The 142,776-nt window shown below is 30.4% G+C and overlaps 17 protein-coding genes and 1 non-coding gene across 24 annotated transcripts; 8 read left to right on the top strand and 10 right to left on the bottom strand.

Annotated features, from left to right (window-relative positions):
- Positions 1 to 551: 551 nt before the first annotated feature.
- Positions 552 to 1,285, bottom strand: LOC114186202 (uncharacterized). Its single transcript, XM_028074244.2, has one exon. The coding sequence runs from the start codon at positions 1,228 to 1,230 to the stop codon at positions 859 to 861; it is 372 nt and encodes a 123-aa protein (XP_027930045.2). The 5' UTR covers positions 1,231 to 1,285; the 3' UTR covers positions 552 to 858.
- Positions 1,286 to 4,504: 3,219 nt separating this feature from the next.
- On the bottom strand, positions 4,505 to 6,842 carry LOC114184015 (uncharacterized). The gene is made up of 4 exons (XM_028071240.2): positions 6,708 to 6,842; positions 6,560 to 6,628; positions 6,350 to 6,456; positions 4,505 to 4,786 (listed from the first exon to the last, which is right to left on the bottom strand). The coding sequence occupies exons 1-4, from the start codon at positions 6,730 to 6,732 to the stop codon at positions 4,739 to 4,741; spliced, it is 249 nt and encodes an 82-aa protein (XP_027927041.1). The 5' UTR covers positions 6,733 to 6,842; the 3' UTR covers positions 4,505 to 4,738.
- A 4,050-nt stretch (positions 6,843 to 10,892) lies between these two features.
- On the top strand, positions 10,893 to 16,615 carry LOC114182949 (ras-related protein RABE1c). Its single transcript, XM_028069762.2, has 9 exons — positions 10,893 to 11,059; positions 11,154 to 11,284; positions 12,131 to 12,203; positions 12,292 to 12,392; positions 15,186 to 15,251; positions 15,352 to 15,449; positions 15,937 to 15,999; positions 16,082 to 16,174; positions 16,274 to 16,615. The coding sequence occupies exons 2-9, from the start codon at positions 11,212 to 11,214 to the stop codon at positions 16,349 to 16,351; spliced, it is 645 nt and encodes a 214-aa protein (XP_027925563.1). The 5' UTR covers positions 10,893 to 11,059; positions 11,154 to 11,211; the 3' UTR covers positions 16,352 to 16,615.
- A 2,968-nt stretch (positions 16,616 to 19,583) lies between these two features.
- Positions 19,584 to 20,372, bottom strand: LOC114184143 (zinc finger protein ZAT8-like). The gene has a single exon (XM_028071400.2). It carries the CDS (start codon positions 20,241 to 20,243, stop codon positions 19,728 to 19,730), a length of 516 nt encoding a protein of 171 aa, XP_027927201.1. The 5' UTR covers positions 20,244 to 20,372; the 3' UTR covers positions 19,584 to 19,727.
- An 18,348-nt stretch (positions 20,373 to 38,720) lies between these two features.
- On the top strand, positions 38,721 to 41,612 carry MBD7 (methyl-CPG-binding domain 7). Of its 2 annotated transcripts, none has more exons than XM_028071270.2 (6): positions 38,721 to 38,966; positions 39,704 to 39,808; positions 40,584 to 40,676; positions 40,754 to 40,903; positions 40,999 to 41,230; positions 41,337 to 41,612. In XM_028071270.2, exons 1-5 carry the CDS (start codon positions 38,760 to 38,762, stop codon positions 41,227 to 41,229), a joined length of 786 nt encoding a protein of 261 aa, XP_027927071.1. In that variant the 5' UTR covers positions 38,721 to 38,759; the 3' UTR covers position 41,230; positions 41,337 to 41,612. The 2 variants fall into 2 exon arrangements, with proteins under 2 accessions (XP_027927071.1, XP_027927070.1); XM_028071269.2 differs by having other exon boundaries at positions 40,996 to 41,230.
- Positions 41,613 to 74,112: 32,500 nt separating this feature from the next.
- LOC114183296 (transcription factor MYB48-like) lies at positions 74,113 to 75,524 on the top strand. The gene is made up of 3 exons (XM_028070267.2): positions 74,113 to 74,325; positions 74,420 to 74,549; positions 74,742 to 75,524. The coding sequence occupies exons 1-3, from the start codon at positions 74,211 to 74,213 to the stop codon at positions 75,208 to 75,210; spliced, it is 714 nt and encodes a 237-aa protein (XP_027926068.1). The 5' UTR covers positions 74,113 to 74,210; the 3' UTR covers positions 75,211 to 75,524.
- Positions 75,525 to 76,459: 935 nt separating this feature from the next.
- On the bottom strand, positions 76,460 to 77,738 carry LOC114183701 (aquaporin TIP1-2-like). Its single transcript, XM_028070815.2, has 3 exons — positions 77,488 to 77,738; positions 77,124 to 77,374; positions 76,460 to 77,032 (listed from the first exon to the last, which is right to left on the bottom strand). Exons 1-3 carry the CDS (start codon positions 77,618 to 77,620, stop codon positions 76,658 to 76,660), a joined length of 759 nt encoding a protein of 252 aa, XP_027926616.1. The 5' UTR covers positions 77,621 to 77,738; the 3' UTR covers positions 76,460 to 76,657.
- Positions 77,739 to 81,069: 3,331 nt separating this feature from the next.
- LOC114183750 (ATP synthase small subunit 6-A, mitochondrial-like) lies at positions 81,070 to 81,440 on the bottom strand. Its single transcript, XM_028070879.1, has 2 exons — positions 81,228 to 81,440; positions 81,070 to 81,116 (listed from the first exon to the last, which is right to left on the bottom strand). The coding sequence occupies exons 1-2, from the start codon at positions 81,346 to 81,348 to the stop codon at positions 81,070 to 81,072; spliced, it is 168 nt and encodes a 55-aa protein (XP_027926680.1). The 5' UTR covers positions 81,349 to 81,440.
- An 8,524-nt stretch (positions 81,441 to 89,964) lies between these two features.
- LOC114184131 (uncharacterized) lies at positions 89,965 to 91,990 on the top strand. Of its 2 annotated transcripts, none has more exons than XM_028071382.2 (2): positions 89,965 to 90,091; positions 91,069 to 91,990. In XM_028071382.2, exons 1-2 carry the CDS (start codon positions 90,050 to 90,052, stop codon positions 91,816 to 91,818), a joined length of 792 nt encoding a protein of 263 aa, XP_027927183.1. In that variant the 5' UTR covers positions 89,965 to 90,049; the 3' UTR covers positions 91,819 to 91,990. The 2 variants fall into 2 exon arrangements, with proteins under 2 accessions (XP_027927183.1, XP_027927184.1); XM_028071383.2 differs by lacking the exon at positions 89,965 to 90,091 and adding an exon at positions 90,099 to 90,986.
- Positions 91,991 to 94,078: 2,088 nt separating this feature from the next.
- Positions 94,079 to 95,549, bottom strand: LOC114183519 (large ribosomal subunit protein uL23). Its single transcript, XM_028070562.2, has 4 exons — positions 95,455 to 95,549; positions 95,309 to 95,368; positions 94,634 to 94,997; positions 94,079 to 94,365 (listed from the first exon to the last, which is right to left on the bottom strand). Exons 2-4 carry the CDS (start codon positions 95,319 to 95,321, stop codon positions 94,281 to 94,283), a joined length of 462 nt encoding a protein of 153 aa, XP_027926363.1. The 5' UTR covers positions 95,322 to 95,368; positions 95,455 to 95,549; the 3' UTR covers positions 94,079 to 94,280.
- Positions 95,550 to 97,698: 2,149 nt separating this feature from the next.
- Positions 97,699 to 101,000, bottom strand: RIBA3 (monofunctional riboflavin biosynthesis protein RIBA 3). The gene is made up of 7 exons (XM_028070197.2): positions 100,681 to 101,000; positions 100,267 to 100,597; positions 99,868 to 100,089; positions 99,444 to 99,769; positions 99,176 to 99,305; positions 98,774 to 99,070; positions 97,699 to 98,024 (listed from the first exon to the last, which is right to left on the bottom strand). Exons 1-7 carry the CDS (start codon positions 100,734 to 100,736, stop codon positions 97,782 to 97,784), a joined length of 1,605 nt encoding a protein of 534 aa, XP_027925998.2. The 5' UTR covers positions 100,737 to 101,000; the 3' UTR covers positions 97,699 to 97,781.
- A 542-nt stretch (positions 101,001 to 101,542) lies between these two features.
- Positions 101,543 to 107,930, top strand: LOC114183258 (UDP-galactose/UDP-glucose transporter 5-like). 2 transcript variants are annotated; one of them, XM_028070199.2, is made up of 11 exons: positions 101,543 to 102,120; positions 102,753 to 102,866; positions 102,990 to 103,082; positions 103,195 to 103,260; positions 103,604 to 103,702; positions 104,021 to 104,100; positions 106,250 to 106,362; positions 106,839 to 106,927; positions 107,065 to 107,151; positions 107,230 to 107,298; positions 107,391 to 107,930. In XM_028070199.2, the coding sequence occupies exons 1-11, from the start codon at positions 102,118 to 102,120 to the stop codon at positions 107,511 to 107,513; spliced, it is 936 nt and encodes a 311-aa protein (XP_027926000.1). In that variant the 5' UTR covers positions 101,543 to 102,117; the 3' UTR covers positions 107,514 to 107,930. The 2 variants fall into 2 exon arrangements, with proteins under 2 accessions (XP_027926000.1, XP_027925999.1); XM_028070198.2 differs by having other exon boundaries at positions 101,544 to 102,131.
- A 314-nt stretch (positions 107,931 to 108,244) lies between these two features.
- On the top strand, positions 108,245 to 111,285 carry LOC114183840 (Pentatricopeptide repeat (PPR) superfamily protein). The gene has a single exon (XM_028070994.2). It carries the CDS (start codon positions 108,643 to 108,645, stop codon positions 110,686 to 110,688), a length of 2,046 nt encoding a protein of 681 aa, XP_027926795.1. The 5' UTR covers positions 108,245 to 108,642; the 3' UTR covers positions 110,689 to 111,285.
- Positions 111,286 to 112,050: 765 nt separating this feature from the next.
- Positions 112,051 to 121,669, bottom strand: LOC114184136 (sequence-specific DNA binding transcription factor ATNDX). 4 transcript variants are annotated; one of them, XM_028071392.2, is made up of 19 exons: positions 121,406 to 121,669; positions 120,496 to 120,558; positions 120,261 to 120,386; positions 120,026 to 120,184; positions 119,534 to 119,617; positions 119,330 to 119,458; positions 118,678 to 118,896; positions 117,287 to 117,412; positions 116,669 to 116,764; positions 116,255 to 116,410; positions 115,697 to 115,985; positions 115,456 to 115,581; positions 115,306 to 115,375; positions 114,139 to 114,202; positions 113,942 to 114,010; positions 113,177 to 113,713; positions 113,060 to 113,094; positions 112,800 to 112,933; positions 112,051 to 112,691 (listed from the first exon to the last, which is right to left on the bottom strand). In XM_028071392.2, exons 2-19 carry the CDS (start codon positions 120,535 to 120,537, stop codon positions 112,423 to 112,425), a joined length of 2,730 nt encoding a protein of 909 aa, XP_027927193.2. In that variant the 5' UTR covers positions 120,538 to 120,558; positions 121,406 to 121,669; the 3' UTR covers positions 112,051 to 112,422. The 4 variants fall into 4 exon arrangements, with proteins under 4 accessions (XP_027927193.2, XP_027927191.2, XP_027927192.2 ...); XM_028071390.2 differs by having other exon boundaries at positions 112,051 to 112,933; XM_028071391.2 differs by having other exon boundaries at positions 112,051 to 112,933; positions 121,524 to 121,668.
- Positions 121,670 to 127,914: 6,245 nt separating this feature from the next.
- Positions 127,915 to 130,433, top strand: LOC114183020 (11S globulin seed storage protein Ana o 2.0101-like). Its single transcript, XM_028069851.2, has 3 exons — positions 127,915 to 128,204; positions 128,992 to 129,712; positions 130,104 to 130,433. The coding sequence occupies exons 1-3, from the start codon at positions 128,009 to 128,011 to the stop codon at positions 130,255 to 130,257; spliced, it is 1,071 nt and encodes a 356-aa protein (XP_027925652.1). The 5' UTR covers positions 127,915 to 128,008; the 3' UTR covers positions 130,258 to 130,433.
- A 1,712-nt stretch (positions 130,434 to 132,145) lies between these two features.
- LOC114186112 (protein SODIUM POTASSIUM ROOT DEFECTIVE 2-like) lies at positions 132,146 to 133,592 on the bottom strand. The gene is made up of 2 exons (XM_028074137.2): positions 132,758 to 133,592; positions 132,146 to 132,466 (listed from the first exon to the last, which is right to left on the bottom strand). The coding sequence occupies exons 1-2, from the start codon at positions 133,164 to 133,166 to the stop codon at positions 132,321 to 132,323; spliced, it is 555 nt and encodes a 184-aa protein (XP_027929938.1). The 5' UTR covers positions 133,167 to 133,592; the 3' UTR covers positions 132,146 to 132,320.
- Positions 133,593 to 134,028: 436 nt separating this feature from the next.
- On the bottom strand, positions 134,029 to 134,102 carry TRNAV-CAC (transfer RNA valine (anticodon CAC)). Its single transcript has one exon. It is a non-coding gene; the product is annotated as a tRNA-Val (tRNA).
- A 231-nt stretch (positions 134,103 to 134,333) lies between these two features.
- On the top strand, positions 134,334 to 136,481 carry LOC114183905 (large ribosomal subunit protein uL29-like). The gene is made up of 4 exons (XM_028071084.2): positions 134,334 to 134,474; positions 134,584 to 134,719; positions 134,815 to 134,971; positions 136,291 to 136,481. Exons 1-4 carry the CDS (start codon positions 134,471 to 134,473, stop codon positions 136,363 to 136,365), a joined length of 372 nt encoding a protein of 123 aa, XP_027926885.1. The 5' UTR covers positions 134,334 to 134,470; the 3' UTR covers positions 136,366 to 136,481.
- The last annotated feature ends 6,295 nt before the right edge of the window (positions 136,482 to 142,776 follow it).

Raw genomic sequence — 142,776 nt, 5'->3', positions numbered from 1 at the left:
TTTCATCTCACCTCATCTCAATTTTCATTTTATAATTTTATCCTTTGAGTGATTTTTTTTTTTTTATGTTTAACTAATTTTTAAATTAAAATAACTATTCATAATAAAAAAAAAGTTACCGGAAAAAATATCTATAATAAAATTGTAAAAATTATTTATATTTTTTTACAATTATAATAATATGTTTATCATTTTTTATTACCAAAGATAAACAGTATCATAATTACAATTAATATTAATTAAAACAATAAATAAACTTATCTTATTCTTTTTATTTCTAATCTAAACATTCTTATTTTTCCGTCATTTTTACTCACTTTTTCTTTATGTTCTTTTCCTCCCTTCTTCACTCTCCATATTCAATCTAAACAAATATTAGTCAAAATCTACTTGGCATGAACATGTAATGGGTACCCCAAGTAGCAGCAGCCATAAATCCCCTCTTCATCCTAGAAACGGAATATGTGATGCATCTTCACCCCCTACCATTAACTTAACAACAGGAAAGGAAAATGGAAAAATATATAAACTTAGTCATGCAGACTCTGTAATTTGGTTGTTTCTGTCATACATTTCCCTACCCTACATTCATATTCAAGTACTAAATGAAAAGGAAACTCCAATAAAAACAAAAATGAAGAGAGAATTGTGAAGGAAACCACCATCTCACTCTGTATTGAAAGAACTTCTTTCACAATCTAGAAGTGCAGTTATTCTAGTCATTCTCTATATATGTAACATGAGAAAGAAAAACATATAGGCTAAAATTCTAGTAAATGCATATGAACAACCCCAATTGATCAACCACAACATGCAAACGAATTCAGGGATAAGAGTACATGAAAATAGCTATCTTGATCAGGCGCAGGCCACTGAACGAAGGAGGCAAGTTGAAGCACCGACAACCAAAGCAGCGAACAACGTTGGCAAGAAGAAATCTAGGTTGGACCTGCTCATAACCGCATGTTGGGGCAAACACACAATCTCTGTGGGAAAATCCAAAGGAATTCTCACAAACTCACCACCGACACCGTTACAAGGTTGTTTGGATGAGAACGACGAAGGTGGAGATATCGCCAACAGAAAAGCCACCCCAGGAGCCACCGATGCCACCGTCACGGTAACGATTAAGAGAAGTGTCCACGTAACGGCGTTGAGTAACCGCCGCGACGGTAGCGTGGACACCACTTGCCGGAAAAGGGAATGGAAGCAAAGAAGAGACATGATCATGGAGAAGTGACAGGAAAAGTCTGGAACAAGTCTTCGCTGAAAATAGGTTTGGATTTTAGAGAAGAAACACTCAAAGTTTTTTTGTTTTTGTCAGTTACTGAGTGGCACTAAACTAACGTTTGACTTTGACTACAATAGAAGGTGATGTGGACGCACGTTGCGTAAGTTCATGTCTAATGACGAAAATGCCTTTCTGAATACTGTTTTTTAAACTTAGCGTGTGAAATAGTTTGAAAGCGTCGTGAGAATAGAAAAAGAAAAAAAAAAAACTTTATCTGTTTTTGATTGATTATTTGTGGTTGGTTTAATGGTTTGATGATAAGTTGGCCTGAAACTAACTTGAATTGCAGGCCGTGAAGATCATCGTGGCACGGCACGACAAAGGAGTTTAATGAAAAGAAAAATGTTTTTTTACGCTAAAAATAATATTTGACAATTTATTTTTACGGATAATACAATCATTAAAAAAACAGTTTTTTGTATTTATAAAAATTGAGCATAAAATTTGTTAAATATTAAAGTATAGTATCTAATGAAAAATTTTAAACTAATTTTCAAACAGAAAATGTTGCGTTAAACAAGCCACACCGATGGATTTGGGGTAAATTTTAGTAACGTTTATTGTTTATTATATAAAAGAGTGAAATTGCCAAATTGGGGCTTAGGAATGAAAAACATATTTATGGGCTTTTTCAAATTTTCAAAAAACTTTCTTTACCAAGAAAGGCAATTTCGTCCTGAACTTCCGTATATTTTCCTTACACTCCTATTATACCGAAATTACATTTTTATCCTTTGAAGATTGTGCAATCAGACAATTGTTTTCGAAAGTAAAGTATAATATTTCTTATTGTACAGTTTAAGAGTTTTTTCTTTCTTTTAAAAAAATAATTTTTTTAATTATATAATTCAAAAATTAAATGACTTTTCAATTCAGAAACTAAATTTTTTAAACTTTTCGATTTTTTAAAAGTTATTTTTTGTTTTTAAATTATACAATTCTAAATTCATTTTTTACTTTTAAATCACATAATTTGAAGAAGGACAAAAAATGATTTTTCTTTTATGGAGTGGAGGAAGAATTTATTAAAATACAGGAAAAAAAAAACTATCATGAAAAAAGCTACTACTTTGTATTGGACCTTGGTTTGCTTTTAAAATGGTGAAGCTTTCTTTTGTAAATCGATCGCTCAAATGATTAATCATGATTACTTTGATTTTTTGTTTTTATTTCCTGTCGTTTCATTGGTTTATAAAATAGAAAATGATATTTTAACCCATTTTTTTTACCCACTACTTTTATTATTCTTAAATCATTTATTTTAATTTTTTTTAATGATATGATGTGATGATCTAAGAGTGATAAAAATAATAGATTAAAAATTAATAAAAATAATGAATTAAAATATCATTATTCTTATAAAATATAATTAAGTTGGATGCCTACATGCTTCTAAAAAGTTTCTTTATAGTTAAAAATGTAATGTTATCTTTATAATTATAATGTGGGCCTTTGATATTAATGCTTTTTAGAAAAGTTATATGATGGGACAATTTTAAATCACATAAAATCTTATGAATGGGAGGTAATATATATATATATATATATATATATATATATATATATATATATATATATATATTATTTCGACCTAAAGGTTCATAATTAGAATTACAAATTAAAATTCAATAATTGATCTTTTAATGTGAACATTTATTGTACAAATTATTGAAGTGAGATTTTAGGTTTCATTTGAAGAACACGATTTCATGTGATGAAATATAATAATTTGATAGTAATAATAGAGTGATAAACAATTGAGTTGTATTAAATGTTCAGTGTATACTACAATACAATAAACACAAAAATAATAATAATATTATGTTACAATCGAATAATTGCTCTAATAATAATAATAAAAAGGTAATAACTGTAGTAATAATAATAATCTGGTGATGTTTTAATTGAATATTAACATAAAAAGTATAGAAAGTTTATATATAAAAGAAAGTGGGTATATTACAACAACTTTTTTTTTCTTTTTAAATTATGTGATATGTCCCTCGTTTGACTAAAGTACAACATATGTTTTATATAGATTTGTCCAACCTAATTATATTTATGGAGTTGAGATGAGTTTCATTTGGAACATTCGATTAGACTTGAATTCCAAATTCTTGAGAATATTAATGATTTAAGGTAAGATACATTAAGAGAGAAAATTAAAAAGAAAAAAAAAATCAATACATAAAACCACAAAAAATAATGAAAATAAAAAATGATTAAAAAAAATAGAATTGAAGTTTGACTATATCAGGATGGGAAAAATCATGAGAAATTCACTATATTATGAATTTGAATAATATACTCATATAAGTTTTTGAATAAACTAAAATAAAAGTGTTTTTTTGGCTGTGAAGCACGATGAAGAGTTGAGGAATAGCCAACAATCTCGGACGGAGGTTTTGGGGGTTATAGAAATTTTATGGTAAGTTACCTTAGTTATGAATTTTATGTTACAAACGTTAAAATTTGTAGCCTAATTATGTATGTATACATTTCTCATTTTGAAGGAAGACGAAGACATTAAGTATATATTTTTTATTGACTTTTATAAACTGAAGATGAAAGAGACACGTTCATTAATAGACAAAAGGAATATGATTGTTAACTTCTAAAATTCATTAAAACATTATAGAAAATGTTTGAAGTTTTAGGTTGTTTTTTGTATCAGGGATAATCGCAGTTTTCATGTTAATGTTGTTCGATCTGTCTAAGGTGATGGTTCTATAATTCTGAAAGCATTTGAGGAGAAGTAGAAAATGTATGGGTATTAGTGAGTTGAATGAAAAGCTGTTAGTTTTGACGTGCACGTGTTTTGCCTATTTGTTAATGAAAAGCTTGGACTGTGAGTTGGCAATTGACATTTTGTAGTTTGAAGTGTTTGAAAAAAATGAGTTGCAAATTTAGTGAGAATGAAGGTTGATTTTTGCACCTATTATTGAGATGCACATAATGTTGTTTCCTTACACATAAAAGTTTTTTTTTTAGTGATCATTATTATGCTTGAGATGAAAAGGATCAAATTGACACATTAAAAAGATAATAAAAAACACAGTGAATTTTTTAATAGATCAGAATACACGGAATAAAACTTGTATTGTTTTCAAATTTAAAAATTGAATTTAATGTCTGAACTACAAGTGAGTTTATTTATATTTCTAATTAGACATTACCTTCAAATTTTAAATTTGAAAACAACACAAAATCCAGTTGTGCTAATCTTTTTTTATATCACAATGTCTCAAAACTTGTAACTGGTGTTTCTCACAATGTATGCTGTTCATTGTTTGAAGATCAAAGAATAAGAAACCGAGGAGCCCTGAACATAAAAAAAAAACGAGGACCCTTGGCTATTTATCAAGTTTTACTCTAGGTACGATGAAAACACAAAATATTAGTTCATGGACGAATGGATCACTGTGTACGAGGCAGGGTCTTCCCAGCTCATTTCTCGCCGGCAGGTTCAACCAAAAGCAGCCTTCCATCAACAATCTGCGCCACGCAGGAAACGAGAATAACATAGCGAAGTAAAGAAAAAAAAATCCATAATGCAGTATGAATTGATTGTCAGATCCATTTGAATGACAAATTCATTTATTAGTGGGTACAGTGATGAGATCAAGAAAGCGAGATAACTAAAAAGAAATCAAAGATATAACAAGACGGCTAAATGTGTTCATGCTTAAGAATTTCCATGTCCTATCCATGAAATTCTCACCCATCTGGATAACAAAAAATGATACAATCTTGATGTGCATGTGCAAACATGACAATTAATTATCAAATTACAGTAAGCCACGGATGTATGCTGGAGCAATTGGATTTATAATAAAAATTTGACATGCCCAGGACATTTCCAACAAGAAGACACAACATAGTTTTCCATGCACAGTAGTAGAGTGTGTAAACTATAAACACAATATACAAGTTAGAATTATAACCATGATACATAAAATTATCAGTATTTCAATCTCATTAATGCTGAAAGAGAGCAAAATTAGTACGTAACTGTTGAAAGATCAGTTAAAAAACTGAAATTAACATCACGAGAGGAGGAACTTTTTAGACGCATTCCAAAACTTGATGGATGTATCTTAATTATAGGAAAACTTAAGCATCATAAAATGAGTCAATCAAGAGATTGGACAGTTAAAACTCATTCAGCTTAATGTGATATTATTACGTGTGTCCACATTCCTTTGATCCTCATTGTGTGAGAAAGAGAATGCTCTCTAACAATAACTGGCAAAATTCATGTTACTGAATGAATAACAGACAAGGAGAATTATAACTATAGAACTTTCTTCCAATTTTTCTTTTTAAATAATAATGATCAGACTGTTGATCAGAAGAAGATAGATACACAATGAATATACTCTAGTGCATTTGTATTATAATTTTCTGCATGGACACACTTTCCTAACCCCAATGATTTAACATGACTTTTTTTTTTTATCGGCAAAAAATAAAAAATATAGATTTAACAGGAGTTGAAATACATTATATTTATTCTCAGAAAAGAAAACATAATTCCTTCCATTCCCCTTCGTGGTTTCACTCTACCACAGCTTGAGGAAGATTATTAAGTCGAAGACAATATTACTTTCCTCATGTATCAAAAAACACTCAAAGCAGGAATTAATAATTTTTCAAACAATCAAGGGGTGTTCAATGGAAGTCATAACAAGGATGGGAGTAGTTAGCGAAACAAATCAAGTAGCCGCCTCGAGTTTTTTCTTTTCTTTCAAGAAAAAAAAAATCATCAAGCCTACCTAAAACATAAATGTAGTCAAAAGGCATTCAATACAACTTTATGTGGAGTACAATAATGTTTACATTGACCAACAAAAGCCAACAAGGACACTGAGACAGCTAGACAACTAGTTCATGGAAACACTATCTTTAATATTTCCAATCAGCAATCAATCAGGCATTTTAATAAACACCTTCAGTGCGTAGTCACTTGCACCAGAAATGTAGTCAATCCAAGTATACAAATATGGTGACTGGTAAGCAAACATCGTATTAAAGTGGATACAGATGAGATAAAATTACCCTGCCATTCATGGCTTTCAGAGCCTTTTCCGCTTCAATTTGAGTGTTGTAGGAGACAAACCCATACCCTTTGGTCCTTTTAGTTTTAGGATCGACCACGAGATTAACTGAATAACACAATTGAACAAGGGGGGTGAGCAAAATGGTAAAGGGAGCAAAATTGGAAACAGAGAAAATGCAGAACACAAACACAAACAAAGCAAAACACACCACTGGCAACTTCTCCGAACGGAGCGAACAACTTCTTCAGCTGTTCCTGTGTAGCGTAAAAAGATAATCCTGAAAAAACGAAATGAAGCAATGGTGAGGATTTGGGCCTGGATTTGGTTAAAGAGAGGGAGGAAAGAAAAACCCTAACTCGATACAAAGAGTTTTCTCCCCATTCTCTACCACATCTATTCTTTCTTATGGATTTCAATGTTCATCGCATCCATGTTTGTATTCTACACATCTCCATGTTATGTTATATTTACTACTTCATTAATTCTGAAAGAATATATAATTGGGTTTCAAATCATGATTTCTGTCTTTCAATTAAATTCTTATGTTAATTAGTAATTAAAAAAATTATATTTTTAAATTAAATCATTATTGTTATTATTTTTTAATTATCTGACTATGAGTTAAGTGAATGTTATCATATTATTTATCATGTGAAGTGAAATTTTGTATTTCACATACAAATAATATTGTGATAGTTAACAAGACAATACTATTATGATTAATATAAAATATTGAGTATTTTTATTTAGTTTTATTGATTATAGAACGAAATCAATTTATATATTTTCTGATAACTTTGAGATTGTGCTTCTTGTGATCATAAATTATGCTGATCATCGCACTCTTAACATGTTTTCAATGAAAAAAAAAATGTAGCTCATATTTTTATAATAATTATAGAATTAATTTATAATATTCATATAATTAAAACAAACTTAATTAAAAATATTTAAAATTAAATTAAATTAATAATTTTTTATAAGAGAATTATTAAATATTTTCTCCTTGCATATACGAGTGATTTCTTCAATAATTAATTGATTGCTCTACATAAACTTGTGTTATGTTTTAAATTATTTTAAAAAAATTCTGGAGTAAATTCAGTTTCTATTACTCTCTTAATTATCCATCATCCTGATAATTATGATGGAAAATTAATCATCATTGTTAGTCTATAAAAAAATAAAAGAAATAAAGAATAATAAAGAGTGAATAATAAAAAATAACCATCATTGTTATGTATAGCTTTTAAATATCTTTGGAATTCAAATGATGCATTAATATTATGAATACAATACAATTAAAGCTAAACATATTAATTGGAATAATGTTAGTTTTTAAAAATTTAACAAATAACTATATTTTAAAAGATAAAATTAGAATTATAAAAGGTGAACAAAAAAGAATGAATACTTACACGAGCCAATAACTATTTTTTTACATTATCATTTAAAAAAATAAGTTATATTACAGCAGCTTTTAACAATAAAATATTTAATTAAAATGTAAAATATAAATTGTATTGTTTAATAAAAAGGTAATAAAATTAGTTATCAAATTTGGAGTAAATTTTTTGAAAGATGTCAATCAATTTAAAGATGAAATGTTCTCACATATTTAAATGCCTTTACTATGTACACTTTAAATCAATTTTAATATTGGATCGACTTCTTAAAACTAGTTAACTAAAAGTTTAATTTAAAATGAAATAAATAAATAAAATCTATATTTTATATTTGAAATAAGAGTCAACCAAGAAAAATAATGAAATGTGTCCTAATTCAACTCATTTATATTTCCATTTACTAAAATAATCAACTGCAAAATTAGAAAATAAAATTTAAACTTAGTTAGCAAAACTAATAGTATAATAAATATCTAAAATACCATCATGTGGGAGTTATTTTAATAATAACGAAAAAGAAAAAACAGATAACCCATGTTAGACCATGAAATAAAAAATTGCTCTTGAGATATTGAATACAATTATATCATTTAATCCTTACACAATAGTTAAATTTGACATATCTACACAGCATAATCAGGTGTAACTCATGAAATATCAATATTTACATGTACCACATTATTTATATATAAACGGAATCAATAAAAAGTCAAAACATATTAAGACTAACATGATCAATGATGACAAATACTTAAATAGTATAACATTTTTGATTATTATATTTATAACAGTTATTTTCATGCAAAATTGGAGTAATGTTAATATATATACGAATGAAATCTATCGATTTAATTCTTTTTTAAGTATAAAAATGGTTTTAATTTATTCCATCATTGCAAAATGTCAACTTAAATTTTGTTCTACAAATTATCTTAGTTTAAGTAATAAATAGTTTAATTGTTCTCAGTTTTTATTAAATTGATCTCTGTAATAAGTCATAATGTCTACATGAAATTTAATTTGATTAGAAGTGATGAAATACGTTTCATCCATGTTATTATTCCAAATATTTAATTCTAAGACTGAGTATCGTGACAATTCGTTCGCATCCATTTTTTTTTAATTAATTAATTTTCATTACTTTCATAAAATTTCAACACAGATTCATATAATTTAGAGTAGAAACTAAAAACAATTTAAATTCATTTCATTGTTAGCTCTCTTGTGTAACTTCTAGGAACAAAATCAAAATAATCAAAATATGACTTATGTTAACTACCCTTTCAAATTTATTTTATTTTAAACTATAATAACACTATTAATATTTTAGTGATAGCATAATTTGTCAGAGTTCCAGAAGATATTTTCAAATCTCATGTCTTGAAAAACTTGACCCAGTAAAACTCTGTTTTCTTAAAATGCAATTGACAAAAAATGGTATTAAACTTGACATGGTCATTGTTATTTTAAATGTCTGTCAGACATTATTGATACGGTCAGAGTGAACCAATCTTTATAACAGTATATATAACTTAAATTTAGCGTTAGATTTCACTTTCGTTGCTGGAAATATCATTTTGCATGGACATATTCAGATCCATTTCCAAGGTTTTTTATTTTCAGAAAAAAAAAACATTATTTAAGACAAAAAAAAATAATGAGTTTTTTTTTTTAAGTAAAAACTAAAATTATGCATGATTTAATTTTGTTTAAAGAACGTGCATGAATATTCTTTAATAAAATAACTTTAAGAAAAAACTCATTTAACTTCTCTTCCTCTCCTATAATTATTCATGTAAACATTTGTTCAAACCATATCTGCTAGTTATACTTCTTTTGTGTTCGATTATGCACAACAATTGTTGATAAGATTAAATATCTTTTTAATTTTTTGTTTTTTTAGTAAAATTTAAAATTAGTTTATTTTAAAAAAATTAAATTAAGTTAGTCTCTTATTCTTATAAATGTGTAAATTTAAACATTTAAACCAAATTTTGCTGAGTTTATTTGACGTTTTAAATATATTTCTCAACTAATATTGAAACGAAAATATGTCAAATAATATAAATAAAGTCAAATATCATAATGAAACACGTTAAAAATATCAAATAAATTTAATAAATTTTAATTAAAATAATTAAATTCACTCATACTTGTCTAACATTAAAAGATTGAGTTAGACTAATTTTTAATGAGATAAAAAAAATATTTAACTCTCAATGATATTTACAATTAAGGTGTTTAAAATATTGCATATTTTGATATTAATTTGAATCTTGCAATTTTTTTATTCATAAAAGTTTCGATGCTTTGAAAAATAAAAAAGACTCAAATTTAACGGCATTATTACGAGTATTTTTTCTTGTTATTACTTTATCTTTAAGAAAGATACTTATAAAACAAGCTTGACAACTAGATAATATATATGAGATTATTTTTATGCATCATAATACATTTTAATTGAGGATAAGAAATTAGAGAATGTCAATTTTCATATGACCTGTGCTTTCTTGGTCTTCATATCTGTAGCATAAAAATTAATTAAAAAAGTTCGTGCTTTGAGATTAAATAAAAAAACTATAAAACATATATTGTTTATTTATATTTGGCTTTGGTTTTTTAATAAGAAATTAATATAAAGCTGTTGACAGTTAATTAACGGTTAACATAGATATTCTAAGAGTAGCTGGCAATGCTAAGGCACAGAACAAAGCAAGTCATTTAACGCCACCTATACCCAACATCTTTAACATTTTTTAATTGGACAAATTTGGAATATAAATTAAATTTCATGCTATTTGAAAATTACAAAATACAAACCTTTGTAGTTGGCTTTTTTGTCTTCAGAATCTTGCAGCTGTTCTCACCGGGCCTTCTTTTTTAAGTGTATTTAGTTATTTATTTATTCAATGAGTAATGAAATGTACTCAATAAAATAATTCATGTTAAAAATGTTATTTTTTATAACTAAGCCATGGTGGGCCATTTGAAGTTAATTAAAATATTTGATTCAACTTATATATAATAGTTGTGAATTATGTATTTGTTATACATAATAAAAAAAAAATTACAATAAAAAATTGGGTGCCACTATAGTCGGGGAAGGCTCCGAAGTTGAAGGTTGTATCCTAATCCCTGTGTTCTGGTCAATAAAAAATTCCGAAACTTTTTGTTATAAAATAAAAACAACAAAATTAAACATCGCTCTTCTTCTTTCTTTCTCTCTCTAAAAATCTCCGCGGTCCTTCCGTTGAACTTTGGAGATCCCTCTCCCTCCCATTTTCCTTTCCATTTCGGATCTGGTACTCTTTCTCTCTCTCCATGCATTTCATTTTCATTTTTTATCTCTCATTATTTTTTCATTTTTCTTCAATTTTATTTTGGGATTGAATGCAGATACTTGGGAATACGAACTATAGTTTTGAAATCGTGAGAGATTCATCGATCGAAGTTGATGGCGGCTCCACCGGCAAGGGCTCGTGCGGACTACGATTATCTCATAAAGCTTCTCTTGATCGGCGATAGTGGTAGGTTGCTCACCCTCTCGCCTCTTGTTTTTCGTTTTTTCTCTTTATTATTTCTCGATATTTTTCGGTGTTTCTTTTGGTAATGAGAAAACATAAATAACGTTGCAATTCTCTGCGAACAAATGAGGTGATTCTCTGTGTAACCTTTTTTTTTTATCTGGATTTGTTCAATTTGATTTTCATGATAGTGTATTTAATTTTAGAGATTGAATCTTTTCGTGATCTAGCTTGTGCGAGTGTTTGAATCATTGTTTCTGTTACTGCTGTACGTTCACGATGTTGAATTGCAAATTTCGTCTGATCGTGGTATGCATTTGTTGAACAAATTCTCTTTATTATTGTATGTAGTCAGGCCTCTCTGTACCTTGTTAATTATTTGTTTCATTGCAACATGTACTAAATTTGGACGCGTGTTTGGGTTATTCTACAGCATAGTAGCCTTTTTTTTTTCGCAGCTTCTTGAGAGATTTTTTTCTTTTTTTGAGTGGTTATTTAGTGGAATAAAAAGAACAGACCGAAAGCGTGGTATCGGAAGTTGCTTTTGAGCTTTGTTTTTGTGCACACTTTTAATCTGCTTGCTCCTCATGAACGAAGCGATATGACTTCAGTCAGCGTTTCACACGAACTTTTTTCCTGTGCCTTGATTGCTTTCTGCGTTATATATGCAATAGATATAGATCCTTCCACCCTCCCTGTTTAGTTTGTCAGAGAATGAATGAATAGAATAAAAGTAATTGCAAAAATAAATGAAAAATACTGTGGCCATAGAAATTCCAAGAGAGGTGCACTGTGTACAAATTCCTTAATTTTTTTTTCTCACGAACCCTTTTCTGTTATTGGTTTCAGGTGTGGGAAAGAGTTGCCTTCTTCTACGATTCTCGGATGGTTCTTTCACAACTAGTTTCATCACAACCATAGGGTGAGTTTTCACAATTTCGGACTAAAATTGCAGAATCTTGTGTGCCAGAAGTTTCCTTAACATCACTAGGTCTACCCTCCCGATGCAGCATTGATTTTAAGATAAGAACCATTGAGCAGGATGGAAAACGGATCAAGCTCCAAATTTGGGATACTGCTGGTCAGGAGCGGTTCCGGACAATTACAACCGGTAAGATTTATGATCCTTATAGATTATAGGTACTAGTGTCATTGAAAAGTAAAGAACCCCAACCATTTTAAGGATAGTGCAGTTTAGGAGTTAGATTGTTTTTATACTGACGATTAAAAAAATCAATAGTTAAGATTTTAACAACTACTACTGTTGTTATTCTGTTATACATGGGCACGCATTTTATTATAATTTCAATTGTTGTTTTTCTCCCCTCCTCATTTGTTTAAAGCCAAATCCCAAAAAGGATGGGACTGGCTATAATGGGAAGTTCAAGTTCAAATTCTAAGATAATTCTTAAACCAACAATTTAGCCCAAAATATCACATGCCTAATAACACAAAAGTCTTATTCCACTAATTGAAGTTAGTTACATGGATCCACGCGACACCATTCAATATGCTTAAAGGCCAAATGTTCAGATATATTATTTACCATGAGATCTCCCTTAACAATTTTCTCCAGTGTCCTTCTTGGTCTCCCTCTCTTCCTTTCCACAAACTATAAACATGGAATCTACTCACTTTATTGGTGCTTCTACGAATGTTTAAATCACCTTAACCAATTTTGTGCCATCTTTTCCTTGACCGGTGCAATCATTTCATATTATCCTTTATTGACATACTACACATCCATCTTAACATTCTCATTTTGATACTCTCACATTTTTTTCTTGTTCTCCTTTTGAAGTTTAACATAAACTATCCATAAATTATACGGAATCTGTAAAACTTGTCTGAGGTCGGTAGATACTTTGCTATAAATAATAACCCTCAATCTTTTTCTCCAATTGATCATACCGCTTATATCTTGTGGGCGACATCTTCATTAATTTCGTAATCATGTTGATGTACTGATCCTAGATATTTAAACATAGATACCTCTGGTATTACATCTCTCTTTTACTTCGAAGTCATATTCTCCATATCTTACTAAAATCATTATGCATATATACTCTATCTTGTGCCTACTTAAATAAATGCAGCGTGTCAAAAGCTTGTAACAAAAGCTCACGTTTAAAGTACTGTTTTCCTTAATTTCTCAATCAAAACTTTGTCTTCTTGGTAAGAATATCAAAGAAACAATCATATAACTAAAGGATTTAAGGCTCAACCTGTGTGTAATCTTACCCTGTAGGGAAGTCCTTAGTGTCACCTCATTATAGATGTCTCGTATAGTTTGGATATAAGTCATGCAAACGTCTTCCTTTTCTAAACTCTATCACAACACTTCTCTTGATCAACGGTAAACTTTTTCCAAGTTTATAAAAGTCATACGTAAGTTTTTCCTTTGCTTCAATATCTTTCCATCAACTCTCATAAAAAGATATTTAGTCTTAAGTTGTAAATTTCCATAGTCTCTTTTATTAATTTGTCTATGCCTGATCACCTTCTTTCGTAATTTCATAGTATGAGTAAAAAGTTTTATATTTAAGTAAATTTTGGGTAATACAACTCTTAAAATATATATCCCGTTCTTAAGTATAGGAATCAAAGTGCTTCCTCCACTCATGTTTCATTTTCGTATACCTTACACTCTCATTCATTAAATAACCCAATGACTTAAATGTTGTTCTCGTACACACTTTCTAACATAATAGGGCCTATCCTCTAGTCAACAACTTTACCACTATTCATCTTCTTAAGAAACATTTTTGTCTTTCCAATCATAAGAATTTGATAATAAGCCAAATTATGTCTCTCCTTTTGGATTTTTAGTCCTTTATTATGAGGTGATTCTATCATTGAAAAGCTAATTCTCTCCCCTCTTTTTGATATTCTGATCTATGATTAAACTTTCTCCTTTTCATCCTTGATACATCTCACGATACAAATCTCTTGTTTTCCTTTATTTTTGACAAGCTTATAGGTCTTATGTTCTCCATATTTTGTCCTAAAATCTTCATGAATCACTTCAAAAGCTTTAGATCGTGCTTCATTCACAGCTTCTCTTTCCAGATTTGTATAGTTTTGATACCTTTTCCACTTTTCAAAGTTATTGCACTCGCGTAAGGCTTTAAAGCGTATACTTTTGTTTGTTTGGATCCCACCACCGATTTCTTATCTTTTAGACCTAAAACCTTTTGACAGTTTAAATCCTGTAGCATATAACTCACGCAGCTTCTTCTCCAACACATTTGATTGATTTCTCGTATGCATTTTGATGTTAGTCAAACTTCAAGTCATGGTGTCCACCATCTCTGTAGACTTATTTGTCGAAATAATAGTAACAATGCTGGTAGCAAACCATATCAAGCACTTTTGAACCAGTTTCTCTACCGCATCTGTCTAGAAAAATGTGAGAGTCTTTGTTCATTTCAATCTGGATGACTTCAGCCACGCAATGCATTAGATCTGGGAAATGACCTAGCATGAGCAAAACTCTGTTGTGAGTGATCTAACTCGACCGTCTTCCATGACCGAGCCTGGGATTGGCTACAAAACCATAAATAGGCAGATTTATCTCATGCCCAAGTCGTAAAATAAAACAGTCTTTTCTTGCTGTTTGGATTCCAGTTTCTCGATTGGCAACCATGTAAAACATACCAGTAAAATAGTTTTTAGGAAGGTGTCCCTGTGAGTATCAGTGATTAATGTGAATATGTGATTCTGGGGTACCCTTCCAGCTTTTCTGTCGGATGTGTTAAATTCCACATCCATTTCAATGGGTACTGTTTCATTGCTGTAACTCTAGATTTCGTTTATCCTTGATTTCCATTGTTTATGCCAGCTTGAGTATCTGTCAAGTAGTTTATAATGTGCCAACCCTTTGTTGAATTTCCTATTTTTTCAGCTTACTATCGTGGTGCTATGGGCATATTGCTAGTGTATGACGTTACAGATGAATCTTCGTTTAACAGTAAGTTTCCTCCTGTTTTTTGGTTTAAAATTTGGTGTCTTTTTCTCTTCAAAGGGTTTCTCATTCTCATGGAATATGACCCAGCTTATACCAATTTCAGATATCAGGAATTGGATTCGTAACATTGAGCAGCATGCCTCAGACAATGTTAACAAGATACTTGTGGGGAACAAAGCCGACATGGATGAAAGCAAAAGGGTACGCAAACATCTGGGACCTTTCTCTTTCAGTTATTTAGGAACTTCGATGCACATGCACCTATTTTGATCAGATCCAACTCAACGGAACTAAAGAAATGACCTATCCTTGTCTTAAAATATACATTTTTCTCACTACTATGCAAGAGTTGGTTCTATAATGCAGCATGTTTGTTTGAGATTTAACCCACACGCCAATCATCTTTGCATATTTAACCATTTGCTTTTGAAACCGCTTTTATTTTAAGCTGGTGTCTGCTCATCTGATCATCTGTTCGCGAATCCAAAAGTTTTAACAAACATGTTTCATGGTGTGAGAGGAACCGCGTCTAAGACCAATAGTGAATAAAACATTTTTGTTTGAGGTTGAGCGCATAAGAGATCGACTTCTTATTGACGCCATTAGTATGAGTAACATCTTCCTGTCCACTCTAATATTTGTCAAATATTAGATTTTTGGATTCATACATGTCTGCTTTTATTTCTAGGCTGTGCCTACCTCCAAGGGACAAGCACTGGCCGATGAGTATGGAATCAAATTCTTTGAAACAGTAAGTGTTGCATACATTAAAATGTGGAAACTTCCTTAGCTTTTGTTACTATCACCTACTGAAAAAAAAAATTCTATTCCAGAGTGCAAAGACAAATCTAAACGTGGAGGAAGTTTTCTTCTCGATTGCAAAGGATATAAAACAAAGGCTTGCTGACACTGACTCTAAGGCAGAGGTACTTGAATATGTTATTCCTTGAATTCAAGGAAAAATATATTTATATTGATATATTTTTCTCCATCATGTTGAATGTGTCGCTATATTTTCATTGCAGCCAGCAGGAATTAAAATCAACCAACAGGATCAGGCAACGGCTGGGGAAGTTGCACAAAAGTCAGCTTGCTGTGGTTGAGGAGACAGCGTTATTGTCCAAGAACAAGAAGGAAGGAGGAAAATACATGTATGATGATAAATTGATGATGATTCGTGCTTTGCATTTCACGCTGTCATTCTTTTATAGTTTCTTTCCTAGATGTTATTATATATTAATTCAAAGCTAGATATGATTGTCTTTGCGCCTTGTGTTTGGTTGGGCCACAAATCCACTGATCGTTGATATTTTGAATGGTTAATTGCATTTATATTCTTTAAAACGTAATAAATTATATTGACACAATTCCTAGTTTAAGTAATTATACCAGTTATTTCATGTTAAATATTACTAAGAAAATATTTTCTTGCTCATTTATATTTTAGGTACTTGTCAATATAACAAAATTCTGTATTCCATGAATACAAATTATGCCGAACTAATTTATGAAAACTAAAGGGAAGGTCATCGATAATTTGCTACATAAGAGTTTCCTCCATTTTTGACTTATTATTATTTTTTTTATCCATCACGTGATCACCGATATATTTGTCATCAAACAAGCAATTTATAGAAAAAGATACCAAGTATAAGAATATTTCTTTGTTTTGTATTGTAAAAAAAAAAATTATTCTATTAGCAACACAATAATTTATGTTTTATAGAAAGGGTATTTTTCTTAAAACCACGAGTACCCTGTCAGAACACTTTTTTTAGTTTGTCAGATCAACAGAGAAATTTTGCTTGTATATTGATATCTTCATGACAGAAACTAAGTAATTTTCAACAAGTTGGAAGAGCTTTCCATTTTTTTGGTTTAAGTATGAATAATAGAGACAGACATAGAGTGTATGGTACCCAGGCTAGATCTCTTAAGTAAACTATCTAAAATGGCAGGTGGAAGATAACAAGAAGGCTGTTTCTTCCTGCACTCCATTCATCAAAGCTTCAGAAAATTTTTATCTGGAGTAGAAGTGGGTTAATGTCTTCCAGAAAAGAATGTCTTCTGAAAAAATGTTTCTATAATTGATTTAGTGTGTTCTAGAAAATAAAATCCACAATGATGGGATGCAAAGAGAAATTTGACGGGGTGCAGAAAGAAAGAACTACAAACGTAGCCTTATTCTGATTCCCAAGAGTCCTTTCCGTAAAATGTGAATAAAAGTCCAATTAGTTGGATAAAGGTTGGTGGTTCAAACTTCAAGCGGAATAACATTATTGTGGTTCAAGAACAGTTAGTTGATGACCTAAATTTATTACAGGAGGGGAATCGATCCTCTTAGATTGAACTTTTACGCATTTTTCTTTCTCTTCCATTGTCGGTATTATATATATATATATATATATATATATATATATATATATATATATATATATATATATCAATCCGTCCTAATTTTTTTATTTGTTCAGAATTTAGTGACACATCTTATGTATAAGTGAGCATAGATGAAATTAATAAACTTTTATTTTACCCAAAAGTTTCGAGATTTTGAAATTAGAAAAACAATAAATAGTTTTTTAAAATTAATTTTATTAGTTAGTCTTTTCTATTAATCATTCATTAACCTTGTAGATATATAATGCAACATATTATTTGTTACTCTCACAACAGCATGTCAAAATTTGTTATTAGAAATTCAAGTTTAAATTAAAACTTTCATATTAGATAGAAAAGAATAATATACAAAGAAAATTAATCACAATTTAATTATATTAAATTTTGGATTGAATATAATATATTAATTCCTTATATAATCTCCCCTCGAATCAATGCATAAAGAATGCACAAGTTTCCAAGTAAGGGGTTGAGGTTGACTAATTAAATTCAATTTTTTCTTTTAATTTCAGTTATTACTATGATAATAACATTTCACAGTTTTATAAACCAAAATTACGAATGTTTACACACTTAGGATTGGATGCAGAATCATCAACTTTAAAATACCACAAGAATTATATACATGAACACAAAATGATATATTTTAATAATATATCTAAAACACTATTTTCTTTTTGTAACTTTTTTCATCTCATATTATCTCACTTTTTTTCTTCTCTTCCTGGACCGTTGAAAAAGAGGATAATTCTATTAGATATTGCTTATATATTTGGGGGTGAATAGTGTTCAGAAATGTTTTTCAAACCACATTGTGGAAAAATATATGATGATACCTAAAACATGATACAAACTATACTCAAATTAAAAACAAATTATTAAAATAAGGATGTATTAGACCGCTAATAGAAAAATCTCTTAATTGTTTTCTAAATACTTTTTAGTATCTATCACTAATAGAGGAATTATTTTTGTAACCATTTTTTAGCATAAATATTATTCTTACTATTTAAATCTTCATTTTTTCATGATTATTGTGTTAATTAATTTTTATTTGTATTAATTGTTATTTATAATTATAAAAAAAAATGCTGGACACACAGAAATTATGTACCTGTTATGTTATAATCACACTGATAGTATTTGTAGTAATCTATGGTCTCTTGTGGACAAAAAAAGACTGCTTTGGTGTAATAACAGTATAATAACAATACAATTTTACTCCTTATCAAGGAGTAATACTTTTGACTAGTGTATTCAGACTTTATTCCTTCATATTTTACATTTCATAAAATATTATTATATTTCTAAAATTCAATTAAATAAGTCCATCAATATTTTTCGATTTTTAAATTCATTTCCCAAACCCTCTATTTTTTAAAAGAAAAAAAAAAGTGAACTTTTAAGTCAGTTTAATCCGTGATGTGCGATTTACACCCACTTATATATTATGAAATCGTTTTATCTCTAGTTAATATAAAATTTTTAAGATCATTTAAGATATATACATCTCAAATGTGAGATTAATTATTGATGAGTGATCCAATACTAGCTCAATAGGATCAATAAACAACAAACAACAAAATTATGGTAGACTCTAACCCATAACTTTAATGCTATGTTAACTTTAATACTATGTTAAGATATGAATTTTAACTCTAATTTAATTCTAGAAAACAAAACCACTTAGAAGATGAAATTTGTACCCTTTTATATATCATGAAAGATATGAATAGTTATGTACTATCAAATAGTCTTATTTATTTGTATGTAGTATCTTTAACATGGCTTAATTACAAATAAGAATATTCTTTTAAAAATAAAAGAACTGTGAGTGATTGGATTACAAGACATTGTTCGGATAAAGCTTAACAATAACATCTCTCAGGCAAAAAAGATTACGTGTTTGGGACACACTCTCAGAGACAATCTGCATAATTGAGAACTAATAAATTTCATATAAACACGATACAATACTACAAGTAGGTTCATACGCTAGATAATAAAATTACGAAAAAAATACACAATAACTGTGTAAGGCAAAAAAAAAAAGAATCTGGTTAAGTACAAAATTTTCGATCAAATGAAACAATCGAGAACGGGTGTTCTGAGATTGAGCTTAAGATCATCATCCTCTAATGGCATCAAGTTCAAGTCCAAACACAGATTCAACCTTCCACCATCTTTAGATTTCTTGAGAATGGACAAAGAACCCGAATCTCTACGATTATTGAACAAACCATGATTAATGGCAGTTCTATGCTTTCTCATGTGCCCTCCCAAGGCTTGTCCAATGGCAAACTGAAGGCCACAAATGGGACATGGGTGCATCCTAGATTGTTGTTTCGTGGTTGGACTAGGTAACTGGTGATGGCAAGAAAGATCTGTGATCATGAGCTTTGGTTTATTGTGACTTGCTCTGTGACCACCAAGTGCTTGAAAAGAAGAAAACCTTCTATTGCAAGTTTTGCACTTGAAATCACCCATTTCACCAACTTGATGTTTTGTTTTCGCATCACTCTCACCAACTTTCGTCAATAGCATCAAACACTTAGCCATGTTGTCTAATTCACCCTCTTCTCTGCCTCTCTTCATCGTAGGTTGCTTTACTGTGAGAATTTGAAGACACTACACTACACTCTTAAATATATAGACATAACATATATGAGTGGGAATGTGTGAGGAAGGTGCATGTTATGTTGCTATTACGCGGAGAGTGGCATAACTACCCTTGTTTTTCCTTTGCAATTAAGAATTGAAAGACCAAAACCAAAACATTCTTATAATTTGTACAAGGTTGGTTACTTGGTAGTTGCTGGCTAAGATTGCGTGAACGCGTGTCGAAAGGGGCAACACCTATTTTCCTTAATCAAACAGATCATTAGTGAAGTGCACACTTATTTGTCTGTGCTGAAAAAACCAAGAGTGGACATGGAAACTACTATTCTCTTTCACAATGATATTTTGTTAATTTTTTTTTCAGCAAGTAATTTTAAAATATGAAAAAATAATTTAAAAAATATCACCTAAAATTATAAAAGAAAATTATTGAAATTTAATCATTAAAAAAAACTACCGCCAACTGCGTTACACTGGTCTTGTTTGGGTCCCACAGCTTGTTGTTTAGTATCGTTGTTGGCACTCTTCTTTTATATTCCAACTTGGTTTTCATGTTAAGAAACTAAACCAAATGCGGTCTGAAATGGCGAAAGAATATATACTCGTTGGAGTGAAATGATGTGTCAATTTCAATGAAAATAAGGTTTTTGAAATGGAACGAAGAATAATGTGAGAGATTGCGTGTGGGCCTAGTAAAATTTGATTAATTAGTATGAAAAGAAGAAAGAGGAAAGAATAATAGTGTGTACTGAGCAGCAACAGAAAATTATAGAAAAGTTTATAATTTCTTTTATTATTGGATCATATGTCGGAAATCCAACTCAATCAGTAAAAATGAGAAAATCTGAGAGATCGTTAAAGAATCTAAGTATGAGTCTAATTTTACATTAAGTAAAAATGAGAAAATTGAGCATCATATATGGATCAAGGCCTATAAATTCATTATCTTAACGTTTTGAGTTAAGAGTAATCTTAATACCTTATGTGGTTAAGCTTATGTCTAATTGGTATTTGTTCTCCCTAATGAAATCTTATACCTTTTATAACGAAAAATATTTTTCTACGTTCAATTTATAATATATATAAATAGATACAATTGTTTTACAAATAAATTTTATTATACCGAATTACATTTGAAGTTTATTATGTGTATTCTTTATATAAATTTGATTTAAGTATTATTGTTGTTAAATATCTTGGATGATTTTTTTAAATTATACAAAATCACCCTTATTTAATGAAAATACGAAGATATTAGTATTCAATAAAGAGAAAATAAAATAAAAATAATGAGAAAAAAAGTAGATGGTAACATTTCTTTTTTCTGTAAATAAACTCTTAACTATAATATAAAAAGACACACGCACACGAATGTTTCGCTATGGATTTTCCAAAGACTTTAAGTACAACAATAAGATTCATTTTAAACACCTATGAGCTTGTGCAAGAAAAATTCAAATCATATATATTTTAATGATAACCTTTTGGTAAAAATCGTTGGTTAATTAATTTGAACCAACCTTGTTAAACAGCTCTATTAAAGATAATCTCAAACAAAAAATAACGAACTACAAAATATTGCTACTTTTAAAGTAGGGAAGAAATTAAAGTTTTTTTTTCTTCTAAATATTGTATTAATGCTCGTAGTTTTAAAATTTCTCTACCACATCACATTGTTTATTATAATTACACTTCTTTTATTTCCCATTTTATAGATGTTCATAGATTTTAGAGTCTCCAAAAAATCAATTTGGAACATAAAGCAATTAATGGTGTAGCTGTTAATAGATTAAATGTTTGGGATAAGACAAATGAGAAGGGGAAACGTGTGTGACATGTATGCAAACGTAAGACGTTGTGCATCAATTTAATCAAACACCGTACGCGGTGCGCCCGGCCATACTTTTACGCGTGATTTCTTGTATGATAGGAGTGGAAAGAAGGAAAAAAACATATAAATAAAAGTAAATAAATATTTTAATATTTTAATTTAAGAGAAATATAAAATCACTTTTTTCTATTTTAAATTTTTTTTTTATTATATTGTTGTTTTTACCTTTTTTTTTCTTTTCTCATTTTACTTTTCAAACACCACATACATACAGAAAGAAGTTGAGCTTTAGAATAATAATCAACTTCTACCATGTCCAATAACATCTAAAATAATGAAGGGTTAAATATGTTTTTGATCCCTCAAGTTTAAGTGAATTTTGGAATTAGTCTTTCTTCGAAATTTTATATTAATTTAGTCTTTCATGTTTATAAATGCGTGAATTTAATCCTTTTTACTAAATTTTATTAAGTTTATTTGACATTTTAAACGCATTTTATTATAATATTTGAGTTAACATTGAAGCGAAAATGTGTCAAACAGGATAAACAATTCAAATACTATCATGAAACTTAAAACGTCGATAAACTAAACAAACTTTGGTTAAAATTACTAAATTCACACATTTTTTAAAAATAAAAGACTAAATTGGTCAAAAGTTTTGAAGAAAGACTAATTCCAAAATTCACTGAAACTTAAGGGACTAAAAACATATTTAACCCGATAATGAACGACATGAAATTCTATAATCTAAACTTATATTCAATTTAATGGTAGATTTATTCTTTTCATATTAACTAACCAACAAAGTTTCTTTTCAATCTGTATTAGACAAATCATAATTCAAATGCAAATGATTAATATTTAATCATTTAATTAAATCTCAAACATATTGAAATATGAAAATTAATTCTCATACACTATATATGTGAAATTACTACTATTTCTGTTGGTAGGGGGAGCTACTTCACCTATGAATGAAGAATGATTTTGATGATGTCTACTGGTCTAGAATAAAACATAGCTTGGTCCAGTTAGGTTATGCATTAGGCTAATAGCTTTTCTTTATCAAATGTATTTTAGGCGTACTGTGTGCTACTTTGGACCATTACACTTATGCTGTGTAATCTTGCATGGTTAGTTTTTTAACTAATGGATTAACTGTGAGTATAGCACAAAGGAAGTGAAAATATACTCACGATAATCGATTAGGTAAATTGCTAATCAATTAGTGACATCAGAAAACTCTGTATAAAAGCTATTTTTAGAATCTGTTTTGGTTCTAGAGAAAATTGATAGATCACGCAGTTTTCCATCTGAAAGAGAGCCCTCTGAGAGTCATAGAGTTTCTGAACATTATGGAAGATCACTCAAGTGCAGATCCAAGAAGATTGATAGTTGATTCTACTATGATAGGTCTTGCTTGAATCAAGGAGCATCTTGTCAAATCTGCACAACATATGTGTATTCGTTTCTTGATTTTGTTTACTGTATTTCTGATTACAGTTGCTTCAGTGTTTGAAGTGTAGGCCTAGGTGCAATTGTGTGGATGCATTGCTCCTAGGGGGAGTTCTTGATTGGTGAATCAAGTTCTTGGGTTTTGAGGGTCTAGAATTATATAGGTGTGCTTGTAATTCTTGGATCCTATCTGTTTAGTGGAATCCTCCTAAGTGTGTTACTTAGGAGAAGACTGGATGTAGATTCACCTTGAATCGAACTAGTATAAATTGTGTGTCTTGCTTCTTTCTTCTCTCTCATAATCTTTCTTGATTGAATTAAACAGTCCATTAACCCAAAACTGTGAAATTGATTAATTGAGCTTTAAAACCTAAAGATTCATTCAAGATTCATCTTAAATCAGATAAAAGCCTATTAATCAATTCAGATCCCTTTGTGGTTAAGATAATTAGACAGATCTGTTTTTAATAATTGGCACCAGAGCTGGCTAATCGCACGATAATCGATTAGAAAGATCCTGATATGTCTAATACATCTCAAACCTTTGCTGAAGGGGCATCCATCAACAGGTCACCTCTGTTTGCTGGTGAAAACTACCCTTTTTGGAAAATTAGAATGAAATTTTTTCTTGAATCAGTGGATAAAGGGGTTTGGGATGCTGTAGTTAATGGACCTTTTCAACCCATTAAAGTTGTGGAAGGCAAAACTGTTCTTAAAGAGTTCTCACAGTGGACTCTTGATGAAAATAAAAGGGCACACTATGATGTTAGAGCTAAAAATATTATATCCTCTGCACTAACTTTGGATGAATTTTACAGGGTATCTGTGTGTGAATCCGCCAAAGAGATGTGGGATGTTTTGGAGGTCACCCATGAGGGCACGGATGAGGTAAAAAGAGCAAGGAAGAATACTCTCATTCAAGAGTATGAAATGTTCAGAATGAAGGCTGGAGAAAACATATGTGATGTACATAAGAGATTTACACACATAGTAAATCACCTTTTAGCTCTTGGCAAGATCTTTGACAAAGAAGAAATGAATATCAAAATCTTGAAAAGCTTAAACAGGACATGGCAACCCAAAGTCACTGCAATTTCAGAATCCAAAGACCTCACTAGCATGAACATAGCTACACTCTCTGGGAAGCTAAGAGAACACGAACTAGAGCTTGGAAGACTCAAGGAAGAAGAGGATGGAGAAAAGAGGCACACAATAGCCTTGAAGAGTGCTGTAAAATCTGCAGCAAAACTGAAGAAAGCAGAAACTGTAGATGACTCTAATGATGATTATAACTCTGACAGTGAAGCCTTGAGACTAATGGTGAAAAAGTTCTCAAAATTTATGAAGTATAAGAATAAAACTAATAACAGTCATGCAGGGAATAAGAAGCATTCCAGATCTGGATCTCAAACCTGCTATGAGTGTGGCAAGACAGGACACATCAAGGCAGATTGCCCTGTACTGAAGATGAAGCAGAAACTGGAAGAGAAAAATGAGGCAGAGAAGCACCTGAAGAAAAAGAAAGCCTACATTGCCTGGGAAGAAAATGATTTCAGCACATCCAATGAATCTGATGACAACACTGAAGAGGAAAATAATTTGTGTCTGATGGCTAAAGCAGAATCATCCAAAAGCAGTGTGAGTAGTTTCACATCTGAACATGAGGAAAATAATTACTATGAACTGCTTGATGCATTTAATGAACTGCATAAGGAAGCTACAAAACTGCAAAAGTCAAATAGCAAGCGTAAAGGAGAGATTAAATGGCTTGAGGGTAGGATAAAACAGTTAGAAGAGAAAAATGAGAATCTAATAACTTGCTTGGAGAAATTAGAAAAATCTGAAAAGCATCCTAGGTCTAGATGTGAGCACTGCCCAGGACAGCTAGAAAAGATAGAGTATTTGATGAAAACTCTCTCAAAATTTACCCTAGGAAGATCCAACCTAGATGCTGTACTAGGATCTCAAAGGAGTGTGCTGAATAAAGAGGGAATTGGTTATAGTGGCAACTCTAATCGATTATCGTGTAGAAATTTCCTCAAGATCAGTAAACCATCCTCTATTATCTGCACTTACTGTTCTGAACCTGGCCATTTTTCTAATTCCTGCTACTTTAAAAATTGTGGGGTTCCTAAAGGAGAGTACAAATGGGTACCTAAAGGAACACCTCAAACCACTAACATGAAAGGACCCAAGTTCAATTGGGTACCTGCATCTTCTCTTTAACTTTGTTTCAGGTGTGTCTTGATGCAAGGAAAACAATGTAGCTTTTATATAATGGATGCTCAAGACACATGAAAGGAGATGTGAAGAACTTCTGCAGGATATCTTACAAAGCCAATTATTGGTCATGTTACAAGAGGTGATAATAACAAAGGTCAAATTTTAGGCATTGCCAAGGTGAAAAGTTCCTCTTCTATTGTGATCAAGTATAATTGTTGGTTAAAGTACCCTCATATTTTGAATTTACTGCATGTTTGTTCACTAAAAAGGAAGTAAAATGTGCATTTTTTTTTCATATTTCTGCATAAATTAATCCATTAGGTAATTCTCTAATGGATTATCGTTTTCCTGCTATGACTAATTTGTTTCTAAACACTACATAATTCATTAGATTAGTCATCTACTAGTACTGTAATCCTTAACTGCCTGTATGCACTTTGATATTTTTGCTGTTGGATCTGTTTATCCATCCCATTGGTCTTGGTTTTTATTTGCTCTATACTTCCATAAATTTTTGCACTACTGATTTAAACTGATATTGCAATACTTAATTGCTGATTTGATTTATGGCTATTTACACTCTGATGTTAACCTGTGCTACTAATTTCACTTGCTGCGTTGTTAGTATTGTCATACTTTGTATTGTTACTCGTGTGATGTTCATGGTATGTGCTGGTTTGGTTGTGTTACACATCCCCTCATCTTTTAGCTAATGTCCAAAAAGGGGGAGATTGGTATATTGTTGGTAGGGGGAGTATGTTAATGGTATATGGTATGTGCTGTTGTTGTTTGCTTTGCTGCTGTTGTTGTTTACTTTATGTGTTGTAGGCAAGCCTATCACAGTCCAAGTTTTTGGACATCATCAAAAAGGGGGAGATTGTTGGTAGGGGGAGCTACTTCACCTATGAATGAAGAATGATTTTGATGATGTCTACTGGTCTAGAATAAAACATAGCTTGGTCCAGTTAGGTTATGCATTAGGCTAATAGCTTTTCTTTATCAAATGTATTTTAGGCCTGCTGTGTGCTGCTTTGGACCATTACACTTATGCTGTGTAATCTTGCATGGTTAGTTTTTTAACTAATGGATTAGCTGTGAGTATGGCACAAAGGAAGTGAAAATATACTCACGATAATCGATTAGGTAAATTGCTAATCAATTAGTGAGAGCAGAAAACTCTGTATAAAAGCTGTTTTTAGAATCTGTTTTGGTTCTGGAAAAAATTGATAGATCATGCAATTTTCCATCTGAAAGAGAGCCCTCTGAGAGTCATAGAGTTTCTGAACATTATGGAAGATCACTCAAGTGCAGATCCAAGAAGATTGATAGTTGATTCTACTATGATAGGTCTTGCTTGAATCAAGGAGCATCTTGTCAAATCTGCACAGCATAGGTGTATTCATTTCTTGATTTTGTTTACTGTATTTCTGATTACAATTGCTTCAGTGTTTGAAGTGTAGGCCTATGTGCAATTGTGTGGATGCATTGCTCTTAGGGGGAGTTCTTGATTGGTGAATCAAGTTCTTGGGTTTTGAGGGTCTAGAATTATATAGGTGTGCTTGTAATTCTTGGATCCTATCTGTTTAGTGGAATCCTCCTAAGTGTGTTACTTAGGAGAAGACTGGATGTAGATTCACCTTGAATCGAACCAGTATAAATTGTGTGTCTTGCTTCTTTCTTCTCTCTCATAATCTTTCTTGATTGAATTAAACAGTCCATTAACCCAAAACTGTGAAATTGATTAATTGAGCTTTAAAACCTAAAGATTCATTCAAGATTCATCTTAAATCAGATAAAAGCCTATTAATCAATTCAGATCTCTTTGTGATTAAGATAATTAGACATATCTGTTTTTAACAATTTCATATATAAAAAATATGTGTGTATGTTTTTTCATGTTCTTATATCGTGTTCGAAGTTGACCAGATCAAGTTTCTATGATGGAATAAGATGATTTAGTTCTAGAGATCAATAATATTATAAAATTAATAATTTTTCCTGTAATTGCAAAAAAGTCTTATTAAATTTTATAAGCTAAGAAAATAAAGTAATTATTATTTTATCTAACGTTAATTTAGTCTCTGTAATTTAGTAAGGACTAAGATAAATTAGTCTCTATAATTTATCCAAATTAATTATAGGGACTAATGAATTTAAATAATTGTTTTTAACATATTTTTAAAATTTTATTTTCTATGATTTAGTCATAGGGATTAAGATATATAGCTTAGATCCTATAATTTCCATATAATCAGTCCATGTAATTTAGTCTAAATAAAAGAATTAAATAATTTCAAACAATTTAAAAAATGTACAACTAAAATAATTTAGTTCTTCTAATTTTAAATTTTGAAAATTTTAAAAATATATTTAAAAAATATATTTTATTTTCTTAAAAAATCCAATATTAAAACACAAATATCTTAACAATAATTGGCAAAAACAACGAATTTGTGAAGACATTTTACATGAACTAACTTTGACATAATTATATAGATTCTATGTTTAACTTGGGTGTCACATCACTATTACATTATTTCGTAGGATATAAGTCAACCGATTTATAATGTCTTCCTTAAATTAAAAAGAAAATATTCCCTTCTATGTTGGATTTTTGTACTATCAACGTGTGGTGACGGAAAACCTATATTTTACACTAGTATTTCAAAAATTTTAAATAAGATTTCATGAATTCAATCTACATCCAATATTAGTACACAAGATAATGATTCTATTACTATTATAACAATTTCCCAAGAGAACCCGTTTCACGATTGTATGCAAAATAAAAACTTCTCCAAAACTAGAAATGTAATTCTAATTAAGAATATTAATTACCTAAGTTCTAGTTTATTGCCAAAAGAACTTTGGTCTTTAAAAGATATTCATTATTATAAATTAGCTCAACATTACTTAAAATCCTATTATATTCTCAGTTATTCTCAGCATGGGTAAAATGTAAAATAAATTAAGATAAAAAAAATAAAGTATTCATATTTTTTAAAATGTTAAGAAAGTATAAAAAAATTGAAAGGTGTATGTATAGAGTTTTCTTTATCATAAAATATTTTTTTGAAAACAAACGTTAAAAAAATATTCTCGAAGAACCATGTTTCTTTAGGTTTGTGTTAGTTTCAATTTGCAAACAATATAAGAAACCAAGATCTTGGATATTTAAGAGACAATTTCTTTCTCCATAAACGTCCTCTTACGAATAATGTCATGGCTGACGAAACTAATTAATTAAATTAAAACTATATTTAAAAGTTAACAAAATAACAAAATTGTATTATTATTGTAATTTATTTAAATATAAATATTATAAATTATAGACTTATGAACTATAGTGTAAAATTTGTGTATATTACGGTTTGTTAATCATAGGTTAAGTTCCAAAATAACCGTAGTATAGGGCCGTGTTGAAGTGTTGTTTGTGTTTGGTGATAGGAGTGTCGAAGAGTTAGGGTTAGTTGAATGAAGCAATGGTTTTTATAACATTGAGATGTGAGCGATAGGACTTGACCTATGTGAGTGTGTGTTATTGTCTACTTCTCCCAACATGTGGGAGGTCTTTGGTTTGAATAGGAAGAGAAAAATAAACAAATATTCTATCACGACTAGTTAAAAAATGTCAAATTTTCTATCAATTTGAATTTTTATTTTAAAAATATTTATAAACTTTTTTTTTATAAAAGAATATTTAGAAATTTTGTTATAAAAAAAATCAAGAAATTGTTATCAATTTTTTTTTTCGTAATATTTGGTATAAAATACTTATTGCAAAACAATCGTATGAAATATTTGCAAAAAGTTATAAATTTGTATAAATTAATTATCTATAAAAAAATTATTTTCAATTAAAATTTAGAAAAAAATGACAAAAAAAAATCTTATATAATATAAAAAATTTGAGCAGCTTCTTCGTTCATTATCTTTATATATATATATATATATATATATATATATATATATATATATATATATTTTTGTCATGTGCTAATACTTTTGTATTTGTCAAATACGTTTAACAATAATGTTTAAATCGTTTGCACAACATGTTTTAATTTAAACGTCAGTCTCAAAAAATTAGCACCACTAAATTAAAATAATCATATTTATTTATTTTTAAAATTTTAAACCAATATATATCAAAATTTTAAATAAGGACAAAATTTCAATTTTGTATCAAAAATTAAAAATTAAAAATATATTAATTAATACTAAGATTTATAAATTCATCATTTTAAAATTTTAAGTTAAAAATAATATTAATTTAAAATGATCAAAATCTTATTTACTTATTTAAATATCTCAGGTTAGTTTATATATGGTAATACTCATAATCTATTTATTTATATAAACACCTCAAATTACTTCATAGTTATAATAAATTGAAGGTATTCTATATCTCAAACTTGTATACATTCTAGAAATTTTAAAATATAAAATTACAATTAAAATAAATTTATATCAATTCACTATTTTTTCTCTAAAACTAATTTCAACCTAATATCAATTTCTACTAAACATAAATTTATACTACAAAATTTGTCTAAGTCATTCTTAATTAATGACTCTCCTCACTTGTAACCAAATAATAATTATAAAAAGTCAAGTAATAAAAACACAGACACCAAAATATTGTAAAAAAATTATAAAGTTTAATTAAAGAGTAAAAACATATTTCTTAACTAGAAAAAAGATAAAAAATAATTGGAGAGGCAATGATAATTAATTTAGAGAATTAGAAAAATAGAAGAGAAGAAAATAACAAGACAGTAGTATTTTCAAGAAATAAAGAAGAAGAAAAAGAGAGAAAAGTTTACATAAACTTTACTGGATACCATTATTTATTATGAGATATTCTATACAAATTAATTTATGACTTTTATAAATGTTATTTTACACTATTTCTTTTGGACTATAATACATTTGGGCCAAAGTGCAAAAGTGTGTTTGTTGTTAGAATTTAAACTGACAAGATTTTATTGATAGTAGCAGAGGTTCTCAAAATTTGCTGAATGGAAGAAAATTTGGGATATTAAGTTTAAACTTGAATGGAGATTTTCAATAGTTTTTTAAACGTTAAAATACTTTTTTTTTCTCAATTTTCATTTTGTTAAATAAGTCTTAATTTTGATTTTATGTTTAAATATGTCCTAATTTTTGACAATTTTGTTCAATTTGGTTCTTTTTTATTAACATCATTTAAATCATCAACAGTAATGAACAGTGACGGTCACGTGTCACTTCGTGGTTTTTTTGATTTTTTTTTTTTTAAAATTTTTTTTTGAACGTGTCAAAATCAATGATTTATATTCAATTTGATTCATATATTTGTTATATTTGTTCAATTTAATCTCAACTTTTGTTGACATGAACCATTTTAGTCCCTTTCCAAATTGAAATCCAATTTAATTTTTATATTAAAATTCACATTTTTTATTAAATATTTTTATATAATATATTAAAATTCACATCATTATAACTTTGATATAAAAATTAAATTTGGTCATATCTCCGATAGGGACAAAATTGGTCAATTTTAAATAAAATTGAGACTAAAATTGAACAAAAATAACATATATAGAGACCAAATTGAATATAAAACATTGACTTCGACATGTGGCACGCTACTGGTTGACATGTGGATATTTAAAAAAATAAAAAATAAATAAAAATAAATAAAAATAAATAAAAATAAATAAAAAATAAAAATAAATTTAAAAAAATTACGAAATGATACGTGACAGTCACTATTTATGACTATTAATGATATAAATGGTGTTAGCAAGGACTCAATTAAACAAAATTAACGAAAATAAACAAAATTGTAAAAAATTAAAATCTATTTCAATACAAAACCAAAATTAAAACTGATTTGATAAAACTTCTAGAATAAAATCGTATTTAAATCTTTTTTAAACAAGACAAACAATATTATGAGAGGCCCGATTGTCACGCTCAATCATAAATTAGATGACACCTTTCTTTTTCCATATTTGACTTCTTTATTCTTTTGCCACATTAGTCTTTCTTTCTCCTATTTATTGCCAAGTGTTCAACCAAGTAATTAGTTATTTTTTCATCTTTTGTTTAATAGAACCATTTCTTTTTCTAGGATGATCACTCGGACTAATCTATAGTATGTTGTAAGTGGGACCAAAATTTAAATATTTATTAAAATTCATATAAAATATTTGGAATTTTTAAATAAATAAAAACATATAAGAAAGAATGTAGTAGACACTAAATAATATATATATATATATATATATATATATATATATATATATATATATATATAAAAGATAAATACTTGTTTTGTAATATTTTTTTTATCTAATATGGTTTATGCGTATATAGTATTATAACAGTATTATAACATGTATTTAGAGATTTCAAGATAAGTTCTAACCTATGAGTTAATTCGACTCACAATAGGTTCAAGTCGAATTGGATTGAAAAAAAAATTAATATTTTTTAAAGTGGGTTAAACTAAATTCGACTCACTTAACCGATGAGTTAAACATATTCAAGTCGGGTTGAATGTGAATTTACTCACTTAACCAACCAACATTTTTTTATAATTTTTTTGTTATAATTATTTAGTATTTCTAATTATATAGGTTCACAATTTTATATTTTTAAATACTATAATATTATTTAATAATATTTGAATAGTTTGAATATTTAATTAATTTGTTTGTCATAGTATATATGTTGATACTTTAATCTTTAACTATTATCTTTATAATAATATTTCGATAATTAGATGAACACTTTAATTTTATTATTATAAAAAAATGAATTAAGTTAATTCAATCTCAATATAATACAATAAATATATAAAATAAATAACAAAGAAAAAATATTTATAAATGAGTCAACTCACTAATTTACCCATTAAAAGTATGTCGAACCGAATTGTGAAATTTATGACTAACAAAAAGATAAGCAAAATTAAACTACTTTTTTCTAATTTAACTCCGTAATAAACCAATTCGTGTGAACCTAATTTACTTACTTTCACACCCTTTTATATATATATATATATAAATATATATATATATATATATATATATATATATATATATATATATATATATATATATATATATATATCATTCATCTTTTGGAAAATAAATAACATTTTCTAAATTTCTTGAATGCATCAATTGATATATTAATATTGGTTGTGTCTGCATGAGTTGTCCCTAAAGCTTTTAACTTTATTGTTGAAATATGTCACAGTGGGCCTCCCCTCTCATTATGAGTATTCAGACTCGGTTAAGCCTAATTGGACCTCACTATTTTCATTTTCTTTTTTATGTATATGCTATGCTTATATAAATTGTTTTTTTTTTCCTGATTGATATATTGTATAAATTAAATTAACTAATGAAATCCAGCATATTCTGTTTATAATGATTATCTTACCGACGAATTTATATCCATCATTAAATCATAATTATTCACGAATTTTACTATTATTAATAGATTATGACATTATATTTTTTGTAGTGGTAGAAAAATTGTGTATTATATATTTAAATCATTCTCTTCCGCGTATTAGCTAATAAGTCATTTGGCCTCTCAATGTTTGATAGCAAATTTAATTTCTCATTTCTCATTTATTACAAACAAATGAGTTCTTCCATCACTCCTCCATCTACACTTCTGATATTTTTATTTTCAACAATGGTTCAATTATTTAAACCTTCTTTAACACTTAAAATATAATTTTATCTAAAAAAATATTAATTTTTCATTTGTATACCAAATCATGTAATCTTTAGTTATGACTATCAAAATGGACGAGTTCAATATAACTTAACTTACTAATTCAACTCATTTCAACCTTGAAAGAGATTAATTTGATGTTACTCACTTAAAAATACTGGCTCATTTTATTACATGTCAGTGGATTAAAGAGAAGTACTCATCTAAATTTTAAAATAACTATTTTTTAATAATAAGCTTTTTTAAATATTTTTGTATTTACCAAAATATAGTGTATGAAAAAACAATATTTTATAATTAAATAAAGATTTCACATAGTCCATGATGCATGACGAGTTTAAAAAATTCAAAATGTCACATAATTCATAATTCATCTATCAATTCTCATACCTATTTATGTGTAGAGTCTTTCTGTCTCTGTTTTTTGTTGTGTATTTTGGAGTAGCATGTGCATCTATCAATTATTGTTTTAGTCTCATGTGCATCTTTTTTAGGATCTTTTTAATCTTTGATAGATCTCTAATTATTAGTTGTCATCTTTTGTAAAGTTTCGATGTCAAGCTTTTATATTCTTTTGTAATTTTTATTGATTTTTTTTAAAAAGGTTAGAGCACAATTCTTTAATTTATTCGTTCTTTACTGATAAAAAATTAAAATTTAATATTTTTAAAATATTTTTGAATAAAGTCAATAATGAATTAATAAAATGAATATATTTTTTTGGAGGATAAATTGGTTTTTATTTTCAATTCCATCTATTAAAAAATCTAAATTGCAAAGAGTGTGGATGACCAACTCATCTGAAGTTGTTTTAACTGCTGTATGTAAAAATGTTATCCATGGTTTAAAAGTGATGAAAAATAAAGAAAAGGTATTTTTAAAAATAAAAACTTGATTCGAAAAAGAATCGAAAAAGAATCAAAAGTCTTGCACCCGTGATCTGGTTTTTCTGTGTGCCGCACACAGGGTTTTTATCTATCTATCTTATACACAGTTTTTCTTTTTGTTTTATTCTTCAAGCGGTTCTTCATTTCTTCAGAATTAATAACCTGACACACAAAGTGGTCCTTCTATTTATTTTTTTCCCTAATGCTTTATTTGTATTTATTTACCATAACAACATTTTGCACACAGAACAATGTTATCACTACTTGTGGGCTCCACAAATCTGTTTACTCAAAAAAAAAAAAAATACTAATTATGAATTATCGTATAGATTGTTCTCCACGTGTCCAGAAACTAGGAAACTAAAATTTTTACCATTATAATTTAGAATATTCTCTTATATGTTAATTTGATTTAAGGATAAACCGAGAAAGCTAAATTTGGAGAATTTATAATTTATCTGCGTAAACTCTTTGACCATCAAGTATTAGTAAGACAAAGTAGTGAAGTGAAGAGAGAAGAAATAGAGTGAAAAATTAATATTTTAATAATTTATAATATGATAATGAATTAGAGTTGAATAACTTTTAAATGAGTTTACTGAAAAATGTACTTTGAGATAATTATTTGTTTTAAAAAACAGTTTTTACATAAAAAATCATTTTGAAATTGGAAAAAGGAACTGCTAAAAATATCATAAATTACAAATCTTCACACCAACACGGCTTTTCAACTTGGTATATAAGTTTTGATAATTTAATAATTATATTTATTTTTCTTGAAAATAATTTTAAACTAAGTCATGTAAATAAAATAAAATATTGCAATGTATGACATTTTCACTAATATTAATCATTAGAACAATTATAACGCATTTGGACATATGATTTTCTCTTAGTTAATTGAAATTTATTCATCCCTTATATTATGAATGCGAATAAGAATGTAGCTTTTCAAAAGTTATTATGAGTTGTTTATTATTATAAATGATATTGAATAAATAAACATTTGAAGTCACTATTAGGCCAATAAACATGCTTATTTGTAAATGATAAAAGAAAGATATATCTTAATCGTAGTTGAAAATGTTGGAATAGCAAAATAAAGATGTTAAGTAAAATAATCATCGTCAATTAGTAGATGAGGGATTAAAAAATGTTTCACTTTTTTACTTACTCTCTCATGCAATGTTTTGCATTTCTCTTTCTTCCATGTTGGTGTGGTTGTAGCACCACCATTGCTTCACTTCATGCAACATCTTAATCTCAACATCAAACAAAACCAAATTAGTGCATTGAATAAGATAATTATAGAAAAAATATACTAAACAATATATTCAAACAATAAATGATCAAAATAACATATAATAATTTAAATAATAATGAAAAAATTAATCAGATACAAATTTTTTAAATGTATGAAAATAGGTGAAAAGAGGAATGAAAACTTGAGTGTGCTTGAAAGAGAACATGAGTAACACTAATACGGATAGTAATACAATACAACAATGTGTGTCATTGCAACACAAATAGCCAAACACAAACAAGGATTTAGGGTGAAATAAAGGAGAGACAAATAGCCATTGATTGACAAGAAAACTATTTGTGGGTAGTTGGGTTAAATTTATACAATATATATAACCGTCAATCTTACTTGAAATATGCAAATCTCATGATAGTTGTGTCAGTAATAAGCTATATCTCCTCCAAAGGGAGTTTGATTAAAATTATTTTTATGTACTTAAACTATTGTGTAAAGTCTTTCAAATTGGTAGGAATGTAATGTAAATATTGAGGTTCGAGTGTTAGTTCTTAATATATTGTATATGGGTTGAGCATCCCAAATACTTTATTTAATTAAAATTATTTGTTGATAAAGAAAAACTAAAGATTTAAGGTTTAGAGTCAACGAATAAAAAAATAAATGAAGGAGAAGAAGAATAAAGAAGAAAATCTGAATGAAGAATAATGAGGATGATATAAAACTAAAGGAGAAGAAGAAGAATAGGGTAAAAACTTGTCTTTCGTAACGGAGGGAAAAAAGTTTGCTTATAACAATGGTGAAAGACAATAATAACTTTATGTAGAGTAAACAAAATGAAGAAATTTAAACTGTTCAAGACAATACAAACTATAATTTGATTATTGAATCATAATTTATTTTTTGTTAATAGTTTAAAAAATTCAACTGCTTAGATATGGATTCTGTTTTTATTTTTATTTTTATAATAATCATAGTTTATCCGTGTAATAATTTCATATATTTATACTACTGGATTGACTGTAAACTACAATGTCTTTTTATTTACTATCATACATTGTTTTGTTTAAGTGTAAATATCTAAAAAAAAAAAAGAAACATGTCAAAATCTTGTACATTCAACAATACCTAACGTTAGTGGATAAATCAACTTGTGTAACTCTTATATAACAGAATTGTAGGTATTTTTCTTTTAGAAATATCATCAAAGTTTTTTATACATGATTTAAAAACCATAAAATATATGTTATAGAACACATTGAATTTTGTATGTTGTCCATCATATAAAGGACCACTAATGTATTCTATTATAAGGACACTTAGGAATATCATTGTATGATTCTTCTTAACCTACAAAATGCTACTCTTTTTTTTCAGCAGAAAGAAAAAAAACATATATACATGAAAAGATATATAAATTAAAAAAACTGAAGAAATATATAAAAAAGACTCCCTAGCTTGCATCCTTCTAAATCATAACATATATCACAAAACTGTTCTAATTAATTAAATATGTAATACAAAGCAGTTAGTTCCAGTCCAGGCATGTAATGCAGTAAGAACCTGGATTCAAAGTATTTATAGTTTACCTATGCACATTTTCAGTACATAATAAAATATTTAAATATTCATACAAATTTTTTATTTTTACGTACAATCAAACTTTTTTATAAATAAAATGATTTATTTTGAACAATTTAAAAATAATTGTAATAATTTGAATTAAGTCTAATTTTAAGAAATCAAGTATGACAAATCTCAATTTTTTTACGTCTTACTAATTTTAGAGTTTAATAAATAATATACTAATAGTCTTTTAAAAATCCATTGTTGTAATATATATAACTAGACAAGCCAACCCTTCACTCTGGCATAGATGATTTGCATCCATGATCAAATATGAGGAAGTACATTTTATTCTTCATCCTCACTAAACTGCACAATATCTCTCATAATATAAGTTAATTTTTATCACAAAAAAAATTGAAATTACCGACCTCTACAACTTTTATATGATTTTTCTTAGTTTCCAAGTTCCATGATAAATGTTTTATTTATTTATTTTATCTATCTATGTTTGACAACCATTGCCATAATATATAATGAATAACATTGTAACATTTTATTGTATATCTTCACTCATATGGTTTAATATGAGAAAGTGCATACCATTTCCTTTCTCACTAAAATCAAATAGACTATCTTTAATAATTATATATATATATATATATATATATATATATATATTCAATTTAAATAATCATTTAAATATATGTGAAAATGTTCATTTTTTTGTGTAGAGATCAAAAGGTAGTTGTAAATTTTCTACTACTTTAAAGTACATAACAATTTGCATTTTTTTAATTTTCTAAGGTGAACCTAAACCCTAATCACATTGGTTGACATGAAAACACACTGCTTTTTTGCAAACTTTATAGAATATAAAATATGAAATATGAAATATAAAATATACAATATAAAATAAAAAAATGAAATGTAAAATATAAAATATAAAAAATGAATTACATGTTTTATTTTTAATTTGAAAATTATTTTGAATGAAAAAAAATAATTATCCTAATCTAAAATTACTATTGCAGTTAAAAGGCAGAATTACACACTAGGAGACCAAGAAAAATTACAAGTCAAAGCTATCTAATTTAGTAACAGAACAATAACATCATCCATTCCATAATCAAAACGGGTAACATAATATATTATCTACTTTCATAATGAAAATAAAAAGATTATTAATGAATAACATTGTTAATTTCTAAAAATAGAAAGATATATCTTTTAAAATAAAATAAAAAATCAACAATAACATCATAGAATATTAAAAAAATTAATTAATTAATAATAAATTATCTTTTCTGAAAATTTAACCCCTCGGTTGGCTTACCCTAAACTGTCAATTACCATTGAAGACGCGTCAATCGCATGGGTATACACGTAACAAGCGTGGATAGTTTTGGAAATAAAAAATATATTGTTTGGTTGTATGCGATGTAAGAGAGAAGAAGCGCCGATCAAAACACACTATATCATACCCTCTGCTGTTGCCATTAGCAAAGCTCACACACTACGCTTCTATGGCGTGGGAACCCCCTCGGTTAGTGCTAAACCCATACCAGGATCAGACCACGCAAGACATTGTCAACACCGTTCAAACCCCTCAGCGAACTCGCAAACCCACGCTCTCACCGGAATTGCAGATTAGTTCCGCACAGTTCAATCTTCCTGAAGGTTGGATTGTAGAAGAAAGACCCCGTCGCTCTAACCCTACGCATGTTGATAGGGTATACCTCTCATCTTCTTCATTCATCTATCATCGTTTATTCATGCATGCATGCGCATTATATCACTCTCATCTACTCACAGGGTTACTGTTAAGTTTTGCTTCCACTCAAAGTAAGGGGAATGGCACAGTTCAAGAAGGGTTTTTTTTTTATTTTTTTTTGGTTACTATAATGCTATCATTTGAAACACTGATACTTTGTTTTGTGGTTGTTTGTTTTGACAGTTGCTCAGGGTTTCATCGGTTCAGTGTATGAAAATATTTTTGTGTGTTTAGAAGCTGTCAATTCCTTGAGTGGATGTTATGATATGAAAAAATTGTTTTTGACCCTAGATTGGGGGTTAATCTGAAGTTTTTTCCTTTTTAGATTGTTGTTTTTGTGTAAATAATTTATATTATTTTCTTTGGGATTAACATGGTGGTTTATAGTTGGTAGATTCATCAAGGGTGTGGTTGTTAAGGCGTGGATCTCCAAGTTTATGTGCAAGAAAAAAAATCTATTTGGGGAGAAATCAATTTCTAAAATTTTACAAGGATTCTTAGAGTTCACAAGAAAAAATTATCATTTTAAGGAGACAATTTACTCTATTGACCATGTATGACAATTTGTTTTCTTTTTCTTGTATGTGATTTTTTTCTTTCAGGAAGCACATCTGATATTTTGAACTGGGTATCCTTCCCATTTTCACAAGGATTTGATTTTAATGTCTTTTTTCTTTTATTATTTTGTTTGATCAGTATTACTATGAGCCACATACCAGAAAGCAGTTTCGTTCTTTGTGTGCTGTTCAGAGATATCTAGCAGGAGAAGAAGTTACTCCTAGAAGAATGAAATCAAAGAAGGTAATTTGGTTTCAAGACTGTGTATATCTTGACCATATATTTTGTTGGTAAAGACTGAGAAATGAGATTCCCACTAACAATGGAAGTTTTTTCTACTAATCAATCTTTTTGGTATCATACTCCAGTTTGGTTACCTCACACAGAAGTGTGAATGTGCCACTCTTCCTATCTTTTTGGTTTGATGCAGGAGTATGAGTGTCAAATGTGCTGGATATTACACACAAGTGTGATTCACAGTTTCACCTTTTCTCAGCCCAATTAACAAATGTTTACATTCTAAGGTTTATGGTTGGATATGGAGATCAAGTAGAATCTTATTCAACAGTTTTCTTTCTCAATATGTACTTTCCTTTGATGTAATTGGTCACTATTTGAAAATAATGATTTTCTGTGAAGGGATAAACATCACATTTTTGCACTTTTGGTCTTCAATCCGATCAAATGAAGTTGTATGATTCATATAACCAATTGAAGTTGTTGATATCGATATTGTAGCCTCCCACTAATCTATGAGAAATGCCTAAATTTCTAATTATGATTGGATTTTCAAAATTCCATTCCTTTCTTCCCTTTAGACAACTTTTTTTCTTCAGTTATTTTAACTTCTAATTGTTCATTTGCTGCTTTTCGTTTGAAGCTACAACATACTTCTTTTGGCAATCTATCTTACCTAAAAAAATGTAAAAACTTGTGGAGGTGTAAGGCTGTAATATGATCCAAACTAGTGGCTTAAAGTTCTTTTACTGTTTTTGATCTAAAGCTATATTTTCTGCAGAAGCTTATTGAGTCTGGGGAAGGACAATCTAGTTCCATGAGAGCTGTTTCTAATTTCTTATTAGAAGAAAATCCAAGTCCAACAACATCCAAGGTGAAAAAAATAAATAACAAGTTATCTTTGTGGTGGCTTCAACATACTAAACTAAGTAAGTTTATGTTCCTGTTCAGTCCCCAATGAATTCAGGATCTGGAGAGAAAAGAGTTCGTAGTACAAGATATGAAGGAAGATATGAAGAAGAATCTGTCTACAGACCCACTTCAGTGGCAAAAGAAGAGATAATCAATCCAATGTCATGGAAATACTCAGTTCCAGCTAGGGTGAGTTTCAAAACTACAAACACTTTATACTGATTAAAAAAAAAAGAAGATCATGTACTTAATGTAGCTAATTGAATGAATGTCTTGTGAAGAAGAAATCTGTGAAGCTGGATTATCAGAATAAAACCATATCAGAGAGCAGTGGAACTTCTTCAGCGCATAACCTAACTACACCACCACCAGCAAAAATTAGCTGGGTTTTGTCTGGCCCCACAGGAACCTGGAACCCTAGGGTTGGTGGTTCTCCTGTGCCACAATCCGAAAAGCTCAACTGGTCCGAAGCATTTATACAATCCCTTGGTCGTGATGATGGACCTAGCAACTGAGGTAAGTTTCAAACAAATCAATGCTGTTTTCATATGGGGTTCATATGATTTGATCAAGGTTTCGAAAGTACTGCAAGACACTAGTTGTTTTTTACTCCACTTTGCAGGGTTCACAGTGGAGATATCAATGAGAATATGCTGACACCGTGGAGTCAGAAAATGAGATTATCTGCGGAACCTTATCTTAAACTATACGCAGACATTGTTCTATTTCACTGATGTAGTTTGTACCATGCTGTTGTTACATTAGCTACTTCTAAACTGTGTAATGTTGTTGTTATTGCATCTTTATTTCTCTTCAATCTTGAACTGTATAGTAACTTGTCTATCCTATATGCATATGTTGGTATTAAAAACTTGAAGAGATCACATTTCTTTCTGCATTCCTTTACTATCTAAACCAAAGTTTCGTTTTTTATCCGAATTTCATTTCAATAAATATCTGCTTACACATGGATTGATTCAACATTTCTGAGATTTGATTTTGTAAATATGTATTTTTTTTTTTAATTTAATTTACAGAAGTATGTAGCTGCATTTTAGAATTAAATGGGAGAAAATATTTATCAGTACCACCTTGACCTTTTGCAACTTTTTTTCTTAGAGTTGATCCAACAAAGTGTGTTTTTTTTTATTAAACTTTCTTTTTTGACAATTCACTCTAATATCTGAAATTCGTGAGATTAGAGTCTCTTGAAAGAGTAATACATATTACCTTTCATTTTTTTTTATAAAATATAAAATATTATTTTTTATAATTATTTTACCTGAAATATTATTAATCTTATTATTCTTATTTATCTGAAATAGTATACAGTGTATATATGTAACGCATTACAATGATAAAAGTTATATAAAATTTACGGCAGAAATATGAAAAAAAAAAAAGTTTTATAAATATTGAAGAAAAATAACAATATATTGTTTTTAATTAGAAGCCTTCTCCATTATGTCGGGAGCCCTCTACTTGTGCATTTTCCTTTAAGGTGAAACATATTTATGTATGACAAGTATATGATACTTTAGCATATTTTACAGATATATATTAATAAAATATTTTCGTATTCTATTATTTTTAAAATTAACATACTGACATATTAGATAGATATGCATATTCTATTTGTACATCATAACTCTTCTCTCATCCTTGAAGGCAATATTCTAGTGTATATAACTCTTCTTTCATCTCTGAAGGCAATGTTCTAGTGGATATATAGATATGACCCATTGCTGCAGACTTTCGGATTCACTCGTCACAGGTGTTGTGAGTTCCACCTTAAAATCGGATAGGACTCGGACTTTGATCGGCCCTCTAGGTTCATACTGGATGCCATACTGTGATAACTCTACTGTCCATTTTGCAAACTTTTCCAAAATATTGGGTTTTTGCAGAACCTGTTTTTATAGGTAAGTCGGTCATTACACGCATCTCATGATTCTGGAAATAGTATCTGAGTTGCTGTGCCATTACCACCACTGTTAAAGCCACCTTCTCAAGTGTAGGATACTGTGTCTCCACTCCATGCAATACCTTACAAAGTACAAGAGTTTATGCTCATCTCCCACATCTTGTACTAGCACAGAGCTAACAACATGCTCGGTTAGTGAAACGTACAATCTTAATATATACTACCTTTTAAAGGCTTGCAAAGTACCGGAGGCTTGCTTAGATACTCCTTTAGTTGTTGACACGCTTCTTCACATGGTTCACTGAAATATTTCGTTTTTCTTCAAACATTGAAAATATGAGAACCCTCTCTCCTCCCCTTTGCAAGGAATTGGAGAGGGCAGACATCCTTCCCATTAACTGTTGAACTTCCTTGACATTTGTTAGGATCTGCATACTAATGATGGCATCACACTTGTCAAGTTTCGCCTTAATACCTTTTTTTTAAGCAGAAACCCTAGAAGCTTTCCTGCCTTCACATTTTTCCGGGATTAACTTAAGTTGATATTTATTAATTGTGGAGAACAACAAAGTAGTTAGACATCTCTCCCATGAGTGTAGTTTTATCCTCATCCATCATATGCATCTTTATTTGGTTGTACCCATGCATCCAGAAAACTTAGCAATGCACATTCTAATGCGCTATTCACCGAGGCGTCAATATTAGGGGGACATGCATTGTTCATATATGTGAAATCAACACACATTCTTCACTTTTCAGTTGACTTTCTTACCATTACTAGATTAGCCAACCAGGTCGGATATCGGATCCCTCTAATATGCCTTGCTTCCAAAAGCTTCTCTACTTCTTCAACAGCGGCATAAGCTCGTTCGCCCCCTAACTGACATCTCTACACCTTTTTCTTTGCCTCCTGGTTAACATTAAGTTTATGGCATAGGAAGTCGTGATTTATATAGACCATGTCAGCAATGGTCAAGGCAAATGAATGAAGATCGGATCGCAATACACTCAAAAGTTGGTAGGGGTGGAAATATGGGTCTGGCCCGTCGGACCGACCCACTAGTCCACATAAAAAGAAACTTTCACTTGTGTATATCAATTACTTTTTTTTTCTCTGAACTATTGTATTAACGTTTCAAATTTTTGTATGATTGTAAAAAATAAGTACTATATATTTTTTAATGTGCTAAAATTTGAAGAATATATTGTCTATATCAAAGTACAAATATGAATATGATGAAAATGTTGAATTATTTATCATCAAATTCTTCAATATTTTTGCTTTATTTTGTGAACTTGTTAAAATTTTCTAATTTTTTGAACATTAAAAGTTTATCATATAAAAAAAACTAATTAGCGCGCTGGCCGTAAAAAAAAAATTCACTTGAAAAAAACAATTAATTGTAACTTTTCCGTGAACAAATCAATTCAACTAAATTCAATTAACACCACTAACGCTTTAAATATCAATTTAAGAATGAGTTATGGAGGGTTCAAAATTGTGTACAACAGAGTTAAGATACTGAAGGAAGGTTTATTTTAGCTTTGTTAATTGTTTGGATTTGTAATTATACAAAATATTTATATACTTATAAATTTTCTTGTTGATAAAAAAACTAATAAATTAGAGAAAAAAACATTCATTTTACAAACTTATAAATTAATATTTAATAATTAATAATTAAACACGCACCAGTATACATTTTTGAAATAAAAAATTTCATTATTTTTTTACATAAAAATAAAATAAAATAAATTTAAAAAATAGGAATTTTAATAAATTTTTTTAAGATATGATTGTTGTACATTAATTTTTATGTTTATCATGTAAGAACAAGTGATTAAGTATTAATAAAATTAATCTGAACTCTGAATACAAAAGATTAAATCATTGAGCCCTGACTTGATGTGGTCAACGTTTTTACATTGCTTAAGATATTTTGAGACAATATATCAATTTAATTTTTACAATACTCATTGCATAAAATCAACATACTTTTGAATCAAAAAGTTTCTTTTATTTAATGTGTCATTATTAAACTATAGTATATATATATATATATATATATATATTATAAATTTAGTAGGACACTTATTGAAATAAATTAAATAATTTATATAAATAAATTTCAGCAACAAACTTAATAAACTAAACCAAAAAAACTTAAAGGTCAGTTTTTCAATCTCCATTAAGTTTCATAGAAACTCTTCCAAATTGCATTGTTTAACAGTCAAATTTATATTATATCAAACTCTTTTATATTGTATAATCATGAGTACTCAAAATTTAAAAGAGTTTGATATGTCTTGTTACCTTATTTGACAGTCAAAAGGTTTTGCAAGAAAATGTTCATCATAGTTTCCAACTAACAGTAATCATCATCTCCCTTTATTCCAGTAAAAATAACTATGTCCAGAGAAGGATTTAGATGTGAATTTACCACACACTCAGTCACAATTTGGTAACCCTGCAATTTCACTCTGTCATGCACCATCAAATCATTTGCAGTCTAGAAATTGGGGAGGTACCTCTATACCATAAGACATGTTTTCTCAGAAACTACAATAATTTAGTAAATTCATTTGAGCAACCAAAAGTAAATCAAAAACAAAATTTATGAAGGCAATCTTCCAGTCAAGTACTGAGACAAACTGTCTCTTAGTGCCACTCCCTTCTCATCCACAGCTCCACAAACCAATTGATGGTAACCAGAGTCATGATCATGAGACAAAGACAGTTCATCTTGCACTTCATCGTTCAAATCAATAACAATGTTGTGAAGTACACAGCAAACAAGAATAATCCTTGGCAGACGGTGTTTGTCTGGTCTCCACATCATTCCATGGATGATTCTCCACATCTCCTTCAGCCTTGTCAGTGCTCTTTGTGCCACCACTCTTGTTGCTAAGTGCTGCTTGTTAAACTGTGCTTTTGGTTCTGAGAGTTCTTTCCCTTCATAGGGGACAACAAGGTAAGGTAACAGAGGATAACCTGAATCACCAATTATGTATTGTCTGATTTCTGATTCCCCACCACAGAGCTGTAATTTGCTTCCATTCAACCTCTCACCCTTTTCACAAAGTTTGTTGAAATTTGAACTCTCAAATATCAACCAGTCCTCCATTTTACCTGGCCAGCCAGTGACTATGTCCCTGAACTTCATGTCAGGATCCACTATTGCTTGCAAGACCATGCTGTGATTCTTCTTGTGATCAAGCCACACATTACAGGAAGGTTCAGATGCAGGTAAACACATTGTGATGTGAGTAGCATCAATTACACCACAGCAATTGGGGAGACCTCGTATTTTCTCAAATTTGGATTTGATTGCATTCATTTCCACTTCTGTAGAAGGCCATCGCAAGTGGTGAATACCTCTTTCTTCCATGGATTCCACAAACCTCCAGGTGACTTGTGAAACAGTTGAGTGGTTTAGCCCAAATGAATCACCAATTGTGACCAGTGATTCACCTGATCCCAGTCTTCTCAGTGCCACTGCTACTTGCTCACATAAAGACAATGGCTTGCCATTTGTAAAGACGAAATGTGCAGATTTCATCATCATATCATCCTTAACAAGAGAACATATGTACTCAAATGTCTTTCTGGAGATCTTGAAAACAGACTGGAAGTTATCCAAACATTTTGATGGAGACTGCTGAAGACCTGCCAATTAACATGAGTTATATATATTCTTAAACTGAATGTTAATAGTGTATGCTTTTGGATATGATGAATTTCCTTCGCTATCTCTGAAAGGACAAGGCTCAGGGACGGATCTAATGCTAAGTGAGAAAAATCAGCGAGATTCCTTTGATAAGAGGAAGAAAAACACAACAAAGCAAATGAAAACACCATATATTATGTTTTGATTAGTGACAGAAGAGACCAGATAAACAGCTACACATTTATCATACTAAATTAAGTGAGAAGGACGTAGATTATTTATTTTTTAGTTACGCAACAGACTAGTTTAGAAGTAATTTACTTTAGTATATATAATAACAAACTGATGCATTCCAGTTGAACCTGGAAATCACATAGAAATAACTAAAGAGTTATTGCATCTGGTTCATGCATGAACGTAAATATAATACAGTTAACAAAAAACATGCATAATAAGAAAATTATTATCTGAGGTTTAGGACAATAATATCCCTAAGTTCCAACAAGAATGCATTACATTTATACTAAAATTACTAGTTAGATTAGAGATTGGATGTGAAAAAATAATGTATGTCCTAGACTTCTGTAAATGGTACAAATGTAAGTCATGTTCTTAGCAATTCTAGATCAGAGTATTTCATATCTGTCATTGTAAAATATATAGTTCTGGGTACTGAAACAAACTGGACAGTATGGATGTCTATTAATAAGTATATAACAACATGAAAAAAAGTGATATCACTAATGGAGTGAAAAACACCAAACTTGATGAAATATCCTGGTTCAAGCTCAATGTAAATCAAACTAATAAAATTGTATTAACCATATTTGTATCCCATACTCATGTTTGATTCTTATTCCACTTTTTCACTTAAAGATATGGGGGCCAGAAGATTTTTCTGTTTGCCTGAAATTACAGCAATCTGCAAAGTCATAGGATCATGTATAGGAGCTGCTGCTACTTTCCAAATGCAAGTATTTAAACCTTTTGGCAAATTCAGTTCAAGATAAAAACTAGTTACTTGCAAAACTGAAAGTTTTCTCAACGTTTTTTGAAATGTTGCAAGCAATTTAAGAAATTAATCAATTAAAGACCAAAATCGGTTCACCAAACATAAACATAAACATTGGTTAAAAGAAATGTAAGCTAAGACCAATATAATGCTGGTGGTCACATACTCAAGCATAATAGATTGAACAGATTCAAGAAATTCTATTTCAAAATTTAAAAAGGGTTTCAGTAAATGTGATCTGCTTACAGTAGATGGTTGATTAAATTCCCCACATGATCATACATCAGAAAGGTGAACCATTTCAAAACTATACACATATGAGCAGATACAGTTTATTTAAGAGTATTATACAAAAAGATCATAAACATAATATAGACAGGGTTATATTTGTAAGCAGATATCAAGCTTGTCAAGAATAATTTTTCTCATACTATAGCAAAATGCCTACTCAGCATACCTTCTCATAAAAAAATTGGATGGCCATTGCAAATAACGTTCTAATCCTACAAACCACTAGATTTGTTTATCTTAAGTATAAAATAAACAGAAACCAACCTCGGGTAGCAAAAGTACACAAAGCTCAACATCTTGAAACTAACCAATCAGATCATGGCTGTAAAACTTAAATCATAAAGCAGATGATCTGCTGCTCTGCTTGTAAAAGTTGTACCATAAATAAGTCTGACAATGTTGGCTTATGAACAACAAATATTTGTGCATGATTAACTTACAATTTAAAAAATAAATTCACTCCACTTAAAGCGTTATCTATATAAAGTCTAGGAACACATCTCATATATTACTTGCTGATTGCCTTCTTTTTTCCCCTGAGAAAAGTAATAACTGAGGAGTTTTCTGGAACATACTTTTGCAAAACCTCTTTTTGTTTTTCTTCAGCTGCAGGATATGGTGAAAAAAAAAAATCTACTTTCTTCCTCATTTAGCTTATTTTCATATGTAAAGGTAAGACTAAACAAAATGATCCTTTCCATACATTCACACAGGAAGGAGCCTTCTGGCTCTAGTACATTGTTTTTTTTTCTTCCTCATTTTGATTCCCCTAATTTTCCATCCTTTCATTTTCTTTTCCTCCTTATTTATTTTTCAAACAAATGCTTAGGAAGTTAGGAGTCAATAAAAATCTTTAAAAAACAAAGCAAAAGCAAAGATATAGCATCAAGCATCATTAACCCTTTGGAAGAAACAGTCCAGAGAAACATTAATGCTAATAGAAGATATAGTAAAGATAAAGTCTGTTCTGTTATTTTTCCTGCATAATTCACAACCCCTTTTCTTTTCCTGTAGTTTCTTTCTTTCACCCAGGAATCTAATAATAGTCTATGCATACCAACTGCAAGCATCAGGCTGCAAATTAGGTCTTTAATTAATCACGAGTAGAACAAGAAATAATACAATGAACAAGCAAGAAAGCTTTAGGAACCAAAACATTGAATTTGAAGTATTATGTTAATTAAATAATTTGTTGCAACTTTCTGAAAAAATTTATAGAAAACCATGTTCAGAGTAAACAAAATTCAGGTCACTTCCTTACAAGAAGGAAGTATAGTGAATGGAGCAGAACTGGAATAGAGCAAAGCCCAAAATATTGTGCATGAACTACAAATTAACACCAATAGAAACATTTTCATTTGTCTGCAAAATATTTATGAGAGGTTACCCATACCAAGGCCAGAAGTAGTAACTTTGTTTTTGCTTTAATGAAAATTTGAAGCTCAAATTAATAATAAAGTTGTAAAGCACCCTAAATGAGAAGGTAAAGGGATCACATACATATCTGATAATACATGTCTACATATGTCTGGAAAACCAAACTACAAAAAAGTAGCACGAATAAGTTACAAAATGTTAAGTCCAGTATCACACCTGACTGACATAAAACTGAAAGCACAGACAAACCAGATTGTGTTTTTGGACACACGCTCAATACACGTGTATTCTGAGAAAACTATGTCAAATTGGGTCAATTATGCAGAAGCTATACCCTATTGTTTCTGATGGACACTCTTAAAACCTATGAGGCTATGAAGATGTGGAAACAGACACGCTGTGCCAAACACCAAGAAGAAAGTACCATTCTTCCTTGGAATTTCTCATACACCCATAATGTGCCACATGACACACAAAGCTGTGCACGGTTTATTATAATGCTTTATATAATGTGATTTAACCATTTCGTGATTGGTAAGATAAGATAACATGATAAGAATGACAGACAACTTGAAAGTCAAATTAGGGATCCTTGACATATATACCAAAATGCATTTGAGATACACAGTGTGCAAAGAATTCCCATGACAAAAAGGAGAAAAACTGTTATTCTGTAAAATAGAGAAGAAAAACAAGGCATTCAGCACAGCAGGCCACGATTGATAAGCAAAAGCAACAGCAGAGATAAAAAACGAAGAGCAAACATGAAAGGAATAATTGAAGACAGTGAAAGAGAGAAAGAAATCTACCATTCATCCTCTTTGACAAGTCATCCCACCAATCTACAGGACCCTCTCCCTCGGGTGACCCAGAAGCAGCGGAACCATTCCTGTCATGCTTCTTCTCTGGCTTTCTTTTCTTCTTCAATCCTCTCACAGGACCCATCACCAGTCAATCGAATCACCAATACTCTCGAGATTCGGGGAGGCAAAGGCTACAAGAATTCACAGGGTTAAGAGAAACCAAAACCAAAACCAAAACCAAAACAAACAAAGAGAAGATTCATTATGATGATGAAGGAGCAGCAACACTCACCAGAGAATGATGATGGCAACAAGTTGTGAGAGCAGGAATAATGGTTAGTTGTGGAGCAAAGAGTGGTGTATGAGTGTCTGTTTAAAGCATGCAAGAAAGGAGTGAAAAAAAGGGAAGAGAGGGCAGTTAAAAGTATGCTAAATGCAAAAGAAGGGGTAAGGTTAAGGTTAAGGTTAAGGTAAGGTAAGTGATGCAAAATCAGAGCAACACCAAAAACAACACCAACACATGTGGGTTGGTTTAAGACAATGTGTCGACACTTTCTCAGGGGAGAAGGGACACACAGACACAGATATGATATGGTGTGGTATGGTATGGGGCACTCAAAAAAAAAAAAAAAAACATCATCAATTCACCATCTTCGTTCCTATGTATTAAAACACAACTCAGATACCTGATTTCTCTACACAAAAAATATTTGTGAGTAAAATGTTGCCTTGCATATATATCATCATAAAAATCAAAAAGCGACTTCTCTCGATTCCATAACTATGTGCATTACAAAACAAAAGGAATAAATGACAAACATAAAAAGAATTTATTATATCATTGAATAATTCTTCTAGGAAAAAAAAATTATAAGTAAGAGATAAATCACAATTATGTATATAATATGTTAAATATGTTATAAATAAATAATATATACACTCTTGGCAAAAAGACAAGGAAATCATTATAAACTATACCTCTTTATTTTTGTGACATGATTGAAAAACTCAAACACATACAAAAATAAGTATTTCTCTTTCAACATAGTTTATTTTTATATTTAAAGTGATCTGTTTTGCGGATTGAAATGCAATTAGATACAATAAAGTATTAACTTTTATAACAATTATTTAAAATATATATTAATAATAAATTTTAATTAATGATGTATGCATTAATTTTATAGTAGTTACCTTCAAAACTAACTGGTGGTGGAGAGTATAAAACTTCTACGCTTGTTCTATATGTTATTCAAAATTGTATATTAATTAAATTTATAAAAGAATTAATAATAAAATTATTATTGTAACAGAAAATATTTTCAAAATTGCAAAAGTACCTTCTATGGCGGAACTTAGTTTATAATTTGAGGCTTTCATCACCAATTTTTTTTTTCAAACATGTAAATTAATGTATAAATATTTTTTGTTTTATTTTAGTATTATTTTATATATTTGATATTTTAAAATTACACTTTTATACTTAAAATATATATTCCAGATCCGTCACTCCTTCCGAGGTTTATTAAAATTGCATGTAATTCATTGTTTATTATTGTTTTTCCTATAAGATCCACGGTGTGTTTTTTAAAATAATTAAAGATTATTAGTATAAAATGTTGCAAACAATAAAAAAAAAGCAGTGTAAGAATAGAAAAGTAAGCGGTACGAAAATATTGATAAAACTTCTACTGGGTAAGTGTTTTTTATTATTTTTTATTATTAAATTTTGATAATTTTCTCTTATAACCTAAAGTGATATTTTTTAATTAATTTTTATGTTTTTTTATTTTTTTTATTTTTAATATTTTAAAATTATTTAAAAAAATAACACATAAGAAGAAGTTATAATTAAAATGTCATTATTCGAAAAGAAAAATATTAAAATTAAGCAGGACAATGCATTCATATAAATTAAACATTAATATTTTTACATTAAATATTTACTTGATGTAATAATAGACCAAGAGTTCCTTTTCTTTGCGCGGTTGTCTTCCACACGTGATTTTGCCTCTTTGAGTGGCGTTTCATAAAGAAGCAAAATAGAAACACAAAAGTAGGAAATTGTTAAAAATAATAAATATTAAATACAGTAAAATAATATATATATATATATATATATATATATTATTTAATTAAGAAAAAGTAAAAAAAGTAACTTTTTTAAGATTATTGTGCGGTTTAAAAGTATTATAATTTATTATAATAAATAGTATTATTTTTATGTTCGCTATAGTTTCTTGTTTATTTAAAAATAATAATGTTAAATTAAATTTTTTATTTTCTTATAATTTTATTTATAATTTAATTTTAATTAAAAGAAATTGTGTATCTTGAAATTTCTATATTTGTCTGTTAGTTTTTTTCTTTAATTAATTGAATAATGAGGTTGTTACCTTATTTATCATTTTATTTAATTCTCTCTAATTGTTGTTAATGTTTTTTATTACTTCTATTAAAAACATATTAAATAATAAGATAACATCATTTAACACTAACAATTTATTAGTTATTATGAGTAGTATTTTCAATTAAAATAATAAATATTATTTATTATTTTATATCAACCATAATAATATCTTAAATTAAATCGTAAGACTTCATATTTGAATGCAAATATAAACAAAATGGTAAAACAACCTGAGTAAAAAAAAATCTCTTTATCTTCTTGTCCATTTGACCATTTGATTGATTGTATTTGAATGTATATTATAAATGTAAAATAAATATTAATTTATATTTTTAATTAATTAATGATTTTGTTTAAGTGAATTTTGTTGTATAAAAATGACTATCAAAAATTGTAATATTGCGTATGAATTTGTGACATAAATATAAGATTATAAATGAATTATTATTTGATTTATATATTAATTATTTATACATAGTAGTTGAGATATTTTGTTTTATTAATAATTTAAGTCACATAAAATATATCGATTTTGGAGAAGTTTTTTTACATTAAGACATGTATACGAGACTTAGGTTATCATGAAGTTGTCCTAATGAGGTTTTTTAGGTTTGTTTGTAAATTTAAGTTATATAATGAATTATATGTTAGTTTCCAATAGAATATAATTAATACAAGTCTTCCTAAAGATATTAAGTCATATTTTATCCGTTGAATATCATCGATATTGATATATAGATTTATTCCTGGTCTATATGATTGTTTTATCTTGGATTTTTAAATAAAATTAAACTGCTATGACTTTAATTAAAATGTATCTTTTTATATATATATATTTTTTCTTAGTGTTAAAAATTTATTTTAATAAGTTACTCTTGTATATGTTATTTGTATTGTGCACCTGATAAAATTATATATATATATATATATATATATATATATATATATATATATAATAGACTCTATTTAAATAAATATTTGTATTTATATGTATTTATGTATTATGAACTATGATAACTCTGATATAAATTTGGTACAAGAATGATGTTAGAAAAATAAAATCTTTTATTTGTTTTGACTATCCTTTTTATATATATATATATATATATATATAATTTGAATTATTATAGGTTTAATACGGTAGATACTTAAATTTGTAAGATGTTATCTTATGATTATTATTAAGGTCTTATTATTGGTGTTAAGTTTGCTATAGTGTATCGGAGATGTAAATGCATTATTTTTTTATTAAATATATAGACATACAAAAATGTCAAACTATAAAAAAGTAGAATTTTAAATAAGTAATTTAGTGTGCTATGTTATAAATACATAATTATATAATAAACTAATAATACGTATATGATGTGATTATATGAGAAAATTATAATTATTATTTTACTTAATTAGACAAAAATTCATTCAATTTACTAGTTTACGAAAGATTTTATTGCAGCATTAACTTTAAAACAAATTTATAGGTAAAAAATTGACTGCACCCACACCAACCAAAGTTTTGCACCTATTTGGACTCCCATTTAACGTCTCAAAATTTTTTTCTCTAAAATTAATTCAACCAGTTTCTAACATTTGTCATCCATATTGACAATATTTTTATATTATATATTTTCAATATATAGTTATCCACACTTTATAAATTAATTTTTTTTATAATTCAAAACTAAATCATAAAATGGTGTTATCAAAGTTATTTAATTTATATTTCCATTTTATTTAAAAAGGCCGGATATTTGGATTGATCTCATGATTTTCTTATTATATAAGTCAAAGAAAAAGTATTTATACCACTATATGAAAACGTTTGTATGATATTTGTTAATTTTTTTTCTTTTATATTTTATGCTCCAGTTACTATGAAAACATGAACTAATACTTTATTAGTTGTGTCGTTATTTCTAATTCTTATCCAAATAAATTATTTGTGAATATTGAAAAAATATAAAAATTACGTAACACTGGTTATTTTAGGGGCAAATATTAAATTATTACATTTTGTAATTCTATTAAGATAGTTCATATATTAATTAAAAATTAATATATTTGTTTGTGTATAAATCTCAATTGTCCTACGAAATACGATATGTTATTGTTTTTTTTTTTTCGAATTGTCTTTTATTTTTATGTTTGGAATGGAATGACCTTTGTCCTTTAGTTGTACACCTTGAAAGATGTATACTTGTAGTCACTCTGACGCTCAAGTTAATATTTGTAAAATATGAGATAATTTATGATTGTTCAAGATACCCCTTACCCAGATGGTGAATCATCTATAAATATCTGGCTCCTTATTAATTACGCTAGAGCTATTTTAGGAAAATTTTGATCTTAGCATAAATGCTAATAAATACTTTATTGTAACTGTTGTAACGACATATAATGTAATTACATGTTATGTCATCAAGCTTGGCCGAGATGACTTGGTCCTTAAGCTGGGTTGAAATGATCTTATCATTCAATGATGATCTCAGCACTTAACAATGATCTCAACATCCTTTGTCTTAGTATCTTATGTACTATACTTATTTACATCTTTTATATTAAGTAATTAGTTAATTATGTAAAATATACTGAAATTTTGGAATTCATTCCTACACAACCTTTGATCTTGATTAGTCCATATACTTTATAAATGAATGGAAGAAGACTTCATCATTTAACAACACGTTAATTTTTTTTTTATGTGACAAATAGTGTTATCGCATGTTGACACGTGTTTATAATGTTCATGGGCAACTAATGCTCTTGACACTAAGTGCTTGGGTATATTTGGTATATTTTATTTTTAAGAGGGAGAATGTGGTTCAAAAGATAGGAGACATGACAACTTCGAGGATGTTTTATGTATTTTATATGGTGTTATATTTATGCTCAAGTGCACGTTGACTTTACTTAAGTAGCTATTACTTTCAAGGGGGTTCATAGGAAGAAATTATATATATGTTATCTTAGTTCAATCCACATAAGGAATTGAGATTACTTTTAACCCAAAACATTGAGGCGTTGAGTTTATACGTATTTGTTTTATATGGTGTTTAACTTTGTCATTTCTACCCAATGTGGGATTTAGACAAACACTTTGATTATTTACAATAATCTTTCCCTTAAAAGTTAGTCCCTTTCATATGGTATATTTTCCTTCCAAGTGTATGGTGACCTTTACTTCAGTCATTGTTGTTGTGAGTGTGGTGTGTTGTTGGTGTTTTTACAACTGTTTAAGTTTTCAGGGGTTCCTTAGTATAATCTTAGTTCAACCATGTACCGTACCTAGCCAAACTCGACCAAGTAAACAATGTGCATATCGAGATCGCCAAGTACCCAGGCTAGGCCGAGTTAGCCTAACTTGTACCGGTTTTGACCTGAACTAAATGTCTAAGAGGACAACATGCACTTCCTATCACCAACATAAGCCATCTAGGCAAGTAGTCGGTCTAGACCGACTACTCGAGCATATCTGGTAAGGTTAAAGCCCAGGCCGACTACTCCAATAAACTTAAGCGAAAATCGAAGCCCCCGCGTTCAATAGGTCTCAAGGGCCTGGGTTGGGGCCCAGGCCCACCCGTGGCCCAAACTAGAGCCCAGGTCAAGACCCAGCCCATGAAATGGTCAAACGTCATTAATGTTCTATAAATACACGTGGACCCCATCATTTAAAGGATTAATCACTGATTTTGACTCTCTGAGAGCTTTGACTGACTTGAGCTTCGGAGACTCTCCTGCAGGTAACCCCTGGGTTCAAGCCGACATGTATCGACTGGGGAGAGGCCAACTAAGGAGATAGCGGACTACGTGGTAAGGTGACGCTTGTGCCTAACCTATCTTATTTGTTCCCTGCAGGAACAAACCACATGATGAATTAACATCACTTTTAACCAAAAACATCAAAACAATTAATTTATGAGTCATTTTTCTTATATGGTATTCAACTTTGTTATTTCAACAAATGTGAGACTTAAACACACACTTGAATTATTTACAACATAAGGATGAGATGAGAGAAGAAGAGAAACGATAACATAGTGTAACACATGACAATACTGTTTGTCATGTAAAAAAAAAACACCATTTAGTAACAAAGACTCTACTTATTCATTTATAAAGTACATGAACAAAAAAAAATCAAAGCTTCAAAGATAAACAAATTACAAAATTGTGATATAATTTTAAAACAAAAAAAAAAACATAATTAATCCTGAAGTAATTATCCTAATTCGATACAAAATCATAATTAAATAATATTAAAAAAGAAATCTACATTAGTCAAATATCTACGTTACTCTGTCTTTTATATTTTTGTCTCAACTGCATCATTCTAAAATAACTTCTATTAATGCATAATTAACTTAATCATTCTTTTGGGGAAAATTTATTTACGTAAGCATTTACACCAACAAGTTATCTACACTCATGTGTGAGCTATGTCACATCCATTTGAAAATAAAAACCTTTACTACAAAATTAACCCAAAGTTCATCATTAAACTAAAATATAACACCTTAAAATCTCAAAATCTTAACATAAAATAATTTACAAAAAATAAAATCCAACTATAATTAAAACAATTATAATTATAACTTTAACATACTACTCATTATCTCCAATAATACATCACACTCTCAAGATTTTAACTCAAATCGAAAAGTTGATTTTTTTTTAATGCAAATTCAATAACTCAATAGTTTACTACAGCAAAATGACATGTAAAGTTTTCTAGTGTATAACAACTTGCAATACTTTTTTATTTTAATTTGTCTGTTAACTTATCTAAACAAATAAAAAAAAGGAAAGATTCGTTGACTTCTCTGGTTAGAAAATGATTACTCAAATAATATTAATAATAATAAAAAATATTAAATAATATAATAATAATTTTTAGAATAATAATAATACTGACATATATATGAATCAAAAAATATTATTCAGAAGCATACATAGCACTATCTTTAGAGAGAAAATGTAGGAAGTAAAAATATTCTGAGTTGAAGCATACATAGCACTATCTTTAGAGAGAAAATGTTCCTACAATCATATGTATTTAAATCATATTTGTTTTTCTTTCAAGATACAACAACCCGTCAGATCGATCGAGTGCACGAAGAATTTTCGAACCTTATGAACACCACTGTTTTAAAATATACTATAGAGAAGAAAAGAAGAACACTCTTGAAAAAATTATACTGTTTCTTGTTCTTTGTTATTGTCTTGTTGTGTTTTTTCTCACATAGGTGATATTTATAGGTAAAAAACGGAGACAAAAGAATAAATTGTAATAAAAATATAACCGTTAAGCATAAAAAATAATTAACCCACAAATTAAATGTCTATAGAAATATGAGTAACAGTAAATTTTTTTATTTTAATTATTTATTTTTTTAATTATATTAAAATACTTCTAACATCTCATTCGTATAGATGACTTGTGAAATCTAAAAGATCAGAACAAAATATCGAGGAAAAACACCACAAAGCCTTTTGATCGACTTAAAATTAAGCAGTTTGTTCCAAACTGTAAAACTATAATTTTGAAAACTGGAAAAGAAAGGTAAAAGAATAATGTGATTTTGAGGAATGATAAAATTTTGTTTTTGAAAAAAATAAGAAAGGAGTCTCTTCTTCTTTTCGTATTTCAATGGGACTTTTTATTTAATAAGCTCAAATCCATTCTATTTGCTTTTATCTCTAAAATATTATTTTCCTTCCTAATCCTATCTTAAATCCAAATTAAAGCTCAAATTTAATCATATGATCTTATACTATTTACTCCCTTTAAATTCAATTATCATATATTAAATAGGGTAACATGCCAATTAATGTAACCAATCAACGAACATGTAGAAAAGTAAGATGACACATTTACTAATTTTGTATAGATATTGAATCTTATCATACAATCCTAATATAATCTATGGATTACTGTTCCAAATTTATTTAGTATCTAATATGCTTTTTAAAATATGTAATTCTGTGGTACTAAATCTCTGACTTGTGTGTAAACCACTATTACTAAAATTACATTATGAAAATATATTATATAAAATTTACTAAAAAAATATTACTTTTCAAATAAGTTTGCGTATAGAATTATTATTGATTTTGAAATCTCATCTATGCTTAGCGAAAAAAAAAACTCATTAATAAATTGTTATTACATGAAAATATATCAAGTTTGAAAAAAATATATACACAAAGCATGGATATATCCATGATAAAAAATTATATTTACAAAAACATAAATAAAATATACCTATTATAAAAAAATTAAATAAGTATATGGAGTTAAAACATTAAATCTATGAATAAAAACCAAATTAATTAACTTATAAACATAATAATTTTTTACACTTAAATATGAAAAATTTGAACTACATATATTTATAAAAATATAAACATGCGTCATATCCCTCTAAGACTTCAAAAACCATTTGTTAATTCAAAAAAATCATAACAAATTAAAATAAAATTACTATTAAACCAAAATTCCGAAAATCCTATCTAGAACAATGTTTTAAAACATAAATGACTCTAATAAATTCAATATAAATAAAAAATTACATCCGTACAATAGTTAAAAAATTACTCATATATTTATTTCAATTTCCTCTAAAATACCACACATAAAGCTGAATTAGGAACTTCTAAATATACCATAAATATTCACCTTTAAATTATTTAATAGATGAAACTTGTTTCGTAAATAAAACTACCGTATCTGAATATTAACAATTTTACATCTTATATAAATTCATATATGAATGAAAATTGTTTATGTGGATTCATTTTTATCCTATTGCAATAATTCGTTGCACTGTTTTTCTTACCAAAAGAGAATTACGTTATACTTAATAGATGATATAAGTTTTCTCTTCTCCTGTATAAGTATAATATATATTTCTAAATTTAAATTATAGGAGCAATTCAAATATAAAGAAATATATAAAAAATTAAATTTAGAAGTCAATTTTTCAAAAGGTATATATACTTTTGATAAAGTTGATTATTTGAATTTAACTTATATCTATAATAATATATAACCTCTTTTTGTGTCTCCTTTTCATTTTCCAATTTTATTCTTAATTATTATTTTAAAAATTAATTATTTTATAATTAATTTATTTTTAATATTTTTTTAATTTTAATTTTATTTTTACCGTTATTTTAAAAATTTATTTAATAATTATTTTATTTAACAACTATTTTAAAATTTGTTATATGTATGTTTTAAAAATAAATATTATTGATTTTATAAAAATTAAAAAATGCAAATAACACACGCGACCTGTGTGTTCGGTATTTATTTATATTATAATGTTCTTTAGTTTTTATTTATATGTATATTATTTTATCACATTATGTTTTTTTATTCTATTATGCCATGTTTGACATTAGAGAAATTAGCTTCATAATGGGGAGTTATTCCAGCCTGGCATCTTCTTGAGTAAAATAAGTATTTTTTTGGCTGGTTGTTGTAACATAACATCTCATGTCTATTATTTGCATTCTTTCCTTTTTAATGTTACTATGCTTCGAATTTCCTTTTGGTGCATATTTATTGTAACAAGGTCATTTAATAAATGTTGTGCTTGTCTCTATCACACGTCGCAGATAACAACAAATAATTTGATACTCCGAGATGGGCCATAATCAAGCCCATGTAGTGTCCTCTTCTGCACACTCTTTTCTCTTTTGGACTGATTTTTTGTGGATATTGCTTTCTACACTTCTATAATTGCTAAGTGCATTTATAATAATAATAATAATAAAAGAAAAAACCCAAACACCCTTTATTACTGTAACATACCACCACTATCCCTGTGGCCACTGCAGACGCATCTATCATCACCAGTTGCAGAGGAAAAATAAATAAAATGTAAAAAAAAAAAAAACTTGTTTCCAGAGAAAGTTATTGTCGAAATGTATTTTGTGGTCAAGAAATCCATTCCAAGTTTATATTTGTTTCAGAAAGATTATTCCGATGTTCTAGAAAATTTGTTTCGAAATACATTTCTTACATTCTGAAAATTCTATTTCAGAAATCTTATTTTAGAAATCTTGTTTCAAAAAATTTGAAAAACTTGTTTGAGGAAGTTTCTAAACATGTAATACAAAAGTCAGTTTACATAAAGTAAAATAATTATTTTGAAATTTCAAGGGAAAATTTAAGGGGTGCAGGAAATAAAAATCTTTTTGCTGTCTATTAACACCATCCCATTTAATTGTAGCTTTTGCTTCCTGCACTCTCGTAATTACTACCAGCATTCTCATAATTTTTAAAAGGGTTAAATATGTTTTTAGTTCCTGAACTTTAATCCAAAATTGGATTTCGTCTCTGGTCAAAATTTTGATAAATTTTGGTCTCTAAACTTTAAAAATGAATGAACATAGTCATTTTAACCCAATTTTGTTAACTTTATTTTAGGTTTCAAACGCATTTCTCATTAAATATTGAGCCAAGAATGTGTCAAACGACGTAAACAACTCCAATATTAACATGAAAGACATTTTACATGTTGAAAAAAATCAAAGTAATTGGGTTAAAATGATTATATTCATTTTTAAAGTTTAGGGACTAAAATTTATCAAAGTTTCGATCAAGGACAAATTTCAATTTTTGATCAAAGTTCATAGACTAAAAACATACTTAATTTTTTTAAAATGGTTATTCTGTATTTTATTATCTATTTCAATAGTTTCTCTTAAATTAGAATTTTTTTGAAACAAAATTTTCAGAACAAATTTTCAAATCTCTTAGAACTAACTTTTCATAATAAACGTTTTGAAATAACATTTTGATAACATAATATTTTATTGTTTTTACTCAGTGCAAGTAGTAGTCATGGAAGTGTAGGAAGAAAAAACCTTAAAGTTAGAATTCTACACCGCAACATTCTTGGACCACATAAAACAAACAAATCCCACAGGCTTGTCATGAAAGTTATTGACGTAAGCTTACTCTTTGCAAAAAGTTTATTTTATTTATTTTAACACCATAACATGATGAAATAAACTATAGTTATTATTCATATTTAAAAAAAAAAAGTAATTTTTTTGTGTGTGTTGATTTGGTGCATATGTTGAATCCTGAAGCATGGTAAATGCAAGACACATGATGGAGTTTAGAAAAGAATAATGATATGCATGACTTTATAAATCATATAAACGGTTCTTATTTTGTTGTGCAAAGTGCGAATGTGGAACTGCCTCGTCACAACAACTGTCCCCACATCGTTTACTTCTCCAACCAAACCCTTCCTTTGTGACCATTCCTGTGTCCCATCATCAACACTTGCCACTAATAAAAACAGATTTTCATATTCACTATACAAATATTTATTTTATAAATTCATCATATCCAATATTAATAAAAACGTTATTTTGGAAAACAAATTAACAAAATTAGTTGTTTTGAGGTTATGATTATAACCGGCTGAGGAAAGAACTAGATTCATAGGAAGAAACATTGGATTTCTGCATTTGTCTTAAAAGATAATAATATTATTAAAATGGTTAATGAATATACAGACACTGTTTAAGAAGATGGTAAAACAATATTGACATAATTAAAAGAAAAAAAAAGGGAAATCTGATATGACTTGTTGTGTAAGCCCAACAGGAATCTTTATTCAGAATCCAATCTTTCCATTTAAACAAACATACTAACATATCTAATTACTCTAATTAGCTAATTAAGTTATAGTCACTTCAGAAGTGGGGCCAAAAGCAGAGAATAGCTTATGAATTATGTTTTGTTGTCATGAAAACTTTTCCTACTTTATCTTTTGAGACTCACCACAATATTCCTCATCATGGTGGAAGGCCTTCAACTTGATCAACATTTTCTTCACACCATATATATATATATATATATATTTATTGAATACTGTTTCGATTTCAACTTAGATAGATAAATTGTTAGAGTTAATTAATTCCTGTGTGTACGAAGTATCATAGTTATAGTCATTGAGAGATTGTGATTTTATATGATTATATGACATTAGTCTTACATATATAAAATCTTTAACACATTCTAACCTCAAAACAGACAATGGATTATAGGTTTTTACTTTTATATAATAATTTAATTTTATATTTTTTATCCAATGTGAAACTTTTGACTCACACTTAAATTATTTTCGATAATCGGCTCAACCGAAACAAATACAAATCTTTCTTTCTCGAAGTACAATTCTAAAAGTAAGTATTCGTGTAGGATCGAATCAGGCCAGAATTTGAAGCACAGATTGAGGGCATCATAGATAATCACGACAACACTTGTGACATTTGGTGTTGATTTTTGAAGTGTTGAAGTTAATAAGTACGTGGTATCCACCAACGAAGAAGAGCAATAGAGAAGATGGTTATGTGGTGATGGTATATCCATTAATAAATAATGATTTTATGATACCATATTCAGCAGTCACATCGAAGGTGAAGGAGGAAGATGACATCACAGTTATGTTATGTGAGTGTTCTCTTTTTCATCAAATCAACGGTGGACGCGCCATCTTGCTTCTTCTTCACCTCTCATGAGCTATTGCAAGTGCATACCATAAACAAATGTATCATGCTGTGGAAATCACATTTGTTGATCATAGAAACGTTGGAAATTGGCATAATATTTCATGGAACCAGATGCTTATTTTGAAGTTCTAGATGTTGTTATGGTGTCCCACGAAACATCAACTCTTATAATTAATGGATTACACAACACAAAGATGCATATATCTCAAACAGTAATCAGTTTTAAACTTTTTCACAGTAATTTTTTTTTATGCCCATCTGTAATTTATTTAGAATTTGATGAAATCTATTTGGGGTATAGAACCTAACGCCCATCTAAAATATTCGATTTATCTTGGTTCTCTTTTTCTCGTGATTTTGTCTGTTCGGCAACTTTTTTATTTCTTCTATTCGGTTGTTCAGACAATTGAGGTACCTATCGATGCTTAAGTCAGTTCAAATCTATTCGGGTGAATGCAATTAATATTGTAATACATGCAAAGTAAAAGTCCTTTCCAACTTACCTTCCTATTTATAGTTTTTGACATGGTCCTGTGATTAGGATTTTCTTAATCACGATTTTGCTTTTTAAACTTGATTACTGACATGTTTTACTTTAATTTGCAATGATTTGATTCTAATACGTCCACCCGATCGATGGATCCGTGCGTGTTGTCGAAGGTCACATATTTAAATTATGACAACAAAATTCCAATGATAGATTGAATAATCACCGACGTGGTTGTTTGGTTTCTCGGGCGGACCATGGCCGCTTGGTTACTCAGGTGTTGCAGACGAACCATGACCAATTGTCACATCAACAACCCACGAGATTATCCGCCTGTAACGGACGACCTTCGACCGTTTATCTTTAGACCGCCTGACCGAGAGTTTGGTTGAAAATGTTGATAGTTCATACGGTACAAAATCAAATTGCTATTAGAATGAATTTGACTGAAAAACAAGTTAGAATTATGTTGGGAATCCAATTCTGAATTGTGATTTGAAGGAAAATGAAAAATAAGTTAGAAAACTGGTTGAAAAACAAATCAGAATTTGGTTCCGCATGAATCAAATTCTAAATTGATTTTTTATTTTCTTTCATCGAAATTAAGAGAATTTTCAAAAAAAAAAAAAGTAACAATTTATTAGAATTTGTCCAGATACCAAATTCTAACTTGTAAAAGAAATCATGCAATCTGTATAGATGGAAAAATAAATCTAAATCTCTGTCTCTAGAACAATGAAAATGAATAGAAATGATAGATTCCTAAACCATACTAAAAAAATATAGTATTTGGAAGTAAAATAATGAACAACCTGAATCTTGTAACTTTTCCTTACGTGAGAGTATTCAGATGGAAACACTAATGTTCATTCCATTCTGGTGTAGTGTGAACAGAAAGGTTGAAGAAAGGATAAGAAGAAAAAGAAATGAAAAGAAATATACAGAAGAGAACAATTCTATGCAAATTTTCCAATAATTATAGTTTCCGTTGTCCCTTCCTTTTTATTTCTCCAATTCCTCGTTTATGATTTTTTTTTCTTAAATTTATTCATTTTGAGAATTTTATTAATAAAAAATTGCTTCATAAAGTAAAAATAAGCATACTCAAAATATACTAGAAAAGGCGAGACAAAAGAAATGGGAAATCAAAGGTGGTTTTAGAAACACTTTTAAGCTGATATGCCCTCTCACATATCAGTAATGAGTGCTCAAATAAAAGGTGAGAGACTCAATGAATGAAAAAATAACATCATATTTAAATCCCTTGTGCAAAAGATTTTATAGGATGTGTACTTCTTTTGCAATTCAATAAAATTAAATTATAAAACATCTAGCTGTAAGGAATTTTAATTACTTAATAATTACTTAATGGACATGAAGCATTGAACAGAAAAAAAGCAGTAGAAGGATGCATGCATGTGTCATGTGTGTGTGCCAGTGCATACCATCTTAAAACCTCATAGTTAATTATTATCTTATATTCATCTCTATCGTTAATAATATTTTTACTTTTCTTTTTCTCATCCAACCCAAATAGAGTCACACACTTCATCTTTTTCCTGCATCTGACACATAACGTGTTTCTTATTTTTCCAGAACCAGAAATACCACCTGTATAATAGGTCTTCTTTCGATTTCTCATAATCGATCGAATATTATGAAATATTGTCTGTTTTGAAATTTAGAAAAATTAGAGGGTTAAAAAAAATATATTTAAATTTTTTTCGACTTTCGATTTTAACTTTTAAATAATGTGAGATTATTTCTTTGATTTTGACTCTTAAACGAATGATATTATTGAATTTATGAAACATATACGGTTAGAAATTCAATTATAAATCTAAGTTTTACGATGACTAAAAATATAAAAATAGAATACTATATAAGAATAAAAATCCATAAACATATTGTTTTAAGGTTTTGTGTTGAGAATAATATCAATATCTTATATAATTAAATTCAAATCTAATTGTTCTGAGTAAAAACCCTCTTTAAACCTAAAAGATACATGTTTGTTTATGTATAGAATATGTTTTCTTCGTACAGTCGCTTAATAAAAGTAGGAATGATCAACAATCGATCAAATCAGAAAAATAAAAGTCACACCCAGAGGGAGGGGTTGCTTCCTTAGTTTTCTGCATGAAAAGACCAAAATTGAGTCGTTTTCTTCATCGATATTAGAGAAAGCCAAAGCCAAAAAAAAAAACATTATCTTGTAATATTTTATATATGTGTTTGGTGTGATTGAATGAATCAAGGTAATATGAGAGGATGGTTGATGCATATGATATATATGAAATGTACATGGCATCTTGCTATTGCTATAACGTCAGAATATCCAAGTCTAGGTCACATGCATTAATTAAATATAAAGAGTTTGCAGAAAAATTCATCATCTAGAATGCAACAATGACAGTAGCAATATGATGTTGAATTTACTTTGGTTGTGGTTTAGTTTATTGATTTAGAAGAACACACGTAGGGGACCATTTCCATTATCTTGTAATAAACCCTAAGACAGAGAATGTTGAAGATAATATTAAGTGGTGAGTCCACAAAAATGGTGCCATCCACGTCACTTGCAGATCTTTCTGGCAACTCTGAACGTTCAGCTTATTAAACAAAGCCAACCAGAAAATTGTTTATTATTGCAATCCCATGCTCCAAATTGTGTACTTGTTCCAATGGAAACAAAAATCAGAGGTTTGAATTTAATGAAAATGTTTTGTTTATGATTAATTTTTAATGATATAATGTTGTTATCTTCATGTTAAAAAAACGATGCCCAGAAGATTGAAGACCACAAATGGAGTGAGTGGTGTTAGTATAAATGCAGACAAATGATGTAATATTCCACTTTGCATATCTACTTATCAGGTAGTGTGAATTGTGGTTCACCAATATTAAATTGTTTTTGAAGATCCAATTACAATTCAATGATTTCTATGTTACTTAGTTTTTTTTTTTCTTCTACTCCACTCACACCCTCAAATCTATTTTTGGATTCTTCACAAATCTATTTATATGTTCACTCAATTTTTTTCTTTTGCCTCCAATACTCTCACTAAAGCCAAAATCTGCTGACTTTTTACTATTGCTTAAATGATTGATTCGCAAGGGTCAAACGCCAAAATCATATTCGTCTTTTTCCTTTCGAAATTTCGGGCAAATATGTGTTTATTTCCTCTAAAACAATCATAATTTACCATGGATAATTACATACACGGAAGTACGTAATAAATTAAACATCATATACAAATATTACTTATGGCTTATAATATTACATACAAATATTATCTACCGATTATAATTCATAACTAAATTAAACACTACCTACCATTCAAATCTTTTGAAAAGAATGGTGAAGATTATAATTGACATTTTCTTGTATTTCTGGTATTCGTATATATGTTATGTATTAAGAATATAATAATGTAAATATAACTTTTACTAACTATTAAAAAAAAGTTTTAAAAATAATTTTATATCCATTATTATTATTATATATATATATATATATATATATATTTTGTTAGTTGTTAGTCTTTAGTTTTTGTTAACGGAAGAGAGTTGAACAAACCATCTCTTTTATCAATTAACCCTATTTCTTTAAATTATTGAATCCGCAACTTTTCCGTTACTCTCCTAGAAGATAAAAAATAAAAGTATACAATTGTAGTCTTTATAAGAAAATTATTAATAAAAATTTAGCCGTAAAAACAGAGACGGCTGTTAATATATATTGATTTTGATGTAATAATAAAATTTTTAATTTATTTTAAAAGCATAGTAAGAAAATAACATAAAATTTCGGTGGAGAATCTAAATTTTAATTGGACGGTGGTGATATATCGGGAAGAAAGATAATAATAAATTATCAGTTGTAACGCAGAAAATTGATTATTTATTTATTTAATTAATTATTTATCGATTAGTTTGCCAATCCATTATTAAAAATGATGTAACCGTGTTTCATTATTTGTCGGTGACGATGATTCTCAAAGGTAAAAAAGATGAGACGAAGAATACGCACATTTTTTTTAAAGTAATAAGATTTTCTGAAACTTAGTTTGTCCCTACCAATATGACAACTTGGTGGCAAATTTCTTTTTAAGATATATCATCACCACGAATGTGGTTTGTACTCTTAAAACTCAATTAAAAATAATGTTTTTTTAAAGAAACTAATAATGACTAAAAAAATAATTTTATATTTGGATGAATCTCTTTCTAAGTTTTGCAGGAGAAAAAAGTATATTGAATTTAGTTTATGATAGAAGCTCATCTTTATTTTTGTCAAGTTTTTATTTTTAATTTATGCTTAAATTAATTGAAGACACTAATTTGGTTTTTTTTCTTCTTTTGTTGTTTTTCTTATGCAAAAAGAGCACGATCCTTGACTGTTACAGTTATTTATGTATCCAATTCTAGGTAAATTTAACAAGTTGTTAGACACGAGTTAATCTTGACAAAATGATATATAAATTTACATTTGTTTTTTGTCCAACTTGTTTTTTAAAAAAAAAAAAAATAAGTGTTGTAACACCCATATGGGTAGGGTATGAAAGACTTATGAGATACAAAAAGTAGTACAAAAAATTTGACTACATAAGTATAATTAGGTGCAAAATAAAGCATATTAGAGAATGTGTGAACATTAATGTAGGAGACCCACTCATATAGTAGATTGTATAAAAAGACCAAAAGAATGTGAAATTCTCGGTAAGGATGTGACTTCATCCTCATAAATGTAAAATATATATGTTTATATAAAAAATTACACTCTAGATTCATTTATAAAAATTTACAGCTAATTACAAGATTTGAAAAAGTGGAGAAGATTTTTTATTGATTTAAAAACTAAAAACATGTGAGTCTCATCCAAAATGGTCCAAAGGAAAGCCTTTTGATTTTACTTTAACCCTTCAATGTTGTATTTGTAACGTCCCATTTAATTATTAAGCGAAATTAAAGGAAAACGTCACACAAAACAAGTACAATAGCGTAGTCCTGGGGTCTTTAACACCACCCCGACAAAACTCAGGCACACCACGATGCCAAAGGAAAGCTGAATACGAAAACAACATAGAGTGTAGCGTAGAAATACAGAAAGAGATACATGGGCCATGGCCCTAAATAAAACACAAGGAAAACTCCAGCCCAGATGGCTAAGCAGCGGAATCTCCATTCGCTTGTTGACCAAGAGAACCTCGCCCATCTGCTCCCATCAACCGAGTCGATGATCATCGCAAGAAAGAAGAACCACATACAAGGCAACCATACAACAAACAGGGTAAGCTAGAGCCAACACATTCTTATCATACAGTCAATTACATTATTATCATTCCATATCCATATAGCAATCAAGCATGTCATGACTCTTCATTCGATACACTACGACTCGACTCGACTCATCCGGATATGTATAACTTAGTCGGATTCAGCGGATGCTTGCACTTGTGGAGGATACCCCTGCTCGAACCTGAGCTGCTCACCCCCGAGCTATGTGTTACAAATGTCACGATGAAACAATTCTCCCTCACCACAAGGTTAGCCCTTAATGAATTTCAGGCCTCCTGCTACTCTCACCACAGGGGTCAGTCCGCTCTAAGTGAGACTAACTGGCCCCTTAGAGTGTCAGGATACAGTCCTTACCTTGAATCCTTACTTAGTTATACAGATGGGGCACCACCATAGACACCCACTAACAGGGGCCATGGGATTACGTCCTGACCACTGAAGCGCAACCCCGGAGGTCTCACCTAGAGACCCCAAGGAATTTACACGCTGACACGGACCAACATTCATAACTCAGCACTACTAGAATATTAAAAGCATGTTTACAATTCCATACCCATCCATGAGATTTATTCCTCATACGCATCACATTTGAGCCCATACCACTGATCATCACCATCCCATGAGTCTAGGATCTCATCTCATGTCAATACCATGTTCCTTAGATTTCAAACCACACATTCATTTTGCATGCTAAGTCTCATACCAACTCTTCATCCACAATTCATGAATCATGTCAAAAATATACTTCATGCTCCATTATATACAGATCACTCCTCATACAATCATACTCAACCAAAACAGATCATTCAGGGACCAATAGACATTCAAACACAGCACAGTCTCGCCCAGCACCTCGCTCAGGCTGAGGGGTCTCGCTCAGGCGAGCCTCCCCCTCGCCTAGGCGAGAGCACAAAAACAAGTGTGTGGGCAACGCGGGATCTCGCTTAAGCGAGATCCCTCTCGCCTGGGCGAGTTGCCTGCTCGCTCAAAAGCCACAGCAGGTCGCCTGGGCGACCATTCGTGGAGAAAATGCTTAGGCGAGCCTCTGTTAATCTCGCTTAGGCGAGACTAGCTCGCCTGGGCGAGTTTATCAGAGCCCGCCACTGTTTTCCCCGCAACAGATGTGAATACATACCATAAACAATAATCCCATCGCATCATGCATCCATATTAACAGGCAACCACAAAGAAATCACCAACCACATAAAACAGCAACTCAGACCAAGCCAACAGGAGGGTTCTAGCTTCCCTTACCTGGAAATGGGTTTGCACAGGACCTCCGCACTGAAACAAGGGGCACCGTAGCTCTAGAACCCGACTCGCAAGGTGAGCAGGACTATGGTCAAGATGAAACGTGAATCGGAAGAACGTTGGAACCCTAGCGGGAGTAAAAGACGGCTGCGGCTCAAGACAAGAACGACAACTGAAATGGTAAGGAGTACTAGGTTTAGGGCAGACCTAAAGACTATATATGTTGGGCCGGCCTTAGGCCCACTCACAAAGGCAGCCCAACAACTTTAGGGCAGAATATAAAAATGGGGCCTTACAGTATTGATGTTTATATATATTACTCGTTCATACAAGATTTTGTATTTGTTATTTTACCAATTTATCTTCTTTCAACTTAAACAACTTTTTCAAAAATATTTATGGTCAATTAATTTTCAATTAAATAATTCAAAACTTAATTTTTAATATATATATATATATTTGCAATTTTATTTTATTTTAACTCAATTACATTTTGGTTGTCTGAAGTCAAGAAAGTAAGGAAAAATTATCATACTTTGATTATTATTATTTTTTTAACTAAAACGTTGATGAATAAGTCCACTCACTAAATTTTATCAACAACTAATTTTAGTAATGAAAAATTCTTAGCGCTACGTTTAAGTCGTCTGGCCGTAAGACTTCCTCTGCACTAGTAAGAGTAAGAGCTTGAGAAGAAGGAAAAGAGGAAGAAGTATTCAAATAATTCACTCCTTTCCCGATAGCTTGACTTTCTTCTTTCTTTATATACTTAATAAGACAATAAAATAAGAAAAAGATTTGGACGAGATCAGATTGAGAACTATGAATAATAGGAATAGTGATCAATTTAGATACAAATTTATAGAATAAAAAATTATTAATTATTACTATTATGAATAAAAAATAATTTGTTTCAAAATTTAGTTATAAAAGTTTTAGTTACGGTATTAAAGGAAATTGGTCACTAAACATTTGGATACTAAAGATAATAATATTTAAATTAGTCTTTAATTAATTAGTGACCAATTTAACGATTAATTCTAATTTTTTATTCATAACTGTGATTATTTTCGTAATCAATAACTTTTTTATTTTATAAATTAGTATCTAAATTATATATTATGATTATTAATAATTTTTTATCATCAAAATTAGTTGTTAATAAAGATTTTCTTACGGTAACCGATACTTGGAGTTGATTTATTAAGATGGAGTAGTTATCAATTAAATATAGAAAGCTTTGTTAAAGAACGTGTAAAGTTGTGAGCTTGTAAAATCCAAAAGTTTTTGTTGGAAATATCGAAATAGAAGTTGTATTGATGGAACACGAATTATAAAGAATCTGGGGATCTTAGAAAGGAAAGCCTCAGATATTGTTTTAACTCCTACAATTACACTAAAAACTAAATACCATGGACCTGAGTAATAGCTACCAGAATTAATTTTAGCTCCTAAAAAATTGAAAAAGATAAAAGTATGTATTGTTTTTAACTTTTAATTTAAAATTAAAATTAATAATGAAAAAATTATTACTTCACCTCAACTTTGGTCGGATTAAACAGTTTTTGTTTCCCCTTTTCAGCTAACTTTAGTTAAAGTCACAATATTCTATTAGAATATTTATGTGGTCTATTTGTATCTACTCAAAGATGATGTTGTGCAATTTTTCAAAACAAATAAAGTGTATTTGCCTTTTATTTTCAAAATTTGCTTTTAGTTTTCAGTATAAATAAGGAAAAGCTGCTCATACATATAGTTGGTGATGAAGGGTTGTGCAAAATATATAGCAGAGCGTAAAATTGCCAACAAAGTGTAGAATTTGTGCAATAGATGGATAGGGGTTTTGAGTGTACAACAAAACCAGGTTCAAAAAAACTTTCAGCAATTTCACTTAATTAACTTAACTACAAAGGGAATATAATCTGAAAAGGGGTGTTGGTGGCTATCATGTTGAGTATATGGAAACACAGAACAATTTAGTGTTCAAGAATGCCAAATTCGGTGCAAAAGAAATATTTAGCATAGTTCAATCGAGAGCATGGACATGGTTGAAGTATAAAAGTACAAAAGTAAGCTTCTCCTTTTCAGATTGGTGTTTATATTCTTTACATTTTATCATATCTATATCATAGTCATTCACAATTGTACATGACTATGTAGATTAGAAAGTACTTGCATGGCTTGAAACAAGTAAGGAATGTGTGGAGGGGAGGACTGATTTTAATACCTATAGTCCAAGTTTTCTATTATGTTTGCAGGTGTGGTTACATGTGAAAGATGAATTGGAAGATGGAGGAAACAAAAGTTGTTCACTATTACAATAAGACCACGGATATACCAGTGTGTCAGTGATTTTCTCTTTCTACAAGATATGGGACATATTGAAATATTGATTAAAGGATGTGAGAAGTCTGATTTTGTATATAATGCAAAAGGAAAAAGTTACTTTGACACCACCATTCCTAAATAACTACCATTTGACACCAACTTTTCTTAATAAAATATCATTATTTGAATAAAATATTAATTTATATGAGTGTCAAATGGTAGTATTGGTGTCAAACTACCACCGTCCAATGCAAAATATATTGCTATTTGGAAACATAGGTGTGAATAGTTTTGTGGTGTGTTAACACATTGGCCCTTGATGTGTGAATCATATAGTAGCATCTAGAGTTTTCTTATGTATGTTGCCTCTGTGATGTTGTTGATTATGTTTATTGGCTTGTGTGAGTTTTCTGTTTTGATGAGGCTATGAAGCCAAGCTTTTGTTTTTATATGTACAAGTTGTACATCCTTCCGGATACGGGTTAGAGTATCCTTGAAGTGTTATTTTTAATTATTTTATTCTTTACTGATAAAAATAAAAACAGAGCGTAAAATTAAAAAAAAAACTTAAAAATAAAGATAAAAAATAGAAGAAGACGAGTAGATATTTTGAACTTGTTTTTACTTTTATTTTTATTTTAAAACGCCTGATTAATTTGAAATTAATTTTCAAAACTCAATATATTTTGAATAATGAATTGATTGTTTATGCAATATGAAAATAGTTTTTTTTAGAAAAACTTTTAAAACTAACAAAAATGAAAAGTGAATCAAACAAGCCCTTCTATATGTATATTTATTTGAATTTCAGGTGACATAATGATGATATTCATAAACTCCCTATAAAATTCATGCTTTGATACAAAAGAAAATGTTTTATTTCTTTTAGAAAGATACAATTAAGTTCAAGGAAAAAAATATATTTTTAGCACAGATCTTAGCTACAAAAGGCAAATTTGAAAATTGAAATTATAATTTATTTGAGGCATGCACATCAAGTTGGAAAAATGGTAATATTTAATATAACCTAAACTGGCCCGACATATAGTGCCACACTCTCTCTGCTGAGGGCACCACACACGAACTTTGGATGCTACATTTATCTAACAATAGTTTTTACACTAATATCTCTATCCATTTTCTATATTATATTTCTCACAAAACGTTGCCTGCAAAACATCTCAACCATTTCTGCCTATATTCTTCACTTTTTTGTCTTCTTCCACTTTCTCTTTTCTTTCTTTCTGTGATGCCCTTTGCAGAAGTCAAGAGCCGTAATAATATCCATCAAATTCTTCATCAACAAACATGGCTGCCCCGTCAACTTAATCCCTTCAACTTTTGAATTTTCTCACACACCATTCTTTCTGCAATCCATATTTAACACATGCAAATATCGATTGAAAACTAAAAAATCAAGCTTTTTTTCTTGTCTGCATATTTCAGAAGATGTTAAGCCAGTCAACTGTTCAACACCCCCGATGAAAGGCCAATTACAGAACACCCAAAAAAAAGTCTTTAGCATATGATGATATAATAAATGCTTTAAACTATTCATAAAGGATTCAAAAGGGTATACATATATGCTATAAAAAAGTGAAAATGTACAATATTGCAGAGTGTTGCTGCTTAATCTTGTCTTTGTGTTAAACTGAGGCACCTATGAGACAAATCCATGCATTTGATTAGAAGATATGATTAATTAATCAGAAACTTGGGCTTGAAAATGCATACATAGGGGAAGGTGGAACTGGGGGAGAACAACATCTGTCAGATAAGTTCAACACGAATAAAGCAGTATGGGTAGAGGAAAAAAAAAGAAAAAAGAAAAAAGAAAAAAGAAAAAACGGTGAAAGTTACATGAACATATTGATCTATTACTCTGATTATTTCCACGTAGCGGGTGATGTCATCATGAGAAAATGACCAAATGAACGGTGGATATGCAAGATGGCTTATAAAAAATAAACAGTGAGTGCGAGAAGGCGTATATATAAGTGTTGGTAATGGTTGCATAGGAGGCAGCAAGTGATAAAGAGAAAGAAAGAAAGAAAGAAAGAACAGTGGAGAGAAAAAGATTCGATTTTCAGAAGTTGTGGTGTGTGAAAATGGTTCAACAGGAAATTCGTAAAGGTCCATGGACAGAACAAGAAGACTTCAAATTGGTGTCGTTTGTTGGGTTGTTCGGAGACCGTAGATGGGACTTTATTGCTAAGGTATCAGGTTTGAAGGTGGCGGGAGACAGTAAAATAGGCATTAGGCATATGCATTATGGAAGAACCACCTTAGCTTTAACCACCTCGTGACTTTGTTGTAGGTTTGAATAGAACAGGTAAAAGTTGCAGATTACGCTGGGTTAATTACCTTCATCCTGGTCTCAAACGTGGAAAGATGACACCCCAGGAAGAAAGACTCGTGCTTGAGCTTCACTCAAAATGGGGAAATAGGTTTGATCATAACCAGATATATTACACATGCTCTCAACTTCACTACTATGTTGTTTTTTCCTTTCTGTTACGTTGTTTCAAACCAAAACTTAGTAATTTTTAAGTATTCTGCAGATTGTTGAGGTAAAACTTGGGATTATCAACAGTCTGAAACCACTATTACTTTGACTCAAAATCTAATGATATATGCAGGTGGTCAAGAATCGCTCGGAAGTTACCAGGGCGCACTGATAATGAGATAAAGAACTACTGGAGGACCCTGATGAGGAAAAAGGCGCAGGAGAAAAAAAGAGGAGAAGCTGCATCATCATCAACAGCAACACCTTCTTCTTCTTCCAGTGTTCATTCCTCAATATCAGTATCCTCAAAGAAGCATGAAGTGGATCCACACGCTTCCAAAAAAGCAGGAGAAGAGAGCTTTTATGACACAGGAGGAGCTTCAACCCAAGATGAAGGTGAAGGTGAGTTCTCGATGGATGATATATGGAAAGATATTGACATGTCAGAAGAGAACAACAGTTTTGTTCATGGGGAGAGTGAACAGGTGGTTTCTCCATCTGCATCATCGTGGGAGTATTGTTGTTGTGATCCTCTGTGGGTGATGATGGATGAGGAAAGTTTGTTTATGAGTGAACCATATTTTTATGCATTAAGCGGCTGATGATAGTATGATATTCTATTCTTTTTCTTCCAACCAATATTTTGTTGATAGCATATGTGTGGCAGTGGCATGCACCTAAAGTCTAACCTGTATAGCATTGTTGCGTCTTTAAGCTTTTGGAAGGTGGTAGTAGTGAGTGTGACCCAGCTGTAATAATTTTCAGATTAGCCATAACTGTAGTTTATATATCTCAATGTTGGTTTCAGTGCTTTTACTTTCTAAAATCATCCAATAGGATACCGAGTTGGTACCTTCTCATTGTAAAATATCAAACACTTGTTTGCATCTCAATTTCAGTTTTAATTTCAGTCTCATCTACACTTCTCCAACATCTCATCATGCTCCTTTCATTCTTTATATATATCAGTGACAACTAGTACTGCATCAATAATAAGAGTGGATAAACCGTGCGTGATGTCAACACAAGTATATTGCTATTTGGATCCAAAATGATCGAGGACTAAGAACTATGATTTACTGCTTATGAATCTTGATTTTCACAAAATAGGAGAAACAGAAAAAGAATGAATGAAAGACTTCTATTTTATCATGAATGTCAGCTACCATAGTGTTTCTTCATGAAAAGAAAATGTTTTTAGTTAAAATTTTATATAGAGTCAAGGTACTATAGGAACATATATTTTATGATTTTTAAACCTCTTGAATCTGTCTCAAATCACCTATAAAATAAATAAATAATTAAATAATAATCGAGTACAATGCATACTTTTTTTGACCAATGTGAGTAAATACAGAAAAAAAAAAAACTTCTTTTTACATTCATTTTATCTTCTTTTTTTTAAAAAAAAAATCAAATATCTTATTGATCTTCTTCCTCTTTTAATTTATTCAGTTGATTTGTTTTTCATTCATCTCTTTCACGTCCAAACAAAGGGTATTATTACATATTTTAGTTAAATTAAAAATTTGAGTCCTTATATTAAAAAAAAATGTTGCATAAAACTATTTTTGCAATTTGACGACAATATATAGCATATTAAACTTAATACTTGACAATAATTTATAATGTTATATTAGTAAGAAAATTTTTAAGAAGAAGATTTCCTAAATTTGGTCGAAAAATTTGTAATACTACAAATTTAATTGAAATAACGTTAACTTATAGTTTTTCTTTTATTTTTATGGTATTGTATTAATTGTTTTATCTGTTTTCTCTATTAATCTGCATTGTTTAGTGTACGTGTTATTGTTTCCAACCTCTAATCATGAATTTTAACTGGCAATGAAGTTTCGCGAAACACCAGTATATAAGATGAAATGAACATTACATATAATGAAAACAAAAAACAAAAAAAAAAAAAAGATGTTCTTGTGTTACAAAGTTCAAAGGAATCAACAATTGAAACACAAGCAAATGCAAGAGAAAGAACACAGGAATGAATGACAAGAAACGAAGGCAGAGAGAGAAACCCATTCCAGTTTTCAATTAATAATCAGTGACTGGGAGCTGTTCATGAGTGTGTTGGGTGATGAACAAAACCTCGTAGACAACAGCAGCAATGGCAGCACCAGCGAATGGGCCGACCCAATAAACCCAATGGTTGGTCCAAGTCCAGCTCACAACAGCAGGCCCAAAAGATACAGCAGGGTTCATGGATGCACCATCAAAAGCACCACCAGCCAAGATGTTAGCACCAACTATGAAACCGATTGCAATTGGAGCAATTATACCAATGTCACCCTTCTTTGGATCCACTGCAGTTGCGTAAACCGTGTAAACCAAGCCAAAAGTCATCACAATCTCAAACACCAGAGCGTTCCCTGCTCCAACACCAGCTGAAAGTGCAAATGCAGATGTTTCCTACGATGTAACACACAAAACATAACATTAACACAAAGAAAAAGAACAGCTACGAATGATGTTGGTGTGTTGTTTATGTTATGCTGTGTACCATTCCACCAGTGGCAAATTTAAGGAGCAAGCAAGCAACCACAGAGCCAAGCAACTGAGCAATCCAGTACAAAATGCTTCTGAAGAGAGTGATGTGGCCTCCAACGAAGGCACCGAATGTGACAGCAGGGTTCACATGACCACCAGAAATGTTTGCACCAACTGAGACAGCAACAAAAAGTGCAAACGCATGCGACAGTGACGCTGCCACTAACCCTGCTGGTGTTGCTGAACCATTGTTTGTCACCTTATCTGCAAAACCATAACATGTTTGTTTATTATTCATGCATGAATTCTCATTGTTGTTACTGTTACATGCATGTTCAAAGTAACAGAGTTTAATAACCAAACCAGAAAGTGCTTACTGAAAGCCATGCCAGAGCCTTCCCCTGCAAAAACGAAAATGAGCATTGAGATGAACTCAGCAAGAGCAGCCCTGAGCGCGTCCACATGGCTCAGCTCTGATGAATTTCCAACGGCAATTCTAGAAATCGGCATTTTCTTCTTCTTCTTCTTCTTCTCTCTGATTCTGTGTTTGTTGTGAGTTTGGAATTGAAGAGAAGAGAATGAATGCCTTAACTTGAATGTTGTGGTTCGTTGTGAAATTTTGTGGAGTGGTTAAGGTTGTTTTATAGTACTATACAACAGTGGAGTTAGCGAAGTTTAAGACACGAGGGACAAAAAGTTAAGGTAAAAAGGAAGAAAATTCAAAGTTTTGCCACCTGTCTATAGTCTAGGGTGGCGGAGGGAGGAGCCTCCCGGTCGCTCTTGTGATGCCACGTGTACAACATGATTTGGACTGATCACTGATCACCGACCAATTGCGTATGGCGTTGTGGGCCCTTCAATCAATTCGCAACTTTTGGACCAAACCTACCCTTTGAATTTTCACTGGGCGGTGATGTGGACCGGCCCAATAATGTTGGATTCATTATTATTCATCGTTCTTACCTCACTCCCTAAGTAACCTAGTCAACTGATTTGTTTTGCAAACAAAGTTTCATAAAACATGGTTTTATTATGGTCTTTTGGTAGTGTGTGAAATGCAGTTAATGAATTTATTTTGGAGGATTGCTTCATACGCATAAAATTATTTCTTCTTTTCAAGCTGGAGGTGTGGCAGATTGGTTTGAAGCTGTGGGATGGAAAAATTGATTAGGTTGAACATTATTATTAAGAGCTAAAACATTGGTCTGAAGAGGCACATGTGAGGAGCCACAAGTATTTTCAAACATTCGTGACCTATTGCCACTCCTGTTCAGCATTTAAATTATCATAATTTTAAAGCTTATCTCATTCTTTCTTTATCATTATGGTCGGCTTAAAGGACCAAAACTTTTAAACCAAGGTCGCATTTTCTTTTTCTGGTCTGCCAATAGAGAAGAAAACTATTACAAAATTATATCGCAACTTAGAGGCAGCCAGCAAGTTCAGCATCGTGTATGTATATGTATGTATATGTATGCGTGAATTATCTCTAAGGATTAAAGTACATTTCGTGTTTTAGGATGCACGGTCTGAAAAGTATGTAATATTTTATTTATTTCATTAATCACAGTTTTCTGGTGATGATCATAAATAGGTTTTCGTTGATATATTACTGTATATTTGTCGAAGTGTATTATTTTTAATTATTTTAAAAAATAGTAAACTGTTGATTTAGTGTCTAGAAGTTACTCAATATTAAATTAATTATTAGAAAATTGATCATATCAAATAAGTTCATCAAAGAATTGTTTAAATGTCTAAAGGTAATTGGTAATATATAAGCATGATCTTTCAGTTAGGTTACTTATAATTAAAATGGCGATGTGTAATACGGTACTGGTGGAAAAGGGACGAAAACATATAGATTAAGTGAAAAGTAAAACTTACCTTGCTTTCACTCTATGCATCAAGATAATAGGAAATTTCCTGACTAAAGGTAAGCAGCCCCATCGAGTTTGTAAATTCAATCGCAGACTCCGTTATACATTTAAAAATATAATTAAGAACTAAACACAATTAGGCTTCATCTCTCAATTTAGAAATATAATTTGAAACTTCAAATTTATTAAATGCTAACAACGATTATAAAAAAATAATTTGATTTTCTCAAATTTATAGTTTAAAGATTAAAATAGTTTTTAAGAATCATAACCGAAATCACAGAAAATCAAACATAATTTAGTGAAATACGCAAGTCCTTAATTTGGATTCTACATCCCAGATAGATACCACGCAAAGGGACCCATCCTAACAGAGAATAAGAAGACGAACAAAGAACTAAGTGAAAAAATCAGAATTGAATGCTCAGCATGTTTCGGATAAATTGTAGTACTACAGGCTGCTGAGTTTTTCAGAATTGCTTGGTATAGATTTCCTCAATCACATTTAAGTAAACAACTGAAAGGGAAATAGGAAAATGGAGTGTAACAACGCCTTCATTTATTACAATTTGTAAAACTTAAACAAGCAAAGCTCTCCTCAGACATCTAATACGATGTGCAAATGCGGTGCAAATCTTCCATTCCGGAATCACCTGGAAAAATAAAAACAGCATCAATTTTCCATGCAAATACTTCGTGAAAATTTTAGAACAGAGTACGTTCAGACCATGTTCTCTTGACATAATTGGTTTGGGAAATCTACGGAATACTATTAAAAGCTGCTGAGAAGCAAACTACAGAAAGCGCCAAAAACATACATGATTAATAAAACTATTTTCCCTGAGGTGTTAGCAATCGAGCATCATTACAAGAAAAAAAGCTCCAAGTCCCCAATAATTATCACATTAAAGTAATCATAGAGTGCATCCATTCATCAGAACTGCTTGTTATGAACTACTCAAGCACGTTTAAGCAAACAACAAAAATGAAAATAGGAATTCGGAGAGAGTGTACAACATTTCTTTTATTACAATTTCTAAAACTAAGACAAACAAAGCTCTCCCAACACATCCAATACAATGTGCAAAGCCGGTGCAAATTGAATCTACAAATAGGTATAGCATGGCATCCTATTAATTGAATCTACAAATTTATGTGTGAATATGATTAAGAGATAACACGACAAACAATTGTCAAGATTGCAACAAGTGGTTCAAACATCAAAGTCCATTGCAAAATGAGATAAAAAGTATTTGTAGAGATATTTAACATTCGGTTCCTCGTTTAAGGTTAGCAACAACTAGTAAGCAGACCCAATCTCATGCAAGATCCTTCATATTATTGTAAATTGATTCTTAGATCGTCGTCTGAAAATTCCAAACCAAAAACACCTCATGATATTTCAAAAAATATATAATATCACACTTTGATATTCAACGGAATCATAAATCAGTAACAACTCAATAAATAAACCGCACATTAAATAAAACACATGCATCAACTTGAAAATTGCATACACTTAGGCACATCCACAATATAAGATTTGAATGACAGTCAAGTTTAAGGGCCATCACACTTTTAGTAAATCAACAGAGCCACATTAATGAAACTAGAGTTGAGGATAGATAGTAATGCAACATATAAAGAAATGGGACTAAGAAAGAGGATGAAAATGAGTACGAGAAGCTTTGAACTGCTGTAATAGTTCATAACGTGTTTGTAATAGTATACCATTTTCTTTTATATCAAATCAACCACGTCAATTGAACAAATATCATGACTGCGTAGGCCAGATTATGCATACTTTCAACCACAGATGCTCTCACTTTACCAGAATTCATGCACAATTCTACCAAACTGATTGCTCGGAAAAAAAAATTATAGCTAGAAAACTAGAATGTCCAATTTCCAGCAAACGAATAATCTGGTATATTGTATCAGATATGTGCATTGAACTCCAACGAGTTGAAATTTGAATATCAAAAATCGAACACACGAGAAGCGCATTTGTATGACATAAGGAAAATAAAAAACAGCAAAATGCGTAAAAAAAAAAGCTAGGGTTTGGTAAGCGGAGCGTTACCTCTTGTGTGCCTGGACAAATTTTGACTTTTTGGCGTCCTCCTCTGAGAAAAATGAAACCACGGTAAATCAGATTCAAAACACAAATCAAATTTCAGAAAAAAAGAAAAAGAAAAAAGAGGATTGGGGCTGAGAAAAGAAGAAAGTGGATTTACCAGTTAGACCAAGAGAAAATTTGGTGATCACAGTTCCGGTGACGGCGAATCCGACCAGGAAGGGCCAATTTCGCTTCCATTCACGCTTGAAGAAAACAGACCAAGGATCGAACAGACGCATTTTTTTCTTCACTTCTCTTTCTCTTCCTTTCACTCTCCGCTCCTCCACTCCAACATGTAATACCTGCTATTCTCTTCCGCTGTTGCCTCGCCCTCAAACCAAACGGGCTTTTCTTGGCCCAACCCAAAACTACACAAATTTCTGAGGTTTACGAAGGTGCTGCGAAAAAAAAAGTTACTACTATCTTCAACAGCGAAGGAGGCTTTTTCTTCCTGCACTCCCATAATTGCTTTGTGCACTTCAATATTTTTAAAGGGACCATTTCATATTTTATAATAGTGACTTTCTGATTACCTGTTTTAGAAATTTTCTGTAATAAACTTTCTTTAATTTCTGGAACAGATTTCCAAAATATGATTTCTAAAGTTGGATTTTGCAAAATACAATTTTATTTTAAATGGAATTTTCTGAAATGAATGTTTTTCTACCACACTTCTCTCTTATTTTTTTCTCCTATAAGTGTAATTTTAAAAATATATTGCCTAATACAAATGACAAAAAAAATTGATTTCATTTAAATGAAGTATCAAATATATTAATTAATTATACATGATATGACGTGAAGATTAGTTCTTATGTGATTTTATATAAAGATGAACTCTTATTTCACGTACTGATATTGGACTCCTAATAATCCATATTATACTTAGAAACAAATCAAGAATAGTGTAAAAAAAGGAGATTAATTACTTATATTAATTATGAGAAAAAGAAAATTAATCCAAACAAATTATTGTAAAACACAGATAAGACATCACTAATCATCTTTCACGTGGTCTTAATTCCACCGTTTGTAGTTTAACTAATAATCATTCTTCTTTACATTCAAAAATTTATCCCGAATTCCACAAGAATATTCAAAGACTGAATAATGATTAATAAGGGGAACAAAAGTGTGTATTTATCTCATCCTGCAAGATTATGATCTAGCTTGTTCGTTGCTGTCTTTCTTTTCTTGGTTTTGTCCCCCTTGATTCCATTTTTTACCTTTACAAAACCTTGCCAATAATCATCCCCATGCAATCGCACACTGGTTCAAATGATTATGATGGAGCTTTTGTTCAAACTCCTCCACTTAACAACGATATGCATTAAATACTGTAGATTTTGACTAATGAAGCGCCTGAAATCATTACAATTGAAATTTCTCTGCACTTCTTGCTTCAACATTGACTTCTGCTAATTATTTCTTCACCTTTTTGACAAATCCCTTCTTTCTATATACAGAGAGGAACAAGAAAGAAACTCGTTTGTCTCATCCAATTTACTACACTTGATAACGTTTTATAGATACTGAAATCTATTAATTTACCATAAATCCTTTGTTTTCATTGGTAGATTTGTGTAGACTATATAGCAAACTGGTAAACAAATTTTTATTATGATTGAACAAGAAGAATATATATATTGTGAGTACTTTTGAATGATGAAGTTAAAAATAAAATAATGTAATCATGAGTTAGCAATTATTCACGTGCAACTCTATAGTTCAGATTTACTAATTTCATTCTGTCACTGCACATTCCATGTATAGAAAGACAAGAGTTTGACTCCATTTTTAACTACCATCATGCACTTTAGTTCTTTGATTTGAAAATCTGTCCCCTTTTCTTTTTCAGTGAGAATGCCTACTAAATCAATGCTTCTAAACGTAATATTTTAGTTTTCTTGAGAAAATGGCTTTATGTATTCGTTTTCATACTGAATTACTTGATGAGAAGGGAACACCAGCGTATTAAAATCTCGGTTCTTTTTCTGCCGCCACCCACCTACTCCTTCGCCATCTGCTGATTAGTGGTTACTCCGCAAGAAGATAAACATGAACTTTCATCATTCTGTGAGTGTGATGTTTAAAATTTAAGCCTTTCTGATAGTGGTAGCTTTTTCCTCCTTTCTTGGGGGTTCAGTCAAACCGAACTCCAACCACCTTTTTCGTATGTGTATAAATATGGTCAAATAAATGTTGAAAACGAAGGTTTGCTTTTTGACAAAGACATTCACTGTTAATCAGTTTCCTGTTACCTTTTCAGGATCCAATGTTAAAGTAATCGTTTCTTATGATGCTTCATTGGTTCCTGCCATTATCACACTTTCGGCATCTTAATCAACTTTCTCCGCTAAGTTCCACTCACCAAATGTGTTCTAGTCCGGGAGACAAATATTCTAATTCTATAGACATAGTCTTTCTAGACTAGTTAATCACTTACCATTCCATGGTAAAAACTCTTTTTAATTATACCATACACATGCTTACGTGGGTAAAGTTTTAAGCCTCTCTTTTTTCTTGTGTACAACGTCTCTGTCATTTCTTAAAAGCAAAAATATAACTAATGGCTGCTGGCCACAACTGCAAGTTGGATACATTAATTGTGTTACACACACTGTTGAAGTCATGTTTTTATATCAATTATGTCCCATCTGATAGGAATTCTTCTCTACAGTCTTGGCTCTCTCTCGTACTCTCTTTTTTCTATCTAGTTTGGCATAATCACGTTATCATCAATATGAACATGTAAAACCAATGTAACAGAGTTGGAGAGAGAAACACGAGGCCAAAGGCAAGTAAACTATATGGTTCCACGGGTCAGCCAAAAATATTCGTGGTAGTTTTTATTCAAGACTCATATATTTTTCACCTTATGTATATACAGATTAATTGAAGTTCTTAATTAGATGTTAGAAGCGGCCTTATATAGGATGAAACACACTGTTCAAGAAAATTTATTAGGAGAGAGAATTTAACTTAGTTCTGATATCATGTTAGAAATTGATTTTAAACTCAATTTAATCTCACAAAATAGACTTATAAGATGACATTTGTATCTTATGTATTGTGAATTGAATTTATCTTTATTCGACGTGATAACTCTAAATTTTATTATTGAAGACGAGAGCTGAATAGAAAGGGTAAATTAAACTAAACCATGGATACCTTGAAGTCAAGGAGTTGGTCGCAGCCACGTGGTTGAACCTACCAAGGTGAATGGGCATATACTATAGCACAGCACTTTCGCACATTCGCACATGTTTTGTGGCAACGAACACGCGCGCCAAGCGTCGAGCCAAGCCATAATTAGAAGGTCCATGCGAGGCTCGCGTGTGTGTGTGAGTTAGCAGGTTTTTGCTTTTGCTGACTCGGTTTTCCCCAAACGTGTCTCATCCTTGAGGCTCCCACGTGACTTATACCTAATTGCCATGTGCACTCTCCCCATCAATACTCACCACAAACACATAGGATCATAGTTTCAGTCGCATGAACAACACCCCCATAATACACACAACACAAAAACACAAAATATATGAGTAATAATTTCTTATAAATTGTTATTCATAATAAAATTTATAAATATTTTTTAAGAAAAAAAGTAAAAAAAAATAATAAGAAAGATGTTTTTTTAGTAATGATATCACTTTTTACATAAGTACAAAAGGTAAAATAAAATATTGAAAATAGTCAATGCTAAAAGTTCTTTTTATATAAATACTTGTCAACAATTACTCTTATAATTCAATGGCTTTCTTATTTGTTTTGTGAATTATCAATTTCAATATTTTACTATCGTTTAACATGAAAACTGATCGACCATTTATTTGCCTCGTAATCCATAAGTGATTATATAAAACCATTATTTAAATACTTATAACCCAATATTTTTCTCTCATTTTATCAAAATTATTGCATTTAGTTACATTCACAATTCACGAGTTAGCTAAATAAGTCATATCTAATTTAAAGTCCATTTAGTTAGATAGACCAATTTTTACATTCACATATCTAACAGAGAAAAAAAATATTTCTATATTAATTTATTTCAAAGATAAATATAAAACACGGATCAGTAAATTATAAGAAAAAACACATAATATATTGCAATATCTCTTCTCATTTGACTTATATAAAGTTGTAGTATGCATTGATGCGACGACATGTATTTATTTGTAGCGTGTGAATCGTGAATCAGAATACGCAAAAGATATTTTATACGCCGCAGAATTGCGTGAGGTAAACCTTTGTATGTGCAAAACACAATTGACAAAACATAACCTCTTAGATTACATGCACATGTGATGACTTACAATGCATGTGATGACCCTCAGGTAGATACATTGAATTCAGAACATCTCACTTTTAATTAACCACCTTTGTCTTATGCAATCTTATTATACAATTACTCTCATTTTGGACTTTTCTTGCATTCAACCCCAAACTCAAACAACCAGAAAATGTTTTCACTCATATTTTAATTGCCTCCTCAAATTGTATCAGTAGATTGAGTTATACAACATTAATTAAACTCACAGTGTTTGAGTTTGATTATTATATTTATTTTATATTATACATGATACCTGAAGTGGTTTCTTCCTTGTATTAAAATTAAAAAATAAAGAAATAAATATATGTTTTTGTATGTACTATTTTGGAGTGTTGGTTTCAACAGAAACGACAGAACATGTGCCGATGCGCGGTTTGTCTGGAACTAAAATAAAATAGTTTGTAGTTTTTGAACAAAATTCTTCATCCACGTTTGTTGCCGTTGGTATAACTCAGAACACGGTTGTCTTTTTCGTGTTTGTTTCGTAGTGACTATGAATTAGAAAGTTAAATGGAAAAATAATAATACTGAAAATATTTTTTTGCCGACAATACTGCTGGGTAACTGCACAGATGATAATTCTAAAATAATGTTATTTTGAGGGTGGTTTTCTTTTTAAAGTATGATTTATAGTGTAGCCCTATCTCTTTACGAAGGCTATTTTTAACACATGTGACATAGAACTTGTTGGGTTGCTTCATGTTTGAGAAATTATTGAGCTTTTTGTTTGAGTTGAAACGTGATATTAAATGGAATGAAAATATGTTGCTTAACAATTTAATTCTAAATATATGTTTTTATTGATCAGATGCATAAAAATATGTTTAAAATTCAATTTTTTAGGTCTCGATTATAAACTAATACAATAAAAGTTGTTTATGCAAATAAAATCTATTTTCAAGTCATAGACTACTATCCAGAATAAAGAGTTATTAAATGACCAAATAAAATACGAATTATAAAAATGAGGACTATTTTAAACATTCGATAAAAATGATGACTATTTTAAACATTATGTCAAAATGAGGACCATCCACAATAAATCCTACGAAAATAATGATCAAAAAGATATTTAAGCCTTTTATTTAATGTTCACTGATGAAAGTTAAAAAATAATTAAATAATTAAACAAAAATATTTTAATGTTGCTAAAAATTAAAATATTATTAAACATAAAAGTTTAATTTGACAAAAAAACTAACAAAAAACTAACTAAGTCTATCACTCTTTTCTAACTATCAATTCTCGCAACTTCAAAATGACTAATACAACATAGAAAATGTTTATTCAAAGTTTACCCACTCAAAATTATTAGCTCACGCTAAAATAAAATAAATCACTAAAACTCTACTTGAGACAAACATTAGTGCATCCATTAATCAATTATGATTTCACTCCATCTAAACATTCTCACACGAAAACGTAAAAAAAAAAAATGATATATTTGATACAAGAGTATAAATAACCAAATAAATAAAGAAAGAAAAATATGCAAAATTTAAACAAAATATTATATTATTAATCTTAAAAATAAAAAAATACTGAATAGAAAATTAAAATGTTTCAGATCAAATGTCCGACAAAATAATTATGATATATAAGGTAATTATCTAACTAACAAAAAAATATAATGTCTGAGTTAATTATCTAATTAATAAAAAATGTATGGTATGAGTACACTAATTATCTACATTGTAAGTACAAATATTTAGTTGCCCCATTTAATCATGTGTATTCCAAAATTCGTAAGAGTGAATTTCAGTTGAGATTTGAGAATAAGGAAGAAAATATCAACACTATATCTAACTTATCTCCTTCTTGTAAAAAAAAAACGGAGAGGATAAAATAAAAAGTTTTTAAATTTGAACTTTTTTCTTACAAAATAAATTCGTTTAGTAAATTCTATTAATCATTCCTAGTAATTCACACACAAATATCTCATATTTTCTCTTTCCTTATATTCACTTCCACTAATTGTTTAAAAGATATCACATTAATACTTTTTTATAGAGGAAATATACGAGTGCATATATGTCAATATTTTCATTATAATATCTAATATCTAGTATCTTTATATATATATATATATATATATATATATATATATATATATATATATATATATTCTGTTTTACATAACTTTATTTATTACATAAAATAATATAATTAAATATATTGAAGCTTATGCCGTAATAAAACATTTTATTACATATATATAGAATCAAATATTTCAAACACTTTAATTGTAGGTAAAATGTAGATAATTACTTTATTAAATGCAGCTGAGAGTCTCTTTATGTTTTTTTCTATTTTTTTTCACTATTTGTTTTTTATTCATTAGTACCTTCGTTGTATTTTTTTATTGTAACTTGAAAATACTATTAGGGGTAATATGAAAACAAACTTTGAACACCAAATTTCCATTATATATTACCAAAATAATGACTCTCTTAAACATTAAAAAAGGAAGAGAGAATATTTAGGATTTGACGATAAAGAGTAGTTAAACAATTTATTTATTTTATTAAATTGCACCAACAGTTTAATCTTTACTAATAAAAAAATAAAAAATATCAGTTTTGTTTTTATTTTTTTAATTAATAGAGAGATTATATATTAAAAATAAGTGAGCTGTCCAAGTGATTTGATTAGTTATTTTTAAATAATATATCATTTTTCTACTCGTCCATAAAAAAAATAAAAGGAGAAATCAATGGGTTAGGCAATTTTTATTTTGTTTTACAAAATTTAGTCATCACCAATGTCACAACAAAATTAAAAAAAAAAATGATCACAATAAAATAACATTGTTAAAATTATAAAATAATGTTTATAATTTTAGAGATTTTCACATCATCATCGTGAGGTGGAAATAGTGCAGAATGAAAACTTTTATTTGACTTTATTTTTGTGTAAGGAAATTGTTGGGATTGTCAACTTTTACTGCAAAAGATTATGTTGTAACAATATATTGATAAATCTATTTAAACATATAAAAAATGATAAACTTATTGTTAATGATTATAAAAATATTATTGTTGAATTTGATGTTGATAGTTGACAAATTTTCACTGTATTGTTTAGCTTCCCATGTCATCATCTCTTTCTTCTCTCTAATTTCCCTCTTGAGTTATTGATAAAGATGAAATAAGTTATAATAACAATCAATCTTAGTGGGCTTGGTAGCTTAAGTATTGTTTATTAAAAGAAAATCCATACAACACATAATCACCACAATTTGATATAATTAGTGGACTTTATTTAAAATTGAGGGACTATTAACTTCTTATCAAATCCATTAACCTATACATTGTTAATATTCTTTCACATATGTTAATTCCAGTGAAAATTACTAAATTCTCAAATCTAGTTGAAAAAAAAAATATTTTGAAAAGTTTAGCTGAAGAGAATATATCAAAAACAGAATTAACTTTACTCAATTTTTTAAATTTTTAATTAACTAAAAATACATATCTTTAAAAATAATTAGAAAAATAAAAATAATAAATATTTTTTTTAAACCAATAATATAATTATAATAATAGATATTATAAGAAAATTCTTAAATAATAATCAATTTTAGTGATAAAAAACATATTTAGAGACAAATTTTCTAATTACACACTAATTTAAAAAATAATTCTTTTTGGTAGCAAAAATCTTTATAATTAATGCTAGTGTTAATAATCAATTCATAATAAAAAATAATTTAGTTATTAATTTTAATTTTTTTAAATTATTTTTATTATATTTTTTCTCTCCTACTCCCTACATAATATATATATATATATATATATATATATATATATATATATATATATTGTTTATGCAAGTTTATACGATATATAGATATTTTATGCAAAGTTTATTTATTTATTTTCAGTTTATTTTCAGAAGATTCTTACAACATCTTTCCATAAAGGTCTAGAGAAAATACAGGCGAGCAAGTCCATAGGCTTCACCAAAATCTTAAATTAGCAATTATATATATTAAATAATTTATTCTTAATGAAGGGTGAATATTACTTTTTATATAAAATTATTATATTAAAAAACACTTAAAGTCTTTATAAATGGTAATTATTATTTCTGACAATGTATAATTTATATCCATTCTAATATTAAGTTTAAAAAAAATATTAAATACTTTAGTAACAAACTCTAATGTGTGAAAAAAACATCATGAATAAACAGAGACAGAAAACATTGGTTTTTTTTTTGTATTATTATTAGGAGTGCATAAATAAGGAAAAGTTAACCTAATTAAATAAAGAGACAGCAGGGACAGGGAAGCTTAGAGAGATGGAGAATTTTGGGGATTTTCAAATGATTTTTTTGAGCTGAGAGAAAAATATGAGAAAGTGAAAACTCTGATTTATTTATTTATTGGGAAGGTTTTTGCATTCTTTAATTTTCAATGATATGGTCAAGTTCTGTGTGGATAGTGTGGTAAGTACACTATGCCATCCCTTTGTTTTGTCCTTTGTGCCCTTTCTCTCTCTCTCTCTCTATAAATAGCCCTTCTTTTCCTTAGACTCCCCTACAAACATAGTACTATTCTTCTTTCATTCTCTCTGCTCTTTTTCTTTCACACCATAACCATAACCATGGAAGAAGATCCCTTCGCTTCCATTCTCAATCTTCACGAGGTGGGTCATTGCATATTTTCCTTATCCTTCCTTCACTACTTCTTATCACACTCTCTGTTTCTTTCATGCAACTTTCAAGAAAGAGCCTTTAATCATTGCTTCAACGTTTGTGTCTTCTTTCTCTTCTTTATTATTCTCGAATGTTTTATTGTTTTACAGTTTTTACAGTTTTTTAAGATTTTACCAGATTAGGAATGATGGAATGATGTGTAACGTTCTTTTCTTCTTTCTTCTTTTTTTTTTCTTTCATTCGGACATGATTAAGAGTTTAGGTGAAGCTTTCGTTCTTTTGTGGATAGGATATGTTTCGTGCTGGTTCAACTCTTGCAAGAATGAGACATGTCACGGGAAATTTGTGGAGATTAATTTTCCCGCATTAATTTTAAGGGCCCAAGATTATATTTACATTCAAAATTTATTCTTTTTTTGATAATTTTCTGTTCCTTGATTTGTTCTGCGCAAATATCTTTATTAATAATACGTTTTTAAATATTTTTTCTTACCTTCTTGTATAAGGGAAGATCCATCGTTGACCCCTTTTTCCTGTAACTTGGTTTTTCATTTTTACCATATTTTCCGGCTGTTCTAAAACTTTTTTTTGTGTGTGTGTGTGTGTTGAATTTTCTTTCATCGTGAATTTTATTTCTTCTTTTTTTGGCGATTATTGAGATTTTTTTGGCTCGTAATTAAAATCTACGATTAATCCAAAAGTAAGGCAGGTGTCAATTGTATTTTTTTCAAGACCAAAGGGTTTCTTCACATCAAAGTTGTCACTTTCTTTCTGTAGTCTTTACCTTTATCTGTGTTAGGTCTGCACAAAAATCTCACACTAACATGGTTGCAGTCAATAATCTCGGTTTGCATGAGACATGCGTGTGACAACCGAACGTTAAAAGTAGTTAAGGTTCATTGACTTCGTTCAAGACACGATTTTTCCAAACCCCACCAACATTATTTTTTGTTTTCTCTTTCTGCAGAGTTGTGATGGGTTGAGGCAGAATCTCTTGGCCACCACACTGGAACTGGAGACGATGAAGAACGCGAACAGGGAACTTATGAATCACTTGAAGATGGCTTGCAAAGAGAGGGACGAAGCAAGAGAAGAACTTCAGAAACTGTTGAAAAAACTAACACCCCCCACTCTGGTCGAAATCCCTTCCTCCATGATGATTCCGACACCGACCAAATCCAGCATCACAGAATCCAACAGCCCCTCGCACGTTTCCTCCCCCGTAGATTCCCTTCTCGAGGCAGCTTCTCCTCGGGAGTTCTCCAACATCATTGTCGACTCACACAACAACAACATGGCGTATCATCTCAAACAACAACCTTTGCTTACGAGGGTGTCTCAGAAGCGCACGTGCGATGTTGGGGACGAAGTGATCGAACACCTTGCCAAGAGAAAAACGTTGCCCCAAAAGGGTATGCTCCTCAAGGCTGTGGTGGACGCGGGTCCCTTGCTTAAGACACTCCTTGTCGCGGGCCCACTTCCCACGTGGCGCAACCCCCCTTCGTCCAAGACCATAGAGACTCCATGCCTCAATGTTCAAGACTTCGCTTCCAACAATGTTAATACCTTCAATTCACTTCAGAAACCAACGCTTGCATTTGCGTCTTCTCGTTCTTTTCAGCCTTCTGTGTTCAGTGTTTCTGCTGTGAACAACAATGCTTCTTGCAAAAATCTCGCCCCATCGAGGATTCCGCAGAGCCATCAGTATCTTCTATGAAATTGATTCGCCCTCACAACTATTTTTATTCTGTAAAGTGAGTTAGAATTTTTGGTGTAAATTTCATACCCCGGCTCTGATTCAATTATCAAGCTGACCTATTTTGGTTCTAGTTCAAAAGTAGTACTTATCTCCAAACATGACAATTTATTGCAACATTTGATTCAGATTATGTCTTCTTCCTCTTTTTACCTGTAACTTTCATTTCTATCTGTTCACCAAAAGTCTCTGGTGGCTTTAGAATCTGAGTAGAAATTGAATATAGCTCATAAATATTTGTTTTTTTAATAGCTAGTCTCTTTCAGGCATAGTTTTCTTGATGATACCCAAGATAGTATTATCCTAGATCACTTGTTTAAGGGACAGAGTAACTGCTACAGGTTAATCATTGCTAATTTTGTACTTAATATCAGATTTTTAAGTTCATTATCCATGTTCAATATATAAAATTGCATTCTTCTACTTTTTTTTATTTATGATTTTAGTTTTGTGCATGTTCTGTATGCAGTTTTTTCTTACAGAAAACAACGTTCATACGTTGTGCGAATGACTTAGTATTATTTGAGAATTTGGATGTTTTATTGAAACCTCTTACAAACTCTATGTAACCTCGCATGTTAATTAGTGAGTCAGTGCAACAATCTTGTGCGTGTCTTGTGTGGACTCAATCGTGGAAACAGGGCTGTGGAGGAATAATTCTTATTGAGTTTGGAAAAGGTAACTTCGAATCGTATGTGATAAAAAGTCTCTTCGGTGTGTCAGGATGATGGGTTGTGTTTAATTAAGATGAACCTATTCTTGCAAACGTGGTTTTATTAAAAGTGGATTTGCTATGTGATAAAACGTTGCGGGGTAATATTATAAAATTAGAATGTCTTGAAATGCAATAATTGCTATAACATGGGTTTCTTGTTTACTTGGTGAGTTGGGAACTTAGGATATTATTGTGAAGTGATGGAATGGGAGTGGCAAATAAATGGAAATGACAAAAGCAGCCACCCTGTTGAGGAATTCACCATAAATGTAAATACGTGAAGAAGTAGGATTATGACCATACTTACTCCATACTTGACACAATCCAGAAGCGAAACGACCGCTTGAACAAACGTCTTAATTTCACCAACCTCGTATGTTTTAGCAGAAATTATTAGGCAACGTCAGTAGGAACATCGAACTTTGTTTTTTTAAAATTTAATGACAGTAGGTTGCATAATGTGGAAAGATGAATTTAGATAAATGATTTCTAATAGTTTATCCTATTTTAGGTTTATTCCTTTAGTCATTCTGACACTCCGTTTTAGGTCTAATACATGACACTACGTCATTTTTTCAAACAAAATGTTTACGCAAGTTGGCGATTCATTAGAATTAATACAAGCAACAGAATTCAAAAAAGCTATAAAAACATTTACACGTTACCTAATGGGAAAGTTCTTGCAATCATACAAAATTTAAACAACTATTATGTGAGACATAAGTCAATATCTTGGGATTTTTCCATGTTCAAAATATTTGATGAACAAATTTCCTAATGTACATTCCTAAAATCGACTTGTACAATGTATTGAATATATTCCTAAAAGAAATTCATACGCCACGCAATCATAAAAGTACATTGTAAACCTAAACTTCCAAATTGTTAAGATGTTAACCCACTTGCACTTAATATTTACCATACTAATGGAAGAGCTATAGACAGGATTAGAGGCTAAGGGAGATTGTAGGGCAGGAAGAAAGATACATGTATATGAAAAGTAAACAAACAGAACTTCATTTTACCTTTTTAGCAAATTAACTACCATTTGTGTGCCATTTACCGAACACAACCTAGGTTCATTCTAATTTTTTAAAATGATATCCTTATGATTCGAATAGTAAATCAAAGTTGTTACTACCGATCACAGAATTGCAACATGCACATTTTCCAATCCACCCACAACAATGTCATCGAGCAAGATGTGAAATCAACTAAATCATATTCACCAACTTTCTTCTAAAGGAAAGAATATGTTCAAACAATGTACAAAAGAGTCTTCATAACATTCCCACAAAAAATAATATAACTTTTATAAATTTATGCTTGCTAATTCAAAAAAAAACGTTTATTTCAACTCATTTGGAGTCGTGAATCAAGAAGAAATTTTAAAACTTGATCTTTCCACTCATATAAGTGCCTTATTCAGGTTAATGGTATGTCAAAATTAAATTCAGTATACCGTGTGATACGTCCATCGTTGAAGAAGTTGGTCAAAACTATAACTGAAGAATGAATCATGATAACTCATTTACTCATCAAACTGGAAATTGTAACAAAGATAAATTTAATTCCAATTGAACTAAAATACACCAGATAACAAACCGCAAAATTTAGAACTTAATTTGTTTCAAATGTCTACCTCAGATCACCACAAAACAAACTACCATCTAAACAGAAATCGAATTCGGTGATGCCTGGTATTAATTTAGATAATTCCAATCTTGTTGGCTACGTCCAGGGCATCATAGTCAGGTGTCAACCTGACATAAGCCTTCTTGGTCCCATCAGGCCTGCAACAGAGTAATTAAAATTTAGAATAGATTGTATATTTGGTATGAATGCAATTTTTCCATGTAAACTCCTTTCATTTGCATGTTATTGCTTCTTTGGATCATGTTAAATAGATATAATACATGTCAAATTTGAAAGACAGCGCACAACAAAATTTCAAATCAAGGAAGCCAAACCGCAATACCAAATCAAAGCAAACATACTATTGCGACAAGCAATCATGAACCGCCAGACAAATTCTAAAAACATCACTATATAGAGGCTCACCTGATCAAGGTGTTGACTTTCTTGGCCTGAATATCATACATCTTCTTCACTGCGTCCTTGATCTTCTTCTTGTCAGCCCGCAGGTCAACAATGAACACCAAAGTGTTGTTGTCTTCAATCTTCTTCATTGCGGACTCAGTTGTGAGAGGATACTTCAGTATCTGATAGTGATCAAGCTTATTCCTGGGTGGAGCACTAATGCGGGGGTATTTGGGGTTCCTATCCTTTTTCAAAGTCTTTGGCCGATGGAAGGTGACAGAAGTTCGGATCTTTTTGGCCTTCTTCTTAAAGGTAGCACCTGACTTAACTGCCTTAGCAGTTTTCAAGGCTTGTGCCTTAGCATCGGCCTTCTTTGAACTATCAGCTGCATTAAACAATAGCTCTAGTCACATCACATTGAATACAAAAAGCTAACTTAATTTTATAGAGCATAATCTTCAATACAATGCAGGGAATTCACTGACTCCATTCCAATAATACTGAAAGAATAAACCATACAATACACATAGAATTACTAATAAATCTAAATCCCTACAACATTCGTGGAATCCCTAATTTTCATTTTCCAATAGTGAACCTACGGTTTGAAATATCGAAACCTACTAAGATACTAACGAATATTTAATCAATGGTGGCCAAATTTGATGAGGTAGATTTTGAAATAGTAAGCAGTACCTTTAGGAGCCATGAGTCGCGAAAGGGGAAGAAACCCTAGTTCTTAAATCTTCGAAAACCCTAAGACAAAAAACAAAATAGAGATAAGGTTTCTGAAACGTATTGAACTAAACAGAGAGAAAGTGGGGAATAGGGCGGAGCAGAACCTGCGAGTGAGATGCAGTGGCAACCTCAGGTTTAGGGTTTGGTTCCGACTTATATACGGGCTACCTATGAAATGGTTTCGATCATAACCCATGGGCCTAGGCCCATTTACAAGATTGGGCGTCCAAACACAAAACCATTTGCTGTATTCAAAGATATATAAATACTTGTTTAACTTGATTCAAATTTTTTATATTTTTGTTTTTCTATATATAAATCAATAATAAACATGCTCAATATACACACTAATATCTTTACAGTGATAAACTTTGGCATATTTATTTAATTCGATATTCGTATGTTTAATTTAGAGGATGAGAAATTAGATAAATTTTGGACAATTTAAAAAAAAAAACAAGGATATAAGTATCGTTAAGCTACAATTATACAAGTTATAAAAAATTGTAAAAGAATTATAGAAGTTTAGAAAATATCTAAATACAAGAGGTTCGTTTGTAAGAGATAACTCAGAAATTAAGGATATAAATCATAGGAAGAAGCACGATAATGAGAAGAGACACCTTGTGGAATTCAAAATTAGTGATATGGTGTTCGTTAAACTCCAATCTTATTATAAACAAATTCAATTGCATTACGAAGAAACCAAAAGCTTGACATGAGATACTTTGGCGCCTTTTCGAATATTCAATGTGTTGGTCCAATTACATACGAGTTATTTTATTTTTTAAGTGTTTAAGTTTAAGCTTGCTAAGATGTTCATCAAGAATCTTATATTCCACTTCCTCTGATTCCTAATAATATTGTTTCTATTTTGTAGCTAAAATATATATTGTAATATACACTTAATTTTTGGATGACAAAAAAATTATGTATGTGTACGTGGGTATTTGCATACAAGATCGGCAACAGATAATTACTTTGTTGTCTGCGAGTAACTCGTGAATATTTATTACTTGCTGATAACGATATTTTAATATTCATTTATAAATCGGATATATGTGAGTATTTTACTATTTGTACTTGTGGGTATCCGTTACTTACAAAACGTTAAAATCAAATTTTAATTTATATTTTAATAAGTTAAATTTAATTAAAATTAAAAAATAATTCATATTTTATTATGTTAAATTTAATTAACGTTCACATTAATTTATATTTTATATTTTGTTTATATTATTTTTTTTTTAAATTATAAAATATATTTTTAAAATATTTGTGGGTATTCACGAATAGTTGTGAATTTTTAAAATTAGCACATCTTTTGTAAATGGATATATGAAGGTAATGAAACGAGTAATTGGTGGATATTTTGTTGTCGGTCAGGTAGTAAGTAGATACTATCCATGTTTGACCTGACTCGTTGTCATTCCTAATTATTATTGATTTATTTTGAAAATTTATTAAAAAGTTAATTTTAAAAAAGCTATTATTATAACTATGGGAAGAACTATACATAAGAAAATTTGCTTATAAATTTGTCACCTAAAGTAGAAATTTTGCCTAGAGTGCCTTCTCGACAAATTCATGGATCACCCAACCAATGCAAGTAAAGACAACCTTCGCATATCTATCACAATGAGAAGGTTTGGGTTTATTATTTGATGCAACAATATTGATTTTATGACAAAACCTTTTATTTTAGGGTGATAGGAGGATAATAATTCTCAAGTAACACGCACACAAATGTCTCATTAGAAAAATGTCAAGTTATTGTTCTTAATTAATCATTTGATCTTCAAAAATTATAACACCCATTATTCTTCTTTTCTTTTTGATTATTCATTTCACATTTTTTTTTTGTTTTAAGAAAATGAATGAATGTGGTGATTTGCAGGAATACATATATAGATTCAAAATTCAGTTTTCACAAACCATTTTTATTTTGTGGTTTTTCATAATTTTTGTATAATAAATTATGATGACAACTTTAAAGTCCCTTCTCAAAATTAATTTATTTTTTGATTTGTTGTCCATCAAGATATCGGTTGCATAAGTGACTCTAGTGAGAATAGTTAGTAAGTCAAGCTTAATTAATTAGCTACACAAGTTGACGTGATTTTCCAATATAAAAATTAATTAGAACACATGCAATTAGACACAATTAATGTAGAATAGAACCAAAAACACTTGCATGAACCAATTAATGAAAATTTTATTGTATGTACCAAAACATTTAGTGTTCAGCATTCATTCCCTGCATTATATTTTGAAAAATAAACGTCGTGATTTTCAATATAAAAATAAATCAAGCAGTGAAACACAAACCAGCTAAGTTACAAACTGAATAGAATTTTAAAAAATGAATTTCGTTCAATAAATATTTTTTTACAGTATACAAGATATTGTTTTTGCCGTATTTTTGTGTAGATTATGTATTCTCCGATGAATCTGCATTATTTACAATAGAATCATTGAATCCATGTAAATCAGAGCCATAAATATGACCCATCTTGGTCCTTTTGGTTTCCAGGTACCGTTTGTTTTCCTCAGTTATTGGCGTCATCACAGGAACACGCCCCACCACTGCCAAACCATATCCTTTCAGACCAACGAACTTTGCAGGGTTGTTTGTCATAAGCCTCGTAGTTCTAACTCCTATATCCCTCAAAATCTGCATATTCCATCACTTACTTGTCACCACCAACGTAGAAAAATGAGTTAAATATGATTATACTCTTTCATCAATTTTTATTTCCAAACTTTAAAAAATAATAGATATAATCATGTTAACCAACTATCCTTAATATTTTTTTTATGTTAAACAATGTTTCAACGTTTGAGACTGACATTTAAGTTGAAACGTATCAAAAGAGATATATAATTTAAATAAGATTAAATATATTTTTAGTTCATGAAGTTTCGAATTAGTTTTTTTCAAAATTTTATACCAATTTAATCATTTATTTTTAGAAATACGTAGATTTAGTCATTCTTACCAAATTTTGTTAAGTTTATTTAACATTTTAAACGTATTTTATGATAATATTTACATTAACACTAAAGTAAAAATGTGTCAAACGGTGTAAACAATTCAAATACTATAATGAAATGCACTTGAAACGTCACATAAACTTAATAAAATTTGGTTAAAATGACTAAATTCACGTATTTTTAAAGATAAATGACTAAATTGATCCAAATTTTTGAAGAGAAACTAATTCAAAAAAACGTATTTAACCCATTTAAATATCAACTTAAAACATCATTTAACATTTGTGACAAAAATTATTATAATTTCATGTAAAAGTTTAAAAACTAAAAATATATTTTACTTTAAAATTGATCGAATTGTATTTTTAGTTTTACCAAATTCCAGGTAAAATATTTATGACCTAACTCTTTCTTGGTTGAAATACTGACCTGTGCACCAATCCCATATTCACGAGCATCAACAGCTAAACCAAGTTCTATGTTTGCCTGGACCGTGTCATGACCCTCATCCTGCAAATTATAGGCTTTAAGTTTGTGACCAAGTCCAATGCCTCTTCCTTCATGGCCTCGAAGATACACAACCACTCCTCTACCTGCTTCTTCTATCAACCGCATTGCCAAATCTAACTGGTTCCCACAGTCACACCGAGCTGATCCAAATATGTCACCAGTTAAACATTCTGAATGTACTCGCACCAGAACATCTTGACCATCTCCTATGTCTCCCTACGTAATTTGCAACACAACAAGTAAGGAATCATCATAAGAGATCATAATTAACAACACATAATTCAGACAACATGAGAGTTTCTTATTCAGCTTCCTTCTGACCTTTACAACAGCAACATGTTCAGTTCCATCCAACTTTGAACTGTAACAAAATGCTTGAAATAGACCCCATTTTGTAGGTAGGCGAGAAACAGAAGTTCTTTCAACCAATTTTTCTCTCTTTCTCCGATACCTTGAAGAAGACACAGATAAATCACATCACTAAGTGATGCTGATTAGCTTGTTAACTACTATTAAACTAGCAGAAGTTAGCAATATTCAGATACAATTATCAAAATCATTGATTGCTATGCTATGCACATGCACTTACCTTATCAAATCAGTTATTGAGACAATTGGCAAAGTGTGTTTCAATGCTAAGTTTCTTAAACTGGCCAAAGATGCCATAGAGCCATCGTTTTCATCAACAAGAGCCGAAAGAACAGAAACTTGAGGCAAACCAGCCAGTGCAACTAAATCCACTGAAGCTTCAGTGTGACCTGCTCTTCTAAGAACCCCACCATTTCGGTACTTAAGAGGAAACACATGACCTGGTTTTCTGAAATCTTCTGATTTGGACTCAGGAGATGACAGAGCAACCACTGTTTTCGCCCTATCAGCAGCTGATACACCAGTGGAAGTTCCACATTTCACATCCTAAGGTAAAACAACAGACTTTCATGATCTTGGTGATTGTTCTTGGAGCTTAAAATTCATGCACCAATCTGCAACTTTTTACAGTATATGATACTCACCACTGTGACAGTGAAGGTGGGAGCAGAAGAATCCTCATCTTCACTCTCTGGTGACATGAGAGGGAGGTTCAGTCTTTGAAGATCCTCCTCTTTCATGCCAACTGAAACGATCCCTGATCCGTTCTTAATCATAAAGGCAATATCCTCGGGACTAGTAAGAGATGCTGCCATTATAAGATTTCCTTCATCATCGCCGTTTTCATCATCTACCACAATCACAAACTACAAAAAACAAATAAATAAATGCACCAGTTGTTCGATTAATCCATCATTCTCAAAAACAATAATTCAAAAACACTAACTTGTGCTAAAAAATTGATTCATGATTCATATTGCTTCATTATCATGTAAATGGTTATTTGTTAAAATTGTGACATTAAGCAATTGCATAGAACTAACCTTTCCTTGGCGTAATGCATTAAGCGCATGTTCAATGGAAGAGTAGCCTTTAGAGGGACAATCTGGATCACCTTCGGCATCACTGACAAAGAAATCAGTGGTCTCGGGTGTTATTTCAGCGTCTAACGTTCTGAATGGTGCCAAAGAAGGCTCGTTAATATTTAACGCACCTAAGAGGGAACCGTTCTCATTTCTCTTCAAATTGCTATCGTCAAACACATCTTCTGTTCCACCTGCAGAAAAACCAACAGCACAACATGCTGAGTTCCACACCTTGTTCTTCCATAGGCCAAGTCTTGCACTCTGATGAGTACCGTAGGAGCGATGCAAGCTTTGGAGAATAAAAAATATTCAGACATAACTTGAATATAGAGAAGAAAACACCATTGCTACGTAGGGAAGATTAAATTTTACCTTGAGCTAGTGGTGACGTGGGAAATCAGAGGATGGGGGAATGAGGCAGAGTCCATAGGCTTGGACTTCAAATTTTATTCTCAGAAATTGAAAAAACACTCAAAACTGTGATCTTATTTCGTGTAGTAATGTGGAAGGAAAATAGAAAAAAGGGGTGAAAAAGATGAACCTCTTGTTATGGATATGTGCTTCCAAAAGGAAGCGTTATCCAATATTTGTAGCTGTACTTGACTAGGAGCCACAACCTTTTGTTTTGTAGTTGAACTTATTTGTCTAACAGTTCGTCTCCTTAAACAATGATTGCACTCAATTGGTTCAACATATTCACATCATTCTGTGGCTCTCTCATACAAAAATCTTTCGCAATACATGACAACACTGTTTGTTTTAAAAGAATAAACATACGCATAACATTAAAAAATGTAATACAAATTTATCTGTATGTTTGGAAAAATAAATGTATAATATGAAAAAACATCAGGGTCATACTTGCACACCTTCTTCATCTTCTTCCAACATTTTCACCCCATTACCTCTTCCTTGTACCATCTTTTTCACGAGTTTTTTCTTGTTGTAAGCTGAATGAAAACCTGTTCCAGTAACATATTCCAATATAACTAAATTATGAACACTAATTTTCATAATGCATCTGAACAGGGTATGCACAGCAGAAACTAGTTATGTCGTGTAAATAGAGCAGATTTTCACAACAAAACTACTTCCTTTAAAGGATGTATTTATTTTGGTTAGAAAAATTGATAGAGGTGTGAAGAATTAAAAGAAGAGGTAGGAAAGAACGCCTCCAAATGCACTATTAAATAGTGTGAGACTAAAATGGACCCAATCCAATTCATGGTTTGGGATAGTTATGTTACATAAAGCATAACAAAAGGGGGAAGGCGTTGACCAGACCAAAATGGAAAGGGCTCTCTTTTCATGGCAAAAAATTGACAATAGTCAAACAAATGAACAAAACAAATCCGAGTACGGTACCGTGTTGTCGATGGTGAATTCATGGTGACGTGGCAGACGAGTTCTGCTGCTTTGCTTTCATAAATCTCGCCGAAAATGACGGCGGAGAAAGCGACGCTTATGAGGCTCAGTTCATCTCTCTAACAGAACACCAGACACAAAACTAAACTCTGTCTCTGTTAGTTCGTCTGAGACTTTGAGGTCAAGAGTTCAGTTAAGACCCTTCTGTCACTCCCTCTGTTTCTGTTTCACGCACACACATGTTCCCGCTTCAAATTTCGATGTTGGGGGTTAGATCCCCTTGGTGAGGGTCCCCACAGTGAGTTCTTGTATTTATTCGGTTTTGGGGTATGGCGGAATCATCTACCAGTTCTGCTGTTTCCGTTGATTCCGTTTCTAGAGACAACAACAGGTTGTGGAAAGGGGCATTTGCTGTCGCTGGAATCATGGTTACCCTCGTCACCTATGGTCTCTTGCAGGTTTCCTTTTTATTTTATTTCATCGATTTACTTGCATCTCTTTTCATGTGTGTCATAACAGTACTAGGATCTCTCTCCCTCTCTCTCTTTTATTCTTTTCTTCAATCTCGTTATTGTTCTTGTTGTAGAAATTTAGATTCTGTGAGGCAGTGTGGGAAGCATCTTAAAAAAAAATCCCTTTTTCTGGGTCGAATCAAACTTAACAATAGCAACTGTCTTGCTCTTTTTAATGAGTCAAGTCTTTACCTTTAGCTGGGGCTGTAATTAACTTAGTGATGTACTCATGCTTTGGTAATTTGGAATGCCTTTGCTACTGTTATTTGGATGCAAAACATCAATGGATAATCTGTTTTCAAGGTTTAGTTTGGTAAAATTTAAATAGAAGGAAACGAAAAAGCACTAGTGTTAGAAACAAACATGATTGGGTTGCTAAGTTCTTTTGGTTGGAATGGAGTAGTCTTAGTAATTTGATGCTTGTTTAGCTATATAATTTACCTGCAAGGTGTGAACGGGTTCGTATTAGTACTGATTAGACCAAATTTCGTTCTTTTGAATAGATTAAATCAAAGTTCTCTCTGAAACCAACATCTATCAAGTGACTTATACTTTTGGTTCTTGCAGGAAAAGATCATGAGAGTACCATATGGAGCAGAAAAAGAGTATTTCAAATATTCACTGTTTCTTGTTTTCTGCAACCGCATCACAACATCCGCTGTTTCTGCTGGTTCTTTGCTGGTAAGTGTATGCCATATGCAAAAAAGTGCGGTTACTTGCATGTGTAGGTTCGACACATTTTGCAGTATTTGAATTTTGCAGACCTTTCCTGTTACTGAATTCATTCTTCAATGTTTCTTACAGGCAAGTAAAAAGGCTATGGACCCGGTAGCTCCTGTTTTTACGTATTGCCTTATCTCGGTATCAAACATACTAACCACAACTTGCCAGTATGAGGTTAGTGTCATACTTTCTGTTGGCCTATAATCTCACAAATAGCTGCTAACGTTAATGGTTGCAAATGAGTGAGTAACCTTATTATCTGGAATAATCATATTTCTTTATGCAGGCCCTCAAATATGTTAGTTTTCCTGTTCAGACCCTTGCAAAATGTGCAAAAATGATACCAGTTATGGTATGTCGAACTTTAATACTGGTCATGCATCAATATGAATTAAATCAAATGGAAAATTGCTCTTTATTACTAATGAAATAGGATGCACTGTAATGCTTTGGCAGTTGACAAATATCATATCTGTTTTCTTTATCTTCAAATTTTGGTACCTATCCAATTTGATCACAACTCATTCAAAATTTTGTCACATCTGAAAACCAATTAGTTCAAACACCTGGTCCAATCTCTCTATTTCTCACCATCTTTATCTTGCATGAGCCCCATTTCTTCGTTCTTGACTGATATCTTTTGCTATTCTTGCACCTTGAATCTTTCTATAATCCTCCTTCTGTGTATCATACAGGTCTGGGGCACCATCATCATGCAGAAGAGATATCAGGGACCTGACTATTTGCTAGCTTTTTTAATTACCCTTGGCTGCTCAGTATTTATCCTGTATCCGGTAATTATTGAATCTTTGGCCTACTTTGTTTTTTCCATTGAAGAACTGCCAATGAATAACCATATGCTACCTTATTAGCATTGTTCACTTATTCGACATTGCATTTGTGTGGTATTGTTTTTTCTTTCTGTATAAGACTGATAAGTATGCTTATAATAATTATGGCAACTGATAAATGGTTTTCGTTGACAAATGTTTTTTCATTTTTGGCTCATGTTCCATTTTGCCAGAATACACAACAAATATTACTTTCTTACTCTTTGAATGCTTGCAGCATTCTGCAATATGCTAAACTAATGCTTGTTTTTTTTATTGTAGGCAGGAACAGATGTAAGTCCTTACAATAGAGGAAGAGAAAATACAGTTTGGGGTGTTCTCTTAATGGTTGGCTATCTTGGGTATGTCACAGCACTTAATATATAATTTTGTGATTTTTTATATATTATTGTGACATGGGAAGTATGTTATTTGTCAAAATCTTCTTGGTGTTTGGGATAAATAATGAAATTACCTTGCTCACATGTTAGTTTGAATAATTTCCTGCATACAAATTTTAATGTTCAGAGTTATCATTGATCACAAAGTCAATGAGAAAAAGAAACAAAAAGCAAAATTTAAGAACAAGAATTCAAGAAGTTAAAAGAGAAAAAGGTTCAAGAAGAAGAACGACAGTAAGGTAAAGATAAAGAAGTTTAAAGGAAGAATTCAAGTAGATGATTAAAGGTTCAAGAAAAAGAATTCAAAAACAAGATTCAAGAACGAAAGATTCAACAAGAAGAATTCAAAGAAAAAGAAAATTCAAGAAGAAAAGATTCAAGAACAAGAAAAAAAAAGGAGAAAAGTTAGAAAAAAAAACAAGAATTCAAGAAGAAAATTCAAAAGAATTGAAATAATTTAAGAGAAAGAATTCAAGAAGAAGAAAAGATTCAAGAAAAGGAAATCAAAAAGAAAAATATTCAAGAAGAAAAGATGAAGAACAAGAATTCAAAAACAAGAAAAATTCAAGCATAAGAATTAAAAGAATTTAACCGGAATAGTTCAAGAAGATGATTAAAGATTCAAGAAAAAGAATTGAAAAAGAAGTTGATTCAAAAAGGAAATATTCAAGAAGAAAAGGATCCAATAAAAAAAAATCAAGAAAAAAAAATTCAAGAACAAGAATATTCAAGAAGAAAAACAAGTAAAATTCAAGAAGAAGAAGAAGCAAAATTCAAGAACAAGACGATTCAAGAAGTAAAAGAACACAAAGGAAAATTTAAGAACAAGAATTCAAGAAGTTAAAAAAGAAAAAGATTCAAGAAAAAGAACAACAGTAAGGTCAAGATCAAAAGTTCAAGAACAAATAAAAGAATTTTAGAGGAAGAATTCAAGAAGATGATTAAAGAATCAAGAAAAAGAATTCACAAACAAGATTCAAGAAGGAAAGATTCAACAAGAAGAATATTCAAGAAAAAGAAAATTCAAGAAGAAAAGATTCAAGAACAAGAAGAAACAAAACAAAAGTTTAAAAAAAAAAAAAACAAGAATTCAAGAAGAAGATTCAAAAGAAGAAGACTCAGGCAGGAGAATTAAGAAGAAAAAGATTCAAAATGATGAAGAATATTCAAGAAGTAAAAGAAGAAGAAGAAGAAGAATCAAGAAGGAGAATTTAAAAAGAAAAGAGTCATTAAATAAAGTATTCACGAAGAAGAAATTCAAGAAGAGATATACCAGAAAAAAAAAAGAACAGAGATGTGAGACTAAGAGAATATTATCAGTTTATTCTGCACAAAAGATTGGGAGAAAATCGTATCTTTGATTCAAGTTGTGTTCTTCTACTTGAAATGTGGATTTGTACTTGAAATAGAGATCTGTCAGGAGAAGATGTGGTTTTGATACTCTGTTAGCAGAAAAGACATCAACATGTCTTCACCATAGTCGTGTTGCTTTGGTTGTTGGTGCAAGTTGATATATCAGAGCTATTGCCGTTTATATATAAAAACCCGTTACACTCGCATTTTCATATTGAAATGATATTATACACAATACATTAATTTATCTACCGTAACATTTGTCTAAAAATATTACAGTATTGCTATTAATATTACTGGCGTAACACAGGTGCGACAGCGCCTCTGTATATTTTTTAAATATACGTAATATTATATTAGTAGGTGATAATATTATAATGTTATTAAGTTAATATATATATATATATATTAAAATTATATTTATTAAAAATAAAATAAAATAGATCAGAACAGATAAAAGAATAACCATTAATAAATAAAGAAGAAGAGAAGAAGCAAAGACATCTGATCTTATAAAAAATTTGTAAAAGTAACTGTTAATTTTTAAAAATTTAATAAATTATATATTTAAAGGGTAAAATCGGTATTTTGAAAAGTAGACACAAAAAAGGAAATTCCCTTTATATATTGTTATAGATTTATAGTGATATTTAAATAAATGTTACTATAACTACTAAATCTTGTAGTGTATATTTAAATACTTGCATTCTTTTTTCAACTTTCAGATTGAATCAAATTCTTTTTTTTTATGTATTAGGTTTGATGGCTTTACAAGCACATTCCAAGATAAGCTGTTTAGAGGCTATGACATGGAGATACATAATCAGATATTTTACACAACATTATGTTCTTGTATTCTTAGCCTGACAGGTTGGTTTGAAATCTTTGTTGAATCTTATACTCAGTTAAGCATTGTTGTCTGGAATGTCATATGAAGATTTGTTTGCTGAGGTTGTTGAGGACAGCTTTATGATAAATAATTTACTATTAGTCTTAGATGGTGTTTGGAACATCCATAACTTGCACATGAAGAGTTCAAGAACGAACATATTTAATACTATAATGTTTGAACCTCAAGCATTTAAAAGTGATCATTTGCATTGCATTGGTATTTCTTTCACCTTTTTGCCTTCCTTTCTCTTTTTCTGCTTTCAAGCACTTCACAGGTGACTACTAACTTCAAAATGAGTATAAACTATCTTCACACCAAATATTCTGAGTTGATCTATTCACCTTTCTCTTGACTTATTTGTTCACATGGTAGTTTTCATTTTATGATAATTTCTGGTTCAGTTTTGTTTCTATTAGAGCTTCATAATCAACAATCCATTCTCTTGATTTTTTAGGTCTTATTTTACAAGGGCATTTAATACCAGCAGTAGAATTTGTTTATCAGCATCATGATTGTTTCTTAGACATAGCATTGCTTTCAACAGTAAGTAAACTTCCTCCATTTGTTTTAGTTTTTTTAATGCATTTTCCCCTTTGGCTTCAAAAGCAAAACCAAAAATATTCCCCCAATTTTCATCCTCTTCTATTTCACTGAAAAAAAATTTAAATTGTTGGTTCCAGGTTGCAACAATTAGTCAATTCTTTATCTCGTACACAATTCGCACTTTCGGTGCTCTGACTTTTGCAACCATAATGACCACAAGACAGGTAAGTTGCATACAGAAATCTAATTTCCATTTTTCCAGAAAATCTATTTTTTCATCTTTTTTATTCTAATTATTGTAGTTGGTGAGCATTATGCTGTCATGTGTGTGGTTTTCCCATCCTCTTAGCTGGGAACAGTGGATTGGAGCTGTAAGACTCACTTTTACCTTAACATTATAATGAATTGAGTCATATTATTCCTGCACTATATGTTAGATCACACCCCTACTTGCACATATCAGGTCATTGTCTTTGGATCCCTTTATGGAAAAAGCTTTACGAGGAAACCACCTCAAAAGACAACCTCGTCATCAGCAGAATTTGTTCCAAACGGGGATTCAAATAATTTGAAGGAGAATCCCTGATGTCTGCTGTGGTGGAGTAGCTTCAGCTTTAAGTTCAGAGTTGGTCATTCAATACCATGATCGTGGATTGCTTCAGCACCAATTACAGCTAATTTTGCAGATATTGGTATCACAGTCATAACAATAGAGAAGCTCAAAGAATTTTAACCCCTCATTTTTCTGTTGGGGAGATTTATAGACTGACCATAGCCAAAAGATGTTTATAGATTGAAACATGTACAATTATTTGATCGAGCAAAGTTGCTACTTTGTTCTATTTTTCAGAAATTTGTATAGGAGAGAGTGTAGTTTGTGGTTTCCAGGACCCATTTTTTACCTAAAACCGTAATTGTCAAATTTATTATGGTCTAATCTGTAAGCATACTGTTCAGAATTATAACAGGCATTGAATATACCAACATTTTTGGTGTGGATGAAGCTGCATGAGGTATCATAGTGTCACTTTTCTGTGTATTATGTCTGCTAGAATGAAACACATTTTGTTCATTCTTAGGAAGACAACGTCTAATAAACAAGAGACAATGGCTGAAATGAATTTTTTGACAAGCTTTTAATAGGGACAACACATTTTGTTTCAAATCTGTTTTCCGGGCCAAAAGCTTGAGTCACGTGTATGATGATTTGGTTAAAAAATTGTTTTAACGTTTTTGTGAAAGTGGTGAATGAATAAAAGATTCGTATATTTGGTACAATAAAATAACATTTTTCTTGTATAAACCATTTTTGAGAATTGGTTTATAAATAAATGTCAATAAAGCATTTCCTTCCACCCTCATACCCAGGATTCCTGAGATTTGATTTAAGCATATTATATATAAAAGATGTTGAATAATAATCAAGCACACTTGATAAATATTCCTGGGAATGTGAATTCTATGAAAATATTTAGTTGAGAAGGAAAATTCCCTTTGTTTAATGTCACCAATGTGTGTTTTTTTTCAATCTTCTATCGGGAATCCTGCTCTGTATGTGTCAGTGTAAGGGTAAACATGGTTATTGCAGTTATATTTATTCTTATTATATGCTAAAGTCCAATAATTCTCAAGGTGTGCAGAAAGAAAAATTCAACTTTTATTGGTTTAACTGCGTTTATACTTCAATGTATGAATGCGAGATAGGTGCGTGAACTATGAAGGCTATAACAAGGGCTAGGGTGCCTCGATGCATGCTCTTTTCTTCTACCTCTCATTCTCAGCACTTTCAATTTCGGAACGATATACGGAATAATCTGAAGCCCAAAGATCCTATCAGTGAGAATAACAAGTTTGAAGAAACCATTGATGTTTTATGCCAGCAAAAGCGCGTCAAGGAAGCTATTGAGTTGCTCCATCGCATTGATCATCGGCCCTCTGCGCGTGTGTATTCCACCCTCATTGCCGCTTGTGTTCGCCACCGTGCTCTTGAATTGGGTAGGAGGGTCCATGCCCACACCAAAGCGTCTAACTTTGTTCTGGGGGTTTTCATTTCTAACCGTTTGCTCGACATGTATGCCAAATGTGGAAGCCTTGTCGATGCCCAGATGCTGTTTGATGAAATGGGTCATAGGGATTTGTGTTCTTGGAATACCATGATAGCTGGATATGCCAAACTTGGCCGACTCGAACAGGCAAGGAAACTGTTTGATCAAATGCCCCAAAGAGATAACTTTTCTTGGAACGCTGCAATATCAGGTTATGTTAGCCATGATCGGCCGTGGGAAGCTCTGGAGTTGTTTAGAGGAATGCAGAGGTGTGAGAGATCGAATTCAAATAAGTTTACCTTGTCCAGCGCCTTGGCCGCTTCTGCTGCCATTCCTTGCTTGCGTCTTGGGAAGGAAATTCATGGTTTCTTAATAAGAACCGAGTTGAACTTGGATGAAGTGGTTTGGAGTGCTCTGTTGGATTTGTATGGCAAATGTGGGAGTTTAGATGAAGCTAGGGGTATTTTTGACCAGATGAAGAGCAAAGATGTTGTTTCGTGGACTACCATGATTCATAGATGCTTTGAAGACGGAAGAAAAGAAGAGGGGCTTTCATTATTTAGAGACTTGACGAGGTCAGGTGTTAGACCGAATGAGTATACGTTTGCTGGAGTTTTAAATGAATGTGCCGACCATGCTGCCGAACACCTGGGAAAGGAGGTTCATGGGTACATGATGCGTGTTGGGTATGACCCGTGTTCATTTGCAGTGAGTGCCCTTGTTCATATGTACTCAAAGTGTGGGAACACTAGAGTTGCAAGAAGGGTGTTCAATCAGATGCTTCAGCCAGATTTGGTATCATGGACTTCTCTAATTGTTGGGTATGCTCAGAATGGTGAACCAGATGAAGCTCTTCATTTCTTTGAATTACTACTCCAATCAGGCACCAAGCCTGATCAAATAACCTTCGTTGGGGTTCTTTCAGCGTGTACTCATGCTGGATTAGTAGATAAAGGGTTAGAATATTTCCATTCAATAAGGGAAAAACATGGGTTGGTGCATACTGCAGATCATTATGCATGTGTTATTGATTTATTGGCACGATCTGGACGATTCAAAGAGGCAGAGAATATCATTGATAACATGCCCATAAAGCCTGATAAATTCCTTTGGGCATCCTTACTTGGAGGATGTAGAATACATGGGAACCTCGAACTGGCTAAAAGAGCAGCAAAAGCATTATATGAGATAGAGCCAGAGAATCCGGCTACGTATATCACTCTGGCTAATATTTATGCTAATGCTGGTCTATGGACGGAGGTAGCCAAAGTTAGAAAGGATATGGACAATAGGGGGATAGTGAAGAAACCAGGTAAGAGCTGGATTGAAATTAAAAGAAAAGTGCATGTGTTCTTAGTAGGAGATACATCTCACCCAAAAACAAGTCACATACATGAATTTCTAGTAGAACTCTCAAAGAAAATGAAGGAAGAAGGCTACGTTCCTGACACAAACTTTGTGCTACACGATGTGGAGGAGGAGCAGAAAGAGCAAAATCTAGTTTACCACAGTGAGAAACTTGCAGTTGCCTTTGGAATACTTTCAACTCCCCCAGGAACTCCAATCAAGGTCTTCAAAAATTTAAGAACTTGTGTAGACTGTCACACTGGCATCAAATACATATCAAAGATCGTTCAGAGAAGAATAATTGTGAGAGATTCTAATAGGTTTCATTGTTTTGAAAACGGAAGCTGCTCGTGTAAAGACTATTGGTAGTATTCCATGTCAATAGACATACCAAGCATGGAGTGAATTGCTGTCTTGAATCCATGGTTCTGAATACGCAGCCTCTGAATTAGTTGCATTGGTCAAATTCTTTTTCCTCCTTTCCCTATCATTTAATTGGTGCAGCTTCCAACCGAAGCTGTTGGTTACCCACTGCACTCAGATACCAAATGTTCAACAAAGATCGAAACAACATTATGATAAATGGGATCTTTACAGATATAATATTTATCAATGTTATGACGTATTAACACTAATAGTGGGGGGCATATGTTCAAAATTGCAGTATTGACTACTGTCATGGTTTGTTGACTTTATTTGTTGGTTCAGAGTTACAGAGAAAGTGGTGACTTAGCAAGGTGTCAAATGCGTGGCAAATTTTCAGACAATTGTGCATTTTTCGTCAATGTTTTTCAATTTTGTATGCTAATTGATGCAGTTGGTGAGCGTTATGTTGGAATGTCACATGTGTGGTTTGCCCTTTCCATTAGCTGGGAACAGTGAATCAAGCTGTATGACTCATTTTTACCTCTACTTAACATTATACTTCATATTGCACCTGCAATCTTAGAACTTGCTTTTTCTTTATCCTAACAATTCACAGCTTCAATAGAGGTAATTGGCACCTGGCGATGTTTGAAGTGAGGGTTTCAGTCCAGAGTTGGATATTCAATGTTTAAGATCATGGATAGTTACATTATATAGAATTGGTTTGACTTTAACTTAACTGCAGCTAGATTCGTGGATTTTGATATCGGACATAACAATAGAGAGAGCTTGAAAGGATTTTCGGTGGGGAAGATCATCTATAGACTGACCAGAGCCGAAAGACGTTTATATACTCATCAGCCTCTGATTATTTTTCGGTGGGGAACATCTCATCCGAGCATGACTGTTTTTGTTTATTTTGAAAAGACTATGTTTACTGAAATAAAGCTTTTTTCTTGTTCCAAATACAAATGTTTTTGAAGGTGAAGTTATTTTGTACATTTATTTTTTAATATTTTTTAATAAAGGCATATGTTCCGGCAGATTAAATTTGGAACATTTTTCGTTACTGTCTCGGAATTATTTTATATTAACATGGACATTGAACACCTTTTTTTTTTCATCATAATTACGGTATAAATCTCTCGGTAATTTCATAAATAAAATCAATGTTTTTTCCTCAATATAAAAAACAATCGGTCTAAAAGCCGCATTAACATATCCAGACAGTTGATTTTAAAGCAGATTAATTTTACACAATCAGTTTGAATTATGATTTTCTTTTCACGAATCCAAAAAAAAGAGCCCCACACTTTTCTTCTTAAGCTCTTGACATGAAATGAGCAAGATTTGCAAACGTTAATCTAAACAAAATATTTTCAATTGCCAAGGCGCAGGGACAATTCTTTCCGAGAAACAAATTTTGTACAAGACCTACAAACATTTTTGCTGACGACTATGCCTCTTGTTTATATCCTAAACTAAACTATCTTACATTGCGGAATCGCACCTTGTTTTCTCCATAACTATCGACTTTTGTCTACCTGTCCCTTACTGAACTCTTCTCTATCAGGTATTGATCTTCTCAACTAAGTCATCTAGTATATCCCTTCAGCTAATGATTATGGAAAATAGAAAATATGTGCATTCAGGGAACCACAAGTAAGATTGACAACAGTTTGCAGCAGGTAGCATAGGAACAGCTGCTGCAGCTAATGAAAGCATAGTTAAACTCGTTCAGATTTCAGACCGCAATGGAAAAACTCTGTTGGAACCCCATAACACCCTCATGACACCAAATTTTGTTTCAGCCTCTGCAAATGTGGTGCCAGAGGCTTCTGATGGATAGGGTAGCCGCATGCCTTTATCTGCTTTGAGCTCAGAAATATCCACAACGCAGGTGGCTGATTCCTCCAAACTCTTCCCATACCACTTACCATGCACCTGAAACACTTTTCCTCTGCCAATTTCATCACCTCGTACACCCATAAGCACAACATACTGACCTGCATTGCAACGACCAAATTCTGGAGAACCAATATCAACAAATCGAGCCAGAGAAGGCTCTGGTTTATTATCACCTGAAGCTATTCTCGCAGCAAGTGATACATCACCTGGACTCTCAGGTGAGTCATAGGACCCAGGTACTGGCCCCCTTTGCTTTTCTAGGACAGGATTGTCAACATCGCCGCCTGCTGCGCGAACATCCCTAGCCGTGCGAGCAAGCCTAGCTTTTCGGTTGTTCAACCTAATTCAACAAACATGAAATTCAATTACAAATCAATCCGGATAAGCCACTTGCTTAATATATTTTAGGTTTCACAACCGAGAGGCATGTAATGTTTCAATATCCAAGAATAGAATAGAGGCATACCAATTTTTAAGCTGTGAAGATGTAACCTCGGAACCCTGGAAAACATAATGCAAGAAAGTATCAGGAAATTATGTCAATCAAATATTACTCCAAAAAGTTTATTTGCATTTAACATACATGCACGCTTAGTTTTTCAGCCCATGATTGAAGTGAAACTGCATTTCGCTGCATATCAGGCTCATCTTTGAGAGCCCTCTCAATCAGCATCACCTGTTTATCATTCATTATTGTTCGCTTCCGTTTTCTCCTTTGTGAAAGCTCAATCTTTTCATCCTCTGGATTTTCCTCAACTGCAGTTCTTTTAAGACGCTCATTTGATTTTGAAAGTTCTCCAATATCCATATGATCAACAACATTCTTTCCTTTTGCAGAACTAGTATCTGAACCACTTGTTTCAACATTCTGAGCATCCTTGTCCATATCTCTTGCTCCTCCTGATCCACTTTTACCAGGTATGCCTTTATCATCCACCTGATTTTGCCTATTTAAGCCCTTACCTTGACTTGTCTCTTCAACTCTGGTATTATGTTGGTCCATGTCTGGAAATGCAGAATTCTCAGACATTCCTTCCTTGAAGTTACTACCCTTCTTATTAAGATCAGCATGTTCTTTTCCAGTTAAAGATGGTGCACCTCCCCCTGCACTCTGTGCCTCCTAGAGGAAATCAAACTTTTCTTGAGTTACTAAGTTCAGGACAAGCTACATGCTAACCTAATAATCCAATTTGAGAACAGTTTTAGGTGTATTTTGTTATTTGACAACAATTTTCAAGTTCTAAAGTAGATATAATTTTAATTACTTTGTGAACAAAAGTGTAAAAAATACAATTTGATCATTGAACATGTTGGTAAAAAAAAAAAAAAAAAAAAGACTTGCAAATACCTGATAATGTTCATTGATGTTGAATTTAGAAATCTTATCCCAAGATAATGACTCCTCAAATTTGCTATCCTGAGTTTTCCCAGAAGAATGATAAAAGGCACATTTATACACAAAACATGAAACCATACGAATAAAAGAGAAAAAGATATATTTCGGAAAAAGACATTAATGCTTCAAATTATAGGAAAAAGATTTACTTGGACTTGATTTTCCCCAAATCCAGTAGATGCAAACAGTGATTGTAATTCACCAAAAAACACTCTGCAAGCAATTCACAAATCAAAGTTGTTTGTAAAAATAACATGACATTTAATGATAATACAATTCGGGACCTTAGGAGCTAAAATAATTACAGAAAAATAAATGGCAGATATGCTTAACCAGGGAAGTGACTCGGGGATGGGGGAAAATGAAGATGAGAGAACAAAGTCAACCAAAAAATATGAAAAAAAGATACAATAGAAGTCGATTTCCAAAAACATTTATTGTGAATATTTTAAAACTAGATTTATCAAAATTTTGGTTTGATTTTTTAATGTCTGGTCTATCCCAGCATCAAATTTACAAATTGCAGACCATTTTTAATCACATGAACCATTGCAATGAAGCTGCAACAAAATCGCAATTGGACAGCAAAATGACCTCAACACCATTCTTTAAACTATTTTGTCACAGAAAACAAAAGTTAAGACTTTAATAATCTTAAAATGAATAAAAATATATACAACCTTGCAAATAAAATATATGTCAAATAATTAGAATAACTATAGAATTGCCTTTTGCATTTGGTGCAACCATATAATAATTTTACACACTAGCTCTTGCAATCTGCATCATAACAGTTGCAATGCCGCCTATCATCAGCATGATAGTTATTCTATTATTTCTTGTTTCTCCGATCTCCAAATAAATTCAGAAGATAGCAATGCAATTATTTTTCTTTTAAATACTTCTTACTGAGTAAATTTAGAAAGCGTAGAAAGAAATACCCAAAACTGACTGAAGCTAATAAATATATATAAAAATGGTAAATGCTCCAAAATCAGAAGAGAATGTCTTTTTATGCCATCTTGTGTAGATGACATGCGCTCCATTCGAAAATCAAAAAGAAAGTTCAACTCAACATAATCCTTAAAAATATTCCTATGAATAAAATCAAGAAGGTGAGGTTCCTCAATTAGCCTCACAAATCATTTTCCAGTTGTAATCAAGTGGCATAAGGAGCTACCATAATGCTCATGCATCGCACTTAACCCCACTTATATGCCAAATACATGCATAACCACTGAAACAAGGTCTTAAAATCCATCATGCTAAAGGCAAAGTACATAGTACTACAAAGAAATCTAAAAGAAGGTAAGAACCTTAAAAGTTGCACATCCTCCACATTTAAGAAGTTCGGAATCAAAGATTCTGCATGACTTAACAATGAGCCTACAAAAAGTCATTACATGTAAGAAAATAACCATAGATTGCTCATAATTCCAAAATAAATAATTGAGAATGATTCTTACGGAGGTTTTTGCTAGCAATGGCAGCTTTAGGAGCATCAGAAGCAAAAGAAAATCCAGGCAGCAAGTTAGATAGATCCATTTGCAAGCACTCCATGACCTTGAGAACAAAAAGGTTCCTCTCCTGCTCTGGGGATTAAAATTACGAGAAAAAGAAAAGGATAAATGGAATGTGGAAATACATATACCGGTAAAACAATCAAATTTGGCTCAGAAATTTTGGGAATACTGGCTAAGAACTAACCTTCGCATATGTTGGGAACAAAACAATGAAGGTTTGCAAAGAACTTGACAAACAATGATGTCCTATGATGTGCATAAGAAGCCTTAGGCATGCTGTTAGGGACTAGGTTGAATTCCAAATTTGTAGCATTTCTTACATCTAGTGTAGTATTATCTAAAATCCATCCAACTGCAGCAAATATATCATATTCAAGACTAGCATCTTCCTCCATCTCTGACAGATTAGATGAACACCAGCAGGATAAAAAATCTCCATGGGAAAGTGAAATTATTGCTGTCAGAACTTTAGTCTGGAATCACATGCAAAAGAAACAATCAAATTTCCTATGGCTGATTGTAATATATCCACTAAATCAAGTAAAACATCATAAAGCAGCGGTTACAAATGAATGATAACACAAGTGGTGGATAATATCTTGTCTCGAATTAAATTTATAGTTTTACAGACAAAATAGAACGATGTTTATGCCACCTAACACTATGTTTACAGCACATTGGATGTGTATGTAGTCAATGATACTAAAACAAGTTAACTCTAATATAAAATGGACAGACTTACAAAACAAAGTATCATGTAAGATCGAAAGTTTGAATCATCAGAGAAGATGTCAGCAAGTCGCATTGCATTAAGCTGTACAAACCCCATTGGGTGACTTCTGTCAGCAGTGAGATGCCCTGTATCTCTTCCAAAAGCTTTCTTCAACAAGTCAAAAACCTACATCATCGATAGCAAGTAATAAAGACATTGTCATGCTTTGTGGCATTGATGCATACTGCAGACCATAAAAGATTTGTACATTATTCAATAATCCATATATGTTTAGTACTCAAATCTAAATCCAGTTTATAATGAAATGACAGGATGTAGCAGAAAAAGTTGGCAACAATTTTCACTGGTTATCAGAAAAATCTCACTAAAACTGCACCCTTGTCTTGAATAGTTTGCAATACAAGCTAACAGCAGAAACCTAACCTCTAATGCAACAGATTTAGCCAAATCCAAACTTCGTGCTGAGCTGGCTACTTCATCAAGATAAGAAATGCTTTCTGCTTCACACAAACTCAGCAGCTGAGTAAAGAAAGCAGTGTGGTGTTGTTAACAATATGCATAAATTATAATGTACATTAAAAAAATCCTCTATTTGGTCCTCTAAAGTTAGATGTGTCACCTAGTTAGTACTTCAACTTTTTATGTCACCAAATTAATTCCTCAAATATTTAAATAATAACCATATTAGTCCTCAAAATATTTTATCAATCTATTTATCCCTCAAATATTTAACCATCACTAAATTAGTAGTCTTAAAAATCTACAATGTCATCATTTTTGTCCTTCAGGACTAAAGTGGTGACAAAAAGAATCTGACGACTAATTTGGTGATAAATTATCTTTTAGAAACTACTTCCGCACCAAAATCTTGTGAGGACTAAAATGGGAACAAAAAAGAATCTTTGATAGACCAATTTGTAGTCAAATAACTTTGGATGACTAATGTGATGACACACATAACTTCATAAAATCAAATTGAGGCTTTTCTCAGCATTAAAGTTAAATCCAATGAATGATAGCAAATTTTGTCATTGGACTCACAATAGATAGTATTTTAGCCTTTAGCCTAGAAATAGCAGCCATGACCCTAGATGGAAAAGATGGCTGAATGTGTAACTTCAAGATGGATCGAGCCAGAAAAAGAATGCTTCCCTTTTCACATAATTCCTGTACATAAAGCAAAAACACATGAGTTCATGCATATGTACATATAGAGCACAACAGCTCATCAATGAACCAAATCAATGCAATGACCTTAACCATCTTTGCTACTGACTGTTGAAAGTATCTAGTTTGTCAAGTGGAATTTTCAACACCTAAAACTCTTACTTCTCCCTCTATCAATATCTATCGTTAATGCCACAACACATTAACTAAGAGTTGGTAGATTAGCCAACTCTAACGCAGATTAACAAAAATTATAGAATTTTGAATTCAAAGCATTTTATGAAAGACTTCCGAAACCTAAAAGTATTCAAGATATAAGGAGAACAATAGAGTATTCTAAGAAAGCTTCTTCTCCATAGGATCTTCAATCTCTATCCAGTTTAATTAAAAAAAAAAAAAAAATAACTGGGGAAGGAAATTAAATGCGTAAAACAGTGTGATATTTGACGAGAGAAAAAAAAAAGTATGAAGAATATTCCATTAGATCTAAACGCAAATAAGCCCATACAAAAAACTACATAGAGGTAGGTCACTATTCCGTTTTAGAAACCTACCTATTATTATCAACAGCAGTGTCAGGTGTTATACCATCAAGCAAGAAAAACTCATGGCTGAACATTTATATCACCTTCAAAAAAAATTGGTTGTGATGCCTAGAGAAAGGTAAAGCTGCTCGGAAAGAGAAGATCTAACAATAATTTTTCCTGGGAAATGGAAAAAAAAAAGGAAAAAAAGTGATACAAAAAAAAAATCCTTCTTAGAACGGAAAAACCAACAACCACTAAGAAAACAAAACAAAGTGCCAAGCACCATGAAAATAGCATTATAGACTTGACAACATGTGCTAGCCAAGCACAACAATGAGTAAAAATGTCCAAAATTGACACACTGCTACACTTTTTGTTGTTTCTCAATTAAGGGGGAGAGGGTCGTTTTGAAGGAGTAAAACTGGTGACATTTTCCTTTATAGAAGAAAGGCATATTTAAATAACCTTAATTGAAGGAATTTGGCTAGATTTGTTTGCGTAGCCACCCAATTTTAATAAATTATATAACGACCTAGACAGGGGATGCAACCAGGCTCCTTGTCTCCAATCAAACTTTAGATGAATTTTGTCAAATATAAATATACATTCAGACATACATAATTACATATATATATATATATATATATATATATATATATATATATATATATACACACACATACATTCAGAGACACAGATTTCCCTTTCCATATTTATGAAGATTGTAAGATTGGAAACCTTATTCTTGAGCAGTCGCTCCTTAAACAATTTCTGTTGGCAAAGTGACTGAAGAAACTGCAGAGAAGCTTCACACTGCTGGCAGAGATAATAAACTATTTGTTCTGCAGTAAGATTTGATTCCACAGAAACATCTTCTTGATATGCTCCAAGTGTATTCTCAAGAAAACTAACAACCATGCGAACTGATCCAAAAGCTGCATCCATAAATATGTCAATCTGTCATATAATTCATGATTAGCCACAGAACCACAATGTATTCTCAGAAAATGAACAAAATAACATAGTTAATGGATGTATTTATTAGATGTAATAAAACCATTCATATGCTTTCACCTCAGACCTTAAGCTTTTGGGGAGAATTGGTTTGAAACAGGTTAAGAGAAAAAAAGATATTATTAGCTGACTGGAAAGAAATTCTAAATGCACACAACAATTGGACTGAAAGAAATGCTACCCAATTTGTATTGTGTTCGTTTTTATTTTTTAATTTTATTGAACAGAAATTTCAGATAGAAAAGTGAAATTTAAGAAAAGAGGTTTAAAATAAAGGTGACAATATCTTGTTTTTAAAAAATTCAACAAATGGACACTAACAGAAAAATGTTTCTGAATCGAGTGTCCAAGACATAGGGTGGAAATGAACTTGTACCTTGGGGTGCGCAAGCAATACATGAACAATATCTTGCCATTGTGTTGATATGAACCCTGTTAATAGATGTAAATTGCATGCTACAAGGGTTGAATGCAAAAGGGGCATATCACTGAAAGCATGGCATTCCTGCAACATGAGTTAATCTCAATATAGAAACAAGACAGGAAAGATCATACTGTAATGAACCAAACAATTTAAAACCTTTCTGTATCCACCAAGAACAATTAGCATGTAGAAAACCAAGTCAGTCAGCTGTTCCATAGTTTTCACATCGTCAAGCAAAATCTGAAATCATATTGTGATACAAAAATCAGAACCACAGCATCATTATAATTTTCAAAAAGCAATACACACACATTGAACAAAGTGTGCAAGGTCATGAAAACTCAACAATACTTATATTTCTTTGCCAAACAATGACCCCCATATTAGTATGATGAGAACTGCAAAGAAATTAATGTAATAAAAGTAAATATTCCATGCAGGAAAAAAACTCCTACCTACCTAATCCCTTAATTTTTAACAGAACGGCATTATTTAGTGTCCGACCAATGCTGTTCAAACTAAAGAGGAATTTTAATAAATATAATTCTTCAACATTCAAATAATGTGTCTTTGCCACACGAGGAAAACACAAAAAATTACATGACAAGCAAATAAGATAAATGGTAAACAGGAATTATTAATATTAACCTGCTCGAATTTAGAATTTCGGGAGGCTAAATCACACAAGGAATGCAAGAGTCGAATGCCACGTAACAAGTATCTAAACATGGCTTCATTTCTAACAGGTGACATCAACAGGGTACAGAGGTGCAACGGAAGAGATCCCGCAAGTTTTTCCATATCAATCTGTACATGTTACAAAAAATAAAAATATGATAAAACAAAATATCAAATAGCATTATGAAGCTGAGTATAAGACAACCTTCAGCGTTGATCCTTGTTCAGTAAGGTACTGAATAGTGAAATTTTCAGAGTCTCTCAATAATTTATTGAGATCCAGAGCAGTGACCCCTTGCAATTCCTTCACTGCTGATATCATGCTTATTGCCTGTTCAAGTTAATAAATAGAAGATATTCACACTCCAGCGAATGAGGAGGATACTAAGGGGTAGGAGAGTCTCATGGATCCAAGTTATAATTAAGAGTTGACCACTTGCCTGTGCAGCACTGCTCGATGATTCTTCCTTGGGAATCCTCATTCTTGAGAATCGATAAGAAGACTGAAAAAACAAGCATTGTGTCATTATCAAGATGCAACAAAACACGTAAGACACATACATAGATCAAGTAATTAATATCCAGGGGCATGACTTGTAAGCCTAAGATAATAGAACATTTTACAAGTTGGAATAGAAGTTGTCAGTTCATGTCAACAACACTAGGAAGAGCCATATGCTTCATGGCAGCCATTTCTTGCATCCAGAACATTTCATAAGAAAAAATGAATCGATGAAGTACAAGAATTTTAACTACTTTTCATTGTCGCATCATGTTTAGTCATCAAAACAGATTTAGCTTCCTATCCAGAGGGCAACACATATGCACAGAATTACAAAGTATGAAGCAATTCACCAATAAGACAAATTTAACATCACAAATTCACCTTCAAAGCTATAACGGGGTGGGGGGTTCTCCAGTATCTTGGTCCGACATCTATTACTACAATCGCTAAGTATAGCATTTATTAAAAAAAAAAAAAACTCTTTTACCTATCTAAATTTTCGTAACTTTGTTACAAATTTGGGCAAGTCACTAAGGAGAGAGTATTTATTACTCACAGCAATTACACTTTTCGGATACTGGACAAAACATGTAATTTGTCATCAAGAATGTTCATCTAGGTCATACAGCAATCTCCCCGTATGGGATATATAACTTACATAAGATCTCAAAAATGGAATCAAATAGAAAGACAGAATCGTGCATTTAATCCCTTAACCAATCTGTAGAAGACATTGATGTCATCTCAAGAATTTCCTAACCAAGCAGATTATGCGAAATGTTATTCTGCTTTAAAGAAAAAAAAAATGACACAAACAATAAAAGAAATAGATTTATAACTCTTACAGTATCTCCGAATTTGATAGCCTCAATAAAACGACAATCTAGGTCACAAAATTCTAAGCATGGGAAGATTCATAAATCCAATGATGAAAAACAGTGACCAGAGAAAATTGGTAATCACCAAAGCTTGAATATTGACCCAAACGATAAATCTGGTTTCATCAAAGTATCTGTCAGTGTTGTTTGGCACTGAGAAAAAAGGGTGGCAGCAGCTCGAGAGGATAGAAGGGTTAGTCCAATAGGGTTCGTATGATGAGAAAGTCTAGTCGAGTCTTCCAGTATATCTTTTTATATACGTAAAACGTAAGCAATTCATTTACTATTTCCCTATGCAAATATTTACCGATCAATATAACATTCTTATACTTTAAAAATATATATATATATATATATATATATATATATATATATATTCTTAAACTTTAATGGAAATTGAAAAATTCTAAATTTTGATATATTTTAATTTAAATTTTAAAAATAATGAATACATGGTAAACGATAATAAACATTTTTTTACGTGGTAAATGATACTACAAACATTTTAACTGGAATGTAAATCGAATAATTTAGTAGTAGATAGATTAAGAGAATTATATTTATTAATTTTTAAAATTACACGTGATATCAATTCTAATTTCAATTAAATCTCATATTAGAATATCACCTACTTTCAATTAAATCTCGTCTTTTGTAAACTTCTTAATAATTTAATAATATAAAAGTTTAGCTCTTTAATCAATGTTCATTATTCATAGCATATATATATATATAGTTACTGCATTATGTTTTAATTTATAACAATTAATAAAGGTGATAATCATGTTTGGTGTATGCAATTTTGTTTCAAATACCCTTAAGATATATTAGTTACCTTCTACACTCACATAAAGGTTCCCTTACCTATAAAAATCTTTAATCGAATTATTTTTTATATATTTCCTTGTATATAAAACTTTATAGGTTTAAGCATATAATTAAGAACTCATGAAAAAGTTAAGGGGTGTTATTAATACTAACCCTAACTAGTGAGGTGTAAGTTTTCGGTTGGTTTCCAAAATTATGAAGGCTAATTATGTATCACGTGAAGTACTCATTCGTGATTGTGTGTTGGATTCGGTTAAGTTTGTATATGTGATTGAAAGGTGGCTAGAAATCGCTTATATTATTGAAACTCAAGTGCAAATTTGACACCTTCGATTTGAGTGGTTGGATAGAGGGATGTTTGTTGCTTGATGATGCATATGTATGACTTCTTCTTCAGAGTTTCATATTTCTCAAGATTGCTTACGGGATTAATATCATGGAAACTTATTTTTCTCTAAATCTTTTTCAAATATGTGGACAAAAAAAAACGAACATTTACCCGAGTTTTTAATAATGCGTGTGATATTCTTTTGTCCAAATTATCTTGTCATTGTATAAAGGGGAATATGGTCTTTGTGAATATTTTTTAAGAAATTTGTCTTGCTAGTTTGGAGGAGTGCAAAAATCATTTGCACGATTATATTTTGTTAACAAAACAAGATAAAATGCGTATATATTTAGACCTTTTGCAAAAAACTTTACGTTGCTTTAAAACAATTTGAGTTAATGGAAGACAATTTCACTTGGCAAAAGGTTATATGATTTTTTCTTCTTCTTTAGAAGACACACGAAGAATTTTGGTTGTTGGAACTTTAAATTTATCTCCTAACATTCTTTGTGTTTTTTCTTGCATAAAAGATTTTGTCCTGACTTTCATGAAACTCATGAAAACTCAATGGTGGGTTCACATTCCTGACCTTCCTTTAAAGTATTATGAAAGCAAAATTCTCAATAGCACGTGGAATTTGTACATCTTTTTTCTTTATATGATTATACTAAGAATAAGACTTGAGGTTTCCTTGCATGTGTCTTAGTCGATATTGATTTGTTATCTAATTTGCTTGTGGATAGAGAAAGATTTGTGTTTATTGTTGATGTGGAGTGTGAGAAATCATCTTTATTTTGTTCAAAATTGTAAAATGATTGGTCATGATATATCTAGTTGTAAAAGATTACAACAAGATGCTAATGTTATTTGTTGTGGGGAAACAAAAGCTAGCACAAAAGTACAACAACATTATCGTCCTATTGTGGCTGGTGCACATGATGCGACTAAGGGCTTTTTTGCTCAAGTGGTAGGACTATGGTCGAGCCTATGGTGGAACCTGTTGTGGAACCTATGGTGGAGTTTGTGATTTAGTCTTTTACAATGCAACCTATTGTTGTAAAGATTGTTGATTAGTCACATGACCAATGGTGGTTAATCATGATAATGTTTGTTTTGTGAATGGATATTCTCTTGTTAAGAATTTTAATGGTGGCGTGTCAGTGAAATATGATTCCTTGGTTAGCATGCCTTCTCCAAAGGATGTCACTCTCAATAGTTTGCATGGTTTATAACAATTAAAATAGACTCATAGTAGTTCAACGACAAACCCTAATCCTTGGATGTCTAAGAAAGCTCTTATTGCGGAGAATTTAAACTAACTTCTAAATGAGCTAATATGATCGGTGAAAGTGAAGACTTTAACACTGAGGAGGATTATGAGTCAATTCAAACTATAATGAAACCTGGTATGGGTAGGCCAAATAAAGTTAATACTACAACCTCTAAAGCCAAAACCTATAGATATTAAATGTCTTGTTTTAAAATGTAAGAGGATTGGATAATGATAAGTATTTTAATACGATGAGGAATTTACTTCTTTCCTAGTATGTGGAAGTCAAAGTATGGAATGATTTTCGTGAAGAAAAACATCATTTTTCTTTCAACAAGTTTGTTTTTCTTTTTTGCCTATGTGTGATATGTAATTTTATCAAAAGTTTGGTGTGATCTCTCATGTTTTTCTTTCATTTTTTTTTCTTTTATATTTTTAATGTAATCTTTATGCGATGACATTTAGCCTATTGTGAACTTATTTGAAAATATTTAATTAAAAATAAAAAAATTAATATATCAACCAATGTTGTAAAATCGTAGATATTCTCACACACTCATAGGTATGATCCTGCGAGTAATGAAGATTCGATGAACTAACAGTAGGATCATGCAATGCTCATGAAATCAATTGATTTTGCATCGCGTCAATCCATTCTATTAGGCTAGGTTTTGAGTTAAAAAAAAGTCCTTTAGTTTGCTAAAAAATCCAACCCATGAAATAAAATAATTTGTAAGGATGAACCTTTTGTCCTAGGATTCTCATTCCCAAATCAAAATTGAACCAAACAACTTTTGATGACATTCTCATCAATAATGACACTTTTATCACTATCGTTGCCATTAACCATCATAACACTGGCATTTATGTCAACGACACTTGCTTTAGTATTGTCGACCATCACAACATTCATGGCTATCATGTCACCATCTCTAACTCTGGCATCAACATCGTCAACATTGTCATCACTACCTTCATATTTGACTCTATTGTTGTTTTATAATTTTAAATTTAATGAGTTTTTTATTCTATTTAGAATTTTAACAAAAAAAAATCAGTTAAAGGTGGTTCTAGTCATGCTGCTATACTCAAAGAGTGTTTTGTGTTGTTTACTATTTATGACTAATTTTTCTTCTCTATAATATTTTTAAAACACGCCAATGTCTATACATATAAATATGTATATATTAAACTCTTGTGAGCCATGCTACAACCTAATTGTTATTCATTTCAATTGTTACCTACAAACAAATCACTAAAATATACATGCATGTAAATAATATAAAACTAAAACCAATATAAGCATTATATTCTGACCCTAATAGAATAAGATAACATGGTTGAAATACAAACACACATGTATAAGATATATAAAGAAAATAATAAACATAAAAGGAGATAACATCCTCCTTTGCAAAACACAAAAAAAAAAAATTAATAAATAAATAAATAGAAAAAAAATTTAAAAAATAAATAAATAAATAGAGATCACAAAAAATAACACTTCTTCGTATCTTTATATATATATATATATATATATATATATATATATATATATATATATATATATATATATATATATATATATATATATATATATATATATATATATATATATATATATATATATATATATATATATATATATATATATATATATATATATATATATATACATATCCCGTTGCAAGCAAAGGAATTCCACAATCATATTTCATCCATAGTATAAAGTGATTCGATAATAAAAGTAATATTGCGCATAAAATCCAAAATAGTTAAGAAAAACAAAGAAATGCTTAGACTATTATTGTGAAGCGTCTATCATGTTAAACTCAAGTGAAATAGATCTTAACTTTTTAAGAATTAAATTAGTAATCGAGTCAATAGAATAACTAAATTAAGATTAGTCAACTACAATTGAATCAAATATATTTTCATATTATCTAATATACTAGGTAAACAAAGTTAACAAAATCACGTGAAATTAAATTAGTTGAATTGTAAATTAGCATAAAAGAACTATGTTATGCAAAAAATAAAAAATAAATAATAATAATAATAATAAGAGGCTAAATAATAACGATCCTTAAATGGACATTGAATGTTTATTTTCACTTGTTTAAAAACTTTATTGCATGTGCAAATATTTCATATTTTATCGTGTAACATTATGACAAACTTGATAAACTCTACAAATTAACTGAATAATATATTCGATAAGTAGTTTAGAATCCTCAAATTGAAAACACGTGTAATAAACTTACTAACATGCACCACACACATGACGATTTACAATTATACAATTTTATTTTTTTTATTTCCTTTTATTGATGTTTGTTGACATTTTTTTCACATTTCAAATTAACTATAAGCAGTGTTAGTTAACTTTGTTTGAAGATGGTAAACCCTACTCATTATCAGAAAAAAATTCTAATAAATGATTGACAAAGAATAACATTATTGTTAATGATAAATGATTCACTAAAATCGTTAACAGGATAAAAATAATCCTAACAAATGTCAATAAAAAAAAATCCAATTCACATCTACCAAAAAATAGTTCCCAATCCAATCCAGTTCACATATAGAAGAAAATAAAATAGGATCTTCAGCGTAGATTGAAAACAAATTGACATGGAGTAAAAAATAATAATGATTTACAACAATAAAAATAATTCTTACAAAAAAAACAACCACTATCAATATAAATGAAAAAGAAAAAAATTAATCAACATTAAAAGAAAAATAGTAATTTTATCGATGTATTGTTTTAGTCAAGTTGGTGATGTCTTGACCAGAATTGAATTTTATAAAAAAAAGGTAAATGTGAATTTATAAAAGCATAATTTTTTTTATAAATTTTAATTTTCTAAGTGAAATTTGAAATTTAATAATTTTAAATAACTTAATTATTTTGCATAAATTTCTATAATTTCAATTTCCTTAAAAATTCTTCCTAAAATAACATATTTTATTTTCAGATTATCTAAAAAAAACAATTATCTCTCAAAATTTCCCATCCAGATGTATTATAAAGCATAGAAATATGGGAAAGGTAGAAACAAACATCACATTAGCTCTTTAATCATGTTATAAACATGAAACATCCTTAAAACTAAGACTTCAATTCGTACAAAAATTCCAAAACTTTTATTTACGTTTTTATCATTCTTTATATTAACTATTTTTCTCAATTTTAAATAATTACTCGTAATATTATTTACATAATATTACTTATAATATATTTTATTTCAATAACTAAAATTTATTAAATTTATAACAATATCTATATTTATATACATATTTTATTTTTTTAAAATTTTATTATTTTAATTATTTGTACAGTTTAAATAATTATATATATATATATATATATATATATATATATTTAAAAATACATACAAATATACACATTTCTGTATTTACGTTAATAATAGTAATAATTTTATTTTTTTAATATAAAATGATCACACATGCACATAATACATGTATTTTTATTTATTGTAATAATAAAAATTTTATTTTTAAACAATAATTAAATTTATAAATTATTTCACACACTTATCATACAAAACATATATGTCCTTAAATGTGTTTTTATAAAAAAAAACACATTTATTAAATTTAATAAATACAGTACGTAATAATAAAAAACACGACATTTGTTAATCCTCTTGTAGATTAAATCCCCAATTAAATTAAATAAATACCTTTTTATTCACACATTATTAAATTAAAACATATGTTGAAAAAACTATATACTTATAAGTAAGCATCATTTAACATATATAGCACGCGTAAATATTAATTATTTGGTAGAACAGTTGATACTGATAAATATTAAATATATCTGAAATTTCTTAGTTGTTTTGCTTGATAATCTTTGATTATCATTAATTGAGGTGTTTAAAAGAAGAAAAAAAGTTGAATTACCTACCTGCATTAATTTTGGATGAGATTAGGACAAGAACCAGTAGTGAAGTGTGAACTGTCACTAAAATGCCGCTTCCATTTCTGTTACACTTACCTTTATATATACCCGTGGTGTTTTCACGCATCATATCAGGTATCACACACAAACTCCAAAATCTCTTTCTTTTTCTCTCTGTAATTTTCTGGGTCCACTGAAAAAGCTAAGAAGAAGATGGAGATTGATCTTTCTCCCAAGCTGGTGAAGAAAGTTTATGGTGGCGATGGTGGGTCCTACCACGCCTGGTCCCCCTCTGAACTTCCCATGCTTCGCGAAGGTAACATTGGTGCCGCCAAACTCTCTCTGCGCAAAAACGGTTTCGCCCTTCCTCGATATTCTGACTCTTCCAAAGTCGCTTATGTTCTTCAAGGTATCTTCGCTCTGCTACTTCTGTTCATATCTTCAATCATTGTCCACAATTGGTAATGTTTTTAATATTATACAACTGATCAGAACTATTTGTCGGAAGTTTCTCGTTTTCAATTCTTGTATTCTGAATTTTTTTTAATTGATAATTCCCGATGCATCGATTTGTGAAGGTAATTTGTCGTATGTTGTATCGGATATTGATTTAAAAGGTTGATTTGGGATTTTAAGTTTTAAAAGAAAAATTGGGATCCTTAGTGTTAGCTTTTTTAGCATTTTTGTTTTGGAAATTAAGGATTTAATTGGACTACACTTTTTGACTTTGTAATACTTGTTCTGAAGTCATGTTTATGTTGACCTGTGTTTTCAAATTAAACTAATTATTTTAAGGGTGTGTTTGTATTTTATAATTTTTTTTTTTTTTTTCAAAATGTAGCTAAAGAAGGTTGCTTAGGTAAGACTTAGGTAAGAAGTGAGAGAGATTGAAAAGGATGAAAATGGAAGATGTGAAAAAGTTTTCTCTATTTTGTTAGTTTTTGGAACAATTATTTCAAAAATATTTCTCAAACCTTAATGAAATTTAATAAGAAATTAATTGCTGGTCCATGCGGGATTGATTATTGATTTAGATGAGTTTATTAAAAAAAAAAAAAACATTGATTCAGGAAAGATTATGAAACCTGAAATGAGACGAGAAGGGAATGAAACAGGCCCTGAGTGATTCTTTGCTTGAAATTATGAAAAAATGATATTGTATTGATTATCTGTGTATCTGTGTTTTCATTCCATAGGAAGTGGAGTGGCTGGAATAGTGTTGCCTGAATCAGAAGAGAAGGTTGTTGCAATCAAGAAAGGGGATGCGCTGGCACTCCCCTTTGGTGTTGTGACATGGTGGTATAACAAAGAAGAAACTGAGTTGATTGTTCTGTTCCTTGGAGACACTTCCAAGGCTCACAAGGCTGGTGAATTCACTGATTTTTTTCTGACTGGTTCCAATGGAATCTTCACGGGATTTTCCGCTGAGTTTGTGGGCAGGGCTTGGGACTTGGAAGAGAGTGATGTCAAGACCCTTGTTGGAAAACAATTGGGCAAAGGGGTTGTGCAGTTGGACGGAAGCATCACACTACCGGAGCCTAAACCGGAGCACCGGATTGGCATGGCCTTGAACTGTGAAGAGGCTCCATTGGATGTTGACATCAAGGGTGGTGGAAGGGTTGTGGTGTTGAACACCAAGAATCTTCCCTTGGTTGGTGATGTTGGGCTAGGGGCTGACCTTGTGAAGTTGGATGGAGGAGCCATGTGCTCTCCAGGATTCTCTTGTGATTCTGCTTTGCAGGTTACATATATCATCAGAGGTAGTGGTCGGGTTCAGGTTGTTGGAGTTGATGGTCATAGGGTTTTGGAGACAACTATAAAAGCTGGTAATTTGTTCATTGTGCCAAGGTTTTTTGTTGTCTCAAAAATTGCTGATCCAGAGGGAATGGAGTGGTTCTCTATAATCACCACCCCTAAGTAAGCCTTTCTCATCATCACCTTATTATTGTTCATCTTATTTTCAGTGCAGAAGTAAGTAACCATTCATCTGATGTTCTGTTTGTTGCTTGAATGGATTTGATATTGGTCCTAACCATAACCATGTAGAAAACTTAACCCTTTTTGGTTGATTTATACTTCAGACTTCTACACTTTAATTCTTGTCTTAATAATTTCTTTCCAACCAGTGATTGACACAGAACCCATCATCAATCATAGATGAAAACTGTTGATCCTAATGTACTACTTGCCTGTCTTTATTTGGTTGGAAAATGAAAACTCCATTGATGAACAACTATTCTGTATTACTTGATGGTAACCCATAAATTTAACATTTTTTTTCTAACCATAATGGTTTTCACTTTGGCAGTCCTATATTTACCCACTTGGCTGGAAGTTCTTCTGTGTGGAAGGCTTTATCACCTTCTGTTCTGCAAGCTGCTTTCAATGTAGATTCAGGAGTGGAGCAACTGTTCCGTTCAAAGAGGACTTCCGATGCTATTTTCTTCCCTCCACCAAATTAGAATAAACATTCCACCAATCCACCATTATCGATTGGTTGTGAAGGTTCCCCCATCCTGTCTTATCTTAACGGAAAATAAAAGGGGTAACGTGTTGAGGAATTACCGAATTAGTGGAATTACTTCACTGTTTTAAAGTGTTTTCTTTATTTTACTCGAATTATTACCAATTCACGTTACATGCTCTTTGATCCTTTCTTTTTAACCTACTTTTATTCTTATTCTTTTATATCATTCAAGATAGTGACCATAGTTATATATTCCTAAACAACAGATATTGGAGATAGATGCTTCTAATTACAAAAAACCAATATGTTTTATTCGAACTCGAACATTTTATGTTTTTCCCCTATTCTATTTTTCTGAAATTCTACGGTCTACTATTCGAACAAAAACATCCTTTTCATATCATCGTTTGAGCAAAACTTCTTTGCTTGAACGACTTTTATTCACTAAATAAGGAAAATTCATACTCAAATCAAATTATACACCCACTTAACGAAATCAATTTTAATTGAAAAATAATTGCTATGAGGTTTTTCCATCAGCATTTAAATCTTTGTCAATAACATGCTTTTGTTCTTTATTTGTCAATATTGTATTATAAAATATTTAACAATTTTTTTTTAAATCATAATTTTTTGTAAAAAGTATTTGTTAATTTTATATCCAAAACTTTAAAATCCAATTGAATCTCAAATAATGATTTGATTAAAAGTTTAAATTAAATATAAATCAAACTAAATTTAGTATATCTTATTTTCACAAAAAGAAAGGTAGCTTCTCTCTTATGGCATCAAAAAAAGCAGTGGAATAAGAATTTTGACTAGCCAAAACCTTTCTGTACATTCGATTTCCACTTTCATCCTCATTTTACACCTACACTGAGCTTTTAACAAATGTTATCATTCATTTGTTTATAACGAAACCAGGTTAATCATTTGATGCGAGTAACATTCATGCACAGGTCATAGATGTTCATATTTGTTTTCCATGGTATTTTCCTTTTCCAGCAGTCCACGATTTAGCCAAAGAAATAAAAACAATCAAACATTAGGTACAAAGTTAGATAACTCTCTTTTCTCTGCCAACAAATAATGCTTTTTGAATTGACCATTAAGATCGATTTAGTTTCAAAATCAAAACAAAAAGACGAAACATTAGGCGTGAAATATTAGCCCCACTACAGCCAAGTGATCTAGACCATGAAATCATAAAGTGTACTCTACTCATTACTATCACATTGGTGCGTGCATGGGGGGGGGGGGGGGGGGGGGGTACAACTTGACAGAAAAAGGAAAAATGAAGCCACTGATTGGTACTCATGAACCTTCTCATTGAATTGCAGTAGCAGTAGCATCCTTACCATAATTAATAACACCTTACACTTTTATAAACATTGGATTTAACCAACGTTGGACACATTGGTTGTTTGAGGAGCATGAATCATATTAGCTTGAAAAATGAATACTAGAAAACAGAAAGTGTTTGATGAAGAATGTGTCCCAAACCAGCCTGGCCTTGAATGTGCCTACCACTGACTCGCATGCATTACCCTGGCTCCACTAGTTTGTTATCTAAAAAGCGAAGCTATCATATTCGACCCAGTGGGGAAAATAATAGTGTATAACATGTGCACAGGTTCTCATGTTTATGGTTATGGAAACATGTACACACTCAGACACATTATTGTTTAGTGCTCAGCATCAAGATAATGAATAGAACACTTCTCATTTTGGAGACAGAGCTACTTTTCTTGGCTAGTTTTGGTTTGAATTTCTAAATTTTTGAACGTGACCATTCTCATAACAATGCTAAAATCACTTAAAGAAACTACATATAAACTACTACTTGGAAACAATTCAACTTGAGGAATCAGTAAACACTAATCAACAACAACAAAAACTGCATTCCATTCACCAATCTAACTAGACAAACATTATAAACAAGCTTGACACACACATCAAACTTTGTACTAATACAAACTCTTACATACCAACACATAAGAAAAAGGTGGGGTGATGACAGAGAAGAAATTAAGATTAATATGTTAATTTTCATTTAACTCACGTTGAAGGCAAAGATGATTTTGGAGATTGCCATAGCTGTGCATTCTTCACCTTTGACACACTTGCCAGAACCTCTAATGGTGTCACGTCTCCGATTACTGTTACTTTCTTAGCCTCCATGTCTATACTGAATGATGTTACTCCTATACACACATAATTACAAAAAAAAAAACATGTAAATTAGATTCATTAACATAAACTTTGACCCTATTAAGCCATTGAAGAAACCATAAAACCCAAAAACTTCATTATCACATGCTGTGTTTTGGGTGGTTAAATATGTAGCAAGATGTATGTCTGATAAATCGTCACTACTATGAACATTTTGAACAATTTCTTACTTAACCCAAATAAACAGAACATTAAGTTTATATAAATTTAGAAACTTTTTTTGCTTAGCTTTTCTATGAACTAAGGTGGATATGTAAACTGACCTTCCATTTTTGAGATGTGTTTTCTAACTTTTCCTTCACAGGCCTTGCAGTGCAATGACACCCTCAAAACAACGTGGTTCTGCAGGGTGGGCTTGTGTGAAGGAATTTGATCAAACCCAGACACCAAATCAATGAAGGGAGCGTCACCGAGGAGATACATTGTGGATGATGATGAACCACTGAAGTTCTTACTGTTACAAAAATTAAAATCAGTGACGGAACCTTTTCTGCGCACGTCCCAGTGAGGCAAAGGGTTTATAGGTAACATGGATGAACAAGGAAGACGAAGTTGGATTTTTCTTCTAACACTGGAGTTCCTTTTGGTGCTTTTACGTACTGTGGAACGATGATGATGATCCATAGTAGAGTTTACTGCTGTGGAAGCAGTGGAAGAGCAGAACAATTTCATTCCTTTCAGGGCTGTGCTGTGATGATAATATTTGTGTTCTGAGAAAAAAACTGAGCAATGCAGTGAAGAATTTGAAGAGATTGGTGAGTGTTAGCAAAAGAGTGATGCAAATGATACCAGATTACTTGCTTTTAGTTTTGAACTTGAAGGGAAAAAGAAAAAGGTGAAGGAAAAAAAAATAGCAATAGTACGTTCCACTACTGCAAAGTAGAACTGGGTCAGTTCAGTTCCTTTAAAATGTGTGTGCTGTGTTAGTATCTTTAGACTTTTTCATAAAGAACTTGAGTTAAATAAATATATCATCCCTCAGAAATTTTGAAGAATGCTTATACTTCACATTCAAATCTTGAATTTCGAGCATCAGCAGTTTAATAAAGCTGTTAAATGGTTGCTGCTGCATACTGCATATTCATCTTGACCATTACCAACCTTTATCTTAATCTATCAGTTTTTTATGCTTAAACTTCACCATTATATAATCTATCAGTTACAGAGCAATTGCATCTTTTGTCGGGCAAAAGGGCATGCATGGCGCATTTATGGATCAACGATAACGTGTATTGCGTAATCTACCATAACAGTTCCATATGTTCCCTTTCATTGATATTTATTTTGTAGTTTTTATTCTTCCGTTGAAATCAAACTAATCTTGAAAGCTTGGTGTGGTTCTTTTAGACAGAGATTCTTTGTTTATTTTAAACGAAAATAGAATACGTAAAAGTATTGCGGGTAACGTACTTTGCACATGGATTCTTGTTAATTAATACTTTGCTTTCGCTGTGGTTCAGTGTTCAATAATATAAACACTCTTTTCAATGTGACTCCTTCATGACATTTTATAAAAGATTTTAATAAAATTAAATGTCTGAGCCCGGGTTCAAACCGGGGACCTCTAGTGTGTGAGATTAGCGTGATAACCAACTACACCACCCAGACTTAATTGACAGAAAAGTTTATTAAAACAATATGATACAATATACTTTCAACATATTTAAATGATTTTTAATTCAATAAGTATTTTACAAAAACTAATGTTAAAGTAATGGAATCTGGAGGGAATATTTTTTACTTCAAATTTTCAGAAATAGGGGGGGTAAACTTAGAAATAAGACGGTGTGGAATAACAAAATTTAATAAACTGTTAACTGGGTAGAAGGCAGGCCCAGATCCACACGATGTTAACCTGTGTTATGATTATTTTGTGGATTAGGGTTTAGTAAGAAAAAGAAATAGTGCAACCAAGTAGGTAGGGTTTCTCTCTCTTTTGATCCTCTTCGCAGCGCCACGCGACCTTCGAATTAGCAATGGGTACGATTCAAACTATCTCTGTCTGCACTTCTACGATGCTATTTCATTCGATACGGTTTCGATTTCGTTTATGTATTTATGTTCCAATTTGTTTTGTGCAATGCAAAAGCGAGAATCAAGGTGTACGAGCTGAGGAACAAAACGAAAGCAGAGCTTCTGAACCAATTGAAGGATCTCAAAGCAGAACTCGCTCTCCTCCGCGTCGCTAAGGTCACCGGCGGGGCGCCAAACAAGCTTTCCAAAATGTGCATTTCTTCTCTCTTTGATTTCATTCAATTCCCTAATCCTTAATTCAATTCAAATTGATACGAATTTCAATGCATTTGTTGTGTGGATGCAGCAAAGTGGTTCGGCTTTCGATAGCGCAGGTGCTGACGGTGATTTCCCAGAAGCAAAAAGCAGCGTTGAGGGAGGCTTACAAGAACAAGAAGTACATTCCTTTGGATCTGCGCCCCAAGAAGACCAGGGCTATCAGAAGGCGCTTAACAAAACATCAGGTACCATTCATGTCTCGTTCTTCTCATCTTTTTCCCGCTCTACTGTGTTTTTTGGATATACCCTTGAAAATTCTATCAAATAGGCCCCTGAACTTTAGTAAAATATACCAACTTGAGGACATATACTTTTATTACTCCGAGAATTATATAAGGGAGATTATTATCACAGCTCAGGGAGGGACTGAATTGGTATCTACCTGTTATGTGTGTAAGGTTGATGGATGAAAAGATGAAATCCAAAGAGATAATGCATCTGGACAGGATTAGATTGTCTAATGGCTCGAAATTGCTGGTTGTGTTTCAATGAGTGTAGAAATAAGTGGCTACTTGATAATTATCGATTAAAAAGTTCATAGGATTTGGAAGTGTGTGTCTAGAGATGGTGTATGTTTACAATGTTTTCTAATTGCAATTCCTCCTGCCTTTTTCCAAATAGTCTATTTTGAGTTGAGCAAAACTCTTATAACGTGATAGGCATTAGGTGATACGTTTGAACATTTGTAGATATCAAATTGCAACTGCATTGGTTTATATATTCTCTTGTCTTCAACGAATTATCAGAATTTTCTTCTTTTTATCTGGATTGGTGATTAACTGAAATTTAACTTTTGCATTAAGCTGTACTTTCTATCTTGATGATGATTGTTGATTGAAAAATTATAGTTCAGGTGGCATCTAAGTATGGTTTTGCTGATATCCGTGTATTATAACACGTGCACACTTACATCCAAACAGATAGCTATTTCCCAAGGCTACGTTAGGAAAATGGCAATCTATTATTCGGCTTGATGCCTGTGTTGTGTTAGTTAGATGATGGCGGACTGTTTTCTATTGTTTTTATCTTCCAAGGTTGCATCCATCTTGAACTCTCCTACATTCCATAATCTATTCTTTAGAAAATCTATTATTTGTAGGTATGATGGTTGATATTTCTGATATCATTTAATAAGAATATTTTATTATAGTTTTTGTCATAAATAATATTTCTATTACCTTTGCTATCGCTCTACTAAGGAACATGATTGGATGTTTCACCACAATCGGGACTATAACTTGTCTTCAAGATGAAACAAGGAAATTGATTGGAAGTTTCACTGTTAAGCTTTTATGTTATGATTCTGGCTAGTTTAATGTAAAGGTGAACATGCTAGTTGAATTCCTTGTGTTGATTTGGGGTGCTGGATCTATTTTGTATAATATTCCCTCTGACGTTTTGCTGTGGATTGTTCTCCTATTTTGAGCTTCTGAATTGAGATAGATATTTCTCGCCTTATAGGTTTCTGATATATATCTGAATGAATTCGCCGTCTTTTTTACAGGCTTCATTGAAGACAGAGCGGGAGACAAAGAAGGAATTGTACTTTCCGATGCGAAAGTATGCTATTAAGGTGTAATGCTAGATCTATGTAAGGTTTATAATTTTGGAGACACTTTCTTTTGTTATTTGAAGTACGATTATTTTTTGCAGTCGCTCAGTTTTTATGTCATTTCTCTCCGGTTTTCATTTTAATCATCGTTAAATTGGACTAAAAATTAGTTTGTTTTACATTAAGTCTGTTTTTTTGTCATGTATGACGAACTTTCAATTTTGTGTATGCTCGTAAGTAAACCTATATTCTTTCTATACACAATTCGCCATTTAATATAATCCGCAGATCATATAGAAAATTTTCTAGTGGCGTGAGCTCTTAACTTCACTAGTTGAAGATATATGATATTTGGGACACCGTTAAGTTTTGAGACTTCTCTTTTCCTCATTCATTCAATTAAGGGAACTGCCCTCGATTACTACATTTGTTAGATGCTGGCTATGTTTGGAAAGTAGTGAAAAAAAAGATGGGACAGTTGCATAGCAGTCTCAATATTTTGCACAGATAGATTTTCAAAGGCGTCGTCAAAGCTATTAATGTGGCGCAGTAATGGAAGATTGAAAAAAGTGTGTAATGACTCTAAAATGTCAACTTGTAAGAAAATCTAAGGTAGATAAGTTATTTGAAATAACACATCACGTTTAATTTATGTTGGTTTTCTCTGTTATCATTACTATTAGTAGTAATAATTCCATTTTGGACAAGTTGTGTTAACTGTCTAAGTGTACAACCTTGACTGCTTATATCATAGGATGGTAGCCCCCAAACATGCCCTATTCAGTTCTGACTGCTTTTAAAATTTAATATCAATAATGTACAACACATTCATCTTACAACTGCAATAATAAAATTAAATCTCATTTACAATTTAAAACTATGAAAATATTAACTATATTTCGTATGAAATTGGGATAATATTTTTTGAGTGATTTTTATTCAATTTTTTTTCAATAGAAACTAATATTTAATTTATAAGAATTAATATTCATAGTTCTTTTATATCGGAGTGATTATTTTTACTGTTCTATATATCTTCTTGCTACAAGTGTAAGATCTAAATCAAAATTAAAGTTTGCATACCTTATTTTTTATTAGATTTTTTTCTCAATGCTGTAACTAAAATTAGTTTATATATCGTTTCAGGATCTCATGCAATATGAAAATTAATTTATATCATCTCATTTCATCATATAATATATTAAATCATATATATTCACACGCACACACGTACTTTACGACACATTTTTATATATCTTAATAATAAAAAATAACTTTGCTCATTGACCATAAAGATAAGAGATCCAAATTTGATGCGTGGAAGTTTATTTACAACACAGTATCAAACAAATTTGTGTGAGGAAAATTGTACTCAGATTATATCGTTTCATACTGAACCATACTTATGTTTCTTTAATTTTAGATATCTTTGAATAAAATTATATTTATATTTTCTTTAATTTTTAAATAAACATTCACTTTTACCGTATTTTTAATTAATGATATTTACCAAAATGGCACCACTTTCCTTGTTTTATTTAAAAATATTATATCAACAAAAATTTAAATTAAAATATTAATAAATTTGTTTTAAATGAAATTAAATATGTTTTTATAAATAAAAAAATAAATAATTTTGCATTAATAAAATAAGAGAACTGAGTACCATGTTATTATTATAAAACCATAGAAAAAATGAATGTGATTTACTAAATGGAAGAGGAAAACAAATGCGGATTTAAAAACTATACAAAAGACTAAATGTTACTTTACTAAAAAACATATAAAAGATATATATTTATTTTACAATTAAACAAAATATGTGTTATTTAGTATAAGTCAAGATGGTAATATCAATAAATACCCAATAAGGTGACTAGAATTTCTTTTATCAAACATCTGAAAAAGAAGTTCAATAATGTATATCCAAAAATAAATATCAACGTACTTTTCTGATTTAAAAAAAAATGTTACCTATCAAGCAGTTTAAGGAAATTTAAGAATATCTTAATATCACAACATTTCAACGAGTATAGATATCTTTTAATAAAATATATATTTCGTAAAAAAGGCACATAGATATATTTTACTTGAATTTAAAAGTTTATAATCATATATAAATTATCTTAACATTTTAAATAATTTAGAACATAATTATTTACATCTGTAGATAAATTATAATTCTTATAAGTTATTCTATAATTTGATTTGATTTTTTTGGTAACTCAGAATGAAATATTTTTAATTTAATAAATTAGTGATTAAATTTATAGTAAGATTGAGACCAGTATTCGGAAAAAATAAAAACAATTTGCTATAAGAAAAATTCACAACTCTTTACCCTTTCTAGTTTAAGTAAGAGTTCTAATACCCTCACATAAACAAAATTTTATACTATAAAAGGTTTTTAGTACCAATGCCTAACCAAATTTATCCAAATATAAATATTTCCAATAAAATGTACTACATACAATATTATATATATATATATATATATATATATAAAATATAGTATGATATTTTGGAAACATTATTGAGTTACATGTTAAAAAAAATCATATTAAGTATTTTTTTTTAAGATTAAAGGACAAAAAATATTACATATTCACCCAAAAAAGGTCCTTAACTTCCTTAACTTATACATAATCTTCACATCTAACTTCAAATTCAACTTTAACTTAACTTATGTCTAACTCATTTACAATAATATTTATCATATACAACTTTCCTTATCTCATCAAGAGTTGCACTCGAATAATAATTAAGAGAGTTAAAAAGTACAAAAAAAAATTAGAGACTTACAACATAATATAATCAAATTTCAATCTAAGACTAAATCAACGGAGAGAAAATCAAAATTAAAATCATATATTAATAGAAAAAAAAATAATTAAATTTCATAAAAAATAATATTCACTTTAAACTAAAATATAATCAGATAAGAATAATAAATAAATAAATAAGATCATTAAGTAGTAGGTCTTACAAGACTTTTAATCTTGAACTTATATTATTGAAAAAATTTGCATAGCATTATTTTTATATAATATTAACTAAAATTCAACAAAAACTAAAAAATTACAATTTTTCATTTTTTCATCTTTTTTTTTTTATAAATTTCACTTATAATTTTGAAATTTTTAACTAATAATATATATATATATATATATATATATATATATATATATATATTCCACACAGTACATATTCATTAAGTATTGCAAGAAATATTTAGTACTGAAATGTCTACAGTAAATTCCTTAAATTAAACAATAAATACAACAAAAAATTAAGATATTTATGCATTAAACTATAAAGTTATTTACAACACAATATTAAAAGAAATTTGTTTTGTGAAAAAAAGAAGAAGAAGACTATTAACAGATCTATGAATGTAGCCATAATATATGAAAAGGTGAGACATAAGATATTGAACTTGCATATTTATAATTTATTCCCCACTTGTTAGAAGCAGTATAGTAACTTCAATAAAATTCTATAAGTTGACTTGTAAATTTTAATCTCTATATGTGTATTCTGTCTTAAATAAATTATATTTGGTTAATATAGAATTTATTGAAATTTAATGATATACATAACACTTGCACAACTAAAAAATATATTTTTAGGAAGAAAAAAAAACAGAGTATAGATAAAACTGATATGAAATTCAAACATTATGGTTTAATGAGAATTAGTTATATATATATATATATATATATATATATATATATATATATATATTAACAAAAATAAAGAAATCTAATCATCTATCTTTTTATAAAATAGTTATATTAAATGAAAAATATTTATTTTTAAGATTTGTTCTTTGACAGGTCTTTTCAATTTTTAATTTTATATTTCTTTCAGCTAAGGAGTGTTGGGGAGCATAAACAGGTTTTTTAATATATTATTTCTAAAGCATACAAAAATAACAAATTTCAAGTAATATATTATTAGAAAAATGAAAAACTCGATGAATTTTTTCTCTTTATCCATCTCATGTTAATTACACTGAAAATTTAAATTTCTAATATTGATTTTAAAAATGACTAACTTGTATCTTTATATATGTATTATGACTATGATACTTAGAGCTTATAACTCTAGATATTATAATGTTTTGAAATATTATAGTATTAAATTCGTGTATATATATATATATATATATATATATATATATATATATATATATATATATATATAATATTTGATAACATAAAATAGTTTGATTTGATGAAAGATTATTTTAAAACTATATGATTAATATATATTTATAATTTTTAAAAGTGAAAACATAAAAAAGAATATTGATTTTCTTTTAAGAATTATAGACAAAGTTTGACATGATCAATGCAATGACCTATTATATGAAAAAAAAAAATAGAGAAAGGAAAAAGAGTGTCAGGATAGAACTAAATCTAAAGTTTAGTATGTATGTAAATAAACAGTTGATATATTAATAACAAAGTAAACTAAATTTCATTTTAAAAATTTGAATTAAAATCGTAGTCTCAAATTTACTTTATTAGTACTAATAAATAAAAAGCTATGTAATATATATTTATATTTTTTATAATAAAAAATAAAAAAATTATAATTATAAAAAATAAATATAAGTATTTGTTATAATTTTGTCGTAAATAATTTTTATTTATTTTATAAATAATTATTTTAATTTAAAAAATAATAATTCAGTTTAAAAAAAAAACTGTTAAATTAAAAAAATAAGTAAATTTAAAAAAAAATCACATATAAAATAAAATTAGTAAGATAATTATATTAATTGAAAAACATAATTATTTATTAAAAAGTAAAATTAAAAAATAAATATACACACTCAAAAGTGAACATTTTTAATATAATAATATAAATAAGAAAAGAATTAGTATTTTTCAATTTTGAATAAAACTTAATGCAAAATTTATGTTAATTTATTCGTGGCCTTTTAATAAAAACTAAACTTTTTTTTTGTTGTATTTCGAATCAAAAGATAATGTAATCGAACAAATTAAAACAAATAGGAACAAATAATACAAAACATGGAGCAAAAAGGTATAACTCCACATATAAACTGTTTTTCTGTTATTTTCACATATAAAAATGATGAAAATGAAATGATAAAGCAAGTGGACAAAAATAACAGTTGACTATTAGTGCAGATGAATATAAGTGTAATGAAGCCCAAATTGCTGACCAAGTAACTCCAAATAGGTACCAAATGAGAAGGAAGGAGCTCCAAAATAGGAACAAAATTCCTTAAAGGAGGGAAATGGTCCAATTTAATTAACACCAAACCTTAATTAACATGTTTTACTACATCAATTTGGATTTTATATTGTGCATGGATTATTTATAAGAGTGTCATCCTATCTGCTCCCCAAATTGAAGTTCTAAGTCAACTGTTTCAAGTCATTAAATTTTTTTTCCAAAAATATTTTTAACATTTTTAATAAAAAAATAATGTAACTATCTTGATCTTGTGTTTGGATAAAAAAAAATTGAAATACATTATATTTGAATTATTTATAATTGAATTATCTTCATTTTTAGATAGTTTGTTTGGAGTAATTGAAATATTTTAAATTTCAATTTTCTTGTTTGGATAAAGATAATTATTTTATCTTTTAAGGCAAAATTTTATTTTAAAAATAATTGGATTAACCTTTAGATCAAACAAATTTGGCTCGACCTTTGGTCTAAGTCTGATCGTCTCGATCCTTGGTACAAGCTAACTGGTCTAGATCCTCGGTCATGGTCGACTCTGTTCATCCTCTATCTCAACCTGAATTAACTCGACGTACAATGCTGAAGGTTTAGCTAAGTCGATCTAAGTCAAAGGGTCGAGCAAAGTCGACTAGGGTGGAAGGTCAAACCGAGTAAACTTCGTTAGAAGGATTGGAACTAGTTGAAGGTTGAAAGAGTCAACCTTAACCAAAGGTCGAGATAAGTTGACCTTGGTCGAAAATCAAGACGAGTCGATCATTGAGATGAGTCAGATTGGGATGAAGGTCGATAAAAGTCAGTCAGACCGAAGGTCAAACTGAGTAGGCTCGGGTTAAAGGTTGAGTCTTAGACCGAGAAAAATTGACTCAAGCGAAAGGTCTAGTCGAGTCGACCCAACCAAAGGTTGAGATGAGTCGACCTTGACCAAAGTTAGAGAAGAGTCAGAAGGTTGACACAAATTGATCTTGACCGAAGCTCGAGACGAGTCATCTTTGGCCGAAGATCAAGATGAGTCGATCTTGGTTGAAGATCAAAACGAGTCGAAGGTCGAGTCGAGTAGCCAAATCCAAAGGTTAAGTCGACTAGGCTCAGGCTAATGTTTGAGTTGGATGGACTCAAGCTGAAAGTTTTCCCGAGGCACTAGGGTCGAAGGTCGAGCCATGTCAGTCTGTGCTAAAGGTCAAGCATAATCGGCCTAAGTTGAAGGGACGA

The sequence above is a fragment of the Vigna unguiculata genome, chromosome 5 (assembly GCF_037176805.1).
Source record: "Vigna unguiculata cultivar grain cowpea cultivar isolate G323 ecotype 2 chromosome 5, ASM3717680v1, whole genome shotgun sequence".
In the NCBI taxonomy this organism is placed as follows: domain Eukaryota; kingdom Viridiplantae; phylum Streptophyta; class Magnoliopsida; order Fabales; family Fabaceae; genus Vigna; species Vigna unguiculata.
The sequence above is the reverse complement of the archived record's forward strand: the minus strand, read 5'-3'. Positions and strand labels throughout refer to the sequence as shown.

What these genes read in the sequence shown, in the direction of transcription:
- LOC114186202 (XM_028074244.2), bottom strand. Translation starts at nt 1,230, where the DNA reads ATGATCATGTCTCTTCTTTGCTTCCATTCCCTTTTCCGGCAAGTGGTG.
- LOC114183750 (XM_028070879.1), bottom strand. Translation starts at nt 81,348, where the DNA reads ATGCGTCTGTTCGATCCTTGGTCTGTTTTCTTCAAGCGTGAATGGAAG. An exon ending in ATTTTCTCTTGGTCTAACTG is followed by an intron (nt 81,117 to 81,227) that starts GTAAATCCACTT and finishes CATTTTTCTCAG; the next exon opens with AGGAGGACGCCAAAAAGTCA.
- RIBA3 (XM_028070197.2), bottom strand. Translation starts at nt 100,736, where the DNA reads ATGGACTCTGCCTCATTCCCCCATCCTCTGATTTCCCACGTCACCACT. An exon ending in ATGCATTACGCCAAGGAAAG is followed by an intron (nt 100,090 to 100,266) that starts GTTAGTTCTATG and finishes TGTTTTTTGTAG; the next exon opens with TTTGTGATTGTGGTAGATGA. An exon ending in AACATGTTGCTGTTGTAAAG is followed by an intron (nt 99,071 to 99,175) that starts GTCAGAAGGAAG and finishes CAAATTACGTAG; the next exon opens with GGAGACATAGGAGATGGTCA.
- LOC114186112 (XM_028074137.2), bottom strand. Translation starts at nt 133,166, where the DNA reads ATGAAATTGTTCTGCTCTTCCACTGCTTCCACAGCAGTAAACTCTACT. An exon ending in ACACATCTCAAAAATGGAAG is followed by an intron (nt 132,467 to 132,757) that starts GTCAGTTTACAT and finishes ATGTGTGTATAG; the next exon opens with GAGTAACATCATTCAGTATA.
- LOC114183519 (XM_028070562.2), bottom strand. An exon ending in AAAGTCAACACCTTGATCAG is followed by an intron (nt 94,366 to 94,633) that starts GTGAGCCTCTAT and finishes ACTCTGTTGCAG; the next exon opens with GCCTGATGGGACCAAGAAGG.
- LOC114183296 (XM_028070267.2), top strand. Translation starts at nt 74,211, where the DNA reads ATGGTTCAACAGGAAATTCGTAAAGGTCCATGGACAGAACAAGAAGAC. An exon ending in CTTTATTGCTAAGGTATCAG is followed by an intron (nt 74,326 to 74,419) that starts GTTTGAAGGTGG and finishes ACTTTGTTGTAG; the next exon opens with GTTTGAATAGAACAGGTAAA. An exon ending in CACTCAAAATGGGGAAATAG is followed by an intron (nt 74,550 to 74,741) that starts GTTTGATCATAA and finishes TGATATATGCAG; the next exon opens with GTGGTCAAGAATCGCTCGGA.
- LOC114183905 (XM_028071084.2), top strand. An exon ending in CCAAACAAGCTTTCCAAAAT is followed by an intron (nt 134,720 to 134,814) that starts GTGCATTTCTTC and finishes GTGTGGATGCAG; the next exon opens with CAAAGTGGTTCGGCTTTCGA. An exon ending in GGCGCTTAACAAAACATCAG is followed by an intron (nt 134,972 to 136,290) that starts GTACCATTCATG and finishes TCTTTTTTACAG; the next exon opens with GCTTCATTGAAGACAGAGCG.
- LOC114184131 (XM_028071382.2), top strand. Translation starts at nt 90,050, where the DNA reads ATGGAAGAAGATCCCTTCGCTTCCATTCTCAATCTTCACGAG. An exon ending in CCATTCTCAATCTTCACGAG is followed by an intron (nt 90,092 to 91,068) that starts GTGGGTCATTGC and finishes CTCTTTCTGCAG; the next exon opens with AGTTGTGATGGGTTGAGGCA.
- MBD7 (XM_028071269.2), top strand. Translation starts at nt 38,760, where the DNA reads ATGGCGTGGGAACCCCCTCGGTTAGTGCTAAACCCATACCAGGATCAG. An exon ending in ACCCTACGCATGTTGATAGG is followed by an intron (nt 38,967 to 39,703) that starts GTATACCTCTCA and finishes TTGTTTGATCAG; the next exon opens with TATTACTATGAGCCACATAC. An exon ending in GAAGAATGAAATCAAAGAAG is followed by an intron (nt 39,809 to 40,583) that starts GTAATTTGGTTT and finishes TATTTTCTGCAG; the next exon opens with AAGCTTATTGAGTCTGGGGA.
- LOC114184015 (XM_028071240.2), bottom strand. Translation starts at nt 6,732, where the DNA reads ATGGGGAGAAAACTCTTTGTATCGA. An exon ending in GAGAAAACTCTTTGTATCGA is followed by an intron (nt 6,629 to 6,707) that starts GTTAGGGTTTTT and finishes TCGTTTTTTCAG; the next exon opens with GATTATCTTTTTACGCTACA. An exon ending in GTTCGGAGAAGTTGCCAGTG is followed by an intron (nt 6,457 to 6,559) that starts GTGTGTTTTGCT and finishes TGTGTTATTCAG; the next exon opens with TTAATCTCGTGGTCGATCCT.
- LOC114183840 (XM_028070994.2), top strand. Translation starts at nt 108,643, where the DNA reads ATGAAGGCTATAACAAGGGCTAGGGTGCCTCGATGCATGCTCTTTTCT.
- LOC114183020 (XM_028069851.2), top strand. Translation starts at nt 128,009, where the DNA reads ATGGAGATTGATCTTTCTCCCAAGCTGGTGAAGAAAGTTTATGGTGGC. An exon ending in AGTCGCTTATGTTCTTCAAG is followed by an intron (nt 128,205 to 128,991) that starts GTATCTTCGCTC and finishes TTCATTCCATAG; the next exon opens with GAAGTGGAGTGGCTGGAATA. An exon ending in TCTATAATCACCACCCCTAA is followed by an intron (nt 129,713 to 130,103) that starts GTAAGCCTTTCT and finishes TCACTTTGGCAG; the next exon opens with TCCTATATTTACCCACTTGG.
- LOC114184143 (XM_028071400.2), bottom strand. Translation starts at nt 20,243, where the DNA reads ATGAAGAGAGGCAGAGAAGAGGGTGAATTAGACAACATGGCTAAGTGT.
- LOC114184136 (XM_028071390.2), bottom strand. Translation starts at nt 120,537, where the DNA reads ATGAGGATTCCCAAGGAAGAATCATCGAGCAGTGCTGCACAG. An exon ending in CTAAATCTGTTGCATTAGAG is followed by an intron (nt 116,411 to 116,668) that starts GTTAGGTTTCTG and finishes TCGATGATGTAG; the next exon opens with GTTTTTGACTTGTTGAAGAA. An exon ending in GAGGATGTGCAACTTTTAAG is followed by an intron (nt 114,203 to 115,305) that starts GTTCTTACCTTC and finishes AATTGCTTGCAG; the next exon opens with AGTGTTTTTTGGTGAATTAC.
- LOC114183258 (XM_028070198.2), top strand. Translation starts at nt 102,003, where the DNA reads ATGGCGGAATCATCTACCAGTTCTGCTGTTTCCGTTGATTCCGTTTCT. An exon ending in TCACCTATGGTCTCTTGCAG is followed by an intron (nt 102,132 to 102,752) that starts GTTTCCTTTTTA and finishes TGGTTCTTGCAG; the next exon opens with GAAAAGATCATGAGAGTACC. An exon ending in TTAATGGTTGGCTATCTTGG is followed by an intron (nt 104,101 to 106,249) that starts GTATGTCACAGC and finishes TTTATGTATTAG; the next exon opens with GTTTGATGGCTTTACAAGCA.
- LOC114182949 (XM_028069762.2), top strand. Translation starts at nt 11,212, where the DNA reads ATGGCGGCTCCACCGGCAAGGGCTCGTGCGGACTACGATTATCTCATA. An exon ending in GTTCCGGACAATTACAACCG is followed by an intron (nt 12,393 to 15,185) that starts GTAAGATTTATG and finishes CTATTTTTTCAG; the next exon opens with CTTACTATCGTGGTGCTATG. An exon ending in AGATGAATCTTCGTTTAACA is followed by an intron (nt 15,252 to 15,351) that starts GTAAGTTTCCTC and finishes TACCAATTTCAG; the next exon opens with ATATCAGGAATTGGATTCGT.
- LOC114183701 (XM_028070815.2), bottom strand. Translation starts at nt 77,620, where the DNA reads ATGCCGATTTCTAGAATTGCCGTTGGAAATTCATCAGAGCTGAGCCAT. An exon ending in AGGCTCTGGCATGGCTTTCA is followed by an intron (nt 77,375 to 77,487) that starts GTAAGCACTTTC and finishes ATGGTTTTGCAG; the next exon opens with ATAAGGTGACAAACAATGGT. An exon ending in AATTTGCCACTGGTGGAATG is followed by an intron (nt 77,033 to 77,123) that starts GTACACAGCATA and finishes GTTACATCGTAG; the next exon opens with GAAACATCTGCATTTGCACT.